General features: G+C 39.0%; 4 protein-coding genes across 7 annotated transcripts; 2 read left to right on the plus strand and 2 right to left on the minus strand.

Moving 5' to 3' along the window:
• Window positions 1-1973: 1973 nt before the first annotated feature.
• Window positions 1974-24039, plus strand: WDR5B (WD repeat domain 5B). 2 transcript variants are annotated; one of them, XR_005987781.1, is made up of 4 exons: window positions 1974-2118; window positions 2523-5467; window positions 8270-8396; window positions 20678-24039. XR_005987781.1 is itself a non-coding variant. In XM_041754914.1 (2 exons), exon 2 carries the CDS (start codon window positions 2596-2598, stop codon window positions 3583-3585), a length of 990 nt encoding a protein of 329 aa, XP_041610848.1. In that variant the 5' UTR covers window positions 1974-2118; window positions 2523-2595; the 3' UTR covers window positions 3586-5777. The 2 variants fall into 2 exon arrangements, 1 of the variants encoding a protein (XP_041610848.1); XM_041754914.1 differs by lacking the exons at window positions 8270-8396; window positions 20678-24039 and having other exon boundaries at window positions 2523-5777.
• Window positions 6844-34198, minus strand: FAM162A (family with sequence similarity 162 member A). Its single transcript, XM_041754965.1, has 5 exons — window positions 34043-34198; window positions 15360-15482; window positions 12962-13070; window positions 9580-9688; window positions 6844-7025 (listed from the first exon to the last, which is right to left on the minus strand). Exons 1-5 carry the CDS (start codon window positions 34074-34076, stop codon window positions 6933-6935), a joined length of 468 nt encoding a protein of 155 aa, XP_041610899.1. The 5' UTR covers window positions 34077-34198; the 3' UTR covers window positions 6844-6932.
• Window positions 34199-35445: 1247 nt separating this feature from the next.
• MIX23 (mitochondrial matrix import factor 23) lies at window positions 35446-61429 on the plus strand. 3 transcript variants are annotated; one of them, XM_041754932.1, is made up of 5 exons: window positions 35446-35583; window positions 47117-47242; window positions 52249-52395; window positions 57109-57168; window positions 58837-61429. In XM_041754932.1, the coding sequence occupies exons 1-5, from the start codon at window positions 35533-35535 to the stop codon at window positions 58885-58887; spliced, it is 435 nt and encodes a 144-aa protein (XP_041610866.1). In that variant the 5' UTR covers window positions 35446-35532; the 3' UTR covers window positions 58888-61429. The 3 variants fall into 3 exon arrangements, with proteins under 3 accessions (XP_041610866.1, XP_041610885.1, XP_041610875.1); XM_041754951.1 differs by having other exon boundaries at window positions 35477-35583; window positions 47086-47242; XM_041754941.1 differs by lacking the exon at window positions 35446-35583 and adding an exon at window positions 37614-37764.
• Window positions 61430-70962: 9533 nt separating this feature from the next.
• CSTA (cystatin A) lies at window positions 70963-82290 on the minus strand. The gene is made up of 3 exons (XM_041769014.1): window positions 81676-82290; window positions 73888-73989; window positions 70963-71206 (listed from the first exon to the last, which is right to left on the minus strand). Exons 1-3 carry the CDS (start codon window positions 81739-81741, stop codon window positions 71078-71080), a joined length of 297 nt encoding a protein of 98 aa, XP_041624948.1. The 5' UTR covers window positions 81742-82290; the 3' UTR covers window positions 70963-71077.
• Window positions 82291-101537: the final 19247 nt, after the last annotated feature.

Below are 101537 nucleotides of genomic sequence, written 5' to 3' on the forward strand. Positions count from 1 at the left end.
GGGCTTGAACTCAATGACCCAGGGATCCAGTGGCCTTGCTCTACTCACTATGCCAGACAGGCGCCCCTATCACTAGGCGCCTTGACTGCCCCTTGTCCCCCTCATTCTTGTATTTCTAGTGGGTTATTAAAATACACTCTAGCACCAACACCCCCTCCTAGTCTTCATCTCACAAGTTTACCTTCTATAATTTCCCTTCTTTACTCTCCTGGCGCATTGAACAGGTATTTGGAAAATACAAATTTACTTAAAATCTTTGGAGCAAAGCCTACACTTTGTTCTCTATAGCGCTCCTAAATTTATTTTTTAAGGAGTTAATAAAAATGAAAATGGTCTCAACTGATGCAAAATTTTGGAGGGTTTCTAAGCTTCCCAGTAAAAATCATACAAAAGCTAATGGAAAGAAGCAGAGTTTAATCATAACTTTAAGATAAAAGTGCTCTCTTTTTAAAATGTTACAAAGGGAATGGTCCGTGGTGGCCTGGCCTTAATAGCTAAGAAGAATCCTAATTTAACGGATATAAATGGATGTTACAATCTACTTAAAAAGATGCTCTTCCTATTTCCAGCACCACGTTATCGTTATTCGGTTAATCTGCGCCAGCTAAGACTTCAGCTTTTGTCCAATTCCTGCCCAAATTCCAAACCAGAGTAGTGGGGTCTTAAGGTAATGAGGTTTTTAACTATATAGTCGATCATTACAGGTGGTAGAATTATGTCGTGCCTCATTTAAAAAAAAATTTTTTTTAAAGATTTTATTTATTCATGAGAGACGCACAGAGAGAGATGCAGAGACACAGGCAGAGGGAGAAGCAGGCTCCATGGAGGGAGCCCGACGTGGGACTCGATCTTGGGATTCCAGGATCACGCCGAGGGCTGTAGGGGGGCGCTAAACCGCTGAGCCACCCGGGCTGCCCTGTCGTGCCTCCTTTAAAGGCCAGACTTTCAATGATCCCTAATAAATAATAGGGCAGAATTTCCTTCCAAATGCTCTTAACTGTTGTTGGCTGTCCGGAAACATCCAGAGATACGTGCCGCGGGGGCGCCTGGCTAGCGACGTGGTAGGTACACGCTACTCTTGGGTTGACGTCCAAAAAAAAAAAAAAAAAAGAAGCTATTTGCCAATTACAAGTAGGTAGGTATAAACTCATCAGGTTTGCATTTTTTTTTTTTTTAAAGTAAGCTCTAACGCCCAAGGTGGGGCGTGAACTGGAGGCCCGGGGATCAGGAGTCGCGCGCTCTGCGGGGCTGAGCCAGGCGGGCACCTCGGTAAAGACAGCAGCACCCGAAAACCATGTATCTTTGCGTCTCACTCACTCGGCCGCGGGACGTTCCCGGGGACTTGAGGTTCCCTAAAGCCGATGGCCGGTTAACCTTACAGCCGCCTTTATCGCTGCACCGACTTCTCGGTCGTCTTCGGGCTCAAGCACCCATGCGGGGCTCACCTGTTGTCTTAGAAAGTTCGAGAAGCCCGGAGGACGTGCCGGAACGCACGTTTGCCGCTCTCCCCGGCGCGGGCTTCTGGAGCCCCGCGACACCGTGTCCTCCCCAGGACGTTCAGGCAACGCTGTGAAACCAGCAGCTTTACGGTCGGGGCATAACCCGGCTCAGCGCCGCTCGCCTCCCTCAGCCTCAGGCCTAGGCCGCCGCGACCACCGACCTGCGGAACCAAAGGCGTCCCCGGAGCCCAGGCTTAGGCCGGCGCCGGCGGGGGGAGCGGGGTCCACGCTACCTACTCGCCGCAACGTAAAGGGAATCGGAAAATCCAGTCCTTTCTTGTGACACGGCTTCCAAAAAAAGAAATGAACGTTCCTCGAAATAGTCGCCGCTAGCCAGGGAGGCCGGGGACGAGGCCCGGACACCCGCATGCTCTCGCCGAAGGACGCCCTGCGCTTGCGCGCGGCAGCCGCCGACGGAGATCACCGGAAGGAAACGCCGGCGCCTTCCTTTGCGCAGGCGCAGGCGGGCCTCTCCCGTGGGGCCCCTCGGCGCGAAGTTGCGGTGCGCATGCGCTCTGCGGTGGGGCCTGCCGGGTTGGCCGTGAGGCGGCGACGCCGCGCAGCGCCGTGTATCCGCGGCTTGGAAGCGCCTGGGCCGCAATTCGTGATGCTTACGCAGGTTTGGTTTTGTTCTGTTTTTGTTTTTGTTTTTTACTTTCTGAAATCTTTTGTGTAAGGCGGGGATTCATTCGTGCTCGTCTGACTGGCGGGCTTGCTCAGCGTCCGCCTACGTGCGGGGGCGAGGTGGGGGCGGGGCGGCGAACCCCCTTCCTGCGGCTCCTGCGCGCCCGTCAGCACCGCGCGCGGCTGTGGACGCCCGGAAGGCACCCCCAGCGCCACGCTTGCCGACGGCGCGTTGGACCCGTTTAATCCTGTTTCTCCAGTAGGAAGCGAGGAGGCAGGAAACGGGTCCGGGCCGTGCCGCTGAGTCGTTGTACGTGCTCAAGGCAGACCTTTTTGTAATCCTCAAAAGACCGATTATTTTTGAGTCTGATGTTTTTAATCTTCATTTTTGCCGGGTAGAGAGTCCGAGTATGGGGCTGCCCGGTTCCGGGCTGGACGCTGACCCAACCCACTGACCCGGAGCTTCAGAACCATGGCGACGGAGGCAGGAGAGACCAAGGCGGAGTCGGGCCTCCTCTCCTCAGCCAGTCGGAGCAAGCAAATGCCTGAGAAACCAGACTATGCTCTTAAATTCACCATGGTGGGACATACGGAGGCTGTGTCGTCAGTTAAGTTTAGTCCTAACGGAGAGTGGCTAGCAAGTTCTTCCGCTGACAAAGTAATTAGGATTTGGGGAGCCTATGACGGGAAGTATGAGAAGACACTCTCTGGTCACAGCCTGGAGATCTCAGATGTTGCCTGGTCGTCAGATTCCAGCCGTCTTGTTTCTGCCTCAGATGATAAAACGCTAAAGGTTTGGGATGTGAGATCTGGAAAATGTTTGAAAACCCTGAAGGGGCATAGCAATTATGTTTTTTGCTGTAATTTCAATCCACCATCCAATCTCATCGTTTCAGGATCTTTTGACGAGAATGTGAAAATATGGGAGGTGAAAACAGGAAAGTGCCTCAAGACTTTGTCTGCTCACTCTGACCCGGTGTCTGCTGTTCATTTTAATTGTAGCGGGTCCCTGATTGTGTCAGGTAGCTATGATGGTGTCTGTAGAATTTGGGATGCTGCATCAGGCCAGTGTTTAAAAACACTTGTTGATGATGATAACCCGCCCGTCTCTTTTGTAACATTTTCCCCAAATGGAAAGTATCTTCTAATTGCAACCCTGGACAATACTCTTAAACTGTGGGATTATAGCAGAGGCAGATGCCTGAAAACATACACTGGTCATAAGAATGAGAAATACTGCATTTTTGCAAATTTCTCAGTAACTGGTGGAAAATGGATTGTGTCTGGTTCAGAAGATAATCTGGTTTACATTTGGAACCTTCAGACTAAAGAGATCGTACAGAAACTACAAGGTCATACAGACGTCGTAATCTCAGCAGCTTGCCATCCTACAGAAAACATCATTGCAACAGCAGCATTAGGAAATGACAAAACAATTAAACTGTGGACGAGTAATTGCTAATCCCTTTAGAAATCAAGTAGTAGAGCCAAGTTGGAAAAAAAGTATTTAAGAAGATGGGTTTCTCTTAAGTTTGGCATGGTTTTGCATTTCTTTTTAACAGTCTTAAGACTTCAGACCTATTACCTAAATTTACAAAGCAAGGCAATTGGAAAAGCAAGTCTAAAACTTAGGGCTTCTCACCCTTAGTCTTCAGGTCTGGTAATAACTTATGTCTGTCCCTGAACAGATGGCCATTCTGTGTCTCTCAATATTTTTGAAAAATATTTGGAAGTAAGGTTCACAAAATAGGATGACTGATTAAATGAGGGGAGCCAGAGTTTGGAATCACTCCAGTTATTGGTTTGGAAGATGAGTAAGAGCATAAGCCTGGGATAGTGGTGGATTGGAGATGTATGGCAGCTGCCACTTACATGAAATGGTTCCATGGAACCGAGTCCATATAAACTGGGGAAACTAAGTCATGGTTAGGTTTGTTGTGAGAGTCTGAACATTTTAAGCTGTTTGTATGGTTTTTTAAAAAATGATTTTGAGAGAGAGTTCCAGTGAGAGAGTACAAGCAGGAGGAGGAGCGGAGAGAGAAGCAGGTTTCCCACTGAGCAGGGAGCCCAACGTGGGGCTTGATCCCAGGTGGGATCATGACCTGAGCCAAAGGCAGCCGATTAACCAAATGAGCCACCTGAGTGCTCCACATTTTAGGTTTTTTATCAAGATAAAAACTAAAAATAAACTGGAACATCATAAATGGCATTTTCCTGAGGGACTTCTCCACTACCCTGTCATATTGTGCCCTCATGATTATCAGGCAAGCTACATGTCTAAATGGTGAGGCTATTCTCTTTCACTATGTGTCTGACGAGTAACTCCTACCCCTACTTTAAACTCGGTTCAGAAATCACCACTTTGTGGACCATTGCTGCCTACCTGACTCCAACCACACCACACAGCTAAGTTAAGTTTTTTTCTTTGTATAGCTTCTGTTATAAAGTTCAGAATATATTTTTTACCAATTTGTTTTATAATGATTTCACCGGCCATGTTTCCAGCATATTACAAGCTCTAGAAAGAAGTAGGTTTTTATTCATTTTTGTTTTCTCAGTATTTATATATATAAGGGACTATGGTAATGTTTGAATGACAATGAATTATACTATCACCACTTCATTCCTTGCCTATTTTTCAATAAGTGTTTGGAATCATATCCCCATACTATAAAGTGTAAAACGGTTTCTGCCCACTTTACCTACAGCGACATAAACGGAAAAAAATCTAGAAAGTAGCACAACAATAACTGAAAGTAACAGGGCAAAACTTAATTTTTTGGTATTCTTTAGTATAATAGTGCTCATTAAATCTGTTTTGCCTGACAAGTTCTGAGGAATATAAGGTATTAGAGTTATTAGTAAGGTATGACTGCCAAGAAGGTATTATGTGAGGGTACGGGAAGAATTGGGATTTTTTTGTTTGTTTGGGGCAAAAAGATTAAGGATAGATGAAGTTTTGCCTTTAGCTGAGGGTAGAAAAAGCCCCAGTCTCTTTTCCCATGGGTCACAAAGGCAACTAGGTCTTGGGGCCTGTTTTGTGCCAGGTGCCCGTCCAGAATAAGGGCTCCCATTTTTTCTCTTGTAATCCTCTAACTTGCTCTTCGAGGGAACTGTCACTGTGATGTAGGTGACAGATCAAGACTTAGGAGAATCTACTTTGCCCCTAGGTCACAACCCTTAGACGCTGAATGTCCAGTGGTGGTGGGAAAGAGCCCTGCAGGTTGTCTGGAAGAAAGCAGTCATGTGGACGTGTTCTGGGTCAGGAACTCCCAGACCAGACTTAAATAGCCACAGCTGGACCAGTCTTTCTGGCTCTTTCTCACCGGCATCCTTAAAATAAGGTATGAAGTTGCTTTTAGGTTACATATTTTGGGAACATAAGAGCCTCTCACCCCAAACTTCTTTTCTCTTCCATGGTGCTAGAATTCTGTGTATGACCTGACAAAACAACAGAAGTCAAAAGGTATATATGCAAATGATTGATTTTGAGTTTAGTACCATATAATGGGTAAACTTAGGTAGTTACTCTAAGTTACTGAATAGGAGAATGACACAAAATGAGAAATGATCATGTAAATTCTTGCTGTTCATTTTAACATGTGGGAATTTTGGTTTAATGAAACTTTTTTACAATAAATGGCCAAGATAACACTTTAAAATACTTCTTTAGTAGTTAAAAATGGTAGTATTCTATGAAGAAAAACTATGTATTTTTTAAAGAAGTAGATTAAAATCAAAGAACTTGGTATCTAAAAAGCCAAGGTCAGATTACTCTATATCAACAAACATCATTAACATCATCAGATTATGAAATTCCATGTGGTGCGATACAGCTGCATATATTACTTCCTATCTGTAATAATCCTCTGAGGACAATTTGCAGGTTGGGATGGTTATAAGGACTTCTCAGCCATTAATACCCCTGAGACATGTGAGAATATAAGAAATTCTTAAAATAGAAACCAGCATCTATACTTAAATATGAGACAGGCTGGCATCCCAAAGTGTAAGTGAAATACATACCATGTGCCAATGCTTATTTCTCAACATTTGTAAGAAAACGCATTTGATAGATTTTTGTAATTGAGAAATTCAGTGTAAAGGTAAAAGCAAAAGGACTAATTGGGAGTTCGAAGCCATAGAGTAGAAGGTGTGTGCTGGCCCCAAGTGCTGGGATTTCAGAATTCTCAGAAATTCATGGCCAGACTCTCATCACCCTACTGGGACCTTTTCCAAGACTGTTGTGTGATAAGCCTCAGTCTGCCAGCATGCCCCAAGACGGCAGAGTATGATCCAGCTGCTTTGCCCGGCTCCGGCATTTGGGGTGGTTAGCTCCCCAGGATGTACCTGGGCGGCATACTCAGCTGGCCTTCCTTATCTCTCTAGAAATGAGTACACAAGAGAGAGAAATACAGAACTAGAAGCCATTTTGGCTTCTGCAGAGGAAGTCACTTTGGTAATGGGAAGTAAAATAAGATACGGTATCTGACTCTCTAAAGAAGAGTTAATACTAAAGTTTAAATCAGTTGCCCCATTCTTCATTCATTTTCTCCAAGAGCTGAAAGGCTGCATTTAACCTGGATCAAAGCCACAAAAACATAAGAGAAGTCATTTCTTTTTTTTTCTTTTTGACATTTCTTAAAGGAAATTTATTTGTACCATTATAGCAGAAATAGGGAAATTATGTCTGTGCAAACCACACTTTGGATTCATGAAATGAATCCGCATACCATATTCTTTTAATACAGGCTAATGCTGCAACATTATTCCTGCAATTTCAAAATCCAGCCAGCATGGATATCACTGCTACTCTGTCTTGGCCTTCACAGCTGCTTCCTCTCTCAGGCGAGCTTTTTTTTCTAAGTTCAGGCTTGTTAAGGACTCGTTTCTTTTGGCAGCCTAAAGTAAAACAAATTTGAGTAAGTGATTATTTATGCAGGTTTGGGGAGGCTGTCATTATGCCGCACCAATGTCAACAGATTAACTAGGGCACTGCAGGCCCAGAATGATCTACCGTGGACACCCTGAGCACAGAAGCCCCTGCTGTGCCTTCTGCTTCCTCTGATGCTTCACAGTCCTGTAGCCCATCCAGTCAAGCATGAGAGAAATGCCACACCCTCTGCCTTCTCTTTCTTTCTGGCCAGTTTCTTTAAATCTGCTTTCTTCCCTTATTTATTCATTTATCTTTTCTCTTTTTTCCTCTCTTTAGTATTGAATGCCCTTTTATTTCCATTTCTATCCTTTTTTTCCTTCCACTTTTCTTTATTGCTACCATTTCTCCTTCCCCAACTTATTTTATACTTTCATACCCTTCTAACTCCTTACTCCTCTTTTTTTTTTTTTAATTTTTATTTATTTATGATCGTCACACACACAGAGAGAGAGAGAGAGAGGCAGAGACATAGGCAGAGGGAGAAGCAGGCTCCATGCACCGGGAGCCCGGACGTGGGATTCGATCCCGGGTCTCCAGGATCGCGCCCTGGGCCAAAGGCAGGCGCTAAACCTCTGCGCCACCCAGGGATCCCTCCTTACTCCTCTTTTACCAAAAATATTGAGCTTTGGCGATCCCAGACTTCACCAAATACTGTGACTAATGACTGAGCAGTATCTATCCTGCTATCCATCCCTTGACCGCAAGTAGCAGTGGGGGAGAGGCAACCATCCTCCTCCCATGTTTCCCTCCATGTGACCTGTTACACGCCTATGAAGCTTACATAAGCAGACCAGTTTCAAAAGTTTTATGCCAGATAAATGAAACTAGCACCCTATATATAAGGTGGGATTTTCTTATACCTATGTAATTTCACGTGTAAGGAATTAAGTATGGGAAGGGAGAGAATGGGAATGGTAAGTTGATAGGATAAAGCATACAAGGTAATTTCTCTTCTAAAAAGCATTCCAGTAGCATTTACCAACTTGTAAGAAATGGACAGTTCCATGTAAAAAAATAAGATAGTTTTCTGGCATATAAGGGAGAGAAACTTTTAGAATATATGGTGTATACCCTTAGATGAGGCTAGAAGAAATCCCAGGAGGTGACTTACTTCTCGAGTACTTAGACTCCGTATAATCAAGTATACATAAGTAACGCAGACTTCTTGGAATTCTAGAAACCCCTATGTCCTGTCCACATGCTTCTGTAGGTTTCAGTCTGAGAACTATGCATGAGAAGTCAAAGAGGAAGCCAGAAGAAAATCTGAAGTGGGGTAGACAGAAATGTCAGAAGAACTTCACCCAGTCCTGCACACTTGTCCTTCATGCTCCTGTAAGGTTAGTCTAAATGGTCAGTATTTTCCATTCCAAAAGTCTAAAGAGAGCCAGAAATTCATTTCCTTTTATTCTGTACTCACTGGGAATAAGGGAAGTCAGTTACTGCTGGGTTGATAGAAAAACCCTTTTAATATCTTATAATAGATATAAGACATCTCTTTGCATGTGGAAGCTGTGATATATAGAATTAGACATGGTATTAAAATAAGGGTTTGATCAGTGCTGCTGCATATTTTTTTAAAAAACCCTATATTTTAATCACAAGATAGTATTATAGGAGTCTGAGAACTTGCAAACTTGGCTCTAAATTTTTATCCTGCCACTTATGTGCCTTTGGGAAAATGATTCAGTATCCCTAAGCTGCAGGTTCCTCTTATAAAGTATAGATAATAAGAGAACCTACTGCTTAGGTTCTAGGATATTGTGGTGATTGAATGAGTTTAATAAATGCCTGCTATATAATGAGCACTTGATAAGTGGGAGCAATTTTACTATCACCTCAATTAGGTCTAGGTTCAAACTGTGGCTCTGCCATTTAGGAACTGTGTCATCTTGGGCAAGTGAGCAGAGCTTTCGAAGTTATGTTTCCTCATCTATCAGTGAGGTTCTAATAATCGTACCTATTTTGCCATACTGTTGTGAGGTTCAAATGAAAGAAGAGCCAAGTGCTTAGAAGACAGTATTCAATGAATGATAGCTATTAATAATGATCTGGGTTAAAACAGATTTTGGAGTTAAATGCCTATGTACTTATTTAGGGTCTATTGTCCTTAAACACATGGCCCAGTGTGGCCGACCTTCAAGGAAAGAACAGTGACTAGAATGCTCACTAGGGTTAGTGTGGATAAATATGCCCATGTCCTAGAAGTGCTATACAGACATACAAGTGTCATCATTAAATACAGTGATATTTTTCTGGTTTCATATTATGACATCTGTGATAACTAAACCCCCCCTTTTTTTTAACTTTATACAAAACTAATTTAGTCCTTTACCTTGCCAAAATTAAGAACTTGCAATTTATCCCCAGGCATAATATCCCAGGTTTGTCTCTACTGTTTCTCATTTTGTTTCTTACCATTTCTCATGTAGAAAGTAGCCTCCTAAAGAATAAATTCAAGGGTCAACCCCTGATTTCTTTTATATCCTTTGTAGAAAACAGAGACAGAGGAAGTCCACTTACCTTCTTGCCCTCAATAACCATCCAGATGCATCCTGCCACTGTCAGGACAATCATTGCATAGCTAACCTTCACCCGGATCTTGTTCTTTGCAGCATCAAGCATCTCAAACCTAATAGCACAAGGAAAGCATGAGAGAAAGTTAACTCCTTTATGAAGTTGCCAGTAGGAAATAAAACTGTGTCCCACAAATCAGAAGTGAAATGGTACCTATAAATAGAAAAAAGGATGCAGGGCCTGGAGATCTTGGAGGATTTTGGAGAAGATGAAACATTTTCACAATTCACTATAAACTTTTACATAAAATCCAATAAGATAACACAAACTTAAAAATAAGAAAAAAGAGAAGAAAGCATGAAGACAGAAAGTGAATCCAAGGGATGCCTAGGTGGCTTAGCAGTTGAGCATCTGCCTTCAGGTCCTGGGATTGAGTCCCACATCGGACTCCCTGCATGGAGTGTGCTTCTCCCTCTGCCTGTCTCTGCCTCTCTCTCATGAAAAAATAAGTAGAATCTTAAAAAATAAAAATAAGAAAGTTAATCCAAGAAAAAAAGTGGGGGGAAAGGCATGGTATATTAATCTATGCTTGTGATGGTGGCCCCCAATTTTGGCTTTCAAGTTTCACATTAGCGGCCAATGCTAAAAGTAAAACCAAGAGCTGTTTCTCCCTGGGGTTCTTAAGAAGATCTTATACAATACAGTGATTGTCTAACAATATCCTGGCAACAGGTGCTACAATGAGCTTCGGTGAGTTTTATACATTTCAACACAAATCACAATTCAGAAAATGTAAGAGAAAGTTAAACAATATGCTATTTACACCCAAGTTTTTCCTCTCTGCCTTGAACCAGGAATAGACTTAATAATCTAAATCTAAGGCTTAGATTCCAGAGAATATCTGGAACAGCACAAAAATCTTTTAAGCAATGCTCCCCTAATGTTTACCTTTTAACTAGTGTTTTGCTAAAATTGTGTGACAGTGAACCTGACACTGTGCTCTTTGGCATGTACCTCTCTGAACCTGTCCACTGAATACAGATCCATGTACCTTAACAGAAAATTGAGGGTTGAATCCAAACATTGTGTGAAAGCTAAGAGGCCTACCAAGGAAGAGTCTAAAGAGAAGGCCACTCCTCCTTGATTCTGTTACATAGGCAGTGAGGTGTGGTTCTGAGTTTAGTAGATCCTCAGGACAGAGCACAAAGAGTCCAAATGGACCCTGGAAAGAGCACTGGCCTACTCAGTAGGGGTGTAAATAGGAAGTGATTATCTCTAGGTGATGGGATGAAAGTGCTAACTTCTTTCCTTTCTTTTTTTCCCCAAATTTTTAACACATTACTTTTGAAATAAGGGAAAAAGTACATTTTTTGCCATCTAGGAGGCACAGGGTCCAGGCTTTGCAGGTCGTAGGAGAACCCTGAAAGCATATACATTGTGATGGGAGAGCTGGAACCCAGTGAGGCAGTAATGTGAACAGAGTTCTCCAGGCACTGAAGCTGGCCCTGCAGGGGGGTGGGAAGACCCAGGGACAACTGCTAAGGACCATGAATTGCTCTACTGAGAGCATCTGAGAGGCCACCAACCACAAACTACCCATGCTGACAACATGTTATATGAATAGGCATGTTCAACTTAAGTTCTGTGATACTCATGAAAATAATATATTTTACTTTTCATTAGAAGTATTTTACATTTTGGGATGCCTGGGTGGCTCATTCAGTTAAGCGTCCAACTCTTGATTTTGGCTCGGGTCATGATCTCAGGGTCATGAGATCCATCTTCACATCGAGCTCCATGCTGAACATGGAGCCTGCTTAGGATTCTCTCTCCTTCTGCAGCTTCCCACCCTCGCTCTTGTGCCAGTGTGCTCCCTAAAAAATTTAAAACTTTTTAAAAAGAAGTAGTATACATTGAGTATTTTACATTAAAAAAGTAAAATGCATTTAAATAAGATCATGAGGCTGCCCTCCATTCTACAGAAAGCAATCAGAATGGGCAAGTTCAGCAGTACCTGTTAAGAACTACCAGCATAAGGATGAACACTTGCCTAGGCCCAGAGCAGAACATTCTAGGGTGACTCAGTAAGTGCTACTTTGGGCTTGAGGGGGATCTTGGAATGACCTGCAAGGCAGACTGAGGAAGGTGTTTCATGGCAAAGACTATATAGCATCTATAAGGCCATGAGCATACAGCAGCTTGTTTTCTGCTAGAATATTCAGGAAGAAATTAAGACACAGCCAAGAAATTAATATCATTGATATTTCCACCTTGCTCTTATTTCCCAGGAAAGTACACTGTCACTTTAGTTAAGAAGGACCAGGGCTTTCCTGCTCAAATAATTTTAGTGAAAATAATATGCTATTTGACAGGCAGAAGTAGAATGGCCCTGTTAAAGCCGTTGTAAACAAAAAGCAGATAACACTTCTTTCTGGGAAAAGATACCCTGAATGAACTTTTAAATCATGCCTCAAAACCAGAAGCCAGAAGGTCCAAGAATAGTTTCTTACCAGAAAGGAATGTCTAGAAGCTTCGTCCCAAGTCCTTGTCTCTGAAGAGGATGATGCCCCACAGGAGAGATGGCACCTACTTCTCAAATCTCTCTTGGCCAAGATGCAAAGCAATCGGGGTCTTTAACATTGGGCTAGAGCAGTGGTTCTCAATCAGGGGTGTTTTATTTTTAATTTTTTGTCATCCTAGGGGACATTTGGCAATGTCTGGAGATCTTTTTCACTGTTAAAACTCAATGTTACTGGCATCTGGTGGATGAAAAGGCCAAGCAAGGGTGCTGCTCAACATCCTATCATGTACACAATGGCTCCCAACAACAAAGAATTATCTGGCCCAAAATGTTGATAGCCTGGGGTTGGGAAATCTATACTCATCCATAGACTCTAAAATAAAGTCCCAAGATCCCAACCAGGGCTGGATTTAAGGAAGCTGGTGATAGGCATAGGAAGCATGCTTTCTGGAATCCCGAAAAGAGGATATGTTGCTCATAAATACTTTTATGCCTATTGTTAAATACTTAAGTGGATTTTATAGAATATAACTATTAACTGTCAATGGTATGTGATAGACCCAGATTAGAAATAAGCTAAGAACAGTGACCATCACTGCTTAGTCACATTTCTGTAGCTAGGAGAGGAAATCAATCAGTTAACTTCAGAGTACCTGACAGGCACAACATAAGGTATCTATGATAAGACACAAGATTGTCCAACTGTTTTTACTGCAAGTACCCACCAAAGAGGAAACATTTAGTGAAGTGAAAACTACTCTAAAATTTGGTTGAAAGGTTTTAAATAGACTCAGAGGAACTGCTTTGCTTTTGAAATATATCAGCGAGAAAGAAAAGCTGCTTGTAACCCCTACATTCAGCACTCACGAGATAGTCTCTGGGATTTCATCTTCCTTTTTGAAGCGACCTGACCACAAGAGGATCTTCTTCTCCCAATGTGTAGGTTTGTGTAATGGCACTCTGTGGCTGTAAGTGTCTATGAGAAAAACAAGACAAGTTATCTTATTTGAAGTTATGACTAAAATTTAGCAATTAAAAATACTATTTTTAACTATTCACGAAACAGAAACATTGAGAAACCTCAAGCTAACTAGAGCTTTATTTGAATGATTTCTTAGGATGCCTCATTTCTCAAATGAGGTTCCAAAAGTCTTTGAGGACTGAGGTAAAATAAAAGCCTAATTTCCTAGGCATTGAAAGTTCAAAGAACTCCCTAAACAAAAATATAGAGGTAAAGATGAATTAACAAGGGAACAAAGAGAAGCTTACTTGACTTCACTAGAAGAAAAAGGTTATATGGTAAAATAAGGTTACAAAAGATCCTGAATGCCAGGTTAAGCTTTTGAAACCTGATTTGGGAACCACTGTATATTTTGAAGCAAGGAAGAAGGTAATGTTTTTGAAGATTAATCTGCATAATAGATGGGAGAGAGAAGGGAAAGATAGGCTAGAGTGGGCAGCAAGTCCAAATGGGAGGTTGTAATCTAAGAATGAGGTGACATGGTCTGAACTGGAGCTGTAATGGTAAGAACGGAGACAAAAAAAGTCCATCTCAAGATGACTGAAAGAATCTGGAGGGTAATTAAGGACGGCAGAGAGGCAGATGAACAAAAAGGTACACGATCACAGAATGGGAGAGAGTGTCTTTCAAAAAAGTCACTGAAGGAGCAGAAAAAGTTAGGGAATCACAGACTATCAGGGTTGGAAGGGACCCTGGAGATAACCGCATCCAACTTCTATGTACTGCCTACATCTCTTGCAGAAGGACCACCTCCTTGGCTCTGCCTACATGACACGCTCATTCCTACCCTCACACCTTTGCTTGTGCTGCTCTTTCCACTTAATCAGAAGGCAGCATCAAAAGGAACTACAAAGTCCCTCAGGAAAAAAAAAAATCCATGAAGAACTGAAGGCAAGAAGAGGATCAGAAATATAGAAATACATTGCTGTAGTTTTATCTTTTAACCCTTCTAGCATAGCTCTATAGTTGTTTTTCTATTTTTGTTTTTTTGTTTTTTTTTGGTTTTTAAGTACATTGGGGATCCCTAGGTGGCTCAGCGGTTTCGCGCCTGCCTTTGGCCCAGGGTGCGATCCTGGAGTCCCGGGATCGAGTCCCACATCGGGCTCCCTGCATGGAGCCTGCTTCTCTCTCTGCCTGTGTCTCTGCCTCTCTCTCTGTCTATCATAAATAAATAAAAATAAATCTTAAAAAAAAAAAAGTACATTAAAGACAATTTGGAAAGCATAGATGGAAAAAAGGTAAAAAGATATCTCCAATTCTCTTGTCATAGCAGAATCACTGTATTCTTATTTTAGTAGTGTTTCTGAAGTCTTATCCCTATAAGTATGGGGATTTATATGTGTATATATCTATATGTGTATCATGCTGTGTTTATAAAGGATATAAAATTTTATATCCTGCTTTGTTCACTGACATTAGGACAAACATTTCCCATGCCAGTACATGGTATTTACAAGCACCATTTCAAACAGCTGCACAATCTCATCAAGGAGATCTAACATATATACTTAATCATTCCCAGATTATCTGACATTTAGATTAGTTCTCATTTTCCTATTATATATAAAAAATGAGAATATCTTTACGCTCAAAGCTTTTTCCACATATAGGGATTATTTCCAAGGATCAATCCCCAGAAATGCAATATCAGGTTGAAGGGTACAAACATTTTTAAGCTCTTGATAAATATTCTTTGAGAATAGTTTTTTTCTATTTACCAAGACCTGCCTGACCCTAGTATATTCCTATTAAGAATTAACAAGCAAATAGCTCAGGGGACCCTACAGTTGTATATACCTACAGTTTATATATTATGCTCCTTGTTTCCACATGGACAGTGAGCAGGATTTAAGTTAGTAAAAAGACTAATAATGATGGCTGAAATTAATGCCCAAGCCAAGGCTAGCACTATTTATACTGTACCCAAAATATCATTTCCTGATTTGGTTCCTCTTTGGGGTTCCTTAAAAGACCATTTCTAGATCACTATTACTTTGGTGCACCTATTCTCCAACAAAAAACTCAACATAATCCTGGAAGCAAGAGTTAAAAGTGACAGATGAGGAAAATGAAGAAAGCATTGCTTTATGTGAGTCAATATAAGTATAATTTAGGAGGGATGAACTACAAGATAGGATAGGATGTCAGAGCCCCTGGGACAACCTTTTAGGTTTTTTTGATTCCATGTAGTTTCACTCTTTGGAGCTGCTTAGTCTATAACAAGAAAAATGAAGAAAAACTTACAGGATGGAGCTTTTGGACTTTCTTGTGGTTTGGCACAATATCCATTTATTCTCTTCAAAGCAGAGTTTCTGGTAAGTCTTAGGGATGAAGAAGCACCTCTTTCATATAACCTAAAATAACTTCCTATAAAAGACAGAAAAATGTTTCAGAGAAAGAAAATCTAATGTCTCAAAATGAAAAATGCCTACAGAGTATTATTTCATCTATAAAAATTAACTCATTTTATTTATTTATTTATTTTTTAAATCTTTATTTATTTATGATAGTCACAGAGAGAGAGAGAGAGGCAGAGACATAGGCAGAGGGAGAAGCAGGCTCCATGCACCGGGAGCCCGATGTGGGATTCGATCCCGGGTCTCCAGGATCGCGCCCTGGGCCAAAGGCAGGCGCCAAACCGCTGCGCCACCCAGGGATCCCAAATTAACTCATTTTAAAAGTGAAAATGCTACTCTCTATGTAGGATACACATATTTAAAATATACTTGATGCTGTTAATTTCAGCTGTTTTATAAAAGTACTTCTTACATGTATCTTGTCATTACAATGGTTCTGGTGGAACCATTACATATTATAGCACCCAGCAGTTTAGGTAAAGATTAGAATCTCCCACAAGTGATAAACCAAGATGTCAAATTGCCAATACTACTCTGGTAAACTTTGGGTAGGGTGCAGTGGCCAGCAAGGGGCTCTAGAAAGCCTTTTTCCACCCAAGGCAAAATTTTCCAACTGGAAATCAACTTTAGGTATAGTCATGAATTTTGTGAAATTTTTAAACTATATATTTTAAAAATATATAAAACTGTATTATATATATAATTTTAAAAATTTAAATTCTAAGCACACAAAGGCGTCAGAATTATAAATCTCCATGTACTCACCACCCACTGTCAACAATTAACACATGGCCAATAAATACGGTTTCATCTGAACACCCACACTCTCTACTTCCTACTGAATTATGTTATTTATTTTTAAAGATTTAATTTATTTTCGAGAGAGACAGAGTGAGCAAGTTGGGGGAGGGGTTAGAGGGAGAGGAAGAGAGAGAATCCTTAAGCAGACTGCACTGGGCACACAGCAGCAGACTGCACTGGGCACACAGCCCAACATAGGACTTGATCTCATGACCCTAAAGATCATGACCTAAGCCACAATCAAGAGCTGGACACTCAACTGACTGAACCACCCTGGTGACCCCCAACTGAATTATTTTAAAGCAAATCCCAAACATCCTATTAATTATAATTAGTTCATCTATAAATACTTCAGTATGCATCTCAAAACAGCAACTTTTCAAAATCACTATCTGGAATACCATTAGCTTAACTAAAAAACATTATATCCTTGATATAGCATATGATGATCAAATAATGTATTTCCCCAGTGGGCTCCTAATTTTTTTAAATAGTTGGTTTATTCTAAATAGGTGCACACTGAATATGGTTGATGCATCCTGTATAGGTTTCCCCTTCCTTTCTTTCTTGTCATTTTTTGAAAAAAACAGGTCATTAGTTCTATAGAATTTCCCTCATTTAGGATTTTGCTGATTGTATCCCCATGTTAACATACTCTTCTAAATTCTTTTTCTTGTAAACAGATTATTGAGGCTTCAGCAGATTTAGATTTTTTAGCAAGAATAGGCCATAGGTGATACTGTGTATTCTCTACTGTATCACACCAAGAGGCATACATCAATTTTATCTTTTTGTGATATTAAGATTAATCAGTAGATGCTATTATTTTGACTCAACCCTTATAAAATTGTCCACCAACCTTTCCTTTGATGTTTTAAGCATTGTTGTTACCTAGATCTGCCGTTTCAATATGAATTGTAAAATCGAAGTAATCTACAGTAACTATTTGATTATCCTAAGGTAAAATCCACAAGAAATGTGGAATAAATACTTGATTCTTTCCATTCACCAGTTTTCAAATTCATGAATTTTTTTCCTTGCAGCCTCCACAAGTGATATTTTGTTTAAAAATAACATAAAAAAAAATAACATAAGGGGGGTTCCTGCATGGCTCAGTTGGTTGAGGGTTGACTCTTGGTTTTGGTCCAGGCCATGATCTCATGGGTTGTGGGACTGAGCCCTATGTCCGGTTCTACGCTCAACAGAGTGTCTGCTTGAAGGGTCTCTCCTTCTGCCCCTACCCCCACTTGTGTGCGTGTGCTCGCGTACTCTGTCTCTAGGATAAGCGGAGAACTCTTTTTAAAAAATAATTAAAAATGACATAAGGGACTCTTGCAATTTATTTAACACATGTACTCCAGCCCATTTCAGTCACTTTTTTTTAATGCTCAGATACTCCCATTTTTAGTCACTAGGGACCTTTTTATGTTGGCTCCTGAGTACTTTCAGCATGTGCTCAGTGATCACTGGCAGCTTCCTTACTTTCTGACATGATGGTCCAGATTCATTCTGAATGCTTCCTGCCCCTGCTTTGGAATCAGACATTCCTTTAGGGTGCTCTGGTTCCTTTAAAGAGGAAGTATTTTTAGAGATGCCTTAGGGGAGGCTCATTGTTACTGAGATTGTCATTGTTTCCATGCCTTCTCAGTGAACAAAACTAAGAAATGGATTCATTCCTAAAACAAATGTATGCTAAAGAACTTAGTTTCAGGGGGTGCCTAGTTGGTTAAGTGCCCAGACTCTTGGTTTCACCTCAGGTAGGTGACCTCAAGGTCCTGAGATCCAGCCCCTCATCGGGCTCTGAACTCGGCACAATCTGCTTGAGATTCTCTTGTCTTCTCCCTCTGCCCCTCTCGCTCGTGCTCTAAAATGACAATAAATGTTTTTTAAAAAAACTTGTTAGCCATTTTCACCTTCAGCCTTAGCATGAAAATTTTACACCAGTCATAATCATAATTCAAAGCAGAGACAGCCAGAAATAGTTTTGATGAGGGTGAGATTAAAGGAGGGTGATCCTGAGTATGGGAGTCATGGTACAAGAGGGACCAAGGCTGGTATCGGATTCAGGATTAGAAAATCCCTAGCTACCTAGAACACAGAAAAAGATGAGTGCTATTAAGCACAAGGGAACAGAAAAGAAAGCTGGAAAGGCACCACCAGTGATAAATCTGATTAATGCCCTGGCACTGAGTGATGCTGGGGTGACCAAAAAAGGAATGCCTAAGACTTGTCTTTAATGCAGCAAGAATGTGCTCTCACAGCTATGTGGATAAAAGCTCACAGGAAAGCTCAAGTCGTTTTAAAAATCTATTTGTGGGGCAGCCCCGGTGGCGCAGCGGTTTAGCGCCGCCTGCAGCCTGGGGCGTGATCCTGGAGACCCTCGATCGAGTCCCACGTCAGGCTCCCTGCATGGAGCCTGCTTCTCCCTCTGCCTGTGTCTCTGCCTCTCTCTCTGTCTCTATGAATAAATAAATAAAAATATTTTTAAAAAATAAATAAAAAAAATAAAAATCTATTTGTTAGTAGACAAATAGTCTGTACCGTTGCAGTCCCTAACTCCCAACTTGGATATCTTTATAGCTTCAGAGTTGGAGCAATAAGGGGAGGCAAAAGAGGGGATAGGAGTAAAATATGGTTAGAGGTGGACTTCACAAAGCTGGTGAGAAACAGGGTTTATTCACTTTTTCTCTCTTGCTGTTAAAAAAATTTTTAATGTAACAAAAGATATTACTATAGATTTTATATGGGCCTATGTTTATATTTGTGTAAAGATTTTTAAGATGACACTTATTGACACATAACCCTATATTACAAAATTCACCCTTTAAAAAAAGATTTATTTATTTACTTGAGGGGAGGGAAGGGACAAAGGGAGAGGTGGAGAGAGAATCTCTGGCAGATTCCCCATGACCCTAATACCATGACCTGAGCCAAACCAAGAGTAGGACACTTAACCAACTGAGCCCCCAGGTGCCCCAAATTCAACCTTTTAAAAATCCAACAGTGATTTTTAGCTTATTCACAGAGTTGTGTACTGATCACTACCATCTAATTCCAGAAGGTTTTCATCATCCCAGAAAGAAACCCCATATACATTTAAGTCACTAACTCTTTCTTCCTCCCTCCAACCCTAGTAAATCACTAATCTACTTTCTGTCCCTATGGATTTGCATATTCTGAAAATATAGACATTTCTGGATGTTTTGTATAAACAGAATCATGTAATATGTGGTCTTTTAAGACTGGCTTCTTTCAGCATGTTTTCAAGGTTCATCCATGTTGTAGTACTTATTAGTACCTTTTTTTTTTTTTTACTGACAAATCTTATTCCATTGCATGGATATCCTAGATTTTGTTCATAGCTAATAGACATGTAAGTGGTTTCTACTTTTTGGATATTAAGAATAATGCGGATATGGAAAATTATGTACAAGTTTTTGAGTAAACATTTATTTTCACTTCTTTGGGGCATATACTAAGGTGAGACTCCTGGGTCGTATGGTAACTCTGTGTTTAATCGTTTGAAGAACTGCAAGCCTGTTTTCCAAGTGGCCACAACATTTTACATTTCAACCAGCAACATACGAGGGTTCCAATTTCTCCACATCCTGGTCCACATTTCCTTTTTTTGATAGAAGCCATCGTAGCATGTGTGAAGCAATATATCCCACTATGGTTTTGATTTGGATTTTTCTACAGAGGAGTAATGACGATGAGAATCTTTTCACCTGCTTATTGGCTAATTGTGTATCTTCTTGGAGAAATATTTATTCAGCTCCCCTCCTTACTCCTTAACTGGGTTGTCTTTTTATTATTGAGTTGTGAGAATTCTTTATCCGTCCGTCCCCCCCCCCCTTTTTTTGGTAACTAACAAAGACTTTTTATTCAATAGCCTTCTGTTCTTTATAATTTTCGGATACAAGTTCCACATCTATGATTTGCAAATATTTTCCTCCATTTCATGGGTTGTCTTTTCACTATCTTTTTTAAAAAAGATTTTATTTATTTATTTATGAGAGACACAGAGAGAGGCTGAGAGAAAGGTAGAGACATAGAGGGAGAAGCAGGCTCCATGCAAGGAGCCTGATGTGGGACTCAATCCCATGGGGATCACATCCTGAGCCGAAGGCAGATGCTCAACCACCAAGCCACCCAGGTGTCCTGTCTTTTCACTATCTTGATTAAGTCCTTTAAATACAGAAGTTTCAAATTTTGATTAAGTCCAACAATCTATTTTTTTCTTTTGTTTCCTGAACTTTTGGTGTCATATACAAGGTCATAAAACTTATTTCTATGTTATCTTCTAAAAATGTTATTGTTTAGCTTTAACATTTAGGTCTGACCCATTTTGAGTTAATATTGGTATATGGTGTGTGAAAAGGCTCCAACTCCATTCTTTTGCAGGTGGATATCCAGTTTTCCCAGCATCATTGGTTGAAAAAACTCTTCTTCCCCCTGTTGAATTGTTTTGGCACAATATAGAAAATCAATTGACCATAAATGTGAGGGTTTATTTCTGGACTCTCAATTCTATTCCATTAATCTATAGTCCCTTGTCTTCCATGTATGTTGTGTTAGCTTAGTGATTAGCTAATCACTGGGCAGAGACCTCCTTCAGTGCCTTCCACCAAGAAGTTTGCAGGCTTTTGCCAAAGGGCTTTGCAAGCCTGTTGCAGTATGCTCAGGGGTGGGTGGGGAGAAGCTGTTCTCACTGAATTCGCTGAGTCAGGTGGAAAAAAAGGCAAGCCCAGTGAGTGGGAGTTTCCAGAGAAGTGCCAAACAAGCAAATTGTAGCAGGTCTTGGGGGCTGGGGATCCATTCTTAGGGAGCTCCAAATCCATTCTGCCTTCCTCAGTGCCTGCTAGAAACTGCTGGTTTTCGTAGTTACTGTGATTGAGAGGCTATTCATTTTCAAGGCTACTGTGAAGCTGACAGGAGACAGAAAACTGTTAAAGCTATTATAAAGTTTGCTGTTCTCACTATGTTTAAGTCATTTTTCTTGGATAAATGCTACTCAGATTGTCACAAGCCTCTGGTTATTTTCTAGTTCTGAAAAACTTGATTTTAAGAATTTTTGGCAGTGTTTACATCGCTTTTATATAGGAGTGGGTTTTCAGAGGTCCTCTTACATACCAGAAATTGGGACCTCTGTTTATGTAAAGATTGTCGTTATTTGCTGTCTGATTTCTTTCATAAGGGGCCACATTTATTTCATTTTCTAAATCTGTAATGCCATAAGGCCTTGCCCAGGTCTGGGAAACCACCCCACCAGTGCCACCTATTGGCAGTAAGTGTGCACCAGGAGGAAAGGAGATCAACTACAGTATAAATGATCTCTGCTTCTTCTTTCCTCCTTTTAAATGTGGATAACATAGTATTTACTGCACCAGGACTGCTTTGAGGATTAAATGGAAAAACAAATGTGAGAGCATCTGGCAAGATGCTTGAAACACAGCAGACACTCTAAATTTTAAGTTTGTTTTTTGAAGCACTACTTAATTAAACCAGTACTTTTCAAAACATTTCCATAGCACTTTTCAATTTTACCCCTAAAGTAGTCAAAATGTCTCGCCAAGGTAATTTTATGCAGTTACCAGGGCATGAAGAATTCTATAAAACTTTACAATAACTTTCATAGCTCTTGGGATTAAAACAAAATTCTGTAATGCTGTGATTCTCAAACATCAGTGTGCGCCAGAACCACGTGAGTGGCTTAAAACATAAAGCACTGTGGACACTCACCTCTGGTTTAGAATCAGTAGTTCTGGGGTGAGGGTTGGGAATCTGCATTTCTAACAAGTTCCTATGAAGCTGCTACTAATGATTTGAAACTACATTTTCAGAACCACTCTGTGTTTTTTAATTGTGGTAAAATATACATAAAATTTACCATTTTTACCATTTTTAAGTGTACAGTTCTGTGGCATTAAGTCTATTCACACTGTTGTATCACCGTCACCACCATCCATCTCCAGGACTTTTCTATCTTCCCCAGAGAACCCCTTATTTACTGTAATCTATAAGCCCCATGTGCACCATCCTGCCCCATTCCTTTCTGCAGGCACTAAGACAGAAAGGAACAAAGTTAACTGGTAGTGAGCTACAAGGTCCACAGGAAGCAAAAAGGTCAGTAATTATTTCTTTATTGCCCTTCCCCATCCATCTTAATTAGAACAGAGGCAATTTTGGAGAATAGAAGACAAGGTGCCTCTCAGCTCAGTTTGGGTAATAATAAGGCAAAAATGTTATCATGTACCCCTAATTACTATCAGTGATATAAATCATGTTTAGAGATACTCTTTTCACAGATAATAACTGAGTACCTACTATGTGTTAGGCAATGTTCTAGACAATATACAAAACATAAAAATCTATGCTAGTAAAATTTATATTCTACTGGAGATAAAGTATATATATATATATATACACACACACACACACACACATGCATATATACACATATTCATATATATAGACACACATATAGTTAGATAGTAAATGCCTGAGGAAAAATGAACACTGGGGACATGACATGAAGTGCAATGTTTGTGTGCTTGGAATGGGGAATGTGTGTGAGATTTTAGGTACACTATTAGGGTAAGTTCTCTTTGAGAATGCCATTTTCAAAGGAAGTGAGGGAGCTAGCTATGCAGATATCTAGTGGCAGGATATTCCACACAGAAACAATTTTAAGTGCAAAGGCCCTACGGTGGTTCTAGGAACCACAAAGAGGAGGCCAGTGTGGTTGGAACATAATAAGGTAAGATGTGAAATCATAGAAGTATCTAGGGTACAGGTGGAAAACAGGGATGTGAAGGCATGAGAGGTTTACCTAGATCAGAAAATATCTCCCAACGTTTTTTTTTAAGACTTTATTTATTCATGAGATACAGAGAGAGAGAGAGAGAGAGAGAGAGAGAGAGAGGCAGACACACCGGCAGAGGGAGAAGCAGGCTCCATGCAGGAAGCCTGATGCAGGACTCGATCCTGGGACTCCAGGATCATGCCCTAGGCCAAAGGCAGATGCTTAACTGCTGAGCCACCCAGGTATCCCCCTCCCAGTTTTTTCTTACTACAACTTCATACTGGATGCCAATAATTTTTAGCTCCCTAAAGTGTAACTGTTGATTAAAACATAGCAAATGTGATCATATTATACATATTAGAAATAACAAATGTAAAAAATAATTTTAAAAAGCTGCATCACTAAAAAAAAAAGATAATAATAATAATAATAAGCTGCATCACTAAAGAAAATTGTGAAGCACTTAATATGATTTCAATTATTTTGCAATTACAAAAAAATAAAAGCAAATAAAAGTTTTAGTATCATTAAGAATTCCTTTTCTGTCTCAAAGAGATAATATATATTCCCCTATAGACATCCAAGCCAGAAGTTTTCCATCCTCTGGTGAATCACAGTTAAAAACAAACAAACTAAATGAAAAACAGCCCTTTGACCCTTTGGCTGCACTTGCAGCCTGCCCCTGGCTGACCAGTTCTGGATCCCCAGGGCCCTAGCAGGAAGTCAAGATGAAACCTCACTGCTGCCTCTAAGGATGTGACTGACAAATGCCTGATTAACCTAGAGTTGAGGTTCTTAAACTTAGGTGTGCATCAGAATCACCCAAAAGATTTATAATAGATTACTGGAACCCAGTTCCATAGTTTTTGATCCAGTGAATACAGGTGGAACCTGAGAATTTCCATTTCTAACAATTTTCCAGGTGATGCTGCTACAGTTATTGTATTATTGAAAAACAGTACCTTAGAGGTTTTACTAGTAGCTGGAGGCTGTAGTGGGTCAGCTGGAATGAAGCTGGCTCAAGTACTAGCTTTTGTCTTGTTCCCTCCTTTCCCTAAAAAGCCTTTCCAGCCCCATGATGGACAGTGCAGAGAGGTGAAGATGCCTTTTTTTTTCCCCTCAGAATCTTTCAAGACATTCCTTGAGAGAATCATCAGTGATGTGACCTTAGACATGATAAATGAAAGTTGAAAGAATGCTGGAGGAGAAAGAGGTTTTTAGATTACCGAATTTAACCTTTATGAAGATCAGCTGCCAAGTGTGATGCAAGTATTGTTGGTAACTATGAAGGCTGTTAATGATCTGCTTAAAAATAAAATCATGGGGAACCTGGGTGGCTTAGTTAGTTAAGCATCTGCCTTCAGCTCAGGTCATGATCCCAGGGTGCTGGGATTGAGTCCAGCATCAGGCTCCTGCGTCTGCCTATGTCTCTCCCTCTCTGTCTCTCATGAATGGAATGAATGAATGAATAAATAAATAAATAAAGGCATTTGTCAAAACCCATAAAACTACATCACAAAGAGCTTTAATAAATCCAAATTTTATTTTATTTTATTTTATTTAAATATTTTATTTATTCTTGAGAGATAGAAGGAGAGACAGAGCCAGAGACACAGGCAGAGACAGAGCCAGAGACACAGGCAGAGGGAGAAGCAGGCTCCATGCACCGGGAGCCTGACGTGGGATCCGATCCCGGGTCTCCAGGATCGCGCCCTGGGCCAAAGGCAGGCGCCAAACTGCTGCGCCACCCAGGGATCCCCAATAAATCCAAATTTTAAAATTATCAACCAGGATGCTGGAGTATCCCAGGATGGAATGCAGACTGTGACAAATGTATCAAAGTGTATCAGAAATGTATGACATGACCTAGCCTCACAACCTTCAAGGTAAGGAAAAAGCGGCTGACCTAAGTAACTTTGAAAAACATCATTTTGACTGGAAACTGTAAGACTCAAGACAAAAAGAACTATACATTAAACACTGTACTCTAGTTGGCAAACTTGTTTCTTAGAGGAGCATGGGTTAGCAATCCCGAAACTACTTTACAACTGTACTGGGATTGAACAAATAAGTAAATAAATGGTAGATAATGAGAGCCCAGAGAAAGGAGTTCCAAAAGCAAGGGTGGAAGGCTAGAACGAATGGATCAGTCAGAGAATTCAGTATTAACTCCTTTCTTTACATAGCTATTTATTTATATGTTGTATATATTTATGTGTATGAGATGACAGACGTGAGATATGGACATATTCCTAAGTACATGTGTACACATGGGTCAGTATACATACATATATTTCCTATCTCTACCCAGTGGGAGGGCCTACAATCTTCAGTAGGAACCAGCACACTCAGTGCCCAGATTATGATTTCTAAATACCATTATCTAATAAAAGGAACTAGGGCTCCTTTGAGAAAAATGTAAGCTCCTTAAAGAAAGTCTGATTTTACACTGGAGAAGAGAAAATACAAGATGAGTCTGGAATACCCTGTAGTGCCAGAAAGTGAGGAAGTATTCAAAAAAACACAAGGATGTTTTTGGATAGGGGCCATACACAAAGGGACACAGGAGCTGATCTCATAGAGCCTAACCTAGAATAATTTGAACAACAAAATAATGTAGTAATAGATTACAATTTAGGGTATAAAATATATGAATCCATATTGATATAAATAATAAATGAATAAATGAGAGAGAAGGGACAAATCTTCCTTATAAAAAAAAAATCCCAAATATATGTAGATAATCTTCCTTCCTGGACTGCCTCTCCCCTTGTGGGAAAGTGTGAGTTGGACTCAGTAACTTGTTTCCAAAGAACAGAGTATGGGAAGGGAAAAACAGTAACTTTTTAAGGAAGAAACAAACTGACCAAGGTTAAAATCATCAGTCACAGGTCATATGGATATCATGTACCGTCAGAAGGATACTTGACCTCTGTGCTAGTTATTCTGTCCTCAAACCCATAACCCAGTCTAGTCTCATCATGAGAAAGCATCAAATAAACCCAAATTGAAAGACATTCTACAAAATATCTGACTAGTATTCTTCAAAATTATCAAGATCACCAAAATCAAAGACTGTGAAATTGTCAGAGACATGACAACGAAACATGATGTGGCCTCCTGTAACAGAAAATGGGACATCAGTAGAATAATTGCTGAGATCCAAATAAAGTTTGTCCTTTAGTTGATAGTAATAGACCAATGTTAGTTTTTTAGTTCTGACAAATATACTATAGTTATATAAGATGTTAACATTAGGGGCAATTGGGTGAGAGGTAAACAGAACTCTCATACTATCTTTGCAAGTTTTCTATAAATTAAAGTTATTCCAAAATAAAAATATTTCTAAAACATAGTACTTGGGTATTAATTATGTCTTGTTTTTACTTTCTACATGTTTTGTGGATATTTTACATTTACTTGATATTTAGTTTATTTATTTATAAAGATTTTATTTATTTATTCATGAGAGATGCACAGAGAGAGGCAGAGACACAGGCAGAGGGAGAAGTAGGCTCCCTGTAGGGAGCCTGATGAGGGACTTGATCCCAGGATCTGGGGATCATGACCTGAACCAAAGGCAGACACTCAACCACTAAGCTACCCAGGCATCCCAGTATTTTTAAAATTTGATATTATCCCTATAAAACTGTCACTCTCACTCACTTGCACTCCAATATGCTTTTGGCATGAGACAGAAAAAGAAAGGGCACAGTAGGAAATGCACCCAATTCAGGGTGGACTAAAAATAAAGGCATCTGACTATGTTGGTGGAAATGAGGTAAGAAAACTATACATGGGGATCCCTGGGTGGCGCAGCGGTTTGGCGCCTGCCTTTGGCCCGGGGCGCGATCCTGGGGACCCGGGATCGAATCCCACGTCGGGCTCCCGGTGCACGGAGCCTGCTTCTCCCTCTGCCTATGTCTCTGCCTCTCTCTCTCTGTGTGTGACTATCATAAATAAATAAAAATTAAAAAAAAGAAAAAGAAAACTATACATGTTGGTATGTATCTTGTCACACCTTGCTATTCTCAAATGTGGTCGACATCACCTGGGAGCTTGTTAGAAATGCAGATTCTTGGCTCCCACCCCAGACCTACAGAATCTGAGTCTGCATTTTTATTTTTGTGTTGAGAATCAGATCAATTTTAAGTCTCAGGAGGACAAAGCTAAATGTATGCTTATCCTGACCATTGCAAAGCTCATACACATTCACCTTTTAATCAATACTGTATTTAAAAATTATGATGAAATTATATGTCGAATGTTTATAACTGCTCAGTAGACCTAGAAGGAAGAATGACTAAATTACGGTAGTTATTCCACTTAGAGATTTTATTCCCACTCAGAGCTCATTTAAATTAGAGAACCACTGATTTAGTTTCCACATTAGAAGCAAAGCTGGGCTACTCTAAAGGCTGGCCACAAAACAAATGAACGAACCTGAGATAACTAACTTACCCTGAGCTTTCCCAATAATCAGGCTTGATATTTCCTGTCTGCAATTATTCTAAAAAGGATGGAATTTTTTGGTTTCAAACTCTGATTTGCCCAGCTCTTATATATGCAACAAAGACTTCCAAATCTGCCTGCCAGGCTCCCATTGCTCACAAACCTAACTGCCTTCTTAATAAGGTCCTTGCTGATGTTCTAGAGCTTGGAACTTAAGTTAAGACACTGTCCTAACTCACTCTATCTCTGGTTACTGTACCTACCCATGCTTTCCCACAGTGAGAATCCTTTTGTCTGAAAAACTCCCACAAGGATTTGGGGACAGGTAGAGCAGATTCAAGCAGGAAAACAACAATAACAATGGTGATTTCATAAGTAAATGTGAGTCGAGAATGCAGGATGGGCCAGGGCTGAGGGACAAGTAGGGGTAAAGGGAGTAGGAAGACATATATATGGAATCCTCCTTTTGGACAGTGTCGTAACACTGTAGTTCAAGGGGATTGTGAAAAGAAAATAAGACAGGACCCAATGAAGAGCACGACCTGACAAACGTGAAAAATACTAGGAAGGAAAAATGGCAAGAGAGATTGACATTATGGACTTTTGTGGGCTGGCTAGAACTCTAATCACTATTTGTAACATTGCTTCTATGGGAAAAATTTTTTTGAGTTCAAAAATGGATTTATAAATAAACCTTTGAAACCTGGCCAGTTTTTAAGTGGGGAGGAAATTCAATGGAAAAAGTCTTGCGATTCTATGTATCTGGTGCCCAAATTTTAGTGAGATGGGGCCATTTCTTGGTGATTTTTTCCCCCCTCTATCAACATTCCAGCCCATTCCCAGCAGTGGTTATCTGAAATTCTATTGGCTTTAGCTGTTGACCTAAATCTTTGTGACACAAACAAATTCCCTATTTTTCCATCTGTTTTCTCAACCTTCCCCGCAGGCTTGCAAGAACACTGGGCTTTCCTGCACTTTAAACTAGTGAAGGAAGGGATGTTGTACCAAACTTACCTCACCATCTCTAGATCCTTCCCTTTGCCCCTTTCTCACCAAATTTCTGATTGATTTTTAAGATTTGATTTATTTACTGGAGAGGGAGAGGAAAAGGGAGAGAATCTGAAGCATCTGCACTGAGCACAGAGCCAGAAGTGGAACTCGATCCCACAACCGTGAGATCATGACCTGAGCTGAAACCAAGAATTGGAAGCTCAATCTACTAAGCCACTCAGACACTGCTCTTTCCCTGCTCTTAAAAAAATAAGCTTTAAATTATAAAAGTAACACTTGCTCATTACAAAAAATTTGGAAGCTTAAAAATAGTATGAAGAAAAATAAAAACACCTATAACCATATCATCCAGAGATAACATCCCGGTATGTCCTTCCCAGATTTTTCCTATGCTCGTACACAACATATACATTTTTCATAATCAAAAAAATACTACATCTTATGTCAAAACAGTTTTCCAACATATAAATTAAAAAATACTTTTGATGGCTATATAACAACTAACACGTGAATATAACCTGAATTCAACCATTCCCTTGGCTGGATTTGTTTCCCAATTTCACTAAATGAACAGTTTTCTACATAAACCTTTGAGGGCATTTCTGATTATTTTCTTTTGTAGATTCCTGATAGTGCAGAGTTAGAGAAGATGAGCCCTTTTAAGAACAGAACAGTTGCTTTCTAGAGGCAGAACTGATTTGCACTTCTACCAGTTGATGCAAATCCTCGTCTCCTCATACCACATTCGTTCTGAGGGTACACTATTTTGTACAAAACAATCACTTGTCCTCAACAGTTCTATAAATAAAATACTAATCTTCGTTTCATAGTTCGAATGACTGAATAAGTGCCATATATTCAATTTACTACTTTAGCCTCACCACCCACACATTTTACTATAATGTTTCTTCCCCCACTCGTTTTACTAAAATTGCTCTAACATTAGTGATCTCTTTATAGTCCCATGACTGTGTTTTTTAGAATCTCATCATTAGCTCAGTTGATTCTACTCTTTCCATCTTTGAAGCCATTTGACTCTACCGATCTCAGCCCCCTACAAGGCCTCTTTCCCTCCTTACACTATACTGCCACATTCTCTGCCTTCATCTCTGACTGCCATGATGTACATCTTTAATGTCCTTTGCCACTTCCTATTCCTTACACTGTGTCAGGCCTCCAAGATTCAGTCTTTAGTCTTTGCCTCTATCCCACATTTGTCTGTCTCAGGGAGGACTCCCTCTTTGTCCCCTGGTCTTTGACTAAGAGGCCCCACACTCACCTGAAACTCCATGCCACTTACCACTCAATAGTGCATGGCCCTCTCTGCCACAGCAGTATCCCTTAACTTTCTTATTTCAGACAACAGGGCAACACTCCTTCAGTCCTCTACACTCAAAAACTGCATCTTCTTTAAATCAACCTGTCCAGAGGTTGATTTACACAGAGCCACTAATTTCTTTAAGACACTTCCTAGATATATTCCTTTGTTGTCATTTCCATCAACTTCTCACACGTGGACATCTGTCTTCACAGGTAGTAACTATTCATGTTGTATGCAGCAACCATGTACATTTTCCAAAAATGTTTCCTTAATGACTTCTGCTGGAAGGCTTCCTTTTTGCCCAAATTCAAGTGGTTCAAAACCCTCAAAAGGCCACACCTTATCTATTACCTCCTGATGAAATCCAAGATAATCCTTTCTCCCTACTACCCTTTCTCCCCTCAGATCCTCTGCAGACTCATTACTGCCCCTACCTCTGCTCTTGTCTATCTCCCATGCCTTCTGTTTCAATGGAGCTTTCAGTAATTTTAACCTATACTTCTATTTCTTTCTTAAAGCCAGTGGTATGTTGGTTCTTGGGAGGAAGTCAACGGGGAAAAGCCCTGATTTTGTAGTGTTTGCCAATAACCCTCACCAGAGCAGATTTTAAGCTACCAATGTTAACTAATTGGGAAAATATTTGTACAAAGCCAAGAGGACCTGGCTCCATGGCACCATAGCAGCACTTAAAATCTGTTCTGTAATCTAGAACTTAATATATACTGTCTTACATAAGTTCTCCCGATGTATTATATACTTGTTCACTGCAAGAAACTCCAGCCCTAGAAGAGTGGGAGTCCATTAACTTTAGAGCTTTCATAGTATACAGGGCACAGTGTGTGCTCAATAAAAACCTTTTGAGAAGACCTGGGGGCCTGGTAAGCAAAGCCAAAGAACAGTAAAAATGGGCATGTACTTATTTAGGGTTGGTTAGAAAGAACAAACAGGACAATGAAGGAACAGAATGTAAGAGAAATAAAATCAGAATAGGAGCCAGGAGATATTGGTGACTCTTCTGGAGCCAAGTCAATTCCCCTCTGAGGCCTTAAGTTTCCTCACCAATAAAATTAGAGGACTAGACTACATGAGTCCCAAATTATATCTGGATTCTAATGCTGTAGAATGTCAGTTAAACTGACAAAGAGGCTGCTATTCTTGATCCATTGTATTGGAATAATAATGATAATAAAATCATTTTAAAATCTGCTGAGAAGTCGAAGTTTAGGACAACAAAAATTTTTCTGAAGGTGTGAAGAAACATTCTTGTAAAGCCATTCCACTCCTTTGACCTGATAACTATTCTGTAGAATGTAATAAGTATTATTAAAAATAATTTTAAGTTTTTAATTTTTAAAAAAATTATAATTACTTAAAATAATTAAAAATAATTATTCCAAAGAATATCTACTGTCTGCCTACTCTGAGCTGGACACTGATAAGTGCTAAGGTTTAGTAAAAACAATTTAGTCTTTACCCTCATGGAACCCACAGGAGTATGGGTCAGTAGCCATTTAGTTCCAAATCAATGTATCAGTGTCCTTTTTTTTTTTTTTAAGATTTTATTTACTTATTCGACAGAGAGAGAGAGAACACAAGCAGAGAGAGCAGCAGGCAGTGGGAGAGGGAGAAACTGACTCCCAGCTGAGCAGGGAGCCTGATGTGAGGCTTATCCCAAGACCCTGGGATCATGACCTGAGCTGAAGGCAGACACCCAACCGACTGAGCCACCCAGGCTCCCTGTATCAGTGCCTTTTAACTTAAAGAGCACAGACTGCTCTAAGGAATGTATGCAAGCTATGGATCCTCTCTTCCCAAAACAAGGATATAGTCATAATAATATGAATATAATTGCAGAGGTTCACAGGACCGCTCATCTGTGAAGGGATCCAAGAACCTACAAGTTAATAACTCTGACCTATATCTATACCTACATTTGCAAAATGATAAACAAATTCAGGCTCATAAAAATCTATATTCTGTTTACTAAGAAAGTACAGCAAAGATTTCCAACAGAAACAATTTTAAAAACGCCCACTGTTTAAAGGATTACGCTTTAGCTATTTGATATTTCCCTCACCTGGAGTGAGTACCTTATTCCAAATAATATCCTGGATAAGTGATGCATGCATAGATGGTTTCTATTTGGTCTGCCATTCCTTTGGTTAAGATCGCCTGATAAATCATTCTTCTTACTTGAAAACCTATTTGCACATAAATGTGTGCTTCCACTTCACAAGTAAATCTGCATTTCACGACTCTCCCATTTCACATCAAAGAGACTCAATTAGCCATGACAAACACATATACAGCACACACATATCCTGAATAAACCGCTTGACTGAAACAAAGAGCACAAGTTCCTGAATTAGATGGTACTTACTCATCTCCTGGCTCTAACATTTTATGGCTATATGATCTTGAACAAGTCATTTAACCATCTGACCTATGTTTATCACTTGTACATTGGAGGATGGATGATAAGATTTACCTAAGAAGGGTACTATAAGAAATCAATCCAGTAAAATAATGTATGTCAAAGTATGTAACTATAAAACGGCCACAAGGGATCCCTGGGTGGCGCAGCGGTTTGGCGCCTGCCTTTGGCCCAGGGCGCGATCCTGGAGACCCGGGATCGAATCCCACATCGGGCTCCCGGTGCATGGAGCCTGCTTCTCCCTCTGCCTATGTCTCTGCCTCTCTCTCTCTCTCTGTATGACTATCATAAATAAATAATTTAAAAAAAAAATTAAAACGGCCACAAGTGGGTGAAAGGGCAGATTGCTTAGTTGCTCACAAAACATCAGACATTCAAAGAAGATCTTTTAAGAGTTCTTCATATAACATTCAAGTGGATCTATCCGGAATACAATACATTGTTCTTAAATTGCTCAAGGAATTTTGTTTTGATTGAGTGCCCAATAGTGAAGTTCTTAAATATCAGAAGTCTGCAGAGAGGCTTTGGGATCTTTATAATGCATAAATATATTTTCAATGCAGGAAGATAAAACTGCTTAAAACTCTAAGGTCTTAGTTCTGATGTAGTCAAAGTCTCCGTCACTCCGTCTATTTTAGCTTTTTTCCCGAGCAATGATTCTTTCACTTACCTTGTAACAGCTAACAGGTCAGTAGGATGTACACAAAAGATTTTAGGTAAATTAGTTCCACAAAGCTAAATAAATCAATGAAATCAATCTCTTTTAGTGGAGGGAACGTTTACTTTAAAGGAAGTAAATAATATTCTTCAGTTTGAGACATGTTTTCCAGTCCATTCTCCATTTGAACACAAAATAAGCACACAAAAGATAATTTTTTTTACGTTACTTCAGGTACACTTGCAATGTATATTTACACTATTTCAATAGGCAAATTTGGGGGCGATTCTAACTTTAAAATTGGAAATAAATACCTTTTTCGTAATTTGTCACCCACGGAATAAAAGATCAGTCATCAGTCATTATACCTTATCAAAGGTGACTTAAAAGTGATTTGCCCTGGTGCCTAGAAAAAAGTCAAGCAGTCGTGAAATGCAGATTTCTCAGTCCCTACTAAGCAAAGGCTCTGCTGGTTCCCCAAGACGACAACTTAAATTCTGACTTCAAATACCCATTTCGCAGATGCCTGCTAGAAAAATAAACTGCAGATTCTATAGAACACTCTCCTCAACAAAATTCAAAGCACTTAATTGCAGATTTGCTTATAAGAAATGTACCCCCTATCTTAGGCAACAAACCCCCCCCCTCCTATTATCCTGTAAGACCTTAAATTCCTTTGCTAATCAGACACTAAGTGCGTGGGAAACCCTAGACTCGAGGTTTTCTCTAAGAGCAGGGATAAACTGAAACTGTGGGGAGGCTGGGGAGACTCAGAGCTGGAGCAGAAGGCTGAACCCACCAGGCAATGGGGGAGTCCCGGGGATGGCTGGTGCATTAGGAACCGGGGATATGGGGGCGATAAGGGTCGGGGAGCAAGGGCCGTTAAGTTGGCGGGAGGGCCAGGCGCGGCGGTCACTGGGCCAACCCCGACTACCTGCTCAGCCGGGCGCGCTCAGCCCTCGCTCTGTCGTCACTGGGGTGGGATTCCGAGCCACCTGGGGCTGCGTGATGCAACGAGCAGCCACCAGGCCCGGCGGGCAGGAGGACTCCCCGACCTCCAACCGCCCCCAGCCCGGCCCGCGTCTCACCCGCCGCCTGACGCAGGCCGCGCAGGCTCCCCATGGCCGCCTACTCCGCCGACCCGACAGCGCCTCCCGGGCGGTGACGGCGCGACCGCATTCAATGTCACCAAGCGCCCGCGATGGGAAAGAGCCTGACTGCGCGGGCGGGGCGGGCCTGGGCGACCCGAGGGCGGGGGGCGGGGCCTGCGTGATGCGCGGGGGCGGTGCCTACGTGCCGCCCGGGGCGGGGGGCGGGGCCTGCGTGCGGAGCGTGTGGGACGTGCCTGACGCGCAGACTCTGCGGGCGGTGCCCCCCCGCCCGACCCCCCCGACCCCGGTGCAGCGTGCAAGGCGCGGTTGTGTTTTTTGTTTTGCTTTGTTTTTAATTCCTGAGAGAGAGAGAGAGAGAGAGAGAGAAACCCAGGCAGAGGGAGAAGCAGGCTCCACGCAGGGAGCCCGACGTGGGACTCGATCCTGGGACTCCAGGGTCACACCCTGGGCCCAAGACAGGCGCCAAACCGCTGAGCCACCCGGGCCGCCCCAGGACGCGTTTTTAAGGATGCTTTTGTGTCACCTGGGTGTCGCAGGCCTTTGCAGTCTCTTCCCTGCGTCTGTGCAAGGACTCACTAAAATACAGGTGTGCTCGCTGCAGAACTTCTGTGAAGCTACACCCTGAAATCACACTGGCTAGATAGACAAGTGTTTCAAAACTGTTTTTCCAGCATTTTTAATGAATGTTTCTTTTCTTCAAAAAAACGTAATTGGGCTCCTGGTGACTGATGGGCCCCCACATCTTACTATTTGGGAGTATTCCCAGCCTACTTAGGAAATTCACATTTGTCAACCCTTACCCCTTTGTCAACCCTTACCCCACAGGGTCAGTAAAGTTTTTTCTTTTTTTTTAAGATTTTATTTATTCATGAGAAACAGAGAGAAGCAGGCTCCATGCAGGGAGCCCGATGCGGGACTCATCCCGGTTCTCGACCCCGGGTCTCCAGGGTCACGCCCTGGGTCGAAGGCAGGCACTAAACCACTGAGCCACCCAGGCATCCCCAGCAAAGTCTTTTTAAAGACTGTTCCTTAGCAGCCCCAAGGGCCAGGAGGTCAATGATGAAATGGGAGGTTAAGAAAAACACCACTTCTAGGCTCGATTTCCTACTCGAACGACCAGGTTGGTGCGACCAAGAAACTGTTTCCCGTTCTGTAAAATTAAAAATAATAATAATAAAAATAAATAAATAAAAATTTTTTTTTTTTTAAAGAGATTGGAGTAAAAAAGACCCCTTCCAGTTTCGGTAGTCTCCGACCCATCTAGGCCTGTTCCAGGAGGCTCTGCGAGAGCGAGACGGGGGGAACGCGAAAAGGATACAGGGTTCCGGGTTTGGATGGAAACCAGCGCCAGGTCCCGCTTGGGCTCTCCGCGGATTCCAAGCGGCCTCAGTTCCGTTCAGGCGGCGACGCGGACACCCCTGCTCCGCGGTGATTGGCTCGCGGCGGGGGCCTCGCGTGTGTCCAATATGGCGGCGCCCAGTGGTGGTGTGAACTGTGAGGAGTTCGCCGAGTTCCAGGTGATGGGGTTTTCCTCGCGTGGCAGGCGTGTGCCTCCCTTGGTCCCCGCGCCCTGTTCTCTGCTGTGGCCTGGGAGGGGGTACGGGCCGGTTGTGGAAGAAGCGGGCGGATCAGGCCCCTTTCCCCCGCCCCCCCAGCCATTGGAGGTCACGGGGGCGCGGGCTCGGCCGCGGAGAGCGAGGCAGCGCCGGGGGGTGGATGGGTCATGCCCGTGTCGGCGGCGCCCAGACCTCGGGTCACCTCCCGGGGAACCTCTAGTTAACACCGAGCTGGGGCCGGGTGATGGGGATCGCAACCACCTTTTAAGTACACCCCCCCGCCCCCGCCCCGGACGCAGCTCCTATAACCTCTGCGGTTCCCCTTCCTATACTTAGAGTCGAGCATTAGTAGGAGAGAAGAAAGTGGAGGAGAGTTTACTTCCTTGATAAAGTAAAAAACAAACAAACCCGGTACAGGTTTTGCTCTTAACGATGGGGGCGATTGCTTTTAGGACCTGTTGTGGTGCTTCTGCCTTCCTATTAGAGGGAATGTGACATTTAAGGAACAGCCCGTATCTTTTATAGGTGGAGAGAGACCAGAGGTCCAGGGCTGCTATCAGCCTGTCAATTAACAGGGGTCCGGATTCTATGACTTAAGTTGCTATGAAAGTGATCTGTTTCAACCCTAGACATAGACATGGTCCTGTCTAGATAAAGAGTGGAGTCTTGGAAAAAAAAAAAAAAAAACAGAAAAACAAACAAACAAAAAAACCCAAAAAAACAGGACCTTACAAATGTACGTTTTAATCAAAGACAGGGAAAAGTAATTTCAGGCGTCACCAATCTATCTGTAGGAAGCTTTGTGCTATGAGCCGTTTTGTAGGGAGTGGCATTCTTGAAGATGACCTCAACAGGCTGAACTATTTATTTTTATTTTATTTTTATTTTAGAGATTTTATTTATTTATTCATGATAGACGTAGAGAGAGAGAGAGAGGCAGAGACACAGGCAGAGGCAGAAGCAGGCTCCATGCAGGGAGCCGGATGTGGGACTCAATCCCGGGTCTCCAGGATCGCACCCTGGGCGGAAGCTGGTGCTAAACTGCTGAGCCACTCGGGAACCCCTGAACTTTTTTTTTTTTTTTAACTTATCTATTCATGAGAGACACAGAGGCAGAGACCCAGGCAGAGGGAGAAGTAGGCTCCATGCAGGGAGCCCGATGCAGGACTCAATCCCAGGACCCCAGGATCAGGCCCTGGGCTGAAGGTGATGCTAAACCACTGAGCCATCCAGGTGTCCCCTGAACTATTTGACAATAGGATTTGGGCCAAGGAAATTTGCGTGGGAATCTTTCCACCTTTTACTTGTACCCACGTCACCCTTCAGCTGCCCGTCCTCAGGTTAGATCAGTGCAACAGCATCCAACTTCAAACGTGATCAAAGTGCCGGACAAATACCAATGACTTGTAAAGATCTTCAATAAGATGGGAAAAGACCGTTGGATCATAAAGTATAAGGAATATTTAAGTTTAGCAGGCCCGGTTGTGGCCTTGGCCTTTTCATATTAGTACTACTATGGCTTGGCTTGAGTTAGTGAGCTCAGATAACTGGGACATGATAGCCTTAAGATTTATCAGACTGAGCACTGCTTAAGGAGTTAGATGACCTGGGTTCTTTTTTTTTTTTTTCCCTAAAGATTTTATTTATTTATTCATGAGAAACACACACACAGAGAGAGAGGCAGAGGCTCAGGCAGAGGGAGAAGCAGGCTCCATGCAGGGAGCCCAACGTGGGACTGGATCCCAGGTCTCCAGGACCACACCCCGGGCTGAAGGTGGTGCTCAACCATTGAGCCACCCGGGCTGCCCGATGACCTGGGTTCTAATACTGCTTTGGAACCTTGACCCTAATGGCTTAGCCACTTAACGAAATTAACTTTTGAATTTGTAAAATAAGATCTTGCTAAGTGACATTTAAAACCGCTTCCATCTCTATAATTATTTGAATCTCTAAAACAGAGGGTTTTTTTTTTTTTTGGTTTTGTTTTTAAGATTTTCTTTATTTGAAAAAGAGAGTTGTGCACAAGTGGGGAGAAGGACCAACAGACCATGAGCTGAGCAGCAGCTGTGGCAAGTGGGGGTGCTCTATCCCAGCACCGTGGGATCATGACTTGAGCCGAAATCTACCAACTAAGCCACCCAGGTGCCCGTCTAAAAACTAAATTTCAAAGGATCTCTGTTAAAATACCCAACAGTGCTTAAGAAACACTTGTATTTTTCTTTGGGAAGTCAGATAAGATGTAAGGGGGACAGAAGCTAAACTTTCTTGTAGAACCATTCCATTCACAGAAATAATGTAAATGAAAAGATTGTAAAATGGGTTTCATTAGTGAAACCTGGCGCAAGTTGTTTTTTTTTTTTTTAAGATTTTTTAATTTATTTATTCATGAGAGACACAGGAGAGAGAGGCAGAGACACAGGCAGAGGGAGAAGTAGGCTCCATGCAGGGAGCCCAACACGGGACTCGATCCCAGGTCTCCAGGACCACACCCCGGGCTGAAGGTGGTGCTCAACCGTTGAGCCACCCGGGCTGCCCTGGGGCAAGTTTTTAGATAGTTTTCCTAGGCTTTTCCAAGTGTGTGTTTTACAATGGAGAATACCATGGGTTAAAAGTCAGAAGATCTGGTTTTCCAGAGCTACCATGGCATATCATTTAACCTCATGGTAAATAAGTAGAACGTTTGCCCCAAGTATGTCAGGCACACATGAACATAAGTTAATGTGCTATAAATGTAAAAATTTAGTATAATATTTAGGTTTAGGTGAATTGGGTAAAATTATAAGCTGTGGTTAACCGACATACAAATTATTAAAGTTAATATTTTTTAAAGCTATGAAACCATTACTTTTTGTATGTTAAGTACCATAAATGTGAAAAGCTCTGCACTGATTCTATAATCAGTGATTTTGTGTGTTTATCATATCTATCTCTCAACATAATCATCACTTCACCTTTTTTAAAAAAGACTTTATCTATTGGAGAGAGAGAATGCATGAGCTTGGGGGAGGAGCAGATGGAGAGGGAGAAGCAGACATCTGCTGAGCAGGGAGCCCAATGTGAGCTTGATCCCAGGACCCGCAGGATCACAACCTGAGCCAAAGGTGGATGCTTAACAGACTGAGCCACCGAGGTGTCCCCACCTTTTTTTTTTTTTTTTTGATGCATTTCAAAGTAGGTTGCAAACCTCCTTATTCTTTATTTGTAAACATGTCTATTCATATCATTTTTTCTATTCATATCATTAACTAGAATTCAATATTTGTTCACTTTCATTTAGTAAAATTTACATGCAGTAAAATACGCTAATCTTAAGCGTACCATTCTTTTGACATTTACATATACCTATAGTACAAACCTCGATCTATATAGAAAATAATACCATCACCTCCAAAAGTTTCTCATGCCCCTTCCCAGTCAGTCAGTCCCTGTCCATATATCCTTCTACCCCTGTTAAACCTGCTGTCCTGGTTTTTTTCCATGTAGGTGCAGTTTTAAAGCTTGAGTTTTTAAAGTATTTTAAGTTTTTGCAATTCTTATTTTTCTGTTATAAAAGTTGGACTTAATACTCCTGGAAAATATACTATTTCTAAAATGGAATAAAATCCAGAATAGAATGTTTAAAATTGAGTGTCTAGGATTCCATTTGAACACTCGGTTAGCAAGGATTTATTGGATGTTGCATTAGAGTGCTGGGGCTGCCTTAACAAATTCCACAGAATGGGTGGCTTAGACAACAGAAATTAATTTTTCTTCACAGTTCTAGAGGCTCAGAGTCCAAGATCAAAGTCCTGTCAGAGTTGGTTTCTGGTTCATCGCCTCTTCCTGGCTTGCATATTGCAGCCTCAGTGCTGTGTTCTCACATGGCCTCTTTGTGCACAGAAAGAGAGATTTTTGTTGTGTCTTCCCCTTATAAAGACATCAGTTCTGTAGGATTGGGGCTCTACCCTTATGACCTCATTTAATCTTACTTACCTCCCTATAGGCTCTGTCTCCAAATACAGTCATGTTTGGGGTTAGGGCTTCAGTATATGAATTTGGTCGGGGGAAGGGACACAGATCAGTTCATAATAGATACCTGTTAGGTACCAGGCACTTGGAGAGATTCAACTGACAATATAAAATAAGGAACGTAATGCAAGCAAGGAGACAAAACATGTAGAAGATACTGAGAATGTGAATAAAATGCTGTAACAGGTTAGAGAGAAATAAGAGATAGTAATTAAGTTAGCCTTAGGTAGGCAGGACCATGGGACTTCAAGGTAGACGGAACAGTATATAGGCAAAAAATTGTATGTATTTGGGGGAAATAGCCAATCAGTATTGCTGGAATTCAGGATTTGCACAGGGACACACTGAGATTACACAAAAGATTGGAACAAGATTATGAAAGGCCTTGAATGCCAAGTGTGAGATTAGGGAGTCATTTTTGTCAAAGAGATGCTTTAGGGACATTCATCAGTACTGCCACAGTCTGTTGAGACCTTATGTTTGCAATTAGCTTTGCAGTATCCCTCCCTATCTTCAGTCATTCCTTTCTCCAATATCTCCCCCAATCTGATCTTCATAATACTTTGGTTTCATATTGTTGTCTTCTAAATTTTAGAATCTGAACCATGCATCTAATTTCAGGCTTCTGTGACTAGGTCTAAACTACTTAACATGCCATACAAGACCTTTTAAAACTCATTCCCAAAGTCTTCACCCTACTTCTCTCTCTTATCCTCCCTTACTGATGTTTCTCTCTCCTTAACCACTGTCACCTCCAACACACATTTAAACTCTTCTGTCCAGCTGCATAGACTTGCTTTTCCCTGAACACATCCAGCTCTATATTTTCTGTGTTTTTCCCCCACTGTTGCCACCCTGAAATCCCTTCTTGCTGACCCCAATCTCCAACCCAGTTCATATATCACCTGAACAAAATCAACTAAGTATTCTTTCCCAGAATGTTTAAGTCTTGGTGTTTCTGTCGGAAATACTTATTCATTTATAGACGATTGTGGTAATTAAGTACAGATGAAATAGACTTTTCTGACATCAATGATGGTTCCTTTCGCAACATGCCCAGCTGCTATCTGAGCCTGGGGTGCTAGGTGTCAACTCTGGCAATTACAGGCAAGTCTCTGTTTCTGGTATAGGTGGACACAGTGTGAGTATTACCATAAAAATGTGGTTTGAAGAACAAGATCTGTTTGAAAAGAGGACCATGTGAATAGAATCTACCTCTGGGTGCCTTTAGGTCTGGATCTAAGCTAAATTACACAGAATTCTTTGGCATTCATTTTTAGTTTACTGTCATGTAATAGGCCTTTTACCACTCCCCATATACCCTAGAAGCTACCCAAAATAATAAAAGGAATTTACCTGAGGATTAATCTTAGGAGTAGAGTGTAGTATAATTATAGGGACAATAGAAAGTTTTCTCTACCCCTCTCTACAAAATGTGGGCACTCATTCAGTACCAAAATTGGCTTCTGTGAGGATGAGATTTTCACCCCACAATTACAAACAAGACATAAAATGCATTTCCAAGATGAGTGTCTGAATAATTTTAAAGGGCCAGCCTAAAATTAGAAATTCAGGGATCCCTGGGTGGTGCAGTGGTTTGGCGCCTGCCTTTGGCCCAGGGCGCGATCCTGGAGACCCGGGATCGAATCCCACATCGGGCTCCCGGTGCATGGAGCCTGCTTCTCCCTCTGCCTATGTCTCTGCCTCTCTCTCTTTCTCTCTCTGTGACTATCATAAATTAAAAAAAAAAAAAAAAAAAAAAAAAACTTTAAAAAAAATAAAATAAAATTAGAAATTCATAATATCAGAATCTCCTTGTTTTGGGGAGGATGGAAAATTGGAAAAGCTGGAGACATTACCAAATTTGGAGAGTTCGTTTTTGCTAATCCTTTGACATTTAGAAGTTGATTAGGGTTCCAGGTCCTATACAAAGATGTCTTGAGAGAGCCACTGAACTGTATGCATTTCCGTATTATCTCTGTGGACTTGTGGCTTATTGTGTATAACATCTGCTCAGGGGTGTCTTCTGTATATTTTCTTAGTAAATTTGTGAGAGAGAAAGGAAGGGAGGATGCCATTGGAGCTAGGCATCAGATAGGTAGTAATTTAATTTCTTATGAATGATACACATGATTTAATGGCAGCACTTTGGTATCTCCATTAACCTTCATTTGCCCTGAGTCTGTGAGGGCCACTCAAGCTTTTCTCTAGACCCTTTTGGAGCTGCCTTAAGAGCTTTGGCACTTTTTGCTTTGCCCTGTAAAGAAATGTATGCCTAGTGAGAGTTTGTAGTTGCTTTCCTTCTCCCTTTGTGATTTTGAAAGAAATTCCTTTCTGAATCTTACCCCTCCTTTTCCCCTTTATCTTTCGTTTTTTTTTTTTTTTTTTTTGGTATCTTTTCTGTAATATTTAAGAATCGCTTATAGTTCTCAGCAATCCCTGAACAAGTGCATTATCAATTTAGAAATTGTCATTATGTTTTCTTGAATTCAGCACTGTCCAGTAGAACTGTGGTGGTGGAAATTTGTGCCATCCACCAGCAACATATGGCTTTTGAGTACTTGAAATGTGGTCAGTGCAACTGAGGAACTAAATTTTAACTTATTTAATTAAAATAACTTCATATAGCTAGTGTCTACCATATTAAAAGTCAAGCTCTAGATCATATATTGATGATCTGAAAATCATCTGCATACTGAAAATTGATATATTTGAAAATCCACAGTTGTAGGTTCCATTGGTAAGACTGTGAAATTGACCTATTCATTACCTAGTTAATGTAGATAAATTTCCATTGCTATATAAAGTAACTTAACAGTTATGTCCACAATTTTTAATGGAGAGGAATTTGGCTATACAGCTAGTGATCAAACTCAAAGCTGGTTAAAGTTAAGAGTAAATAAAAATTCCAGGGAATGTCAAGCTTTGTAATCTCTTACCTGGATTACTGTGTTCATCTCCGAACTGATCCTTTTGCATCTACTCTTTTCCTGTCTAATTCATTTTGCACATTTTAATACTTTAACCTAAGCAGTCATTTCAGAGTACAAATTTGATCATGTAACCTCACATGTAACACTTCATTGGTTCTCCATTCTCTCAGGAAAAAGATTAAACTCCTATAATGTGACCTATAGTGGTGGGCCTAACTTATACTATGTTTTTTCTTACTCTCTGTACGTAAGCCACATTAACTTTCAGTCCATTAAACATCCTGTTCAAATGAAGATATTATCACCCAGGATTTCCAGCTTGCTGAATCTGAAAGTTAATTTCTGTTCACATTTTTCTTTGACTTCCTAGTAACACTCAGCACAGGTAGCCATTCCCTCCTTGAAATCTTTCTTCTGACTTTTGTGATAACAGTTTTTCTCCTGTACTTTTTTTATTTTTTTTAAGATTTTATTTATTTGTTTATGAGAGATGGAGAGAGGCAGAGACATCGGCAGAGGGAGAAGCAGTCTCCTGGTAGGGAGCCTGATGTGGGACTCCTTCCCGGAACCCTGGGATCACGACCTGAGCCAAAGGCAGACGCTCAACCACTGAGCCACCTGTGTCCCTCTCCTGTACTTTAATTGCTAGAGTTCTTTCTGGACTCTTCTTCACTTTCTACAGTCTCCCCAAGTGATCTCTTCTCATCTCATGGCTTTTAATAATGTCAATGTGTTAATATGACTCTAGGCTGATTCAGTGTCAGACTGAGATTTTCAACTTTCTGTTCAACTTGTCTATTCAGATATTTATTTTTTTAAATATTTTATTTATTTATTTGTTTGTTTGTTTGTTTATTTATTCATGAGAGACAGAGAGGAAAAGAGAGGCAGAGACACAGGCAGAGGGAGAAGCAGGCTCCATGCAAGCAGCCTGATGTGGGACCTGATATGGGACCCGATCCCGGGACTCCAGGATCACGCCCTGGGACAAAGGCAGATGCTCAGCCACTGAGCCACTCAGGCATCCCTCTACTCAGATATTTAATGAGCATCTCAAATTTAACATGTCCAGAAAAGTAAAAAAAAAAAAAAGAAAGAAAAACTTTTTTGCTTGCAAAATTTCAGTCCTATTCAAAAGGAGAGTTGCTACCATGAAACCATATGTATCCAACCCTTAGTTTCAACAGTCAATTCATGGCCACTCTTGTTTCATTTATATTCCACCACTCACCTCATTCTATCCAGCTTATTTTGCAGCACACCCTAGATACCCTTTTTCTGTAAATATTTCAGTCTGTATCTCTAAAAGATTGTAATTTTAAACATAATACCAATATCACATACAATCGACAGTCATCCTAAGTATCATCAAATATCCTGTGAGTCTTAATAGCACCTTGATCTTCTCATTCCTTCCAAATCTTTTCTTCCCCTAATCTCTCCCCAACATCTGTTAATGGCACTACCGTCCATTTAGATGCTCAGACCTCAAAGCTAATAGCCATCTTGTTTTCTATTCTCATTCCTCACCACCAGTTCATCAGTAAGTCCTACCCACTGTATTTTCAAAACATATCCAGAAGCCAGCTTCCTCTCGCTACTCCACTGCTACCTCTCAAATTATCTTTATCTCTTGCCTAGACCACCATAGTAGCCTGCTATATAGTCACCCTGTTTCCATTCTCCTCTCTAAAATCCATTCTCTACATAGAGGTGAAGTTATCTTTAAATATTGATCACGTTATAGCCTTCCCTTGCCTAAGGGAGAGAATCCTTCATTGTCTGCATGGCCTGTGTTGTCCCTCACTTTCTGTTCTCCTCTGACCTCACACAATATCACTTTGCCCCAAATTCACTCCCAGCCCACATGCCTTATTTCAGTTTAGCTTATATATCCTGAAGTTTGTTCTTGCCTCATCATTTTTTACTTACTCCCCCAGGTGTTCATTTAGTTGGCTCATTCATAGCCTTCAGTTCTCAGCTCAGATCCTGCCTCCTCGGAGAGGCCTTTCTTATTCTCCCTGTCTGAAGGGCTAGCCTCTCAGCCCCACTGTCATTCTTTATCCCATTACCTCAGTTTGTTTTCTTTTTCACAGTATTATCCAGTACTAAAGTTACCTTGTTTATTGAGGTACTTGCTCATTGTCTGTCTCCCCCTATGAGAAAGTTTCTCCAAGAGAGCCAGGACCTTTTTCTGTTCATTCACCACTGTGGCTCTGGTGTGTAGAATGGTGCCTGGCACACACTAGACATTTCCAAGTGTGTGTTTTTTTTTTTTTTTCCAAGTGTGTTTTGAATGAAGAGTGAGTTAGTAAATGAACTGTGGTGTGTTCTAACTGCTGCATATATGTAATGAAGAAAGATTGCTGAGGACTGTCAGCCAAGGAAAGCTTTATCTAAAAGTTATAACTTAAACCTCAGCTTCAGAAGATCATTTTGATTTAGATAAGGGAAAAGAGATTTTTAAAGGAGGCATCAGTGGCTGGTTTGTTTGTTTTATATGGAATAGTCGAGTTGTAGGTGCTAAAGTTGTCAAGGAAAGTCCCTGTCTGTTACTACTGCTACTTACCTGGTTTTTGACACTAAATGGTGCTGCCACCATTTGTGTAGAATTTGGCCACTCTTACACATATATCCTCCATTGTACAAAAAACGTTCAAAGTGATGGTTGCTTAGTGAATATATTGAGATTACCCCTTAAGAATTCCAGTTTATAGAGAATAATACTACCATTGACAAAAGTAGATAAAGGAAGAGGGGATAAGATAGTGACATTGGTTTTAGACCTGACATTCGCCTGTATTTTAATTATTAGTCTAAATTATGAGCCTTCTATAAGCTGCTTAAATTCTAGATTGAGATCTAAAAAAAAGGCCATTAAATTACTAATTAAAAGGTTAGTGGACTGATAGGAACAGAATCTAAATTGCAGACTTAGATGGAATGGCTTAATAACCAGATGGTTATTATAATTGGAAACACCTAAATGTTCATTATTGGAGAAGTGGCCTTACAGGTTGTGATACCTCCACAGGATACTTAGTAACTATTAAAAATGTCTTCTTGGCACTTTCTAGTAACCAGGGCAAAATGCTCATGGTACAATGTCATAAAGCAGGCAGGACTTTAGAGTGTTACAAAGGACCTCAAGTTTATAAAAATATTCATAGATAATGTACAGAAAAAACAAAAGGAATATCTTATAATAGTAATAGTGGTTAACTGTGGATGATTTTTATTTGTAAGTTTTTCTAATTTTCCAAAAATGATAATACTTTAATCATAATAAAAGTTTTTACTTTAACAAATAGATGAAGAAAGAAATGAAATTGGTTTCAGTCATGGATTTCATTGTAGCAAAGGGAAGAAATAATTGGCATGTAGAAGGAGGCGAGGCAGAGGATCAAGCAAAGTTGCTTTTAATACACTTTAATATTGACTGTTAACTTGTTGGGGGTTTTTAATACTTATATTTCTGGCACTATATACTTCAGTTTTCCTGGTGATTTTTCAGTCATTATGTTTTGCTAGGCTAGGGGCAGAGAGGAGAATTTAAAAGAAAAGAAAAGGGTATACTCCTCGAAGCTGGTTCTAGCGTTTGTGTTTTCTGGGGACAGAGCATAGCTGTTGTCCAGCCTTTCTCTAGTGACAAGTGAAAAGTACTCTACTCAAAATGTAGAGAGGAGACTACTACCCTGGGTAGTATACTCACCAGAGTCTTTCTTAGTCATCTGACCGGTTGGTATTATTATTATTATTATTATTATTGGTTTTTTTGGTTGGTTTTTTGAGAGTTGGAGTCTTTTGAGGAGGAAGAGATCTTGGAAAATGAGAGTAGGGTCACTAAAAAAAGATAAAACTAAAATAAAATAGATAAAACTATAGATAAAATAGATAAAACTAATTTCTGTGAACAAGAAAGCCATGAAGAGATTTGAATCCTTCTCTAGCAGCATGCTTTGTTTTACCTATTTTTGTTACAAAAATAATACACAATCATAGTAAAAAGCCTAAAAAACCAAAAAGACTAAAAGGTTATAGGTTAATTTCTGCAAGTGAATCACTACTGTTTCTTGAATATCTTCACGGAATTTTTCTCTCAAGCACCGCATTTTATAATGATAGACAAGGGCATAGGGCAAGCAATCATGCTGGATTGTTTGGGACAATTTGAGGTAATTAAGTTTAGTAGAACCCTTTATTGGCTGTATGCTGGGCATGGAGAGAGCACACACTGTTTGCCAAGCACTGTCAGCAGATGGGGTATAAAAGTGAATAAAACAATCTTGACCCTTGAGATGGTCACATCTGAGCCAAGGAAACCGAGTTGGTGCCCATTCTTAGAATTCCTGTTGCCTAACCTACCCATTATTCTTGTAATAAAGATTTTCCTGTGGTTGCACTAAATATAGCATGGTTTCTCTTCTCCTAACTTACAAAGCTGTAAAATATCCAAGAGCTTTATGGGTTTTTTTTTTGTTTGTTTGCTTAAATGTTTCTTTTTTTATCACTTTCCATTTAGGTTATTATTCTTTTATTTTAAACACATATAGGAATTACTCAAGGTGATGAGGACGATTGATGACAGAATAGTACATGAATTAAACACTACGGTTCCAACAGCTTCCTTTGCAGGGAAAATTGATGCAAGCCAAACCTGTAAACAACTTTATGAGTCTGTAAGTGTATCTTTTGAGTCTTTTTTGCTTCTGTTATGCCTTTCTTTGCAGGCAAAATAAGAAACCAATTGACATATAATTAAACTGGATAAAAGTATGCCATCTTCATATTTTCTTGCCTACATCTGAGGGTGTGTATAAGTTTTGATCTGGTTGCTACAAACTCAAGAAAATGTGTGGTATTATGCACAGGCCTGTGAAGAGAGGGTTCTAAGGGATGAGCACAGTAGTTTTTTTGGCCCCTTCATGGGCAGCCTTTAACTTAGGGAAACCTTATGTACCAGGGAATGAAGGAGAGTGGAACAGTCAAGTCAAACAGTGAAACAGGAGCAAGGGTTTTGAGTGAATCAGTCCAAAGAGCCAAACACCTGATACAATGAAGAATTAAAACCCTTCACACTTTCTATCCTCAATCATCAAGAACAGGAATAGAAGCATTTGGTAGTTAGGAGAAAAGCCACAGATAAATTTTCTTTTCCTGAGGCTTTGGTTTCTCAAGTATATATTTTTTCATTGCCTCTTAAAGATTCCCTTTTTGTCTCTTTATAATTTCCAAAAGCAAAAGGAAATTGTAATATAGCTAAGTATTTTTTATATATATATAATTTACTTGTATCTTTTCATTAATTTGGAAGCTAATGTTCAAATGATGTTTGCTTTTTTGGGATCTCCCACAAGATTACTATTTAAATTCTTGTAAAGAAGGTATTACTTAAAACCTATATTTTGTTTCTCAGTTACGAAAAAAAATCAGTTTTAGATAAGCTTTTTCATATCAGTTAAATTCAGAGTGTTAATGTTGATATTTTTATTCTGCTTTTATATGAAAGTATGTTATTTCACTGAGTGGTCAGGTAATTCTGTGGCTTGAAAATTTCCAAGGTCATGGGCTTTAATGAGTAGAATCCAGTATTGGAAGTAGGGAGCATGAGTCCAAGCCCTAATTTATTTTGAGATTATTTGATAGTTTACTTAGTTTCTTTGGGTAGCTCTCTCTGAAGAGCTAGAAATTTATGATCTCACTACCCATATAATTTATATAATCTGTTCAATTGTTTCCATTTACAATCTTTTTATTAACTTGAAGATTTATAGCGTAGGGTTTCACAACATGGATTCCATATCTAAATTAAATCCTACCTCTGCTACTTCTTAGCTGGTAACCTAGAACATGTTACATGACTTTTTGCCCCAGCTTCCTTATGTGTAAACTAATACCATAATAGTACCTTGTTCATAGGGTTGTTAGAGGCCTACCTGAGGTAATAAGTGCTTAGTATACTAAGTGTCTTACCTATAAATGCTTGCTGCTTCCACTACTGTTGTTTTTATCTCTTATCCCTTTGTTGAACCAGGATAATCTTGCATACTGGAACCTTTTGTTTGGGATATTTGGGATCTTTTCTGTTTTGGATATTCTTACGTATGTGTTTGGGTTTTTCTCTGTATCCTAAGGGCTCCAGCAACATGAACAGCAGAGAAAGGATGATTTACCTAGTACTTTTGTGCCAGTGATGGAACCTGCAGCAGAATGCCCATGCTAAGAACTCCCACTAAGTTCCCTTAAGTATTGTCTCAGTTGAGAATGGAACAATGTCAAACCTCCAGGGTGCTTAAGGTTACCTTGACTTCCTTTAGTCCCAACCCTTCCTTTATGGGAAGGAATGGAAGCTAAGGAAGGAATGTTTGCACTCTCTAATGATAATATTTCTTCACATCAGATGGTCAGCAAAGTTATGAAGAAGCACTAATTGTAGAAATTCCAAATCTTAAAACTATACTCTTAATAAAAATAATTTCAGTGAAGATGCCCTTATTAGAGCATATTCCATTCAGTCTATGAACTTTTTCTAGCTGTACGTTGTTTATTGTTTAATCTCAAGATAAACATAAAAATCAGGACTGAGCCTTAAAAAGTCTATGAACTTGGAATAGTGCTTAACAAATGCAAAACTAGTATTGGTGTCACAGTAATTGATTTAAGGTAATTCTTAAAGGTATCTCTTTAATATAATAAATTTTCGGAATATATGTTTAAATGATATATTTCCCAAAACTTGAATCTTTTTGTCAGAAATTCTAGAGGAAGATTTAAAACAAAGTGCCATGACAAAAACTTATTAATTTTTATTCTGTTTTTTTTTTTTTTTTTTAATTTTTATTTATTTATGATAGTCACAGAGAGACAGAGAGAGAGGCAGAGACATAGGCAGAGGGAGAAACAGGCTCCATGCACCGGGAGCCTGATGTGGGATTCGATCCCGGGTCTCCAGGATCGCGCCCTGGGCCAAAGGCAAGCGCCAAACCACTGCGCCACCCAGGGATCCCCTTTTATTCTGTTTTTAAGGATAGTTAAACCAAGGGTCATTGTCAGGGTTCTAAAACAAATGATGTTTGGGGAATTAGAATTTAGTGTAGAGTTAATTTAGAATCAGCCTTTGTTCTGGAAAGAAAAACACCAAAAAACTATAATCAGGAAAACTGTTGGCATTGTTTCCCTTAAAGGCAAAAAGCATTGTTTTAAAATAACGATTAAAAGATAGTAGGTAAAAATTTGACTAAAAAAAGTTTTTACAGTTTTGGTAAAGTAAAATAAAACTGAAATCCTAAGTAGATGCTACTTTTGAATCATTCTCATGCCCCATCCCAAATGACTTTAATTCCAGAATTACTTACTCCAAATCAAAGGAAGTATGGTTATGATAGGGGTATCATTTAGGAATTTTCTCCCCTAACCAACGGCCTTGCCTTTTACCCTACCAAGTTTCTTCATAAATTTTATCTTAGTTCCTTTAACAAGCACTTTGTATATCAGAAACAATTCTCATGTGACCCAGCTTCCAAAACATCTGAATCACTAATGAGCTAATAAGTCTGATTTAGTGCTATATTTTTCTCTGGTAGGCTTATGTCACACAGTCTTATTACTAGTTATCAAACGTCCTCATTTCTTTGACATACCATGTGTACAGAAGTCAATGCATATTCCTCTTGCCTGTGGCTCTTAATTCTGAGTTTTGTTGAAGGATAGTCATAAAAGCTAGACTAAAATAATTGATGATACAGATTAAAAGATAATTGGCTCAGTAATTTCTGTCCACATGGGAGTGGGTGCACATTGGGGCTAATCTGAAGGAAGAGTACACAGGTGAGGGTAGGAGGGTGGTCTTTAGCTAGAAGTGTGTACACAGGAAAGGGGCCACGCGAGGGAGGGGAGCAGTTGATGAAAGGCTAACCATGGAAGGAAACTGGTGAGAGAGACTGAAAGGAAAATATTGAATATTTTGATAAAATATCCACAATTTGGACTTGATTTTAAAGTGCAGATAGAAAAATTAAAATATTTGTGACAGACTTGTAGTTGGTGCTAATACGATTCTGCCAATTGTTGGAGGTTTAGACAAAATATCAAAGCGGTTAAGTAGCTTCTGACATCTGAGCAGTGTACTGAATTGCTAGTGCAATTTTACCCTTAAATTTTAGAGGTAGGAGGATGTTAGTAGTGATTATTTACTCATAATCCATAATTTTGTAAAAGCAGAAACTGAAGCCTGGAAATACTAATTATTTAGCCAGTCTCACAGGGAGAACTTCTTAACTCTAAAGATGGTTCTTCTTACTCTATTTTGGTAAGTTTCCTGCCCTCAGTGGCTCCTTTCATTTTCTGGAATCATACCTGGAAGGAGGAAACAAATAACAGAAACAGCATATTAGCCGATGAAATACATGCCTTGGGCTGTCCTTGTGAATCCTGTTACCATGAAAAAAAATTAGCATATTAGAGAAATTGACTGTAGGTGGGGCTAATGTCTGTTAGTTTGAATTTCCTTCTTTTCACATAGGTATGATTTATAATCAATGCACTTTTAGTATTACTGTACTCTAGAAATGCAAAGGTTTATTTTTTCTTGGTACATATTAGACCAGTAATTCTTAACCTTGGGGTCCAGAGATGATCATTTAAGAGATGTGTTCCAAAATACTTACGAAGAATGCTTATAGGATGGTTTAGTCCTATATTTTGAATAAATATATGTATAATGGTTAGGTATCCTTGGTATAATTGTTAGTAGCATAGTATTAAGATATTCTCTCTTCAGAGGGAAAAAGGAATGATATAACATGATTACTTAACACCTAAGGTTTAGTTGGAAGTGAATCGCCTTTTTTATTACTCCATTAATGATCCGTTAATTACATGGCAGTTACATATTATTTTAGTACTTTGGTTTTTCTTCTCCCCCAGATTATTGGGGTGTCATCTGAATTTGACTGTGATCATGGGAGTGTGTTTGAATTGTGACCATAATACTTTGTGAATCAGGGAACAAAATAGATGCAAAGTGGTATATTGGATTTTTTATATAAAGATAAAAGTTTAGTAAAGAATTGATCTACCACATGTCCTTTCAGTCAGTATACACAGTTGATGGAAACAGTAGTCTGTATTTTATACACAATTTTTCCATATTGATACTTGAACTTTAAAATCTTGGAAAGGGCTGTCTTACATTCCTTGTTTTGCTTTATTGTAACAAATTGGTTCCCTCCCTTACTTACTTTAAAATTTCTTGTACTTAGTGACAGGAGGCTGAAAAAAACCATGAAAGGACAAAAAAAAAGAGGAAGAATAGCAGTAGTGGCCCCGGAGGTGGGTGAGAGTGAACGGAGGGTAGAAGAACAGAACACAGGGTTGGAATACTGGGGAGAGAAATGTAGGGAGAAGGGACTGAAATGAAAATCCCCCTGTGAGAAATGCAGGAAGAGGAGTGGTAAGTTCCAGAAGCAAAGTGAGGAAGAAGGCAACCGGATCACATACTTTGCACCAAGAGAGGTGCTTCTTTTGATCTGTTTTTAGGTGATTTAACTGGTTTAGCAAAATCTTTGCTTCCATAGATTGTTTTTAAAAATTGTTTTAGAAAGTATTATGTTTCTATAATCTAAAAAAAGGATTTTTTTACTAAAAGGTAAAAAATCGGTGTGATTTTTCTCTTTTGTTCTTTTAGTTGAGGGAGGCTCATGCCAGCAGGGACAGAGTCATAAAAAATTGTATAGCTCAGACCTCATCAGTAGTAAAACACCTCCGAGAAGAGAGAGAAAAGAATTTGGATGATTTAACGTTATTAAAGCAACTTAGAAAGGAACAGACAAAGGTAAGTTTAACAAGATTTACATTTCTGAGCCATGGATTTTCCAAATTTAATAAAGGTAGTTTTTAATATGAAAATTTTAGGGTAAGAAATGGTCATTACTTTAAAAAAAAAAAAATGACCAGCAGAGTTATACTTCATTTTTAGTGGGCTTTATTTTATTACACTTAGATATTAACTGGTAAGTTAATGTGCATTTCATGCATATATGCCTGGTAGCAGCTTAAGCTTAAAGAAGCATATAGTTGTATTTTCTTCTATTTTTTTTATGTATTATACTGTTAAAGATTAGTATAGACCCAACACCACATCAGAAAATCTAGGGAATTCATATCTGTATCAATGTTTAAAGGCTTGACTGGAAAATAAACTTTTAAAAAGTGTATTTACATTTTGAGAATATTTACCTCTGGTTTCATCTGTAGAAATTTGCTGAAATGCAATACAGGTATTTCAGGATATTACCTGTTCAGCCACAAAAATATAGTACTATTTGGATATAACCAGATATACTAGAACCTCATTATAATATATTTCCCTACTGCAGAGAAGTTGCTATGGGTCTTTGGCTCATTTTGGACACTTTTTTGTTTCTACTTCATCTCCCATCCCTGCAGTTTTCACTTTTAAGAAAACTGCAAGTGTCCACTGAGTGATATGTCAGAGGAAGCCTTATTTTCCCAAAGTCAGCTATAATGTAGATAGGATGTGGACCTTAGAATATAATAAATGGAACAGAACTGTTTCTTTATAGCCCTTAGTGGTGACATGTCAAGAAAACAATTGAAATGTGTATCCGGTTTTATTATGTGGAATGCATTGCTGTCTTCCTTTTGGGAGTGGTGCTTAAAGAGTAATGTTTTATTTTGGTATAATTTCAAACTTACAGAAAAGTTGCAAGATGAGTACAGGGAACTCACATGTACCCTTTACCTATATTCACTCATTGTTTACATTTGCCCCACCTGCTTTGCAATACATTCTCTCCACCCCTCCTTTACCTATATCCCTTCCCTTCCTACTATACATAGGTATTTTTTTCCCATGAACCATCTGACAAAAATGTTGGGTCCGTGGTTCCTTTGCCCCTTACATATGTTGATTATTTCCTAAGAAGAGGGGCTTTTTCCCACGTGAACACTGAGCAATTATCAAAATCATGTCTGTATTTTAAGATGGCACAATAGGTGTCTTATTGATCTTTGGATGTCGAGTGACTGAAAACCCAGTATGGGATGGAATTGTGTTTTTCTTTACTAAATAGTCATGAAGTTTGCCCTTTGTTTAGTAGATGTAGCCAGACTTTGAAAAGGGGACCTTATCATCTCTCTCAAGCCTTTATTCTTTAACTGCCTACAGGTGAGTATGTGCACTTGCTCAGTCATCCCACTAATGCAGCATGTCTTGCTGGGTATAGATTCATCCACTGTCTTCACTGCTTTCTTTGTTCATGATGACCACTTCAGTCATGTGTTCCATACCTGCCCATTTATCAGGCAGTGGTGGGTCCCTCAGGCAGTGGTGGGTTCCTCAGACAGTGAACCTATGCTGTGATGGCCATCTCACTCAGTGTTTATGAAGTCTTAGAGATAATTTATATAAAACAGATTAAAATCTAGGCATTTTTGTATTTCGTATTTTAACAGACTCTTGAAGGTATTGACAAAGGAAACTGCTGGGCAGGGCAGTTTCAGAAACTGAAAACTCACTATTTACACGTTAAATCAAACAAAGACTAGAATGACTTGTCAGTGGAGAGCAAAGTTCAGAAACCACTGAGTACTTGGGAGTGACAAGTCACATAATTTGGTCCACCCTCATTTCTGCCCTTTAGCCTCTAGGGCCCAGAAAGAATCAGCTGGATGACCTTTCCAAGGAGCAGTTTTAGAAGCCAGTCAGCGAGTTACAAAAGGTAGCTTTCTAGACTGATACTGTATAGGACTACAGGGTGACCATGAGTACCTAACCAAGTAAGGAAGCTTGAATTTTTGTTTTAAATTTTCGAGTTTGTCATGAAGATTATGGAATCAGAGAACTCTTAGAAATGCTCCAGCTCTCCCTCTCCCTTTTCTGAACAAAGAAACTGAGACTTAAAGATACTGACATCACCAAAGTCACAAGCCCAAAGTCACAAGCTAAGTAAGTGGTAGAGCTGGGACTTTAACCCATCTCTTCTGACTCTGGATTTAATCACAATGTTAAATTGTGATTGATAGTCAAATTCTGATTACTTAAAAAAAAATAAAATAAAAATAAAATAAATAAATAAAAAAAAAATTCTGATTACTTAAGTGAACATATTTATATACAAAAACACCAGTCTAAAAGTCCCCAGTTCTTTCCCTCAGTCTTAACTCAGAGAAAGCACATTCCTTATTGGCACTATTATCTGTTGTCACCTGTTAGTGGCCTTTGAAAGGAAATTGACCAGTTTAAGACCTAGAGCCTCAAAAACAACCATCTGAGCGGCAGCATTTTGTTAGTGGCACTGAAATTAATTGTATTAGAAGTTGTGTTATCTGCAGCATTCAAGAAAAGAAAAAACATGGATTATAAAGGCAGATAGCTCTAAGGAATAAATCCCATCCAACCACGTGGTGGCTTTGTAAACTTATAAATTAATTGCCCTGAAATAATCTGATATTTAGTTTGTAAAATGGAATCAAGACTTCTTAAGCTTTCATTTTTAGGGATTAGGATTAAATTATATGTGTCTAAGAGCTAGCATATCCCTGACACATTTAGTACTTGCTTTCCTTTCTATATTTGTTACATTGATCCTCCTTACAGTATTTCCCAACCAGTGATTTCTACCTTACGTTTAACCACTTTTAACCACTACTTAAGGGGTCGGAGAGGAAGAGTACTCGAATCTTTTGTAGCAATGCATTCTCTTTTTGAACAGTTGTAATTATTCGGAGACTTTCTTATATCTTGTGAAAATCTGCCTCCCTGTAATATGTGATTATTGCTCCTTAATCTTCCCTCTGCAGGTATATAGGGTAAGTCTAAACCCATTTCTGCATGACTTCCCTTTAAATATTTGAGAGCAATTATGAAGACTGTCCTAGTGGCAGTTGTTTTTGTTTTGTTTTGTTTTAAAGGTTTATTATTTATTTGAGAGAAAGAACATGGGCAGGAGGAGCAGAGGGGGAAAAGAGAGAGAGAATCCCAAGCAAACTCTGTGCTGAGTGCAGAGCCCAGTGCAGGGCTTGATCTCATGCCTCTCACATCACAACCTGAGCTGAAACCAAGAGTCAGAGGCTTAACCAACTATGCCATCCAGGCGTCCCATCACCCTGTTTTTTGACTGAACTTGTTAATTTTTTGGCAGTCAGTCCATGCTTTGACAGAGCAGTGAAGTTTTAATGATTTCTGGTCTATCCGATTATTATCTGGAACTGAAGTTGCTTTGATGTAAGCAGATAGGCTTCTTCAGGCTTCGTTACTACTTTACAGCATGATACTGGTTGTCAGAGATGCAGTCCTTCCTCTCGTTCTAGTTTGAGTCCTTTGTACCTGCCTATATATTCTCTGATACTACTTTGGAGTTTAGCAAAGGAAATTACAAGGAGCCAGTGGATCAGTACTAAGTTCCTGTCTTATTAGTGTTACATGCACATAGCTTAAGCATCCTGCCTGAGTTCTGCTCCTAACTGGTCAGGTTCTTTGGCCTGGGTCCCTGACTCATGGTTGCCTAGATCTTGTGTAGCTCACTGGCATTTTATTCCCAGATCTCCTGGCCTGAGTCGACTTTGGCCTGAGGAAATCATCCTAATTTCAACCTGTAGCTCCTGCTTTTTTTCTCCTAATATTCCTGAGTATTTTCAAGCCTCCTTCCTGGAACTAGCTAACTTCTTTTCTTTTAAGTTTCTGTGACCAGAAGTGACTAGGAGTATGATAGGCTCCGCCATCTGGGCCTGGCAGTGGAATTGGCTACTTTTCTGATGGAGTAATTAGATTGGCAGTTATCAAGAAAGTTAGAAAGACTTTAGCATCTTTAGCCTCAGACCTCTGGCTTGTATGCTCAAGGTGTGGAAAACTCATGCCATTCTAGATCACTTGGGCCTTATTCATTCCCCTTCTTCACTGTTTTTCTGCCCGATTCTTTTTTCTTTATCCAAATTAGGTGGCCACCTCTTTCTCCTTTTTATTCCTCTGTACTGTCTTTGCAGATCAGTATTATAGAATCAGTAACTAGAACTGGAATTCTTGAGTTAAAGGACATGTGAATTTGTTTTTATAAATCTTAACCAAATTCCCCTCCACACTTAAAAATGTGTATGAATGTATCTTTTTCCATACCCTCACTACTAGTAGGTTTTATCAGATGTACTCATTTTAAAAAAAATTTTTGTCATCTATGGCTTAATTTGCATTTCTTTATACGATCTTACTCATGTAAGTAAATTTTTTTAAACACTTTTTAAAAATGTTTATTGGCCATTTGTATCCCTTTTGTGAACTAGCTGGACTTTTTTTTTTTAGAGCTCTCAAGGTAATTATAATATGCTTGAGAACCATGGCTTTATAAAATTTAACAGCTGATTAGATATGTGGAGAATGGACTGTGTTCAAGATCTAGCCCAGGTGATACCATTAACAAAGAATGTAGGAGCAGGAGCTCCATTTTATTAGGAAACTATAAATAGAATTCGGTTTTAATTCTTTAGCTTGAATTTTCATAACTCCAACTTTTTTTTTTCCTTTTTGCAGTTGAAATGGATGCAGTCAGAACTGAATGTTGAAGAAGTTGTAAATGACAGGAGCTGGAAGGTATAAAATAATGCTAGTTCATGGAGGAAACTATGAGGGAAACTGACCAGCAAAGGGAAACCAAGAAGGGGAATAAGGAATGCTTTGTGGCTCTTGAGAATAGATATCCTTCATTAGAAGCAACTGAAGGTTTTAACTCTGAGAAGGGGTGCAGTTGGCATTCAAGTGGAGCCATCTTATAAAAATCAGCTTTACAGTCATATGGCAGATTGTATGACCTGTCATGGTAACAGAACTGGAGAAGAGGATTTGGAGAAGCTTAGCCAAGTCATAGATATCATCCCACCCAGGGTGCCAAGGCCCCTAATATGAAGCCTCCCCTGATTTGAGCATTGGGAACTTCAGGGAAATGTCAGGGCTGGGAACTGATAAGAGATGAGCTATAAGACAAAAGGGCCAGAGTCTGTACAATTTCTGCATTTTTTTCTTTTAATTGTGAGATAACACATACCAAAAAGTATATAACATGTAGAACTAAGGAATATTAATAAAATGAACATTCATGTATTTACCACCCAGTTTAAGAGATTGAAAAATACCAGTACCATAAAAGCTCCCTTCCTATGTAGATTTTTCTTTTATTTTTTAATGATAGTTCACAGTGGCCAAAATACATTGTTTTTTTGCGTTTCGTTTTGTTGTTTTAATCTTAAAAACAATTTGTTCCTTATGTCAATGAAGTATGAGGGTAAATTCTAAAAAAAATTCTTTTAGTTTTTTATAATTTTGTATTTGGACACTTAAAATTTAGGCATGATTAAAATTTTTTAAAAATATTAAATACTATATAGTAAAAAGTCTACCTCTCACTCCTCCCTTTTGGCCACTTCCTTTCTTTTCCCTCTGAAAGGATGGTGTGTTTTTAGATATTTGCCTCTTTTCTAATTTTATGTATGTGTGTGTGTATACACACACACATTTTTCCCACTTGTGACAACTATGAGAGTGTACTGTCCACAATTTTTATTTCTTTAATGTATCTTGGAGGTCTTTACAAATCAGAACATAGAGAACTTCCTTACTCTTTTATGTCTGCGTTATATTCCATTGAGTAGCTATACCGAAATTTTTATTTAATACAGTCCCATATTGACAGACATTGAATAATAGAATGTTCTTTTAAAATTTTTGGTATTTGTTTAGATTTTTAGGAAGCAAGGCAAATAGAACGGAACATTCTATAAATTTACACAATTTAGCAAAGATTGATCTCTCTTCAGGTGTACCTACTTATAAAAAGGGTACAGTACTCATTTAGAAAATCACAACAGATATCCAAATAACATCTACATTATAAAAAGAGGGAAAAAGCTTTATCTTAAACTATTTGAGATATTTTTGTCTAATTGTCCAAAGTATGCCCAGAATATGTAATCAAAATGTTTATTAGTTACTATTACTAAACAAGCTAGCTGGTGATGTTTTTTTCTTGAATAATATAAATTTTATTTAAAAATTAAAATTGTCTTATAAATGGATATCAAAGCTTTCCATATTCTTTGTGCCTATGTCATTTTGAACTCCTGAGGAAAATTCTCTGTTCCCTAAATGTGTTGATCTGGAACAAAAATGGTTATTTCCTCCTGAACCATGCCAAATTTAATTCGGTTCTAGGCTTGATTTATACAAAATGTCTCAATGGCTTTTGTTTCTGTTTAAATATCTTAGGTGTTTAATGAACGCTGCCGAATTCACTTCAAGCCTCCAAAGAATGAGTAAAAAGATACTTTTTCTAAAAAAAAGGACCGACTGGGACATCTCATATGAGCTAAGCATGACAGACATCAACAAGGTGGGCTTCCTAGGATGATCTCTGAGCCAACAGTCCAAGACCTTTTGTTGATTTCAGCCCCACTTAGCCAAGACCTTATGTACAAATAATTCTGATAATTATGGAGAAATCAACTGCTATTTTATACTGATTCTGTAAAAAAAAAAAAAAAAAAAAAAAAAAGTTTTGTAACTATTAAAATAATTTTCTGACTCAGTGTACATATTTATTTGATTTTTTTCCAAGTTGAGATAAGTTCTTATAAGAGAATTTGAATACAGTTTCAGTATCTGATCTGATTTTTATTATATCTTTGATTTTTACAAATTTGGCAAGAATGTGGACCTTTTTTGGTCATGAATGATTTTATCCTTTTATTTATCTTTGTGGCATTTATTGCTCTTAACAAGTAAGAGGGCAATATTATAAGCTGAATACTGTCCAAAGAAACTTTCTCTTGGTACCTGATCTTGTTTTCATATGCAAAAACTAATTTGGGGTGGAATTTCCATGGAAAATGAAAGGAAAACAGTAAAATGAATTTGGGAAAGGCAGAGGAAGGCTTGCATACTAGTAGTATTCAAATAAGTCAGTAAAAAAACCCTGTCATTGCAGAATTTGGTCATTGCAGAGAAAACACTTTCTAGTACAGAATGACCATATTAGTTTCTATTACTGCTTGACATATTGCCACAGTTTAGCAGCTTAAAATCACACCTGTTTATTGTTTTACTGTTCTGTAGATCAGAAGTCCAAGACTAGGTTCTCTGCTTAGGCTGAAATTAAGTCAGCCAGACTGGCTCTTGTCTAGCACCTCTATAGAAATAGTGTGTTTCTTGGCTCATTCCGTTTGTTGGCAGGATTCAGATCCTTTTGGTTGTAGGACTGATGTTCCCATTTCCTTTCTTGGTATCATAGGCCATTCTAAACTAGAAGCTACCCACACTTTTTGGCATATGGGCCCCTCCTTCTAGCTAGCAACAGCTTATTGAATTCTTCTCATTCTTGGAATCTGATTTCCTTTTCTGCCATAAACCAGACAAATACTGCTTTCAAAGGGTCTGTGTGATTAGTTTAAGCCTGCCATGACAGTCTTCCTTTTGTTTAACTCAAAGTCAAATGATTATAGACTTAATTATATCTGCAAATCCCTTTTGCCAGGTAAGGTAACATCACAGATTTAGAGTGGGCCATCTTAGAGAGCCATATTAGGATTCTGCCTACCATTGAGGATTTAAACAACCCACCTGGTTCTGGCATAGTTAGATTGACCAACTGGGTCATAGGTAGGCCTATTTGTTCGGTATGTAGACCCTTATCAGGTCATGCATTTAGAAGTGAGCAATAAAAGTATAAAATACCATTCTTTCAACAGATCTTTTGAGCACTTACTGTGGGTCAGATGCTTAGTTATTGGGGATATTGATAGATAAAACCTACTTTTGTGGAAATTATAATCTAATCTTAAAAAGGAAAAATTTCTTTAGGCCAGCAGTAAAAAAAGGTTTTCTATAGGACTTAAAGCGAGTGGTGCCTGACAGAAAGTTGTTTTATTTATTTATTTTTCTTTCATGTGTCTTTTCAATTGAAAGTACTCAATAAAAAAATAAGACTCAATGCATAAAGATTTTCCTGATGCTTAGGAAGGAATTGAGAATTCTTTGAAAGGATTCGTAACAGCTTTTCCAGAATTTCAGGTCTGCTAAAATAATATCTAATCCAATTATGTTGGTTAGGATGTCTGAATCATCCCAATGTAACATGAAAAATGTGCAATCAATAGCAATCAGTGACTTTTAATATAACGAATATTAATATGTTTAGTTTGTGATGAATGGCATTTAAAGCCTCAAATATGAAGAAAAAGGGATGGCATAATGTTCTTGAAAGTTAATTTGCCTCCTGAAACCATATTTTGCATATTCTTGCTGCCTCAATAAGTGTTGATTTTGTTGGCTTGAAAGATAGGTAGGCTTCAGTCAGGGAGAGAGGGAGAAGAAGCAGAATGCAAAAGTTCAAAGGTAAGTTTGGCTTTTCCTTGGCAGGACAGAAGATAGCCACAGAAGAAACACCAATCTTTAATGAGTACTTGAGTGTCTCATGTATTCTAGGCACTATTAGCCAATACTAATACATCACTGAACAAAAGCAGATAAAAAGTCCCTGCTCTTTTTTTTTGTTTGTTTGTTTGTTTTTTTGTTGTTTTTTTGTTGTTTTTTTTGTTTTGTTTTTTAAAAGTCCCTGCTCTTAAAGAACTTCTATGTAGTGAAGAGAAACACAATAGTAAAGTAAATTATGTAGTATGCTAAAAGATGATAAAGCTGTATGCCAAAAAGGGAATCTGGAATGAGGAGTGGAAAGTGAATGGCAAATGACTGATTTCAGCTGGTTAAGAGAACATGATAATGCCCTTGTCTTTGAAAAGCCAGTTTAAATAGAGACTGAAATATACCAAATAAGTGCAGTAATAAAAAGCACGTTTTCTATTAATTCATTCTCTGTGTGTGTCTTTTAAAGTAATCTCTATACCCAACATGGGCTCAAACTTAAAACCCCAAGACCCGGGATTGAATCCCACATCGGGCTCCCGGTGCATGGAGCCTGCTTCTCCCTCCGCCTGTGTCTCTGCCTCTCTCTCTCTCTCTCTCTCTGTGACTATAATAAATAAATTTTAAAAAAAAAATTTTTTTTAAATTAAAAAAAAAAAAAAAACCCAAGATCGAGAGCTATACTGCTCTATCAACTGAGCTAACCAGACCCTCCAGTCATTCTCTTCCTTCAGTTGTCCTTCAAAGATAACCAGTCTAGGAAATGGCGTGGTAATGTACCCAGTGCGACTGCAGTAGTCCTTGCTTCTGTGCCGTGCTACCTATTTAAGACCGGCCAGGGATAACTTGTAAACTGGGAGATTAGTCCAACATGTAGTCTCACTGCAAATAAAAAAAATGAATATTCTGCCCAAAGTTATGTAAGCTAATCAAAGGTTAGAGATTACTTCGTTGCTCATGATTTCTGTGTGTACTTAACCTGATAGTTAAGACTTGATTGTCCCTAAACAACAACAACAAAAAACCACGTACATAGTTTAGCATGAACATTGTAGAATATAGTCAAAAAGTGATCACTCCTGATAGGGGCAACGTTTTTAGGAGAAGCCTAATTTACCCCCACAGCATTATTTTGGGGAGGAAACAAAATGTTAGTAAGGTTTAAGCAAAGATAGCTCCCAGCTTCTGAATGGAGCGGCCTGCTGAGGGTAATCCCTATAAAAGGGAAGAAGACTTAAGTTAGGTGAATTTGTGGATCTCTTGATGCATTAAGAAAGGACAGCAAATCCACTGAACTATAGTTGCAGTTGATGGAGTGGGTTTTCCATTCTAATTTTATTTTATTTATTTATTTTTTTCTAATTTTAAAAATGTAGTCAAAATTTGACTCCTGCTTAAAATTCCTCAGTGGCTTCTGAAGGATAAGTACCAAGTTCTTAAAACTGTTTTTGAAATCCTTTGTGCTCTGGCTCCTGCTTACCTCCAACCTCACTCTCTGCAATGTACTCTATTCCCCACTAGTAGGAAACCATTCAGGTTTTCAGAAAAGACCCAGTGTTACCTCTGAACTTCAGCACATGCTACCCTTGCTTCATGTCTCAGCTGTCGTTTCCTTTAGCGAGCTTTTCCTGACTTCTCAAATACAAATTAGATGTCCTTACGTGTCCGCATGATAAACACCTCTCATGATCTTTATCATCCTGTTCAATTGGTGGTTTACCTCTAACCCACTAGGTTTTGAGGGCTGGCACTGTGGAGTCCTCAGTGCTTAGGATAGTTAAGCCTGAGATACTGCTAGTTTTCTACCCCATATCTGTTTTCCTCTTCCTGAACAATAGAATCCTGATTTTGTCTACAGTAGCATTGTGCCCAGCTTCCCTTGCAGCCCCAGATAGCAGTGAGGTAGTTTTTGACAATGAGATATAAACAGGAGACTTGGTGCATTTTGGGGAAACTTTCCTGATACAGGTATTGTCCTTCTTTCTCCCTGGAGTGTGGTTAGGATTGCTAGAACAAGAGTGAGAACTAGTTGCTCACATGGTGGTGAACACGAAGATAAAAGCCACATGTTGATGGCTGAACAGAAAGAAGGAGACTGGATCCTTGATGGCATTGTGATTTGTCATACCAGCCCTGGGCTGTGTCCCCAAACTTGTTAAGTGAGGGCAGGGATTTTTAATTTATTCATTCAAGGATGTAATAGGAGTGGTTCATTTATTTGGGTAAACCTCTATGTCTAGGATTCTGTTACGTGGAGCTAAATGCAGCCCATAAGTGGTATGTTTAATGAACGAACAGTATACTAATAGCTCATTTGTTCATTGCTTACTACAAATTAGTTACCATTCTAAGTATTTTACATGATATATTTTACATTGCTATATTTGGGAGATGAAGTTTGGGAGATTCTAATAGGCAAACGCTAGAAAAGACTAGGCCCTAAACCAGGTCAGAAGTGTATGAAAGAATCTGGGGGAAATTCATCCTCTTTCTCTAAAAGGAATGACTTGGCATTAAGAGCTAGTTCAACTAGGATCAGTTCATTACTTGGCTCCTAGGGACTTGGGTCAGATCTCATTCCAATATTGTAACAAACAGGGTCCTGGGATTGAGCCCCACTACAGGCTCCCTGCTTAGTGGAGGAGTCTGCTTGTCCCTTTCCTCCGCCTGTCCCCACTCCTGCTCTTTTACTATCTCTGGAATACAATCATTAAAAAAATATATTGCAACAAATACAGAGGATTTTTTTTGTGTGTTTTTTTTTTCTCAGTTGTTAAACCTGCATTAAATCCTCCTCCCCCCGCCCCCATCAACCTTGCCCCACTTCTCTAAGGATATAATATTCCTGTCTATCCGTCCAACCATCCACTCACCCATCCATCCCTCCATCCATATGTTCGTCATGTGGATCAGACCACCACACCACAGCCCTTCCTAGGAAAGACTCTGGCCCAGAGCTCCTACTGAAAGAGCACCCCTTAGTAGCCCATATTACACTATGCTGGTTCAACCAGGGCTGGGCAACTGACCAGGAACTGCTAGATGTTGGTCCGTGTTTTAGGACATGTCCTGGGCCAAGAAGATGATCTAGATAATCTAATTCTTCAAGGCTTTGAACTGAGCAATACTGAGGAAATGATGTAGTTAGCAGTGGAAGGGGAAGCTTGAAGGGAAGTAAGTGGTGTTGAGGTGCAGTAGGGGCCATGGTGGTCCATTGTTCTGAGAAAGCAGGAGCCATGAGGACACACACCATGAGCAGAGAAAATACACAGAAGAAAAGTCAGTTGGAGCTGGCACAAAAGTGGACAGTGACAGAGATGCAGACCACACAGCTCCTTGGGGCATAGCTGAGCCCATTAATACAGCTCTAGAGTAAGAACCCACATCCATAGTTCCTCAGGTTCTTAGAGCTGCCTTGGATTCTGATTCTTGGGTCTCCAGCTGCGAGACCCAGTTCTGTATGGGTCGGTCCCCCTTCACAAGGCTGGTTGTTTGACATTTCCTAGATTTCTAAGCAGATGCATCTTTATGATAAATCCGCATTACATAAAATAAACTCTCTTGAACCAAAGGAGTCCATCAAGCATGTTCCCACTGAGTCAGGTGACCAAGTGATATCTCCCTGTTTAAACTATCCATTGACATTAGGACATTTTTTCCTCATTCAGTACTTCCTCATATTGTCATTTAAAGTACTATGTATGTGCTTGGATAGTTCCTCGGGAGAAACTCCCCACTGGGTCTGAACCAAATTCTAGCAAGGGAAGACTCAGAAGCCTCCAGGGTCCAGGATGAGTCTTTAGTTCTTTCCTAAAATAAGAAACCAGGCAGAAAATGATAGATTCGCTCCCTCCGGTAAGTGAAGAAACTGGTTTCCCAAGCCAGAACAGAGAAGGCATTGCCTACAACCCTGACCAGAATCATTACCTCTGAGTCGTCACTTGGCCCAATACAGGTCGTTTAAAAACAGTCTGTGGCAGAGAATTTGGGAGGGCCTGACAGCTGGGGTTGAGTCTTTCACCCTTGTAAGACAAGTACATTCTCTCAGTTTCTCTCTTGGGGATTAGACAAAACCATTTTTGCAGTAGAGTACAAATTCTTGCTCCCGGGTTCCATTTCAGATTTGATGGGGCAGAAATGCAGTTAAGTCACTCCCTTTAAAAAATATCTTTCACATTAAAATCGTTTTTAAAAACAATAGTTTAATGTTTCAACATAGTGTAAATCTTCAGTAACAGTGTAATTTTTCAACAACTTTTAGTAAATGAAAAATTACCTTCACACTTTATTTTACCCAGACTAAACAGATTTGGGTCACATTTTCTGACATCTATTTTTTTGTTTTCATCATCTTGTTTTGGCTGGTCTCAGCCTGTCAATAACCAATGTGGCTGGACCAGCATTTGGGGTTCTTACAATGATTTCAAGACACCCTGCAGCCCTTCAGCAATTACTATCAGGAAACTTCGGCGGGGTGGGAGGGACATTATTACTGTCAGGGTTTACCCTACGTATCTATTCTGTTTTTAATGTACTATCAAAATTTTTGTGATAAATTTTAAGCTTTGAAATATATTTCCAATTCTATTGGGGCAAATATTAAACCTTTTTCTTTTTTCCTTTATATCACTCTATTGCTCGACCCTGGCTGACATTAGAATCATCTGGACTTTATTTCAGATTCTTATTCAATTAGTCTGCATGGGGCCCAACTTGGGACTTTTATTTTAAAGATTTTATTCATTTATTTGAGAGAGAGTGAAAGAGAGGCTGACAGAGAGAGAGAGAGAGAGAGAGATAGAGAACATAAGCAGGGGGAGGGGCAGAGAGAGGGAGAAGCAGACTCCCCACTAAGCAGGGAGCCAGACTCTGGGCTTCATTCCAAGAGTTCCATTCTGGGACTTGGGGATCATAGCCTGAACCAAAGGCAGACACTTAACCAACCAAACCACCCAGATGCCCCCCCGACTTGGTACTTTTAAAAATTTTATAAATTAAATGATTCTAATATGCAGGGACGATTGAGAATCACTGCACACATTACTTGGTCTTCTTTACTATTTATTCCTGTTTGTTAACATGTTCTTGCTAACATGAAGTCTACTTAACCAGTGACAGGTTATGTTGATCCATTTATTCAAGGCTTTTATTTCTGACAGTGAAGTGCTGTAATTGTCTTTGTGTATGTTCTATATGCCCCTTATTAGATTAGTTTTTTAAATCTGTGGTGTATTCAGGCTTCTATACCAAAATCAGGATAATGTATAAATAAATCTAATCAATATGATTAAAGTTTTGTATATGCTTGACCAGCTGCTTTGAGTTTATAGCTATAGATGTTCGTGTGTCCATGTTTGCATTGTTCAGAAAAGGATTCTTATTATTAGGCCAAAGGGATCATTTCTGGTATTCTCTGTTACCTAAGAGCCCTATGGCATTAATACTAGTTCATTGATTGAACTTAATATCTATGTGCTAGGAGCTGAAGGCAGATGAACAGGACAGTTTCTTTATTATGAAGGATCTAGCAGTGGTTTCTCTCAGTTTCTCTCTTGGGGGTTAGACAAAACAATTTTTGCAATAGAGTACAAATTCTTGCTCCCAGATTCCATTTCAAACTTGATTGGGGGAAATGAAATAAGTCACTCCCTTTAAAAAAATTATCTTTCACGTTAAAATTTTTTTAAGAAGAATAGTTTAATTTTTCAGCATATATATATATATATATATATATATATATATATATATTTCAAGCACTCCCTTACGTCCTTTAAAAAAATTATCTTTCACGTTAAAATTTTTTTAAGAAGAATAGTTTAATTTTTCAGCATATATATATAGTTATATATATATATATATATTTCAAGCACTCCCTTACGTCCTATGGGGGACAGAATACATAAGCAAATGAATTCTGAGTGTAGGGATTAAGAGCATTGGTCCTGGAGGCAAATAGCCTGGGATTATATCTTCACTTTATTAACTAGCCATGAGGCTCTGGGCAGTAACTTAACCTCTCTACACTCAGTCTTCCATAGAGAGAGGATAATAACAATATTTATCTCATGAGGTTGTTATGGGAATTAATGAGTTATATGTGTAAAGTCTTTAGAACACTATGTGGTATATAATAAGCACTTAATATATACTATTATTATTTGGGAACAGAGGGACGGATAAGTGGCACTAGTAGCGTGATGAACAGAGTGCAGAACAGAGGACGACATTATTTTGGGCATCTTTAAAACAAATTTCCTCTTTTCCCTTCTCTCCTTTCTCCTTCCTCTTTCTTGTACTTCTTCCTTACTTCTTCCTAACAATTCAGTCCAAAATCCATTAGGTAGGTCCAAGGAAGGAATACTATGAACAATTATATGCCAATAAATTAGATAATATAGATGAAATGAATAAATTTTTAGAAAGACAATACCAAAACCAACTCAAGAGGAAAGAGTCAATCTAAATACACCTATAACAAGTGAAGAGTTTAAATCAGTAATCAAAAACTTCCTATAAAGAAAAGCCCAGGCCCAGATAGCTCCACTACTGAATTCTACCAAACATTTAAAAAAGAATTAATACCAATTCTACAAAAAACTCTTCCAAAAAGTAGAAGAGAGAAAACTTTTCAACTCATTCTTTGAGACCAGTATCACGTAAATACCAAAACCAAGACATCACAAGAAAACTATAGATCAATATCTCTCATGAGTATAGATACAAAAGTCTTCAACAAAATGCTAGCAAATCTAGCACATGAAAAAAAATTATACACCATGACCACATGAGATTAATTCTAGGAATGTGAAATTGGCTTAACATTCAAAAATCAATTAATGTTAAACTCTATAGTGAAAGAATAAAAGGCAAAACCACATGAACATCTTAAAAGATGCAGAAAAAAAAGCATTTGACAAAATATAATAGCTTTTCATAACTAAAAAAGAAAAACTAAAAGAAAATGTCATCAGCTTGATAAAGGACATCTACAAAAATCCCACAGCTAACATCATACTAGTGAATGACTGGATGCTTTCCCTCTAAGATCAGGAACAAGACAACAATATACACTCTCACCACTTCTACTTAACTTTATATCAGAGGTTCTAGACAGTAATTAAGGACAAAATAAAAGATATTCAGACTGGAAAGGAAGAAGTAAAACCATCTTTCTTTGCAGATGATATTATCTTGTTGTAAAGGAAAATCCTAAGAAATCCTACCAATAAACAATTTCAGCAAGATTGAAGAATACAAGACCAATATACTAAAATTGATTGCATTTCTAGACATGCAATTAATAAGCCAAAATAAAATTAAGGAAACAATTTCATTTACAATAGCATCCATAAGAATAAAATACTTAGAAATAAGTTTAACAAATAAGTGCAAAACTCATGCTCTGAAAACTATAAAACATTATCAAAAGAAATTACAGAAAATGTAAATATTTGAGGAAACATCCCATATTCATGGATTGGAAGATTTAATATTGTTAAAACGGCATTACTCCACAAATTGACCTACAGATTCAACATAATCCCTATTAGAATCCTAGCTGACTTCTTTGTAGAAATTAGCTGATTCTACAATTCATACAGACTTTCAAAGGGTCCAGAAGAACCAAAAACATTCTTAAAAAAGAAGAAAGTTGGAGGATTCACACTTGCTGATTTCAAAACTTACTACAAAGCAACAGTCATCAAGAAAAGTGTGGTATTGGCATAAAGAAAGACATGTAGACTGATAGAATAGAATTGAGGATCCAGAAAATGAATTTATGTGCCTGTGATGTTTCTACAAGGATGCCAAGACCATTCAATATAGAAATGAATAGACTTTTCAACAAATGGTGGTGGAACAACTAGATAGCCACTTACAAAAGAATCAAGTTGGATCCTTACCTCATACTACTTATAAAAATTAACTAAGAAAAATTAACTCATTAATTAAAAATTAACTCAAAAGGAATCAAACACCTAAGGGTAAATATTAAAACTATACAATCCTTAGAAGAAAACAGAGGAGTAAATCATGTGCTTGGATTTGGTAAAGGATCCTTAGATCTGACACCAAAAGCACAATAACTTAAAAGGAAAAAAACATAATTTGCATTTCATTAAAATTAAAAACTTTGACACTTAAAGGACAGTATCAAAAAGTAAAAAAGAGCCACAGAATGGGAGAAAATATTTACAAAGCATATCTCTGATAAGACTATATCCAGAATATGCAAAGAAATCTTACAACTCAAAAAAAAGAAAGAAAGAAAGAAAGAAATCTTACAACTCAATAATAAAGACAAATAGCCTGATTAAAAAATGGGCAAAGGATCTGAATAGAAATTTCTCCAAGGAAGATATACAAATAGATAATAAGATCATGAAGAGATACTTGACATCATTTGTCATCAGGGAAACGCACATCAGAACCATAACACGATACCACTTCATACCATTATGATGCCTAGACTCAAAAGGGCAGATAATAGCAAGTGTTGTAGGATGTGAATAAATCCAAACTCTCCTACACTGCTGGTGGGAATGTAAAATGATGCAGCTACTTTGGAAAACAGGCCGTAAGTTCCTTGAACAATTAAACGTATAGAGTTGCCATATGAAATAGCAAGTTAGTCTTAGGTATACACCCAAGAGACATGAAAACATATGTATGGACAAAACAAAGTGTGCAAATGTTTGTACATTGTCCATAATAGCCAAAAGGTAAAAGCAACTCAAATATCCATCAACTGATAAGTGGATGAACAAAATGTAGTATATCCATAAAAGTGAATATTATTTGACCACAAAATAAATAAAACATTGGCACATGGTACAACATAGATGAATCTCCAAAACATTTTATTAAGTGGAAGAAGCCAGTTACAGAAACCCACTTGTGATTTAAAACTTATGAAATGTCTAGAATAGGCAGGTCTATAGAAACAGATAGTAAATAAACTAGGGGTGAAGTTGAGGAGGATGGGGGGATGATAGCTAAAAGGTATGGGGTTTCTTTTTGAAGTGATGAAAATGTTCTAAAATTGTCTCTGTGATGGTTGCACACATTTTTAAATCTACTAAAAACTTTTTAATCGTATACTTTAATTGGATGAATTATATGGTATATAAATTATATCTTTTTTAATTTTAATTTTTATTTATGATAGTCACAGAATGAGAGAGAGAGAGAGAGAGAAAGAGGCAGAGACACAGGCAGAGGGAGAAGCAGGTTCCATGCACCGGGAGCCCGATGTGGGATTCCATCCCAGGTCTCCAGGATCACACCCTGGGCCAAAGGCAGGCGTTAAACCGCTGCGCCACCCAGGGATCCCTAAATTATATCTTAATAGAGGTTTTAGAAAAGAGAAAAACAGCAATTAAATGGAACACTTGGTTTTGGACTGGAACTTTTAGCAATAAAGGACATTTTGGGGATGACTGGGGAAACTGAATGTTGTCTGGGGATTAGATGTTAGCATATGTATCAGTGTTTCTTGATTTTGATAGTTGCATTTCAGTTATTTGGGAGAAAATGCTTGTTAGTAGGAAATGCAGACAAAAGTATTGATGGGTGATGGGGCATCACTGTAGGTAACTCATTCTCAAATGTCTGGAAAAAAGTATTTTTGCAACTTATTTGTGAGATTATTTTAAAACATAAATATATAATATATGTATATATATTTCATAAAATAACTGATTTAATTTTAAAATCTGAGGCTAGGGATGGAATATTGTGCCCTGTGATTGCTAAGATTCTTAACCTGCCTATGGTGGGAATGGTGGTGGTGGTGGTGGTGGTGGTGGTGGTGGTGGTGGTGGTAGTGGTCTTATTCTTCAGCAAGTTGCATTGGGCCTAACTAAGTTCTATAAGATTTCCAGCTGACATTGATTTGTATGGAATTTCTACTCTAAAGCAATAACATTGACTTTGAGAAAGAAAAGGTAAATACTATTTAACACAAAAGAGAAATAGTTGAAGAAATCAATTTATTTGAAAAGGAATGCTTTCTTGTTGTTACATTTATTAGCAGGGAACATTAATCAATAGCCAGTAGAAAATGTCAGACCACTTTTGGAACGTGCTGCTAAAAGCCTGTGAGCTCATCATCCTTGCTTTTGTCAGTCTGGTAACCAGTAAGTGTCAAAGTTGGATTTTGTCCAGGAAGGCCTTTGAATATTTTTAGGTGAATATAACTATTATCACCTACCCGCACCTAAAAGAGAAAAAAAAGAAAAAAACTAAAAAGAGATTCATTCAAATGCAACTTTGCCATGTAAAACTTTCTCAGACTTAAAGACTCACTGAAATAAGGTTTTCAAGAACAGTATTTCTTAGACTCTTGATTTTCATAAATCTATCACCTTATTTTATGATAAAGGGTAGGCTAAAGGCATGGCAAGAGGCATAAGCCCTTTTTTTTTTCTTTTCTTTCTTTTCTTTTCTTTTCTTTTTTTTCTTTTCTTTTCTTTTCTTTTCTTTTCTTCTTTTTTCTTATTATTTCCCACTTTGGGTACAAATGAAGGTGCATTTCATTTTCAAAGATGCACAATGCAAGAGAACAAAGGACAGTTTCTTTGTTGATTCTGTTTTCTGACTTCCAAATTGGAACACTTTATTTGCTACATGGTTTGAGAAGGGAGGAGGAAAATCAGAATTGTCCTAGAAAATTTGGGATGTTTGTTCCCATATCCCTATTAGAACCTACATTATAAATGCCCACTGATAGGACTGAGCAGGGACCAGAGGATGGACAGTCTAGTGTCCCTATAAAGTGAAGGGTTCTTGCTGGGAAGTCATTGGTATGAAAATTGAAATGGTAGTGTGGGCATGAATCTAGGACCTAGATAATCATGATAAGAATTTAAACTTTCATTTTTGGTTGGTACAATAAAAGTTTTGTCGTAGAATAATATTTGTTTACATTCTGATGTCCCTTCCTAGTTAACAAATACCATTTATCAAATGTTTACTACGATTTGTAGGCTATGATGAACATTTTATATACTTCTTACTATGGGCCTGAACAAAGGTAGAACCATGACAGTTTTACAGATGCAGAAAGCATCTGTGTAATTAGTAGAGATTAAGTAAATTTCCATAAGTCTCTCAGCTAATAGGTGACAGAATCAAAACCCACATCTAGACTCCAATATCAATGTTATTTTCACTCTATGGTGTAACCATTTTTTTTTCATGTAGGCTCCACACCCAGCATGGAGCCCAACGTGAGGCCTGAACTTATAACCTAAGATCAAGACCCAGGCTGAGATCAAGAGTTAGATGCTCCACCAACTGAGCCACTCAGATTCCCCTACTGTGTAAACTTTTAAAAGCATTTATTCTGTACTTAGAACAGGACATCAGCCTTTGCATACATTATTAGAAGCAGCACAGCCAGTAGTTCAGCATCAGATCACCTGGCTTCAAATCCTGCCTCTGCTCTTACAACTGTATGATATTTGTTAGTTGCTCCATCTCCCTGGGGCTCCATTTTCTCATCAGTAACACGAGGGAAATCATCACACTTAGCTCATAGATTTGTTGAGTGGATTCAAAGAGATAATACATGCCCAGCCCTAGGAACAGAGCCTGCCTGGCACGTTGAAAGTGCTCAGTAAATTTCTAGCTCATTTATTCCACACAACATCTGGCAAAGTAGGTTCTTATCTGCTTTGCACAGATAAGGGCCTTGAGGCTCAGAGAAGATGAAGGGCTGTGATCACACAGGCACTGACTAGTGACACAAATTGAACAGGGGATCAAACCCAGAACTACCTGACATCACAGGCTGCAGCCCTTCCATTCCACCACCTGCCTCTTGATAGATACTTGAGAAAGAGCACAGAAGGTCTCATCACCAGAAAGACCTTACATGTAGAGAACGGTTCAGAGCAGAGATCAACAGCTAGATGGCAGGAAGTAATGAGGGGACTGGAGTCCGCAGTTGTAATCCAGTATGAGAAAGTTAACCAGGCAAGTGGTCCTAAGGAATGAAATTTTCAAGTTTCTTGATGAGCTTTTTAGGAATTACGTGAGCTGGTTAATTTGTGAAATTTATGAACTTGGTCTAATTGTAAATTATTAAAACAATGATTCCAATTTTGATGCAATGTTTCTTGTCTTTGAACAAAATCATTTTTAAGTGGAAAACATTCTTTTTTAGCTGTGAAGAAAGCAGATTGAGAAAGGAGGAAACGATCGTGCCATTGCTTTCTGAGGATAAGGCGGGATCTCATTCATGTGCTCCACTTAATTTGTTGATGTAGCTATGAATTAAATTCTAAATTATCTTAAATGTTCCACTATTTTAAACTATACCTTCAGTGTCACAAATTGAATCCACTTACTTGAATTGCAAAAATTGTTTACATTGTGTTAATCAAAATGCTTATGTAAAAGACAAAAGTGGTTTCAACTATTTTCCCACCTTAAATGTATTTAAGTCATTCCTAAAATCCATCTAGTTTAGACACTTAGAATCATAAAGCTTTGAGTGGAGCATCTGGCTCAGCTCCAAGCCTGTGGGCAACTGAGATCTTCTCTCACTTTACACAAAAAGCGCTATGGCCACAAACTAAGCATGCTTGGAACTGTTATGAAATCTCTTTCTATACGATTTTTGACAAACGTAATTTGTAAATTGTAATTGTCATTTGGAAGGAGTCAACATAAGAGAGCTTTCTAAATTCATAGGAAACAGATGGTATAAATATACCATCATCTACCAAATTTGAGAGTCTACTATCACTCTCAATTTCATGCTAGGTAAGCACCTTCATTTAGGACAACTGGAAGGGACAAAAATGGTAGGGGCGACAGGAAGCATCACACCAAGTGAAAAATCCCATATCTTTTAGTGCCAAGGTGAACTCATCAAGGATGTTGAACTCTAACCTTAATGTAGTAATTTATTCCAGCCACCACTTGAGTTTTATACTCTACGGCTTCAAATTCTTGGTAAGTCTCATTTGTTTTTTCTTCAAGCTGAGGTTTAACCTTAAGAAGAGAAAAAGAGGAAACACGTTACCAAATCTGTATGGGACTCCATTTGTGTGATTTACAAGTCCGGGAACCTTGTGTTTCTAAAGGTCCTTGAACATGGTAACGAGAGGTATTTTTGGTATTTCAAGGAAAAGAAACCATCTATCTTCAAAAAAATTACATGGGCTAACTAAAATGTTAAATTTTTCTGCTTTAGGCTGCATTTACATAAACTCAGCATGGTAATTTGGCAATATGGTAATGTTTTCACTAGTAAAGCTCTGATAATAAGTTTTAATAAAAATGGGAGGGAGAGCAATAATTACTACTTTGCTTCCACATTTTTTATTTGGAAATAATTTCAGACCCAAAGTTGCAAAAATAATATAGGGTACCTCAAGACCTTTGATTCAGTCACATCTGCAATTTCCTTTGCCATGGGGGATAACACATTTACAGGATTCAGAGATTGGGTTGTTGGCCACCAGTCTGTCTACCACAGAGGGATTATAAGCTTTGGTGCCAGCTTACCCGAACCAAGCATGACAAGGGACTGGAGAGTCTCAAATGCAGTCTATGAACTTTTACTAAATCTGCTGGTTTTCAGTATCAGTCCTTCATCCCTCCCTCGGCTGAGCCTGATATGCTAGTGTCCACTATGTTCTCTCTGACTCACTTTGTTAAGATAAGAGTACAGCTTGGAAGATAGCGAAAGGGAAGGATCTGGGGGCGGCCTCGTTGCTCCTCATACAGATCTGCCCTCGGTTCTCCTGGTGTTAGCCCTGTGCCTCACTCTCATCTTCATATGTTTCTGGCATTGCTAGTGCTTGAGCCACTTCGAAATTCTGCACCATGAATCCACTTGCTGCTGGCTCATCTTTCCCTTCTGTGGCTGGGCTCCGTCTAGGTGGCCCAGTCATTTTCCATCATTCATTGGTTTTTCTGTCTTCCAAGGTTTGGTCAGTATCTCTGAGGTGGTGTTTGCCTATCTCCTGTTCTCTTCCTATTTGTGGTTTTGCGGCCTTTCTCTTCTAACCTTTTTCTGTCATCTAAAAGAAAGTAGATGTGTATGTTCGATATATCTTGTTTATTGGGAAATTGCCTCCCTTCCCTTAACTAAAGCATTTTTACGTGTTTCAGGTGGGCCTCTCGTGCATCTGGGTTCTCCCAAGGCCATTCAGTCCTTTCCATCAGTGGACAGATATACTGAATCCTTTTCTATTGGTGCTTTGGTTGGTGTACCAGAGCTGGTTTTCAAAGATGTAAACATTTTTCAACTCTTTGAGTTCTCAGACCATTTTAGAGGATGTAGCACCTCATGGACCACTATCCATTTCTCCTGTGACCTTCAGAATGGATGAGAAGAGTGTGATATTGCTTTCTTGAGGTGGAAAATGAAGATGGAAAGTGAGATGGAAAATGGAGCTTCAAAGTGGAGAAAGGAAGGAGACAAATCATGAGGGGGAAAAAACCCAAATGGAAAGAGGTAGGGTGCAGGAGAGAGGAGGAAAAGGTAGACAGAAGTGCAGAGAGAAATCGAGTAAGGAGAGTAGCCTTACTGTCCTATTGCTTCCCCTGTCTAATCCCTCTGAGCCAACACTGGGTACCAGTTAAGTTAGGAGCTGAGTTGGAAAGGGTTAATCTCCAAACCCAAAATTGTCTATTCAAATCTCATTTCACAAATGAGGGACCTGAGGCTGTGAGGAGAACATGACTGCTGAAGGCTGAAAAATTATTAATTACAGTAACCTAAGATTTTCAATCCCTTGTCTGATAGTGTAAGTATCTGATTTATCCATTGCAATGACCTGTATTCCTTCTGGTTTCCAGTCTTTTGGTGATGGTGGTTTGGTTTTGTTTTTTACCAAATATCAGAAACTTTTATTTCTAACTGTCCTAAAAAATAGATCAAAATTTGTAACCTTTCTCCTGCATCTGTGCAGGCCACAAGTCCAGAATTTTCCATAAGAGAGCTGATTTCCAATGTTTTGGTTTGTTTTGGTAAGTGCACTGGCACTTGTTAGACTGTGTGCCATGATTTCAGGTTTACTGTACTTATTACCCCTCGCCTTGTTCTCTTTTCCCAGTGAAACAGTTTGGTGTTCTTCTAGTGTTGGGTGCTATGAATCTGGGGTGATGAGGTCTAAGCTGAGGGGCAAGAAGGAGGCATAATAGGAAGGAAATGGTCAGTGGATTTTCAGAAGGTAGCTTGGTGTTGAACACCCCTACCCCTGCCCAGGGATGGGTGCTGGGAGGATGGAGGCCAGCTGGGAGTGGTGGTCTGGGACCTGGTGGTACACAGACAGACCTTAAGCTGAACACAGTTGGCATTCACCTTCCTCAGTCTGTCATGCATGGTAGTGGCTGAGACGCTGGAAGAAACAGTGTGGGTTTGTCACTTGGGCCCCAGCCGGAGAAAGGATGCTACCAGAGAGGAGCAACTGGCACAATTACCCTAAAGCTGTTCAAGATATTTTTATTGTTGCAGAGCATGAATCTTGGTGAGTTGTTAGTTCTCTGGGATCTGAAGATTTGGGCCATGCTGCACCCAACACCTAGGCACTTTCCCCGTCTATAATCATTCTGCAGAAACACTGGGATATGCGTAATTTAGAGAAGAATGGGTAGAAAGGTGATAGTGGCAACATGAGTTCAGCACACTTTGGGATGTTTTACAAAGTAAGGAAGGAGAGTTTGCATATAGCATGAAAGTAGAGTAGAGCTGATAAGTGACTTACAGACATTTGTCATCTATGTTTTGAAGGAAGGAGCATGTATGGGGCAAGGTACCTGGTATGCAAGAAATGATGGCACCCCACATAAGAGAGGAAGGGCAAGAGTCTTAGACTGGAGGGAAGAATGAGATCCAGCAGGGCATAAGGAAATTGGGAGTGTTCTTGTACCAGATGACTGCAGTCTTTTTAAGAGAAGGACCTGAGATACTGGCTGGAGGGGCCATGGGGATGGGAGGAACTGAGAAACCAAGGAGAGAGGAGGTCCAGGTCCACTTCTCTGGGGTTTCTAGAAAAGGGCCAATAGGATGTGACTGAAAGGATGTTCTGGTAGCCCAAGGTTCCTGTTGGGGTTGTTTGCTGGCATGAATTCATAGATTTCTATTGAGTGAGTTTCTGTGGTTCTACAACTTCCTTAAGCAAAGTTCTCTGAACCTGGAGCAGAAGCTGAAGAGGAAGTGGTGACAGTGGGAGTGATCTCTAATTGAGGATTGCAATGCAAGAATTGCATGGGGTCAACAGCAATCAGGGGTGGAAGAGTTCATGAAGCCACCCATCATGGGTCCCGGCTGGATGAGTGCTCAAGTGGACCTAGGCATATTCTGATGATGAAGACAGGAGCATAAGTGCCTGAAAGATTGTGATGCAGCTGGATGGCAGGTTCTCTGGGTGTGGCGCAGTGGAGATGTGACTGATGAAGAGGCTGTGGTTGGACAGGAGAACACAAATGGGTGGGTGAGTGACAGCTGTGACATGCTAAGCTCCAAGGTGTGGTGTCCTTGATGGTATGCAGAGGAGGTGTTTGTATAGTGTTATGGTCTGTGTGTTTGCCAGGAATGGCATTCAGCAATTAGGTTTGACTTAGGTGTGTGTGTGTGTGTGTGTGTGTGTGTATACCTGCACATGCATAATAATAGACCTTACTCTAAAAATAATTATTGAAATAACAGTTCTTTCCTGCACATAAACATAGTCAGAATTCTCATTCCAATTCTCAGGCCAAGTATAGCTCTTTATTTCCTTGAGCGTATCTCTTATCTTCTATTTTGTAAATGTCTCTGAAGGCAAGAATCATCTTGGTGTCCCTTCTGTCCCTACAGCAATTCACACAGTACTCTGTACATAATGTTTTCTGAATGAAGAAAGCAGGACTGTTTTTCTTCATGACACTTACCTTCCCACAAAGGAAAGAGGATAGAAGAGGATAGTAGGGACCCTCAACTAATACAGAGAATCCTGGGAAAGGAGAGTTTTTTCCATGTGTACTTGGGACCTAAGTACCATTTACATCCTTTAGTGATACATGATACACAATTATCCTTCAGTGTCTATTATCTTCAGGATGGGGATACTCCTTTTTTTCTTCCTTCAGAAATATTCAAGTCTTCTCAACCCCAAGCTCTTTGATTGATTTTCTTCTCTTTCTGACCTCATCCAACATCCCTTTCTTTTTGACATCAAATTCCTTAAACCTGCAGTTCTTATTTTATCTTTGTTACTTTCCCCTCTCTATGAGATGGTCTCCCCTTCCTTTCCTTCTCTCCCAAATGGAGTTTTTCCTTCAGTTGGCATTCCACTAAGAAGCTCTCTATTAGGACAGGGAAAGCTGATAAACTTCATGTCCTCTAAGAATACCTGCATTTTATTTATTTATTTATTTATTTATTTATTTATTTATTTATTTTTAATACCTGCATTTTAACAGGTGATTTTAAAAAGTTTGAATACATAAAAAAATCAAAGAGATAAAATTACAAGGTAAATGACAGGTAGTGGTGGTCTTCCTTAGGACCACCTCAGATCATACTAAATGTATAACTACCAACACCTACTTATTTGCCTGGCTCTGACTGGGCACCTAACTAATTCTATAATCTTGGAGGTATTGATTATATTTCTTCACCTAAAGGTGGTTTTGGTAATACCTGCCTCTTGGGGTTGTTTGTGGGGAGATAAACTTTATCATTGATAGGTAAGTGCTTCCTAAACTGATCATTCCTCTGCCTTCTAATACGGAATTGGGAATTGTTCCCTAAGGTTTTCCTGTGAGAGTGGTGCCAAATGATAACTGGGAACTTAATACCCCAGGAGCTGAATTACTACACAGTAATTATTCACCTGAAAGTTAGGAGCTTTGATGGGCAATCTCTAATGTCCTTCCTGGTTACAGACCTACGATTTAAAAAATGTTCCTAACTGGAGATTGTTTTATTATTATGTTCCAGTTATCTTGACTTCTCTAAATGGACTGTAAATCCCTTGAGGGCAGGGGCCATGTCTTAAAGTCCTTATGCATCTTCTACAACATTTAGCACAATGCTGGACACCTTAGAGATATTCAAGAAATGATTTGCTGATATTCATTTCTCAAATTGATTTAAATCTGAGGCTTACTGCTTGCACAGATTAAGGCAACTTGCCATACCATGTATTCCCTCAACCCTCATGCTTCTCTATGTTCCTGCCACTGTACAGTGGAAAGGCAGAAGGTCAAAAATCTGAAGATAGTCTAGCTTCTTAACTAGGCAGATATTAATCTCTTTGAATCTCAGTTTGAAATCTTATGTGAGAAATGGACATGATGATTTCCTTCCCTGCTCCAGGGGTTATGAAGATCAAGGGAGAGGTCGCATGGAAGACAGGGCTTTTGAAACTTCAAAGCACCTTTCCCCAGTGATGGAGCTATTGTTTTTGTTTTTTTTAAAGATTTTATTTATTTATTCATGAGAGAGAGAGAGAGGCAGAAACACAGGCAGAGGGAGAAGCAGGCTCCATGCAGGGAGCCTGACATGGGACTCGATCCTGGGTCTCCAGGATCACACCCCAGGCCGAAGGCGGTGCTCCACCGCAGGGCCACCGGGTCTGCCCTGTAGCTATTGTTAATACCAAGCTCTCATTCTACCTCCTTGGCAGGGCTGGGGCCTGAGGTAAGCAGGAAGAAACACATTTTCAAATTAGTTTCATAATTTAAGATGTGGCTCACAGATGGATGTTTTTTTTAAACAATGCAAGGCCTTCTTATAGCTTCTTATTAAAAGAAAAATTATTCTTCTAACGAAGATAGGCTTTTTAAAAGTCATTAAAATTTTATGCATGCTCTCTATAAATGAAATCTCAGTTATTTCCCCATTTCCCTTACAACTCTGGTCCCTAGAGAGTCTCAGGGGGAGTTTCCAGGGTCACGGGGGAAGCAAAGATTTGAAGCAAATACCTGTGATGCCTCACCTATGCATGTTTCTTTCTTGTTTTCAAGTCATTGTTATGCACATCACCTTATGTAGTTCTTACAGCACTGAGATCAGCAGAGCAAGAAGGTGATCTTCATCTCATAAGTAGAATTGAGATTTTTTTTTGCAGTGCTCTGCTTTTATTTATTTATTTATTTATTTATTTATTTATTTATTTATAAAAGATTTATCTATTTATTTTAGAGAGAGAGAGCAAGGGGAAGGACTTTAAAAGGAGAGGGAGAGACTCTTAAGCAGACTGTGTGCTGAGCTCAGAGCCTGACGTGACCTGAGCTGAAACCAAGAGTCAGAGGCTCAACCAACTGCACCACCAAGCACCCTCTGTGCTCTGCTTTTAGAAAGCCCATCTCCCATAGGCCTCTAGAATATCATGTATCTCCAGTCCTGTAGGCCACGAGGTTATGGACAGCAGCATAAACATCTCCTGGGAGCTGGTTAGAAATGCAGGCTCTCAGGCCCACCGTACCATATCTGCATTTGAACAAGGCCCTCAGGTAATTTATGTGTACATTGACGTTTGAGAAAACTGACCTGATACAGGAACTCAAATAAAGGTATTAATGACTCAATATTACCCATTAAAGAAAGAAAAGCTACAAAGTATATGTTTTTTTAAAAGAACTCTTTTTTTTTTTAAGTTTTTATTTATTTATGATAGTCACAGAGAGAGAGAGAGAGGCAGAGACATAGGCAGAGGGAGAAGCAGGCTCCATGCACCGGGAGCCTGATGTGGGATTCGATCCCGGGTCTCCAGGATCGCGCCCTGGGCCAAAGGCAAGCGCCAAACCACTGCACCACCCAGGGATCCCTAAAAGAACTCTTGAAAGGGAAAGATTTATTCCCAAAGAATGTAGAATTCCAGGCATCCAATCTCTGGGGAGCACTCCAGAGCCCTAACATAGAGATCCTATCTCTTTCACTTACACAAGAAGTTGATCTTGTTGGCCAGAGTCATAGAATGAAGTTTCACAGGGAAAAAACAAGGAACGATACAAGAAAATAGGGGAACAATTTAAAAACCTAAAATAGTAACTTATATATATTTTCTTTTCATAAAATATGCAGTATAATAAAATTTTATCATATAGATGATAGCTAGTGAAACAACACTTAGAAAAATATATCAACTTACTAAAAACATTGAGTTCTGTTTTCACCATAATCAATTTTGGAATCACCATAGACTATGCCACTTCTCTTTCCTACTAGCTTAATCATCTTCTAAATATGAAGAGACTGAAATATTTTCTATTAGGCAAATTGGCAGGAAGTGTGTAAGAGGATTGTCTTCGCAATATTGTTCTTCCTTTAACCCATTTAAAAAAAATGTCCCTGTAGAGCGTGTGAAGTCTAGTTCGTCAAATTGTTAACAACTTCAGACTTTAATTACATGTTGGCTCCATTTGGTAAGATTAGAAGCTTCAACAGAAACTGAATTAGTAATCCTAGAATCATACATTGTAAGCCTATAAAGATGAGCCAATATAAATTTTTTTATTAATGGGGAAACTGAGGCTCAGAGAAGGGATGTTACTTGCTCAAGATCACTCTCATAGGATTATTAGAGGTTTCATCTGAAAAAGTTTTTAGTTGTAGGGAAGGCTGAACAAAACCACACATTTCCCAGTGTTCTGGTTTTCAAGTTGACCCACACGCTTAAGACGGCCCACCTAGGAACCAAGATATTGGATCAATCCTTTTCATGAGAGACATCAACTCACCTCATTAGCAATCTCCTGGACTTCTGGAGTGGCAGGTTTGGCTTCGGTTAAGCCTCCAGGCATCATTTTGGCTAATTGCTTCTTTGCTAGGCTGGATGCTGGAACTGAAGTGATCCAGTAAGCGTGGAGACTCTGGTTTTTAAAGAGGGTGTTGTTGCTCAAACAAGCTCCGCCTCCAGAAAGTTTTCTTTTTCACAAAGAGCAAAAAGGCACAAGGAAAATGAATATGTCTTGAAGCAAGCCATGGTGCTTCCTCAACAGAATATGCCATTAGGGGTTTGGGAGAATGAGGGTTGGATACAAATGGGTGTATCCAGGGAGCAACGTCGTCGCGGGGAGTCAGACTTCTCTGCATTCTCTTTGACAATGGTTCATCCTGTTGCATCTGAGGAATGAAATCTGGAGCCACAACCAGAGTTTCCCAATGCTTTAAAACCTCCAATACAAAATTTTAGACTTTAAAGGTATATTTATTAATAACAACAAGGCCGATTGTTTAGAGTTTACTTGACTTTATAAAGAAAGTAAAAGGGTCTTTCTGGAGAACTCTGGTTGGATATTTGTATTTTCCTTTTTCTTTTTCCTTCCTTCCTTCCTTCCTTCCTTCCTTCCTTCCTTCTTCTTTTACATTTCTAGAACTGCAGAAAAATGCAAAGAATAAAACAAGAAGCACCTATATTTCTATCACCCAGATGTAAAACTTTTAACGTTTTATCTTACCTACTTCCCTTTTTTCTTTTTCTTTTCGTAGTTGTTTTTTAAGAAATATAATGTTACTAGCCTCTCATTCCCACTTCCCCCTAACTTTGCCCTCCACAGAGGTAAAATTCACTGTGGGTTTGGAATCCTTTTAGCCCACTTTATATATTTACTTAATGTGTTTTTAAAAATTTACTTACGTTGTATGCTAAACACATACTCTCTATATACTTTTTTCTGCTCAACATATTTTTGAGTTGAAACACAGATCAATCAAACTGATTTCCTTTAAAGTTATCATAGGATAACTTTAAAGGAAGATAAATCTATCATCTATTCTATCCGCTATATGCTATTCCACATTTTATATACTCATTCCCCTATTGATAAAGATTTGAATTATTTCTAGTTTTTTTACCCTTATCAATAATATTGCATTTTTTTCCTTTTGTACATGTGTGATGGCTTCTGCAGGGAAATTATCTAAAAGCAAAGTTGCTGTTTTATGTGAATATTTATCTGCCTTATTTTATTCAATTTTTGGAGTATATGACACACGATAAAAATGTTCAAAAGGAACAAAAGAGTTTATTTATTTATTTTTAAGAGTATATAATATAAGGAATTCTTCACCCACTCAATTCCATAGCCACCCTTTTATCCTCTAGAGACTACTGTCATGAACTTCTGTATCTTTTAGAGATATTCTTTACATGTACAAATATATAAATACTTAACTACACACATACATATGTGTGTATATACTTTTCTCCTATAAATGGTACAAATGGTATCCTACCACATAACCTATTATATACTTTGCTTTATCCCCAACAATATATTTTGGAAACTGTTTTATATTATTATATTCTACATTAATACTTTCATATTATAATTAATTAATATGTAATATATTTTATAAATTAGAAAGTACTTTATTCTTGATAAAGTTTGGCAGATGCTTGACAAATATTTGGAGGTAGGTAGGTGTCTTACTGGATAATCTAAGGAGTGCTATGCAGATGGATGTCCATGGAATGCCCTCATGCATGTACTGAGAAAAATAGCAACTGTGAATGACATAGTGCTCACTTAGGAGGCCACAATCATCTTAGCACTTAGCTCTGGCACAGATAATCCTTGACATCTTCCTGTGACCTTTCTAAGTCAGGTCCTCTCATATCCAGGCCTTCAACTTTTTTTCGAGGCCACAGTCCATTTCTGCCTCTCTGTTTACCAACTAGTTCAGGTGATACTTATCTAATCTCCCCAGTGGTTAGGCATAGGGTAAGCAGCATATCTTCTGTTCTCTTTTTAGAGTCTATGCCTGTTACTCTCGGATATTCCCTGTTGATTCTCAAAAATTTATTTTAGAAGCAAAAAATGACCTAAAGCAAATACTACTTTTGTTTTTGAATTTCTACTGTAATATTCTAGCTTTTCTCAAGGTAGTATGGAAGAGTCACATACAAGGATGTGCAGAAAAGAAAAGCAGAACAATGAATATAAAAAAAAAGAACAATGAATGTTAACTAATTAACTAGTTAACTAATGTTAACTAGTTAATTAAATGCACATTTTTAATACCTTTAAGATTGCTCTATTGGATATTGTTTTTGGTATCAATTGTTCTGGCTATCTTAATGGAACTGGACATTCTTGTATGTTTTATATGATGAGCTCATCTTCCACAGGAATGATCTTTATGGGAGGTTTCCCTTGTGGGAAGCTGGGTTGTGGGCTTTCCTATGAGGTGGTACTCTACTGGGCTACACAGGTTACACAGGCTCCAAAGTAGGTCTTATTTTGTTGTTGGCTTAGGACTCTTGAATCATGAAAATACTGAGAATTGTAGCTTATCTACAGCTTTTGACACAGACTCTGGGCTCTGGACTTCCCTAGCTATGTTTCCACCCATGACTGTGTAAATATTCACTCACTTACTATATATACACCCCATCATTTCCACTCCTAGGTATTTACCCAAGAGAAGTGAAAACATGTGTCCACAAAAAGACTTGTGTACAAATGTTCATAGCTGCATTATTCATAACAGCCCCAAACTGAAAGTGACCCAGATGTCAATCAACTGGTAAATAGATTAAACAATTGCATATCCATACTATAGAGTACTACTCAACAATAAAAAAGAACAAAATAGTAATATATTTAATAATATAGGTAATATAGGTTAAAAATAGCTCAAAGTGAAAAGAGGTCAAGTAGAAGAAGTCAAACACAAAAGACTATGTACTATATCATTCCATTTATATGAAACCCTAGAAAAGGCAAAATTATAGCGACAAAAACAGATCAGAGGTTGCTCTGGCTGGGGTAGGAGAAAGGAACTACTGCAAAGGGGCACAGGAAATGCTTCAGGAGACGGAACTATTCTGTATCTAGATTGTGGTCGTGGTTATGCAATGATATACAATTACCAAAATTCATGAAATTGTACACTTAAAATTGGTAGACTTTATTGTATGTAAGTACATCCAAAAAAAAGCTGAGGTAAAGAAGCACTACCTTTTAAACACCTTGTTTATGTATCTCTTGGTCTTGCTTTTTTTTTTTTTTAAGATTTTATTTATTTGTTTATGAGAGACACACAGAGAGAGGCATAGGCAGAGGGAGAAGCAGGACTGGATCCCCAGACCCTGGGATCGCGCCCTGAGCTGAAGGCAGATGCTCAACCACTGAGCCACCCAGGTGTCCCTTTTGGTCTTGCTTTTATACTGCTTCCTCTATTATTTTCCATTAGAGTCTCAGCTACCACTGCATCAGCATGTTTCCTTAAAAATGGTTGTAAAGACCCATTTGAAGTGTGTGCCCAAAAGGAGGGCAAAGTTACTACTCCTCATTATCTTCATGGTGAGGGGGAAAGTAAGAGGTAAGGTTGATTGAAGATAGGTCATGGAAAACAGGTGAAAAATTTTATTCTTTTAGCAGAGCCCAAAGCATCCAGTACCATCAACACTCATGTAACTAGAAATCTCTCACTGCTCTACTCCAACTCCAAATGCAGGGCAAATGGCTACTTTCTCAAACTCAGTTTTGTCAATCTTTCCTCCCCAGAGCTACTGCAGTGGTTTTCAAATTGCCCTCAAGGGACTCTCAAGGTTTCTCAGAGCTCCCCCGGGGCCTAGAGGCCAGGGTGAGAGGAAATGGGGAGGGGCAAAGAGCAGTTAGCTACCCATAAAGGCTTTGCCTCTGCTCTTTGCTTCAACCAGAGTAGTGTGGCTAAGCATAGAGAAGAGGGAGTTGTGTATCTCCCACAATTCCTTTCAGAAGGAGTGCTCTATTCTCATGAAAGATTTTCCTTGTCCAGGCCTTTTGGGGAGAAAGCTGTGACTCTGTGGTCTGGGTGTTGGCTGGCATCTTGACTTGAGAAAAAGCAGTTTTTATTCTGCATTTAGAAAGAAGGGGAGACAGTTATGATGAGACCACTCTGTATGACTTTGAACCTCAAATCTGCAAAAAGTTGACTAAACTTGCAAAATGCTTGGCAGAAGTGGATGTGTGTGTGTTTGTGGGGTGTGTGTGTGTGTGTGTGTGTGTGTATGAGGGAGCTCACTGTCAGAATTTCATCCCTGGATTGCTGTGTAGCAAAATTGAGTGGACAGCAGGGAATCAAGAGGATGAACCCTTAGGGCTCAGCCAAACTCCTGGGGAGGCATAGAGTTTCCTCCTCTCCAAACTGGATCTTTTTGACTGGGGAGTTCCTAGATCCCATCTGGGTTGCGTATATTTGGGGTTCCATGTGGGATTCTTTTTTTCCCTTTTTAAAAGTGAAGCATAATTTATGTGTAGCAAAATGTAAACATTTCCAGGGGATAGCTCAATAATATGTGCTTATATTTTTACAGTTGTATACAATTCTACAATGTTAGAAAATATTTTCGTCATCCCAGAAAGTTCCTTTATATCCCTTCCCAGTCACCACAGTCTGCTCAACCAGTAGCTTTCCAGTTTTTAAATTTTGTATAAATGGACTCATACAGTAGATTTTTTAAATTGAAATTTAATTTAGTTAACATGTATTATTAATTTTGGGGTAGAATTTAGTGATTCATCAGTTGCATATAACACCCAGTGCTCATTCCATCAAGTGCCCTCCTTGATGCCCATCACTCAGTCACCCCATTCTCCTTTCCACTTCCCCTCCAAGAACCCTCAGTTTGTTTCCTATGATTCAGAGTCTCTTGTGGTTTACCTCCCTGTTTTTATCTTATTTCATTTTTCCTTCCCTTCCCCTATGTTTATTTTTTTTTCTTCTTCAATTCCACATGTGAGTGAAATTTCAAATTGTAGGTATTCTTTTGTGTTTGGCTTCTTTTGCTCACCAAAATGTCTTTGACATTCACTTATGTTGTTGCTTTTATCAAATAGCTTGCTCCTTTATTTCTGTATGGTATTCCACTGTATGAATATGCCATGTTTGTTCATTCTTCTGATGGGCTTTTGGGTTGTTTCTATTTTTGGCTATTTTGAATAAATCTTCCATAAACAAGTCATTTTTCTTGGATATATATATCTGGGAGTGGAAATCCTGGGATATAAAAAAGGCATATGTTTAACTTTATTAGAAATTGCCAAATAATTTCCAGTATGGTTGTACCATTTTAAACTCTATCAACAATTCATGAGAGTCCTGGTTTCTCCATTCACTTCAAAATTTGGTATTGTTATGTTGTCTTTTTAATTTTAGCCATTCCTGTGAATATATAGTGTATCTCGCTGTGATTTTAATTTGCATCTCCCTGATGAGTAATAATTTTTAGCAACTTTTCATGTGCTTATCAATCATTTGGGTATTTTCTTATGTTTAAAGTTTTTATTTTAATTCCAATCAGTTAACATACAGTTTATATTAATTTCATGTGTACAATATAGTGACTCAAGAGTTCCATACATCACCCAGTGCTCATCACAAGTGCACTCTTAATACCTATCACCTATTTAAATCACCCCCACCTCCCTTCTTGTTAACCATTAGTTTGTTCTCCATAATTAAGAGTCTGTTTCTTGATGTATCTCTCCCTTTTTTCACTTTGCCCATTTGTTTTATTTCTTAATTCCACATATGAGTGAAATCATATGGTATTTGTCTTTCTCTGACTGACTTATTTTGCTTAGCATAATACTCTCTAGCTCCATCCATGTTGTTGCAAATGGAAAAGTTTCATTCCTTTTTATGGCTGAATAATATTTCATTTTTATCCACATCTTCATTATCCACTCATCAGTCAGTGTACACTGGGCTGCATCCATATCTTTGCTATTGTAAATAATGCTGCAATAAACATAGGTGTGCATGTATCCCTTTAAATTAGTGTTTTTGTATTCTTTGGATAAATACCCAGTAGTATATTACTAGATTATAGGATAGTTTTTTTTTTTTTTTTAGCTTTTTGAGAAACTTCCATACTGTTTTCCAGAGTAGCTACAACAGTGTGCATTCCCACCAACAGTGCGTGAGGGTTCCTTTTTCTCCACATCCTTACCAACACCTGTTGTTCCCTTTGTTGTTAATTTTAGCCATTCTGACAAGTGTGATAGTCCCAATAGTTTATTTTTGTATGGAGATGTATCTAGAGAAAAGTTGGTATGCTGATGTCAAAGAGGTTTTTGTCTGTCCTTGTTGCAAATAAGTTTACTATGTAAATTTGGGCCTGTGCACTTATTGTTAAATGTCTTTTCCCCATCAGGGCTTGGTAAGCCAAAAGAAAGGGGAAAGACAGCAAACATCAGGTATCTGGCCAAGAAAGTCTAGATCCAAAGAATAAGACGTGTGAAAGGAAATAGCTTTCCTTCCAAATATGGTTGTAAGCTTTGTCCTTCTCTTGCCCTTAAGAATAATGTTCCTACTATGTAGGTCTGCTGTTGGTAAAGGGATTAAATGCCATGCTTGTAACCAGTTACATGGACTTAGGAAGTGCGATAGCCAAAATTGTGAGGCTCTCAGATTTCCACCCCTCCCCCAACCCCCTTAGGTATTATTGTACTCACCTATTTTTCCCTGTCTTATCTATTAAAACTTACTCTTTCAATAGAATCTGCAAATCTTTTACAAAAAAGTATAGATGATTAACAAAAATCATCCATGAATACTGATATTTTGGCTGATGTAAGTGCTTTGAGATGAAGAAATATGATAGCGAAGCTTCATGCATGAGATGAACAAACACATTTTGGGAAGTAGAATGTTCATAGTGTCTATCGATCACTTCAGTTTGGTGATCACCTACCTTGTTTACACGTTAAAGCTAATGCTTCCTTGCTTCAAAAAGTTGTTCTGACTTTTTTAGACACCAATTGTCTCTTCTACCTCCATCCTTTCCAGGGACCCATCTCTATCCATTCCAATAGTCTAAAGTTGGCAAAAGCTGCTCACAAGGAAGGAGGTGGCTTTTTATTATGGAAAAAACAATGCTGGATTAAATAATTTTTGAGAATAGTTGAAAACTTAAAAAAAAAAAAAGTATCTAATTGTCCCCAGGTGTTTATATTTACTTAAATTTTCTCTGGATTATAAGCTCTATTTAAATATACAATTTAGTGATTGGCTAGTGTCTGAATTAAATCTTCTTTAATGGTTCTTTCAGCTTTGTTGAGGTATGACTGAAAAAATTGTAATATATTTAAAGCGTACATTGCAATTATTTGATATACATATACATAGTGAGAGAATTCTCACAGTTAATCAATACATCCACCTATCCGTCACCTCACATAGTTACCTTTGTGTGTGTGTCAACACTGACGTTATACTCCCTTAGCGAATCTCAATCATACAGTACAGAATTATCAACTATAGTCACCATGTTTTTCATTAGATCATCAGAGCTTACTCATACTGTAACTGAAAATTTATACCCTTTTACCACCTTTCTCTATTTTCTCCAACCCCAACCTCTAGCAACCATCATTAAAAAAAAAAAAAAGATTTATTTATTTATTTTAGAAAGAAGAGAATGGGAGAGAGGAAGAGGAGGGTAGAGGGCAGAGGGAGAGAGAAAGAGAGAATCTCAAGGAGACTCTCCACTGAGCGTGGAGCCAAACTCAAGGTCTGATCCCACAAGCGATAAGATCATGACCTAAGCCAAAATCAAGAGCTGTATACTTAGCCACCTGAGCCACCCAGGTGCCCCATTAGGCAACCATCATTTTTACTGTTTTTATGAGTTAGATTTTTTTTTTTTTTTAGATTCCACATACAAATGATACAGTATTTGTCTTTCTCTGTCTGGATTATTTCATTTAACACCATACCCTCCAGATTCATCCATCCACGTGCTGGGTTTCCTCCTTTTTAAAGGCAGAATAAGATTCCTGTGTGTGTGTTTGTGCATTCACATTTTTTTTGTCCATTCATTTGTCAACAGACACTTAGATTATGTCCATACTTTGGCTATTGTGAATATTACTTGCAATCAACATGAGAATATAGATATCTTTGAGATAGTGATTTGTTTTCTTTGGGTATATATCTAGAAGCTGGATTGCAGAATGATACGGTAGTTCTATTTTTAATTTCTTGAGGAACCTCCTACTGTTTTCCATAGTGGCTGCATCAGTTTACCTTCCTACCAACAGGAAGTTGGTAGAGGGTTCCTTTTCTTCACATCCTAGCCAGCATTTGTTATCTCTTATCTTTTTTCCCTCAGCTTTATTGAGATGTCATTGACAAATAATACTGTGTAAGTTTAAGGTCTGATGATTTGACATATGTACATAGTTCAAAATGAGTATCTCAGTAAGGTTAATACAACCATCACTTCACATAGTAACTTCTTTTTTGTGGTGAAACTTTAAACATTTACTCTCTTAGCAACTGTCAAGTATACAATACAATATTATTAACTGTAGTCACTGTGCTGTAATTACATTCCCAGACCTTATTACTCTTATAACTGGAAGTTTTTACTTATTAACTACTTTGACCCATTTCTCTCATGATTCGTGATCTTGAATACCTTTTCAAGTACCTGCTGGCTATTTGTATGCCTTCTTTGGAAAAATGTTTATTCAGGTTATTTGCTGTTTTTAAAATGGGTTATTTGTTTTTTTGTTATTGAGTTGTTATGAGTTTCTTGTATATTTTGGACATTAGCTCCTTATTGGATGTGTGGTGTGCAAATATTTTCTCTAATTCCATAGTCTGCCTTCTTAATAATGGTTTCCCTTTCTGCACAGAAGCTTTTTAGTCTGATGCAGTCTTACTTGTTTATTTTTGCTTTTTTTACCTTTGATTTTGGTGTGAAATCCAAAAAATTAATCACTAAGACCAATGTCAAGGAATTTACCCCCTAAGTTTTCTTCTAGAAGTTTTACAGTTTCAGGTCTTATGTTCAAGTCTTTAACCCATTTTGGGTTGACTTTTATACATGATGTGAGATAGGGGTCCAATTTCATTCTTTTGCATGTGGTTCTCCAGTTTTTCCATCACCATTTATTGAAGAGACTATTCTTTTCCCATTGTGCATTTGTACTCCTTTGTCATAAATTAGTTGACCATGTACATCTGAAACTAATATTATACTGTATGTTAAATAACTAGAATTTAAATAAAAACTTAAAAAAATATTAACTATATATGTTTGAGTTTATTTCTGAGCTCTCTATTCTGTTCCATTGATCTGTGTGTCTGTTTTTATTCCAGTACATTACTGTTTTGATTGTTAGCCTTGCAATATAGTCTTTATTTAGGAAGTAGGATGCCTCCAGCTTCGTTCTTCTTGTTCAAGATTGCTTTGGCAGTTAGGGGTCTTTTGTGGTTCCATATGAATTTTAGGATTAAAAAAAATCTGTGAGAAATACCATTGGAATACTGATAGGGATTGCATTGAATCTGTAGATTACTTTGGGTAGTATGGGCATTTTAACAATATTAATTCTTCCAGTCTATGAAAACAGAGTATCTTTCCATTTGTGTCTTCCTCAATTTCTCTCATCAATGTTTTATAGTTTTTAGTGTGTAGATCTTTCACTTTCTTGGTTAAATCAATACCTAAGTATTTTATTCTGTATTGTTAATGGAATTGTTTTCTTAATTTCTCTTTCTGAGAGTTCATTGGTAGTGTATAGAAATGCAATTGATTTTTGTATATGATGTTAAGTCCTGCAACTTTTCTGTATTTATTTATTAATTGTAATACATTTTTGTTGGGATCTTTATTCTTTTTTTAAGATTTTATTTATTTATCTGAAAGAGAGAGAGAAAGAGAGAGAGCACAGTTATGAGTAGAGGCAGAGGGAGAAGCAGGCTCCCCACTGACCAGGGAGCCCAATGCAGGGCCCAGTCCAAGGACCCTGGGATCTTGACCTGAACCCAAGGAAGATGCTTAGCCAACTGAGCCATCCAGATACCCTAGAGTTTTCCCTATATATCATATTATCTACAAACAGATAATTTTACTTCTTCCATTACAATTTGGATGCTTTTTTTTTCCTCCCCTAACTGCTTTGGCTAGGATTTCCAGGACTATATTGAATAAAAGTGGTAAGAGGGGATACCCTTGTCTTATTCCTGATCTTAGTGGAAAAGCTTTCAGCTTTTCACTATTAAGTATGATGTTAAATGATTATTATTAATAGAGCTGAATCTTATTCTTTTAAAAGCAGAAGGTACATATGAAAGCATTTAAAAAGATTTTATTTATTTATTTAAGAGGGAAAGTGAGAGAGATCATGAGCAGGAGGGAAGGGCAGAGGGAGAAGCAGACTGCCTGCTGAGCAGGAAGCCCGATGTAGGACTTAATCCCAGGACCTGAGCTGAAGGCAGACATTTAACCACTGAGCTACTCAGGGGCCCTACGAAAGCATTTCTTAACCAATCACATCATAGTTAGTTATTGGGTTCATGGCATTCTAGCTTCTTGGAGTTTCCTGCATGTCCCTGACTTCTCTGCCCATGGAAAATTTTTGAAACTGCAAGAAAAATCTTTCTGCTGCAAAATGTAACAAAAATTCTAGCCAGACAAGGCAAGAAAAAAAAATTCTGCCCACAGAGGGCCCTTGCTCTCCATTGGTGGTAGTTGCCAGTAATGAGCAGGGAGTGAGGCCCCCCAAGAGTTCCCCTGTAGAGAGTGAGATGGAGTCATTAAGGTCATGCAGGGGCCTGTGTCAAGCAATGACTCAAGCAGCTAAGGGCACTGCAGCTACACCATATAGCACAGAGTCCAGCATCAGCTAATGACACTCAGAACTGATAACCAGCAGAAATGAAGGAGCTCTGCAAAGGCCCAAGATTGATTAAATCCTTTTTTTTTTTTTTTAAGATTTTTATCTGTTTATTCATGAGAGACAGAGAGAGAGAGAGAGAGAGAGAGAGAGAGAGAGAGAGAGAGGCAGAGACCCAGGCAGAGAGAGAAGCAGGCTCCATGCAGGGACCCGGAGGTGGGACTTGATCCTGGGTCCCCAGGATCACGCCCTGGGCTGAAGGCAGGCGCTAAATCGCGGAGCCACCCAGGGATCCCCTGATTAAATTATTTTAAAAAGAGGGGATTTTTGCAAGTCAGACTCCTTAGACACTGACCCTTCCGTGTCAGAGCTCTTTAGAAAGGGAGCTGCCACTGAACGCTCCGCCTGCTTAATCTCGAAAAAGAACAGAGTTTTTCCATTACTTGAACATAATAAGCAGCAAGTGCCCAGAGCTGATCCATACCGGACTGAGGCTTTCCGTCACCTGCATGTTCACAGACTGACTTCGCCATTGGGTTGTTAACTTCCTACCCGCTGTTCTATCTTGTTGGTTGTGTGACTGGTCTTATGCTTTGCTTTGTGGGACACATAAAAAGCCAAGTTAAACGTGGTGAAATCTCATTGAGTTTAGAATCCTGAACCTGCTTTATCACTATGTTAACTTTGCTTTGTGACTAAATAAAGCTGATATCGTGGAAAGGCATCATGTGTGTGCCTTCATAGTGTGTTCATGACGTTCCCAAAAGGTGTTCTGAACTTAGTGAATTAGAGGTGAGTACGTTGCAGTGGATTAAGGATGAAGAAGCACTAGGGGTAGGGTAGAGATGGGGATATTAGGTGGTTTTTAACCCATATTTGCTTTATGGTCCTTGACTTGGCTAACTTCAGAAAGGCTTATACAGGTGTGCTGAGACTGAAGGTGGGACTAACATACTTAAAGCCAACAAGTCTGGTGCCATGCTGGCCCCAGGGTACCCCTCTTGGTGCCAGGACACTAGGTGAGGTAGGGAACATAGTTTGGAGGGTTGTAGAAACAACAATTTATTCTTGTCATCCTTCAAGAATAAATCTTTCAGGAACCCACAGTTTTTCTCAATTCAAAAATGAGTGTAACATCAATCATTGTCCTTCTCCTTCTCCACAGGATAAAGGAACTGGTGATCTCAACAATCCCAGTGGCTTTTGGGTACTCGCAAAACAATGCCGAAAAGCTTGTATGACCTCAGGGATCATTCAAACTTTTGCTCAGTAGCCTGGTCTATGAGTTGGGTTGCACGTTTGCCCTTTGAGTGGAGAGGGAAGTAAATTGTAGGGGTCTACCCACCTTGGATACTCATCAAATGAACTGGCAATACTGGAATTGGCTCAGTCAATTTTTATGACTAATAATAAATGCCAGGGTGGAGTAACATTAAGCAATCAATGTTTCTGCACCTCTCCCTAGGGAGAAAATTCTGCCCCTGCCCAAACACACTGGGATCACAGGCATCTGACTTTGCGTCAGTTTACACCATTGAAAAAAATTGACACATGCATAACATGGGGCCATGTTCTCAAAGGATTCTTGGGAAATGTTAATTTATGAGTTTGGCTTTGTGCATTGTGTTGCTGGATTCAACTTAGGAGTACTTCCCAACTATGGTCTGAATCCCCTGGCATACTTCCTGAGTGAGCCCCTTCCCACATTTATTAAATTAACATTCTATGGTGGTGAGCCCTAGAATCTGCATTTTAAAGAAGCTCCCTAGATGATTCTTGTGTGTACTGAATTTAGAGGCCTAGCAACTTAAAATGTTGGTGTCCTAAGTTTATAGATGCGTAAGGGAGGTGGAACGTTAGATATCTGGAAAAGCAGTTCATTGCTAGATGGCAGCCAGTTTTGCAAAGAGAAAACAAATGAAAACAGCCCAAGGGAAAAATTAAAGCAAATGTTGGTAACATGTAATATTCATATCAAATTACCTGCATAGGTTTTTAGTTCATGTTGTAGAATATCCAGTGGGGGACATGTCATGAGCCAGTACTCAGAAGTGTTTGTCTTAGCCCAGTGACCATGCCCCCAGTTGTAGCTGAGGATTCTGTGACTGGGTAGGTGGAGCTCTTTAATCAGAAGGGGAGAGATGAGAGTTACCACACAACCACATCATTGATTAAAAACGAAACTAATCAATAGTTCTCCACCACCTATGGAGTCCCTTTGCCTTCTGTGTCATTTCCATTTGTCTTTTGTGCCCTATAGGTAACCAATGTGTGGCTGGACCAGCCCTGTGGTTCTTTTTCTTTTTCTTTTTTTCAGCCATTGGTTGTCATTATGATGCAAGACACCCTCAGCAACGACTATCAGGAAACTTGAAGGGGGAGGGATATACTGTTTACATGTTCTGGAAATTATATGACACATGGGGGGCCACACAGCAGTCACAGGTAGAGAAGTAGAGACGGAGCATGAGAGAGTGCAAGCACGCACCTGGGGTTCTGCTGTTATTAAGGTCGAGGGTGAGGTTTTGCAGGGTCATCCTTTATTGGTGAATTCAAGTCATAAGAGCAGGAATTTAAAGTGTGGTAAGAGAAGAAATAAACAGCTCAAATGCTCAGTTGTTGAAACCAACCAAGATCTCTATAACAGAGGAGCCCTGCTGGCAGAGAAGGGTGGGAGGAGTGGCCTGAGTCTTTACCTAGTCCTGCGCTGGCCAGGAGTTTATTCAAGATCGCCATCTTTGAAATGGATGCTTTGAAGTGGATGCCCCAGCAATCAAAGCTTCTGTTAGGTAATTGCATTACAAAAAAGAAAAACCTCCTTTCGAGACTTACACTACACCATTTTAACCTTTCTGGTGCTCCTGTTCCCTTGCACAGAGCCAGCCACCCTGGGTAAAAAGGGAAGGCGGTGGTAAACTTTAAAACTTTTATGTTACATTGACTGATATTTGGAAATACCATATTCTTATAGAGGGACCTTATAAAGACTGTACTAGAATATAAGCAATACCAACCTTATAAGTAAGTAAATGAGGTCTTGGCATAATACTTCTGAGATCCTATAAAATTCTAACTTTAAGGCCCATTGCACAGAAACCCTGGGGTGATATGGCTAGGAACCACTCAAATATACTGGCAGTTATGATTTCACAATGTCTCTCAAATTCACCCTTCCTTGCTGTTCCGCGGGTGCCACTCCATCAACGCTTTCATCACATCTTTACCAGATTATTGCTACAGTTCCTGGCTGGATCCCACCCTTCTAGCTCCTCTGGGAAACCAAACTCTTTCTCATACATTTAAAAAAAAGAAAAATGTTGCTCCATCACTTGGGAACTTCCCATGGTTTATCCAGTCAATCACTTTGCCGATAGGTTGTAACTCCTTCGGGTGTCCATCTGGGGCTTATTGTGTCTCTCTAATGATAAAACAAAATTTCACAGATGCCAGAATGGTAAGGGTAACTTTTTTTTTTCTTTCCTCTCTTTCCTTTTCTTTCTACAGATAAGCTGGGTTTATATTTTCCAGATAAGTTGAACAATATTTTCTGTATTTTCATACAGAAAATAGCTGTGCTCCAGAGAGACAAGCAGCTTATTGGCAAGAAAAGCAGGGCACCCCTGCCAGAGAAGGCCAGGGCCTTGGCAATCTCAGTTATGGGCAGCGACTTCAAACAAGCCAGAGGCCTGACCAGAATTGAGAAACCTGTGTAACAACCAAAGTGGGATATCCAGAACACTAGATTCATTGGATCTCCTTTAAACATTCTTCCATAAACATTTCTCAGGGATGGGCAGCCTTGATGATCAGCTGGGCTTCCGGTTCTCTGCACTGCTGGCCAAGAGCTGGTCTAGATGTTTTGACAATTTGCTCAGTCACTCATCTAATCTGTTCTTATAAATGAGTTGTTCGGCAATCTGTATGCCTGGTCTGAATTTAGGCTTAAGGCCTAGTAGTTTGATCTAAGCTGGTACAGAGAGGATGGTAGGTTACACAATTCCAGGGTTTTATTCGTACTATATTCTAAAATGGAGCTCAAGTCTGTGGAATGTTTTTACTAAGGCTATTTTCTTATTTTTCAGTAAAAATGTACATGAAGGGCAAGAAGGCTTTTAGGAGACGGATTTAAATTCATCCAAGTTTTCAAAGGAAGGCTCACTGGAGATAGAAAACGTAGTGGTTAATACAATGGGCTTTGGAATCGGGGATAGCTGGGTTCAAGAATCTGATTCTGTAACCTTGGGCATGTGACTTCGCCTTTTTGAGCACCAGTTGCATTGTCTCTGAAATATAAATACTGATCACTATCTTACGGGGCTGTGAGGGCTAAATAGAAAATGTATGTAGAACATACATACATACTGGCGTCTGGGATATGTATAGTGTCCCATAAATGGAAGCAGTCATATTTTCATTTCCAGATATCCTAGCAACCATGCTTACATTTTGCATCCTCAGCTGCATCTTGAAGGATCTAGAAATGTAAAGAGAGATGAATAAAATAAAAACAAATTGGAAGAATGCATTTGGGTTTTTGGATTAATTTTCAATATTTGAGTTTGGTGAGGTTAAAAAGTCTCATAATTATAACCAAACCAGGCTGAGTACCTAAGTATTTTTCTTCTTCTTCTTCTTCTTCTTCTTCTTCTTCTTCTTCTTCTTCTTCTTCTTCTTCTTCTTCTTCTTCTTCTTTCTTCTTCCTTCTCCTTCTTTCCTCTTTCTTTTAATAGACCTTTTTCCTCCTCCTCCTCCTCCTCCTCCTCCTCCTCCTTCTTCTTCTTCTTCTCCTTCTTCTTCTTCTTCTTCTTCTTCTTCTTCTTCTTCTTCTTCTTCTTCTTCTTCTTCTTCTTCTTCTTCTTCTTCTTTTTCCACTATAAATTGTGGTCCTTAGCGGAGCTATTGGGTGAGTAATGCTGGATGGTCTCTTGGTTGCAGGGTCCACTTCTGATGACCCCCTTTATCTTCTGGTTCTTCTTCTGTGTCCCATACCTTGGTCCTCCCATTTCCTAACTTGGAAAGATGGGTGTCACCCTCCACTCTTTGCTCATTCTCAGCCTTCTCTCCAAGTAATCACCATATCCTATCAGTACAATGGACTCCATCTACTTCTTTCCATTTGGATTACATCACCCCCATTTGAGCCATGATTATGTCTCTCCTGAATAACTGCAATAGCTTCCCTGGCCTCCTCCCTTTGACCTTGCTTCATCCTGACACTACAGCCAAATATATCTTCTAAAAAGAAAATCTGATAATATTGTTTCCTTAGTTAAAATTTTCAATAGCATTCTATTGTTCTTAGGATACATTGTCACTCTTTAACATGGCTTATAAGACTTTTCTGATTTAGTTCTTACTAAATTCCCCTAGGCACCCTTCTCTTTGCCTCTTTGCTTATGCTGGAAATTCTTCTCTGTGCTTCCATTTGCCTGTCTGACTCCTTTATATCTATCTGGCCTGTTATGTCTGTCCCCCCTTCCCATTCATATGTTGAAACCCCCAATATCTCAGAATGTGACTGTATTTGAAGATTGGGCCTTTCAAGATGTGATTAAGTTAAAATGAGGTCACTAGGGTGGGCCCTAATCCAATATGACTACTATCCTTATAAGAAGGGGAAATTAGGACACAAACATACAGATAAGACTATGAAAAGACAAAGGGAGAAGATGACCATAAAAGAGCCAAGGAGGAAGGCCTCAGTAGAAATCAGCCCTGCTGACAGCTTGATCTCAAATTTTAGCCTCTGAAATTGTGAGAAAACAAATTTCTGTTGGTTAAGTCATACAGTCTGTGGTACTTTGTTTTGATAGCCCTAGCAAACTAATACAAGGCCTCAGCTGAAGTGTTAATTCCCATCCCATTCCCCTCCCACCCATCTAGGACATCTGGGTTTCTCTGTTGCCTACTCCTGTGGCACTTTGTAATTTCTTTATTAGAGTTTTTACTACAGGGTTTTAGAATGGCCTGTTTTGCCTTTTTTATTATTTATTTTGCTTTTATGTTTTTGATCTGTACTGTCTAAACCATAAGCTTCATAGGTAGGGACTATGTCTATTTTGTTCAAGATTTTATCCCCAGTGCCTCACATAATGTCTTACACATTCTGGGCATTCAATAAATTGTTGCATGAAGGGATGAATGAATTGAGGATGATTAAAATCCTGGAGGTTAAAAAATTTTAATCAAAGGTCACTTAGATATGCAGGATGTAATTTTGAGTGTTGGAGTTGGTTAAAAGAATGTTAACTAGATTACAGTTCTCAGTGCAAAGATAGAAACCACCCCCTTTCCACCATTCTAGTTACAAAGCAATGCAAAAACCAGAGGACAGCAGAAGATGACATTGCTGAATGAAGCAAACCACTTTATTTTAACTCCAAATGGAACTAAAGATAACTGATTCAGATATAAGAAGAAAAATAAAGTGGCTGTAGGTTGAAATCAGACCCAGATTCAGTGCTGGCAAGTGGGTTCTTACCCTTCACATTCATAATTCTTCACTGGGCATCCTTGAGTCACGTTCCAATCCTCCTTCTAACTACCATTGCTCTTCCTCATTTAACCTGCAAGCCTACTGAGTAGGTGGGGCTGTCAGACAGCCAGAGCAGAGCCTGGAGACAAAGGGTGGAGTCAGGTATTATGAAGTCCGGGACAAGTAGTCAGACCAGAATTCTACCCAACCTGTTCTTAATGACTCACTTAACCTGTGAACCAGGATATTGGAAACCTGTATGACATATTCGACTACTTCCTGGTTTTGCAGTCAACTGTGGGGAGACAGTACACTTGCAGTACAATCTCCTCTTTGAGTCAGCAATTAGTGTACATGATTTACATGATTTGCAAAATGCTTTTACGAAGCATATTAATATCTGAGAATTAAAAAAAAAATCAAGTAGTATATTTTCTATGAGATAGCCAAGAAATTTAATTATTGTAAAACATTTCTTTGGTGAGCAAGAAAACCTAACCGGGGCTGAGAATATCTCAGCAAATATTTTTCTTTCTTATTCTTGTTGTTGAAGATCTTTGCTTTTGTTTATTTATTTTTTTTTTAAGATTTTATTTATTTATTCATGAGAGACACAGAGAGAAAGAGAGAGAGGAGCAGAGACACAGGCAGAAAGAGAAACAGGCTCCCTGGTGGGGAGCCCGATGTGGGATTTGATCCTGGGGATCACCCCTGAGCCGAAGGAGGCAGATGCTCAACCGCTGAACCACTTAGGCTTCCCATTTATTTATTTTTTTTAAAAAGATTTTATTTATTTGAGAGAGAGAGAGAGAGAGAGCTCACGAAGTGGGGGAGGAGCAGAGGGAGAGGGACAAGCAGACTCTGTGCTGAGTGCAGAGCCCTATGTGGGGCTTGATCCCACAACCCTGAGACTATGACCTGAGCTGAAATCAAGAGCTGCATGGTTTACCAGATGAGAAACCCAGGTGCTCCTACTCTTATTTTTTATTTATTTATTTATTTATTTATTTATTTATTTATTTATTTATTATTTATTTTGCTCTTATTTATTTTAAAAAATTCTTTTGTTGAAGTATAACATATAGGTGGTCCACAAATCATAAGCTCAATAAATGCTTTTGGTTTTTCAAATAACATTATCTCTCTGATCATGAAAACAATGTATGCACATTGTAGAGATATTTTATAATATTGAATATATTGTTAATATATTGTTATTATTAATTGTTAATACACTTAACAATCCCACTTACAATACCACCACACAGGGATCCTTTTTAACATTCTGTCTGGTAAGGAACTTTCCAGCCTTTTTCTATAGACTCTATTCAAATCTGTACTTTAAAACATTGTAATTGCATAGTTTATACTGGGTTTATTATTTTTATTGTGAATATTTCCCAATATCATCACATATTCCTCTACAATTTGACACTTAATGGCTGCATAGAATTTTATCCTGTGATCCTACTCTATTTAAATGATTCTGTATTATTGAATATTTAGGTTGTTTCCATTGTTTTGCTAATATAAATAATGCTGCATAAACATTGTTTTATAAAAAATCCTGCCCACATATATGATAAGTCAATAAATTATTAGAGGATGTTACTACTCCCAATTTCCTTAGTGAAGGTGATCAGATGCCCTGATTTTGTGGGTCTGGTTTACTTTATGTTTTCAAGTCCTAGGATCATTGGTGTTATGGAAACAGGGCCACAGCAGAGAAATATTCAATTGACGAAAGTGGAGTTAGAAGTAAAAGTGAATTTAGCAACTTATTTTAATAGGGAGGCTAATCACAGATACAAAATTGTTTAAGAAAGATATCTGAGAACCCATATAAATACTGAAAAATCAGTGTGTCCAGATAATATTTCAGGTCCTTACCAATATTTTTTACTTTTCTTATACTTTCTGCTGCCCATTCAAGCTAGTGGTCACCCTGTGCTCAACCATCTCTCAAAGGAGGGATGATACATGTTAGAAAGCAGAAGGTTAAAAGGCTGTCTCCTGTTTCTAAGGGGTCAAATTCTAGAATACAGGGTAGGTAGACAAGATGTCTGTCTGAAATGATAATGAGACTTGAAAATGTTATTCTGGCTAAGAGGAAGGGAAGTGATGAATGAACAGAGGTCTCTGGGGACTTGGAAAAAAGGTGGATAGTAGCAAAACTTTAACGAGGCAGCCCTGCATGGATTCCTGTGCCTGGGTGTGAGGCAGGAGCAGAGGGGTACTGACTGGCATGGTAGGCATCTCCACTATAAACTGGATACACTTGAGATTTGGAACCAGTTTGTGACTCCTATTCCCTATCTTTGGCACCATATAAGGTTCTGAAACAGTAGAACAGTAGCATACCCCACAGCGAGTGAGGGAAAATAATTAAGTCAAAGAAATTAGGGCTGTTTTCTGTGAAATGAGAGCTCAAAACAGGAGCAGAAATTTAGAAAATCAAGTTAAATTTCTTTAATAAGCGAGCTTATCGTTTGAGATTTATACCCAC

This window comes from Vulpes lagopus, chromosome 1 (assembly GCF_018345385.1).
Source record: "Vulpes lagopus strain Blue_001 chromosome 1, ASM1834538v1, whole genome shotgun sequence".
NCBI classification, from domain to species: domain Eukaryota; kingdom Metazoa; phylum Chordata; class Mammalia; order Carnivora; family Canidae; genus Vulpes; species Vulpes lagopus.

Bases quoted from the DNA above. Each gene is read 5' to 3' on its own strand.
- WDR5B (XM_041754914.1), top strand. From the start codon at position 2,596: ATGGCGACGGAGGCAGGAGAGACCAAGGCGGAGTCGGGCCTCCTCTCC.
- FAM162A (XM_041754965.1), bottom strand. From the start codon at position 34,076: ATGGGGAGCCTGCGCGGCCTGCGTCAGGCGGCGG. The intron at 9,689-12,961 runs GTGAGTGCTGAA...TTGTGCTATTAG, and splicing joins GAAATCCCAGAGACTATCTC to GTTTGAGATGCTTGATGCTG. The intron at 7,026-9,579 runs GTAAGTGGACTT...GTTTTACTTTAG, and splicing joins TGGTTATTGAGGGCAAGAAG to GCTGCCAAAAGAAACGAGTC.
- MIX23 (XM_041754932.1), top strand. From the start codon at position 35,533: ATGGCGGCGCCCAGTGGTGGTGTGAACTGTGAGGAGTTCGCCGAGTTC. The intron at 35,584-47,116 runs GTGATGGGGTTT...AAACACATATAG, and splicing joins AGGAGTTCGCCGAGTTCCAG to GAATTACTCAAGGTGATGAG. The intron at 57,169-58,836 runs GTATAAAATAAT...TAAATATCTTAG, and splicing joins TAAATGACAGGAGCTGGAAG to GTGTTTAATGAACGCTGCCG.
- CSTA (XM_041769014.1), bottom strand. From the start codon at position 81,741: ATGATGCCTGGAGGCTTAACCGAAGCCAAACCTGCCACTCCAGAAGTC. The intron at 73,990-81,675 runs GTGAGTTGATGT...TCTCTTCTTAAG, and splicing joins TCCAGGAGATTGCTAATGAG to GTTAAACCTCAGCTTGAAGA. The intron at 71,207-73,887 runs GTTAGAGTTCAA...TTTCTCTTTTAG, and splicing joins GAATAAATTACTACATTAAG to GTGCGGGTAGGTGATAATAG.